This window comes from Phlebotomus papatasi, chromosome 1, assembly GCF_024763615.1.
Source record: "Phlebotomus papatasi isolate M1 chromosome 1, Ppap_2.1, whole genome shotgun sequence".
NCBI lineage: Eukaryota > Metazoa > Arthropoda > Insecta > Diptera > Psychodidae > Phlebotomus > Phlebotomus papatasi.
In genome coordinates this window covers 31,018,171-31,146,281 of record NC_077222.1, presented here as the reverse complement: position 1 = coordinate 31,146,281, position 128,111 = coordinate 31,018,171, and the positions used below count along the sequence as shown (strand labels likewise).

The 128,111-nt window shown below is 34.7% G+C and overlaps 7 protein-coding genes across 26 annotated transcripts; 5 read left to right on the top strand and 2 right to left on the bottom strand.

Moving 5' to 3' along the window:
- Nucleotides 1-7,323: 7,323 nt before the first annotated feature.
- Nucleotides 7,324-21,580, top strand: LOC129798815 (single-stranded DNA-binding protein 3). 15 transcript variants are annotated; one of them, XM_055842181.1, is made up of 8 exons: nucleotides 7,324-7,707; nucleotides 11,885-12,258; nucleotides 12,324-12,410; nucleotides 12,666-12,798; nucleotides 13,034-13,063; nucleotides 16,604-16,983; nucleotides 17,066-17,266; nucleotides 21,031-21,580. In XM_055842181.1, the coding sequence occupies exons 2-8, from the start codon at nucleotides 11,941-11,943 to the stop codon at nucleotides 21,133-21,135; spliced, it is 1,254 nt and encodes a 417-aa protein (XP_055698156.1). In that variant the 5' UTR covers nucleotides 7,324-7,707; nucleotides 11,885-11,940; the 3' UTR covers nucleotides 21,136-21,580. The 15 variants fall into 15 exon arrangements, with proteins under 15 accessions (XP_055698156.1, XP_055698163.1, XP_055698158.1 ...); XM_055842183.1 differs by having other exon boundaries at nucleotides 7,333-7,707; nucleotides 11,908-12,258; nucleotides 21,037-21,580; XM_055842179.1 differs by having other exon boundaries at nucleotides 7,333-7,707; nucleotides 11,908-12,258.
- A 3,514-nt stretch (nucleotides 21,581-25,094) lies between these two features.
- On the bottom strand, nucleotides 25,095-54,564 carry LOC129798801 (uncharacterized). The gene is made up of 6 exons (XM_055842153.1): nucleotides 54,376-54,564; nucleotides 53,843-54,080; nucleotides 48,555-48,784; nucleotides 47,753-48,468; nucleotides 29,518-30,395; nucleotides 25,095-25,846 (listed from the first exon to the last, which is right to left on the bottom strand). The coding sequence occupies exons 2-6, from the start codon at nucleotides 54,041-54,043 to the stop codon at nucleotides 25,202-25,204; spliced, it is 2,670 nt and encodes an 889-aa protein (XP_055698128.1). The 5' UTR covers nucleotides 54,044-54,080; nucleotides 54,376-54,564; the 3' UTR covers nucleotides 25,095-25,201.
- On the top strand, nucleotides 32,295-34,946 carry LOC129798807 (juvenile hormone esterase-like). Of its 2 annotated transcripts, XM_055842163.1 has the most exons (3): nucleotides 32,295-33,226; nucleotides 33,733-34,262; nucleotides 34,320-34,945. In XM_055842163.1, exons 1-3 carry the CDS (start codon nucleotides 32,554-32,556, stop codon nucleotides 34,809-34,811), a joined length of 1,695 nt encoding a protein of 564 aa, XP_055698138.1. In that variant the 5' UTR covers nucleotides 32,295-32,553; the 3' UTR covers nucleotides 34,812-34,945. The 2 variants fall into 2 exon arrangements, with proteins under 2 accessions (XP_055698138.1, XP_055698137.1); XM_055842162.1 differs by having other exon boundaries at nucleotides 32,400-33,226; nucleotides 33,733-34,946.
- Nucleotides 35,475-45,301, top strand: LOC129798809 (juvenile hormone esterase-like). Of its 3 annotated transcripts, none has more exons than XM_055842166.1 (3): nucleotides 35,475-36,298; nucleotides 37,648-38,171; nucleotides 38,239-39,230. In XM_055842166.1, exons 1-3 carry the CDS (start codon nucleotides 35,626-35,628, stop codon nucleotides 38,728-38,730), a joined length of 1,689 nt encoding a protein of 562 aa, XP_055698141.1. In that variant the 5' UTR covers nucleotides 35,475-35,625; the 3' UTR covers nucleotides 38,731-39,230. The 3 variants fall into 3 exon arrangements, with proteins under 3 accessions (XP_055698141.1, XP_055698142.1, XP_055698140.1); XM_055842167.1 differs by lacking the exons at nucleotides 37,648-38,171; nucleotides 38,239-39,230 and adding exons at nucleotides 44,111-44,634; nucleotides 44,699-45,301 and having other exon boundaries at nucleotides 35,605-36,298; XM_055842165.1 differs by lacking the exons at nucleotides 35,475-36,298; nucleotides 37,648-38,171; nucleotides 38,239-39,230 and adding exons at nucleotides 42,066-42,930; nucleotides 44,111-44,634; nucleotides 44,699-45,301.
- LOC129798808 (juvenile hormone esterase-like) lies at nucleotides 39,291-41,619 on the top strand. Its single transcript, XM_055842164.1, has 3 exons — nucleotides 39,291-39,963; nucleotides 40,477-41,006; nucleotides 41,064-41,619. The coding sequence occupies exons 1-3, from the start codon at nucleotides 39,291-39,293 to the stop codon at nucleotides 41,553-41,555; spliced, it is 1,695 nt and encodes a 564-aa protein (XP_055698139.1). The 3' UTR covers nucleotides 41,556-41,619.
- A 3,414-nt stretch (nucleotides 54,565-57,978) lies between the features above and the next one.
- On the bottom strand, nucleotides 57,979-66,330 carry LOC129798810 (protein C12orf4 homolog). The gene is made up of 3 exons (XM_055842168.1): nucleotides 65,373-66,330; nucleotides 65,174-65,315; nucleotides 57,979-58,718 (listed from the first exon to the last, which is right to left on the bottom strand). The coding sequence occupies exons 1-3, from the start codon at nucleotides 66,257-66,259 to the stop codon at nucleotides 58,206-58,208; spliced, it is 1,542 nt and encodes a 513-aa protein (XP_055698143.1). The 5' UTR covers nucleotides 66,260-66,330; the 3' UTR covers nucleotides 57,979-58,205.
- On the top strand, nucleotides 58,897-91,229 carry LOC129798804 (uncharacterized). Of its 3 annotated transcripts, XM_055842157.1 has the most exons (8): nucleotides 58,897-59,038; nucleotides 60,351-60,415; nucleotides 66,917-67,312; nucleotides 71,212-72,298; nucleotides 85,186-85,444; nucleotides 85,522-85,596; nucleotides 89,813-89,943; nucleotides 90,886-91,229. In XM_055842157.1, the coding sequence occupies exons 3-8, from the start codon at nucleotides 66,957-66,959 to the stop codon at nucleotides 90,988-90,990; spliced, it is 2,013 nt and encodes a 670-aa protein (XP_055698132.1). In that variant the 5' UTR covers nucleotides 58,897-59,038; nucleotides 60,351-60,415; nucleotides 66,917-66,956; the 3' UTR covers nucleotides 90,991-91,229. The 3 variants fall into 3 exon arrangements, with proteins under 3 accessions (XP_055698132.1, XP_055698131.1, XP_055698133.1); XM_055842156.1 differs by having other exon boundaries at nucleotides 58,992-60,415; XM_055842158.1 differs by lacking the exons at nucleotides 58,897-59,038; nucleotides 60,351-60,415 and adding an exon at nucleotides 66,656-66,852.
- The last annotated feature ends 36,882 nt before the right edge of the window (nucleotides 91,230-128,111 follow it).

Genomic DNA, 128,111 nt, shown 5'->3' with positions numbered 1-128,111 from the left:
ATATTATTTCGCCTGGAGATCCGATTGAATGCGTGCAGAATTTATCTGGCTATTTTTTCGTTATAAATTTTTTAATAAAAATTAAATATTAATGTAAATATATTGCAAAAACAAAAAACTGCACTCGGAAGGACCAAGTGGCAGTAGCTGCCATATGCATTTTATATGGCAGTTTGACGTTCTGCAGATGTAATTTTCTTGATTGTTAGTGTATAAAAGCCTTAAAAGAACAAATTGAAAGTGTTTTTGCAAATTATTGAGAAGAATTATGGGAAATATTGAATTGGGAAATATGTATGAAATATGAATAATTATGGGAATTATTCAATTTTTCTCTTATTTACCAAAGCTCAAAATCCATTTTGTTAAGCGAAGTTAATGGAAAATAGTTAATAGTATTAACTATTGTTCATATGTAGAATTTTTGCTTTGAAAAATAAGAGAAAAATTGCAATATTCAAAAGCTGCCGCATTCAAAGGCAGACCACTTTCCCTGACGCCATGATTCTGATAAAAATGAAAACATCGAATGGTTAAAAATAACCAAATACAGTACCCAAGGAGGTGAAATATCTGTGATGCAATTCTGACGCCGTCACATTGCTATCCCGCCAAAATTTTCCCGATTTTGCGAAATAGAAATATACATCATACACAGAGTCTTCACTCTGTATGAGTGGGCACGGATAAAGAGTGTGGCGCTTTCAGAGGGATGGCATGTGTAGTAGTGCACAAAAAGCGGAATAATGGCTGTTATTTTGAATATCCCGCGAATTTTATCTCGCGAGCTCCTGGAGGTCGTGAGATGGCAAAATAGATGAATTTTAAGTGAAAATTTCACGATTTAGTGCTCAAAATTTTTTGTTAAAATTGGTTCTATTAATTTTATGTAATATATAATTACATAAATTTAATGTCCACGAGGAAAAATTGAAATAATTATCGATGAATACTTTGGGGTTTCTTGGTGTCTCCAGAACCCACAAAGATACTTATGATCCATCACTTCAACATTCTAAAATATCTTAATGTGAAAATTATCAAGAAATGTGTAAAAGTATTTGATTAAATGCATGTTATTTCAATAACGAGTAGGATGGTGTTGTCCAGAAACGATTTGTCAAAAAAAATTCAAAGAAGATTTTCCTAGAACTACATTTTTAAACTAATTAATTTTTAATTTTAATTTTTTCTATAATTTTTTTCATTTTCTTCATAAATCCCTGAATATCCTTCGAATCCCCGAAAAGGATTGCGCAAGACTACTTGTCTTTTTCACGAAAATATTCTCGAAAAAAGAGCTAAGTTCTCTGAAGATCATAAACACGGAGAACTTAAGGGTAAGGGATCGGTTTAACAATTTATTAACAACAATAATCTGATGGTCGTTGAATGGAACATTTCAGCCCAGAATAAAAAAAATTCTTCTCAGAGCTTTTTCGGTTCCCTGCGGACCTTCTTTACGGGTAGAAAATGTCAGGTTTCTGGGATTTTGTCTTTCTTGGGGGCCAAAGGGATGTCTTCATTGGGTACATGGGTTCTGAGTCACACACTTCACGAACAATTTTACAGCGATATTTTAAGATTACTAGTTACTACACAAGTTAAACAAAATGTAATAAAAATCTTTCTTGGCTACTAACTAAGTTTTGCTTAACTCATTTAGTAACTTATTTGTAAAAAGTAAAATATCGCCGTAAAATTGTTCGTGGAGTGTATGATTCAGGACCCATTTACCGCATGTACCCAATGAAGACATCCCTTTGGCCCCAAGAAAGACAAAGCCTCAGAAACCTGACATTTTCGACCAATGAAGAAGGTGCGCTGCGCAGGGCACCGAAATCTCTAGGAAGAAAAGTTTTATAATTCAAGGACAAAATATTCATATTTTAATAGATTATTTTGCTCATGTTTTACGATGATGTTAACATTACCTCTTCCTTCCCATCCTATGATATTCAATGGCCCCAGCTCTTTCCTCAAGGAAATATTTTCGCGAAGGACATAAGTTGTCCTATACAGCCTTATTTATAAATTTGAAGAATATTCAAGGATTTATGAGAAAAATCGAGAAAATTACAGGAAAAATTAAATGATAGGAAATTAGTTCGTTCTAGGGAATTTTTCCTTGAATTCTCCTGCAAAAATCATTTCTGGATTCTGGACATCAACGTTCTGTAATGTACAATTATTGAGATAAATACGAGTTTAAACAAGCAAGTTTATTAATTTCTTGAGAATTTTTACCTAAAGATATCTCAGAAATTTGACGTGATATTCCTCCATAAATGTCTTGGGAGAACATGTTCATGAAACACCAAAAGGAAAACAAAAGTACTCATCCACTTGCATTCCCCACAAGAAAGGATTTCATTTTATTGCATTGTGTTTTAATAAAAAACTTTAGGTATTATAGTTCATAACGAAATTGTTCATTAAATACCCAACGCATTAATAAATTCATATGGAAAAATCATTTAAAAAAATTATTTTGTTGCCTTGGACCACACTTGTAACAAAGAAATTAAAATTTCAGTGATTTGATGAAGCCGGCTATGTAACGGAAATGATTTTGAAAATATCCCGCAATTAAAGAGTGAACGAGAGAGTGCGAGCGAGAGCAATGGCATGATTGAGAAATGACAGCCTCATTGAACAAAGCATTGAATTTCACGAATTTTTCTCTAGTTTTTCGCGAATTTAATGTTTTAGTGAATCAAATCACGACAATTTTCATCTTGTGAAGGGTGTTTCTGTGTTTAAATGTGAATAATTTGCTCAAAAATGGATAAAATATGAGCTGGAGCGGCTTCACACACACAACCACCATCCAGAAAAATCTGGATAAATTTCGTGACGGCCATCGGAATTGGGGGGCTGATTCAGACACCAGAAAAGAACTGACTGAGGCTCCGAATGTTAAAATATATGTAAAAATATTAAAATATTATGTAAAATCCGATAAGTGGCAGCGGCTGCCACTTGGTCCTTCCGTGACACTTTTAGTTAGGGTTCTTCGAAGTGTTAAACAATTGAATCTTTTTGTTTGAACTACTTTTACTCCGCGCGAAATTTGTTCTATGGCAGATTTATTTAAAAGAAAGCCCCTGCGGGTATGCAATTTTTAGCACTTTACTGTTCTTAAGTGTTTCTACATTAATCGAATTTTCTTTGCGTTGCTTCTTATCGCTGTTTGGTAGTTTTAGAACACGATGAGGATTGGGGTAACAGTCGAGACGGAAATCAAAACAAAGAAAAGATGATAATGAATAAGAAACACTTGAGAACAGTAATGTGCTAAAAGAAAATAATAATTTTTCAATGGAATAGCCCCAAAATGCAATAGTTCTCAGTGAAATTTGTAAATTTGATTTAGTTGGACTGACAGAAAGATTTCCCATTTTCAGTTTTCAATTTCAATGGAATAGCACCTTTATACCCTTCAATTTTAGTTTCGAATTGAATTTGCAGACATTTAGAGATGGCTTTATTTTAATAACAAGCTGATCTAGTCTTATCTCTTAAAAAATGCCAATTAAAAAATAAAAATTAATATAAAATAAGAATATTTAATAAGACTTAGTATGATTTATTGACATTAAAGTAATCTAATTTCGAATTATTTATACTAATAGTAAAACTCATAGAGGCCAGCATTCATTTAATTAAGTTATTCTGAGTAATTTTGTGATAATTAGGACTTATCGTTAATTAAATGAAGAAATCAATTTCACTCGATTCTGATAAATCACGATTCTATCTTATTGCTGTATTTACAGTCACTTGCTTTTTGTATTTATCTCACCGGAGTTCATTGCCATTAATGAATCTTGGGCTTCTCACCTGGCAAAATTCGTGGAACTCGCCAACGGAATGTTCATTTTGGCCGGAAAGCAATAACTCACAATGCTACCCACAGTACAATTGGCTCAACGTTAATTTCTTTTTAATTCCCTCCCGATGCCATCATAAATTTTCTAGATTTGGACACTTTCGAGGACTCAAATTCAATGAATCATTTGCACAGGAAAATCCCTTCGATGTGCTATTGAGAAATTAATTGAAGAATTCATTAGAAGATTTCTTTTTGACTTGGAAACTTGTATCTCTGTTGCATCTATGAGAGTTCATGCACATGAAATTCTGCACAACACAAAATGCCATAAACTTGGTCATTAAAATGCCCTTTCGCCACAAAAACTCTTGCTCTTGCAGCAATTTCCCATCTAGATATTCACCTGAAAATGAAGTTGAAAAATCAGGTAAATTCAGTACCTTTATCATGGGTGCTAGAGAATGATTTTTTTAGCTTCAAAGATTTCTTCAATTGCATGAATTATTCAAATTTAACTTCAGTTGAAAACTAAAACAAAATCACTGCTGTATATATAGATTTTTTTATTATTAATTAAAAAAAATACTTGAAAATATTTAAGTAAATTAACCCTCCCGTTCCTTATTCGAATGATCTGAATGGTTTTATTTAGATTTAAAAATAAAACTGGGAGTTCCGATTTAAGAAAAAATGGTTTGAAAGAATTTGATATAAATTGCCAACTAGGAGGAGGTAGGGCTACTTTGAGCTGTGGTGCTACATTATTGTATGATTTTTTCGCATATTTCTAAAAGAAACTAGTCCTTACAATTATTTTACTTAGATCCGCAAATTGTTTTGTCTATCCAAATTACATCATCATGTTTTAAAACCCAGTTTCTTTTAGAAATATGCGAAAAAATCGTATAACAATGTAGCCCCTCATCTCAAAGTAGACCCACCTAATCCTATTGGGAACAAATTTTTAAAATCATTTTTTTTAATGCTCCTAAATGTATGCATTGTTAATGCATTTCTTATAAACCGTTGGCGCTAAAAATAGAATGAAAAGTTGTAATCGAAAATTACATATCACGGCGTTTGCGTTACTTATTCCAAAGACCTCTCCTGTGAGTAATTCAATTTTTCTGTGTCACTGAAATGAATTCGCGGGTTTTTCGGTCCAGAGAAATTCACTCAAAGCGGAACTCCCTGTGTCCCGGCAGAAATTAACACAAAGAAAAGCCGATAACGCAGGAGCATTTGAGAACAGTTAAAGTTACTAAAAAATGTCCAGGAAAAAAATTTTCCTCTTTTTTTTTAATTGGAATAGCACCGTAAAACAGATCAACTACTTACAGTTCAGAGCGACTAATCTGCACTGATCAACTCGATCAACTCGCTCCTTGGAAATTACAAGGGGCCAACTAATTTTCGGCCATTTTTTCAGGAGACAGCATGAAAGATTCAACTTTGTGTAAATAGGGTAGAGTCAGTCCTTTTCGCCATGTAAGCACTTTTTCGCCGCCTAATATAAAACAACTAATTTAAGGCATTTAAGAAAAAGTAGCATTTCAACACTCATAATATGTTCTGTAGGAGAATTCTGTAATTTTCATGGCATTGTCATGCGTGAGTTCGAAACCTGACAATGCCATTCGAGCTTTTTTTGTCATATCATATGAGTTCGAAAATGCAATTCATTGAATTTTTAATGAAATCCCTTTACCTGATGATTTTATGAAAATACAGTACGTCTTGGTTGATTTTTTTAACAAAATTCATTGTCATTTGAATTGCCAGAAATCTAAAATATGTGACTTCTGACAATGTCACGAGAGCTGAAATGGCAATGTCACGGCTACAGAATAGCATTTTCGAAAAAGCTCTCCTAAGATTCGAACCCAATTTGTCATATGGCATTGCCAGAGCGGTACAGAATTCCCCTCCTGTTCTAATATCCCAATACGTTATTACATCTCTTAATTAATTGAAATTCGTTTTAAAACAGGCGGCGTAAAGTACTGAAACAAGCATAATTGGGGAAAATGAATATTTTTCAATGAGATTCTTTAAAATTCTCGAGACGTATCCTAGATATATAGATATAGATATTGCTTCAAAGTATCTTTATACAAAAATTCATTTTAGTCTGACAAAAATATCACAACTTACGAAGCCCCTAAAGCTTAATGGTGGCGAAAAGTACTGACTCTACCCTAAGTATCTCAATTTAATGACTGAACAAAAACAATTTATTTCTTTTCTATTTGTATGAGCATTAATATAAACATCGAAACTTTTGTTTTATATTTTTACCTATCAAAATATGTTTTTTAATGAGTTAGCTCCTTGTCGTTCTAAATGATGTGCAAATTTTGCTGAAATTAGAATGAGAAGGGATCAACTTGCTTGAGTTAGTTCCCTGTTTCACAAAAATTTGAATGATAAATATATAATATTTTGTGCCCTTTACTTCAAACAAAATTATGCAAGTTATCAAAAATATTAAAACTTTGAAAAACTTTGCTAATAACGAAATTTAATGACTTAGGGTAAGTGTACCAAATTCCGGCCAGCTTGCAAATCCGGCCACATTGTTTGTTCCTCAAATTTCCATGAATTTTAAGGTTTTTTAGGCTCTTCTAGAGATTATACAATGCAAAAAATAACAAAAAATATCGCTTCGACAAGCAAGATGATCTGAAAAAGGCATTGGAAGATTTCCAGAAGGGCAAGGAAAGGAACTATGAGAATGAAGGTGGCCGGAATAGACAACCAATGCTATATCTACATTTTTATTCATTTTAAAATGTATTAAGAATAATTTTAGAGAAAATAAAGACGATAAACTATTTATAAGGTTCCCAGTAATTGCCAGTAATACTTCTTAAAAAGAAGTAATAAAAAATCAATTTGTATTAATAATATTACATTTCAAACTTGAGGCTTATTTGGCGCTTGCGTGCAACTATGCCGAAATTTGGCACACTTACACTATATCATCTGAAAATTTATTAAATTGTCCTTCTAATTGCATTAATCTCAAAATCGCAAAAAAGTGAGTTGGCGCCTTGTAATTTCCAAGGATGAGCGAACTGATCTGCTACTCAAGGCATGATTCATTTCGTTTTCTTAAATAAATTTAAATAACAACAATATTGCAAGTAAAAATTTAATAAAGTGGAGCATGAGAAGGACTTTTCTCGAGAAAAGTTACTAAAATTATTTTTTTTCCAATGCGGAATTTGTTCTAAAAAAGCTCATCATGACAAAACATGAGAAATTTAAATGCAGAAAAATCAGCATTGTGTTTAATTGTTATCAAAAACGAAATAAAGTGTTTTGCATTTTCTCTGCAATTGTCTGAGATGCTAATCATTTATAAATTATACTTTTTTCATATTAAATAAAATTTTTAACGTGAAATATTTTTTTCATTGAAACAGATTTTGAATTTGAATCAGAGTAATCGATTTCGATGAATTACGTCGAAAGCGCCCTCTGTCAGATTTTGTTAGCATCGCTGAAAAAGAGAGAAAGAAGAAGCAGAAGAAGTGAAAAGTTTCCTCCTCTTGGAAATCTGCTGTTTTTGCTGCGTATTCACCTATTTTAGGTGTTCTATTTACAAATATTGTGATGTGTTAAGCTACACAGAAGTGAATAGTCAAGTGGGGAACGTGTAATGTGATTTTGGGGCTTAATACGAAGCAGCCAACCAAGAGGGTGAAAGAGTGTTTATTTGGCGTTGTCTGATTCGGCACCTGGCGCCCTCTCACCGGGCTACACCTGAAGCCCCGGACTGCAGGCAGATAGCACAGAGAGGCCCCACAAACGCTTCTCCCCGCGCAGAGATTCTCATAGAAAGCTCCCGGAGCCCCCCTGAGATTCAGGTAGGAATTCCAGATGCATAAAATTGTGTCAGCAAATGCATTTGCGTAGTTGTATGGGTGCTTGTGAAGGAATCACAGCTATTGCAATCTGCGATTTGGTGAACTTTCTCTCAAGCAGAGGAACCAACATAAGAAAAAAGTTATAATGGCGGATGGCTTTGGAAATACCACCCTGAATAAAATACAAATTTTTACTGAGAACAAACTTTCAAATACACTGTAAAAAACAATAATGTGAATTATAAGCTTAACGTTATTATTTTTAGGGGAAATATTGAAAATTCAGCAAAATTGATTATTCTTGCCTAGAAATGCTTCCAAAAACTTGTATGATGAACAGAAAAGAAATTATTTAAAAAAAAATCATTACTTTTGTTCTTAAACGTTTTGCATTATGGCCTCTACACATTGGGAGCAATTTTTGTCAAAAATTGCTTTTTGAAGGAAATTCCCTGCAGCGTTGTAGGGGGAAACGTCAAATTTCTGTCAAAAACGCAAATTTTGACAAAAATTGCTCCCAATGTGTAGACACCTTTAGGTATCTTACTCTGGCACTCAAATTGAATAAACGTAAATTAGGGGAAATGCTTCTAATTTTGTCCAGTTTCTTATTTTGGACACTTTGAGGATAACATTGGACACTAAAAATAAATTGATTAAAATGATGGATTTTTATTCCAATATTTGATGAATAATGAATTCTATTTAAATATTTGTTTTTTTTGGAATATTTTAACACTAAATACGTTAAAATTTGAATATGATTTGAGTTGAAATTGCTTTGTTGAAAATTCAGTGTGAGCAATTGCTTACGAGAAATATGACAGAACTTCGTGGCTTACTTCAGTCTTATTTAGTTTTGGTGAAGTACTAACAAAGTTTGTTCGCTGTTTTTGAGTGATATTATTGAATATTCATTGAATATTGTGTTGATTCACGTTACTGATGATTTGTACATTTGACCTGAAGTGGATTTGCCTTGTGAATTATATTTTTCGTGTGAAAAATGGGAAATTTTTTAAGACATTCACCAGTGAGGTGATGATTCTTATTTTGGACAGGTGTTTTTCTCACGAAATTTCGTGAAGTTTTAACTTTTGTGATGACTAGGTTGGACAAATGCCTGGAGAAATGAAGGAGCATCATCTCTACGAAAGATATGCAGTGAGAAATGCCTTGAAAGGCTCCCGGAAAGGGCAGGGAATGAGCGAATCCGCACGTACTTGGAGTACCGAAGTCAACTCACTTTAATGAATGATATGGAAAGTTTCTGGGCGTCTTGTGACATTCCACGTTTCCCTTACATGACCAGGAAGAGGACTTGGTAAGATTGGTTCATAAAATGAAGAACAATGGGCATCCTGTTGAGGCGGATTATCTGTCCAAATTTACAGACAACTTGTAAAAATTAATAATCAAGTTGTCCAAAATAAGAGTCAAATTCACCTCTACATATCAATTCATTTTTAAACGTATTAAAACTAATTTTAGTAAAAATGAGATGATAAATAGCTTGCCAAGTTTCTAAACAATCCTTCTGAAAAGAGAGTAACAAGAAAAGTCAATTAGTATAGAAAATATGGCACTTCAAACTTAGGATATCGATGCTTATATGCAGACTGTCCAAAATTATAAGCACTTCCCCTAAATTTCTTTTGATGTTCAAAAGAATAAGAAAAGCGGGGATAAAGACTATGCAAATTTTGTAAATTTTGCTTTCATTTTTTATTTGCTTTTGCAAATTATTAAAAAAAAATAAATAAATAAATAAAATTTATGGATTAAAAGAACCAATGAAGACATATAGTCAAGTGTGTTAATCCGGGCGCTTCGCTATCTGGATCGTTTATGACTAATCCACTTAAAATAATATTTTTATTTTTATTTCCGTTATATAGTCACTAACAGTAACAAAATATAACTATTCAAGTTTGCGAAATAGCAAAAATAATATTTTTATCCATTAAATAAGTGAGTGTAATCGACTCATTTCATTCTTGTGCCAACTAGGTTCTTCACTAAAAATTTTCTAGCAGTGATATTTTCGCCAATGACAGCTGGTTGATTGAAAACATTTATTGTTTTTTACTTGTGAATAAAAAAGTATTTTAAATCCAAAGGTTTAATTAAAAGTGAATCAGTGAAAAGGCGACCCAGTTAATGCATGCTGACTTATTTCAGTATTATCATTATTTTATAAATTTTCTTTAATATTTTTGATCATTTTTTTTATTATGTTTCTGAATGAAACAGTGAATAATTCTATGGATTTAGAAGAAATAAAAAAGAATTTCATCAGTCCAAAAAACAAGCGTTTAAGTAGCACTCTTCGGAAAACGATCCAGTTACCCCACCTTACTATATCGTATTTGCGCTCGATGGAAAGGTCTTGAAATTTTCTAAAAAATTGAACCGGTTCTAATCGGTTCGGAACCGGTAATGAACTGCTTTATAGCTGATAACTAATTTTTATCTGAAAATCAATTCTATTTTAAAACTATTCTGGGATCTTTCGAGTGATAAATCGGTTCAAATCGTTTGAAAATCGGTAAATGATGAGAAAATACTTTAAATCCTTTAAGGACGAGAAGCTTTCCTCTGAGCGAAATTCAACGAAATCAATTATCCCTCGATATTTTAGCCTAAATAACCGATTTATGGTTAGAAAAAAAATTTCCTATCTCTAGATGTCCTGTAAAACTATGGGTCATATATGACCCAATCGTCCTTAAATCGTGTGCTCTGTTATTTTTGAAGGATAAATAACTTGAATATATTTGCAATAATAAAAAAAAATTTGAATACGAGTAAAAATTAAAACGATCAAAAATTAATTTTAAAAAATCTCATTAAATTTTTGGTCTCAAAGAATCTTGAAGACTTGTACACAAAAACAATAATTTTTATGAAAAAATGTATTATTGTTTACTTCATTTTTAATTTTTATGATATTCATCAAAACAAGTTTCGCATACTGGTAAGGTAACACAGAGATAAATGTCACATGCCTCATAAATACAATTGGTTTTATAATCCTTTTTTTCTGATATCACCATGTGCAATGTTGTTTGTCTCTGGGAATTTAAGACGTACAGTTGCACATTGCTGTGGATCTGAGAGTTCTTCCGGAGTTGATGCGTTTTCGATGAATACTTCAGAGTCCACTTCATCCACGTCTTGTTCCAAATATATTATATCACTTTCGTTCAGGACAAGATTGTCGGCATCATCGCTATCTTCCGGGCATAATATGTGGATGATTTCGGGTTCATTGATCATGAATTTTTTTTTTTCATTTTTGAAGTCATCTACAAAAGTAAAAAGATATGAATTTACAACATATACGCAGAAGTATCTTATAAATTATCAAAATATTACCTTCTTCGGTCAGTATTGCACTGGGAAATCTCAGCTAAATGATAAATCACACAATATTACACGAATAACTAACTATTTTGCGCACACATAAACAAAAATATGAAACAGTCTAACCTCAAATCTTCGAAAATCCACTAGAGACAAATTCGGTGTGTTTTACCTTTAGGGACGATTGGGTCATATATGACCCATGAAAATTCTGAAGCTTTCCTGAAAATACCAATAAACTATAATTTTTACTTAGTTGAGAAATATTATGTATAGTTATTATAGTTTCTAGTCTCAAGAGGTTTTTGCTTAAAAAAATTAGAAATATTAAAATTCAAGCACCAATGTGAAAATTCGTTATTTTTGAGCTCAAAAATAGCAAATATTTGGAGATTTGCAAAAAGTATCCTAGATTCCTACATCTTTTTACATTGTGATTAGGTAAAAACATTAGAAAGAAATAACTTCAGGTAGTCAGGAAAAATTATTTTCTCTATGGGTCACGGTTGACCCAATCGTCCTTTAAGGGGTAAGGCATAGCATCTAAATCTCGAGTTCGATCACTTCGCAAAGCCTGGGACGCTTTGCCACCCTTTTTTTTTTAAATAAAACACGTTATATGTTGGTTCTCTGTCTAACTTCGCGAATACCTGTTCAGTAGAAAACGTTTCTGTTCGAATTAATGAGACGTAAATAAGCTTGTTCGAGAGTTAAAGTTATCCTTATTTGATGAGTTTTCTATGAAGGAAACGTAACCTAAAGCCTGGTTACAAAGCCTCTTTCTAATATTCCCAAAAATCCCTTATGGCAGGGTACTTTTTTCTTGTGGATCAGTTGTGATTAATCGGCAAAATAGTGGCTGGAAAAATGTATGGGAAATCAAAGAATTCAACAGTGCCGTCAGACGCACAGGCGCGTGAGAAGCTCGCTCTCTACGTCTACGAGTACCTTCTGCATGTTGGTGCTCAGAAGGCGGCACAGACTTTCCTGTCGGAAATCCGATGGGAGAAAAATATCACGTTGGGCGAACCACCAGGCTTCCTGCATTCGTGGTGGTGCGTCTTCTGGGACCTCTACTGCGCAGCACCCGAAAGACGTGATCAGTGCGATCATTCGTCCGAAGCCAAGGCCTTCCACGATTATGGCTTCGTCAGTTCTGGCTACGGAGTTAATGGAATTGCACATGTGAGTTCTGCTGCCTTCAATCTCTTGTTTCTCAGTCTTTGTAACGTTGGGTAATTCGCTTTCAGAACACGGGACCGGCTCCCAGTCCTCTAGGACAGCTGCCGCCTAACGATGGGATGCCCGGCGGACCAATGGCGCCCAATTTCTTCCCTGTAAGTACTCAGAAGTTTTAAAGGAGTTGCTACCAAGTTCTTTTCTTTAACTGGGATGTTTTTAAATCTCAGATTAAGAAAGAGAATTGTTCTTCCAGGACCTTAGTAGCCAAGGAAGAAAAGATCTCGCTCTATGACTCCAAGGTCCTGGGTTCAATTCTGATATCAAACCTCTCTACGTGCATCTCAGAACCTATTCAATGTTTTGATTTTGTTTTTCAAAAGGTGAACACGGACAAAATTCTTTACTTGCAGCCATTCATGGGCGCTCCCAGATACCCGTCTGGCCCCAGACCCGGCGTCCGGATGCCACAAGGCATTGGGAATGATTTCAATGGACCACCAGGTCAACCAATGATGCCAAACAATATGGATCCGTCACGACAAGGTGAGTCTCTAAAGTTTACTACATTTTCTATTTAAAAGTTTTTTAAAGAAATCCTCTACTAGGTTCCCACTGAGAGAAAATTTGATTGAGATAGAGAGAGAGAGAAAAAAGTGGCCAAAAAAAGTTGCCCTAAAAAAGATTAAAAAAAAAAGAAATATCCTTAAATTTCCAAAACAAAAAAAGAATATGCCAGAATAATAGTGTGGTGTATCTCCTGTTTTTGTATTCTTTGTAGGTGAAGCTGGCGAATTTGTGGCGTGGCAAGGTAGGCATTTGTGTCGCTTGCCCACTCCCAAAACTCCTCTTTCCATTTTTCCTTTTATTTATTTTTTTTGTTTATTTATTTTACTCTCACATACACGCCTCTGAGATCTTACTCAGCTTCCCCATCACATGGCTTTGTTTCTTATGTTAATGTTTCGCTGTGCTGTGATTGTCACACATAAGTCTCATCTGTTTTCTCTCTTTGTTATTTTTGTTTTAAATTCGACTTTTTGGGGGTTGTTCAACTGAGCCATTTTTATTCGTAGCAAATCGTTGATCTTCTTTGATGTGAAAAATATAGATTTGAAGAAGAAAAAAAAAACGCTTTAGATGTTTCTGCTACGAAGAAGATTGGCTAAATTAAATAGTCCCCTTTATATGAAGTCTACTGCAGAGCCTAAATAATTGCAGGATTGTGTAAAAGTTTGGTTTGCGTTGAATCGAAATCGAAAATGGGAATTTCAAGATGCTCAACATCGAAAACTCATAGACCATTTTTCGGTTTGAGCTCTGCTAGCGCTGGTTATACAAAGTTGTAATGTTCTGACGAGTTGTAAAATTTCACGTTATCTTTTTTTTGCGCCATTGATGATGATCAATTTCTGGCAATTATAAAAGATGTAATGGCCATTTTAAGATTCATTTTGAACGCTCCATACTTTGATTGATTCTCTCGCTATCTCAACACTGTAACACACTTTGGGGTGCTATATGTAAAAATATATGTGTTGTCCTCCCGAAGTATAGGCTTAAGTGTAAAACTTGAAATCTAGTTCATCCTTGTCTTCAGTTCTTCCAGTGTTCGTCAAATTATTGTTTTCTTCTCAAAACTTTGGAGAAAATCAAATCTTTGTGGTTTTGGTAAGGAAACAATCCTCTGACGAACGGGATATGGAAACTTCGTATTTTATTTTACATGTTCGTATTGCACATTTCGTCTTTCATAAATTTTGTACAAAAATTGAACAGGCGCTTACTAATAACTTTCCAAAGCACAGAAAATTTCCTTTTACCGCAACAGGCGATACAAATAATTTCCCAAAGCACAGAAAATTTCCCTTAGCCTCAACAGGAGATACTGATATCTTCTAAAAACACAAAAAATTTCCCTTTGCCTCAAAACAGGCGCTACTGATAACTTCAAAACCCAGCAACGAAAGTTCCCTGTTTGAAGACCATTCAGCAAACGCGTTCGGAACAGGGTTCGGTCCAATGTAAATCCTTACGGGCTGGAAAAAAAAACGAAGGCGGTTCAAATAATAGTTCTCCGTGGTGGCCACCACTTTCTGAACATATGGGAGGCCGCCACAGTCGCGGCATCTTGAACAGGGAACTCTATCGTTGCTGGGAAAATTCAGAAAATTTCCATTTGTCCTAACAGGAGATACTGATATCTTCCTAAAGCACAGAAAATTTCCCTTTGCCTCAACAGGCGATACAAATAACTTAACGAAGCGCAGAAAATTTCCCTTAGCCTGAACAGGCGCTACTTATAATTAGAACTTGAAGTTCGACTTACTCAGACCCGAGGCGTATAGCGCCCTAAATAAAATAAATAAATAAATAAATACGAAATGTAAAATACGAAGTTTCCGCAAACCCTGACGAACACCGGAAGAACTGAAGACAATACACAACTATGTCAGATACAATATTCGAAAATGTAGTTCATTCATTTATTTACAACCACTTAGACTTAGACTTTCACGTCTTCTTATTCATTACTAAGGTAATATTCGGATTCGATTTCCAGACTTTCAAGGCAAGATCCTAGACTTAGTTGAGCCGTCTTTTCCTTTCGTCTCACCCAAAGTCCACTGCTCTCCATAACGCTTGCATACCTTCTTTTGGACAATCTTTCTTATTCTTATCTATTGTGGGAATAAGCCGACATTAATTGCAATCAACAATGGGGGAAATCCGGAAGTCGTCGAAAAGAGACAATCACTCAGGGAAACACATCAACTATCTCTAGAACTTTCGGCTCGATCTCCAAGCCTTTATCAGTGGCTGGAGCAAAAAGAAGGAGCCGTTTTTATTTCGATCTTTAAGTAAACTGCAATTTTATAACATTTCACTCAAGTCTTGCAAACTTTCTCTGAGACTTGTTCGGGGTTTTGGTCAGGATTGTAACAGGACATAAGAGCGAACGGGGGCACTATTCTTACACTGTCTTTTACAATTTTTGTATTACTTGGCACAATTTAAGATCTTGTTCTTCGTCTTGGGTTTTGCGGGGATTTTTCTTTGTTAGCACTGGGCAGTCCAGAGGTGAAGAAACGGTTTTTCTGTACGAGACTTTTTGATCGTTGTCGATGTTAATTCTTTTCTGGTTTTCTCTACAGTTCCGTTTCATTTGCTCCAATTAAGGTTGCGTATATTGTGGGGAGCTTTTCAATATCTTGTCTTTTGTTAACTATTCTCCCAATGTTTTTGTTTATGTGCAGCATCTCCAAAAATAATCTTTGTGTAGTGTTTATACTTATCTATGATTTTGGTGTCGTTGAAGCGGAATTTGTGTCCAGTGTTTCATTTTACTCCAGCCACTGATGAAGGCTTGGAGACCGAGCCGAAAGCTCTTGAGATAGTTGATGTGTTTCCCTTAGTGATTGTCTCTTCCTGATGACTTCCGGATTTCCTCCATTGTTGCTTTCTTATCTACGTTCATTATGCTTGTAAATTGAGCTCAAAATGAAGTGATGAAGAGAGAAGTATTCAAAGTCTCACTAGAGACAGTCGATAGATAATCAATTCGGTCTACCAGAGAACTGGAAGAGTCCGAAGACTATATGGAAAACAAAGTTAATAGGGGTTCGACTGATAAGAATTTAGGAACAGTGGGGTTCGTTGAGTGCATTGTAGTAACACCAAAGTAAAACGAGAAGCTCAACCCATAAGAATTCGGAAGCAGAAGAAAAAACGGCAGAAATTACTGCGTTAGAACGTAGAAACATTAGCATAAACATCCTAAAAATAAATTTTTAAAAGTTTTTAAACTGTAAATACATAAACGTCGATTCTGAAAAATTTGAACGATAGCTACACTTCCTGTAACTAATATAGATGTTTATCAACAGTCTCATTCTTTTAAGAATGTCCCAATGAATGGCCCAACATTCCGTAAAAAGTCGACATTTACTTAATCTAACAGATATATAGATTTATCCATACTATCGATTCGATAGTATCAGAAAGTTATAATTCTACCCCAGGATGTCATCACTGTCAACAGAAGCTTAATTTGTAAAGAATCTTAGTTAGCAAGTTTCAGAAAAGTAACAGTGTCGTGTTTCGAAATCGATTTTAGTAAATTTCATTAAGTAATTAAACTCTTGCACAATCCTGTACAAATGGCTACAATAGCTCAAATGGCTCTGCAATGTTTGTAAAGGAGATTTTACATTCACTCCACAACCAAACAACCCAAAAGAAATGTGTTCATTTGTTGCATCATTTGTTGTTGGGATCACCATTAGGCGGTTAACGCCATTTTCAGCCAATCAGTCTATTGAAGACTAACTGTTGCTTCTCTGTTTCGAAGGCGGCCCACCAGGCATTGGTCCCATGAATCCACGTATGAATCCACCGCGTGGTCCCGGAATGGGTCCCATGGGCCCAGGTAGTTATGGTCCCACTGGAATTCGCGGTCCACCGCCGCCCAACAGCACTCTTGGAGGCCCTGGAGGCCCCGGATTGCCGCCTGGCATGGGAATTGCAGGTGGACGTCCTCAGTGGCAACCCAATACGTCCACTACCATGAGCTATTCCTCCTCATCACCAGGAACGTACGGAGGTCCACCTGGTTCTGGTCCTCCAGGTCCTGGTACTCCCATCATGCCCTCGCCTCAGGATTCCAGTAATTCCGGTGGCGAGAATATGTACACGTTGATGAAGCCGGTGCCCAGTGGAAATATGGGTGGGGTGAGTGTCCGTGTGGCCAGTTGCGAGGCAGCCGGGTAAATGATCATGCCGGGAAATAATGCGAAAGTTTGTTTAAACTTAGGAATTCCCGATGGGCGGCGGACCTGATGGCGGTCAGATGGGGCCAATGGGTCCATCATCGATGGGTCCAGTGCTCAATGGTGACGGCCTCGACGGCATGAAAAACTCCCCGGCCAACGGGGGCCCCGGAACACCGAGAGAGGACTCTGGCAGTGGTATGGGTGACTACAATTTGGGCGCCTTCGCAGGACCAGGCGAGAATGTGAGTATCCTGATTTCAATTTCCTTATTATAGCAATGAGTTTTTTTTTCAGCCTGAAATCCTAAAAAGATCTCAACAAGTCCCAGGTCATTAGCACTTATTAATAACCATGCCAGTGTGTAGACCTATGTAGGTATGAATGGATCCTTGGAGTTGAATGTTCCAAATTTTATCTGATTATTCATTATTTTCGCTGGACTAGCTACAATGCAGACTCTACTCTGTTGTTACTGGTTGTTAGCAATCTAGCTACCGCTTGACTTTGCATTCATTGTAAACGGCGCGACGGTTTCGTCGTCCTTTGAGACGCAGCTTTGGAACCCTTTCAGAAGGTGATCGTTGAGTTTCATTGACCTTTCTTTAGCACTTTGAGGCTGTTATCGGTTCGATGGCGAACAATCCGAGTTTTGTAGGTCATCAAACCATTCCTCTTCTTGATTTTATGGACCATGCTCTAAGGTACTCCAATCTTTTTGCCAACATCTCGCACGGAAAGACTAAGTTGCTTCTCGAAAAGCTCTAACACTTTCTTTTCCATCCTCTTGTCCTCAATCTTAGGCTTTCGGCCATTTCCTGTCTCCTGATTAACAGACTTGCATTACTTGAACCGCGTTCGAGTCCCGCTTGGTGCAAACAATTGAATATCAGAAAAAGATATTTTCACAGCGATAAAATGTAATATAAATGCACTGCCTCTGTCAACAAAAATTCTAGAGGAGCACGGAAGAAGCATCCACATTGCTGGAAGGTGCTCATGGGCGGTCTACACTCTACACATGGACTCAGCAGATTCTTCCACCACGGAATTCAACAGCAATATAACATGATTACATTGTAACAAAAGTATTCCGATACGAATATTAATAACCGAATTATAATCTTCCGGAAGCTGGAGCGGACGTTCCCGGTCAAATTCGTGAGTTCAGCATGACTCGCATTTGGATTCTTGGGCTGAGTCAAAAGTCTCAGTCAAATTACTCATTCAAAAATCAATATCTCATTAATAATAATTTTACCAAAAGAGAGCTTCTTACATTCTCATGAAACGACAACGAAAAAAAAAGAAACAAAATGCAAAGCCTGCTTCGACTAACTTCATGTCAACGGATAGCAAAATCTCTTCATGCACACGCCTTAATTGTTTAAACGTTTAAAGACTACGTTCTCTTGCCATCTTCTTCGAGGACGTTCTCTCGAACGCACTCCTTCTGGTTTCGCATTCAGTGAGTTTTTCATCATTCTGTTGTCTGATATTTGGTACAAATGCCCGAGCAGGTTCAGTATAGAGGATAGAGGTAGATATGTTGGGCTGTGCAGAGAGGTCATTCAATCCGTGGTTCATATTATTACAAAATTTCTACCTTTGAAACATCTCGGATAGTTCCAAATATCCGTTGGAGTATTCGCATTTCAAAGATCTCTACTGTAGATGCTAGGGATTGCCCATCTACTTTATAAAAGATTTTCTTTCTAGAGCGTAAGGATGCCCTTCACCGATCCTATCTACTATGTTCGATCGGTGAAGATCAACCTTAAGTGCTAGATCATCATCATTTTCAACTGCTTATCTCTATTGGGGTCGCGGGCTCATGACATCCAGCTTAGTAGCCCACGCCTGTCGATCCTCCGCCACATCAGGAACATGTTCGGGTTCGATCTCAAGCCGTTCCAAAGCAAGATTCTGAATTTGATTCAGCTACCTTGTTCTAGGTCTGCCTCGAGGTCGACGCCTCCTCACAATGGCTTGCATAGCTTTTCTGGGGAATTTTTTCTGTCCATGCGCTGAACATGTCCATATGGGTCCCGGTCAAAATCCCGAAAGCCAAAATCCTGAACGCCAAAATCCCGAAAGCCAAAATCCCGAATTCTTAAACGTATCATAGCTACTCCCATAATTGCTTTCGGAATTTTGGCTGCCACCGGTCCATACTATCGAAGTTATGATCTCTCAATACAAAGAAGCACCTCTTCGACTCTTAGTTCCTCACGAACGGCTACATTCCTCACTCGATCTCGACGAGCAATTCCCTTAACCGCTCGAAGGTACCTCATCCCGGCAGCTTGTACTTGCGATTTTATGCTTTCGGTCATTATCCAAATCTCATGACCATAGGTGAGAATAGGAATAAACACAGCTTTGAAACTTCTCTGTTTGCTGCTTGCTTTTCAATTGACCCACTCAGGAAGACCCATACCGAGGGTTGAAAGGTTTGGTGAAAAATTTAGTCTTTGATTTGAGAAGAAGGCAATCCTCTGACGAACACCGGGAGAAACTGAAAAGGCAATACTTTTAATTCATATTAATATTTTTTGTTACTTCCTTTTCGGGAAGGTTGTGTGGAATCTTGAAAACTATTTTATCATCTTTGTTTTCTTTAAATCACTTCCTAAAATATTGAAAAATTAATAATAAGATGGACATTGCTTTGGGTAGTATTTCGGCCACTTTGAGTGAAATTCCGGCCATCTTCTTTGTGATCACCTTTTGTGAAGCAACGGATTGAAAATTTCAAAACGTCAAACGGAACGAGTTTAATATTTAGTTTAATACGTTTATATGACCCACAAGCCCTGAAATCTTCCGTGTAATTTGTCCTAAACACCTGAAGAGTAGCATCTCAAATTTACGCGCAGATTCCCGTAGCAATTTGCCCTTCCTGAACTCTTCCAAGGCCTTTTCCACATCATGTTTTTCATGGAAGCGATGGTTTTTTTTTCTCTGGGCATTGTAGAACTCAGGAATTGAAAAAAAAATAAATGAATAAGAAATTTAGGAAAGCATCTTGCCGGGATAGGCAACACTACCTCACCGGAGAGACGATCACCAAGTATCAACTTTTTTACGCGAAATACAGAACCCAGCTGGGAAATTTTACTCGAAATTTAAAGATTGATTCACTATTAACATAAACAGAAACAATTTTTAATGAAAACTAATCCATTTTCATGAAGAACACCGAAAGAAAACAGAAAAATCGATCTGTCACATTTATTGTAAGACTCTTTCCACACTGAGTTTTTACAAGGCAATTTAAATTCAAATTATACCTAAAATTTAATGGTCTTTGTGCTAATACATCATAAAATGAATAAATATTTAAAAGCAAAATGAATTCATTGACTATTCGAAGGTAACATACAAATTTTTAAATAAATTATTTCTATGGCCGAAATTACACTCAAAGTGGCCGAAATTAGAAGCTGGCCGAAATTTGGCACACTTCCCCTACCTTCTAAATTCTGCAAGGGCTTTACTCCTGATTCCTGAAGTTTCGAGAAAACAATTGGGTTTTTCACTTCTAGAACTTATGCGAATTACTTCTCGGGTACGCCAGTTATTAGTATTCGGGTTATTTGTTACAGCTAAGTACATTATAGACCGATTAGGAATTCTCTCGTAATGTGTCTGCTTCTTTCGTACTCCCAGAATTTTTAGGCAGAGAGGCGGTGCATTTTTATTAGGTACGTCTTATGCATTCGTCGAACTCGAACGTAATAAGAAGTCAGTCGAACTCGACTGAGATCCTCGTCGCTTATGCCAGTCTAAGTACAACTGAATTTATTCACGCAATACCTCTTCTTTGATATTTTTAATACCTGATCCTTCCTTTCCCTGTTATGAAATAATGCAAAAAGGTCAGACTCGAATGGATTTGGATGTCATCTGAAAATCTGGCATGATTTTGTGCAATGACCAAACGAAAAAATCAAATGATTTGCGGTAACTTGGTATGGTCCGAAACTATCATGTGACTGTTTTTCAGGATCAGACGGAATCAGCGGCTATTCTGAAGATTAAAGAAAGTATGCAAGAGGAGGCGAAGAGGTTCGAGAAGGATTCAGATCATCCGGACTATTTTATGCAGTAAAGTGTCTCATTTTTTTTGGGCACTGTGCTGTGTGTAAACTTTCAATGTTACATTTTTTGGTGTTTTTTTTTTACTGTGGGAGATATTGGCTGAATCTCGCACCGATTCCAATGAGATGAGCAAAATTGTAGAAAAAAAAGGAAATATTTAATCTATAAGTATAAAAGTCTCAATGTAGCTTTCTCCCCATCAACCCCTCCCTATACAAGAAACACCTCTCCAGGAAATATCTTCTTTTATCCTCTATTTCTGTAGGATCAAATGGATTCCAATTGTCTCTAAAATTAAGTGCAAAGATAGTCTTTTTTTGGTGACGAGTCGCGTGAATGCGATAAAAAAAATATTAAAAAAAAATAGAAATAGTGGATCTAAATTATATGAAAGGAATATCGATTAGATTAATGGAAAAGTGTAAGTTAATTTTAAATACATACATATATACAAATACTATTGCCTTTTTGTTTTTGAAATCTCTAATTATTTGCGAAATCAACGGTTGGATCAGCAACAGCAACTGTGCTATCTGTATTTGCTTTGCATCTGTATTTCGTACTAACGACACGCACCGCTACATACCGATTAAATATCAACTTGCCTGGAAGAGAGCTGTGTTGGATCATATTCGTAAGATGTCGGCTACTTTTGAGTTCAAATCCATTGGTCGGTCCAACCCTTCGCCAGAGATGACACTAAGCCCAAGTTTGAGGTGTAATAAGCAGCCTTGAAGTTTAATTAATGAACTAAATTTATTTCAAGAAATGATTAAGGGAGCTTAATGGAACTCAGAATTAGACTAAACTGAACTGATTACATCACAATTCAAGATGGTGAAGCTACCTTTTTTCTCAACAGTGGCTCCAACCCACGGTCAATCCTACAGGTATATGATATAAAAATTATCGATACTCAAAATAAAAAGAACTGTCAACTTTGAAAATTAACAATATCCTTTAGTTAAGAAAAATCACAATTTAATTTAATTCCTGAATTATGCATATTTTTAGGGCCAAAGAAAACCGCGTGAATTCATACAGTAAATTTGCATACCCGTAGGAGATTTTTATTTCTTTCTTATGGGTTAGAAAAACGCCGTGATATATGCAAAATATTCTTGATTACAATTTCTCGGGCTATTTTCAACGCTAATTTGAAATATTTATCATGATTTCTTTAAATTTCTACAAATATACATATGGCAGTAGCGACATGTAGTCTACATACATGAGTGCAATTGTGTTTTTTCTGGAGGATAGTTATATGTCAGCAATATTCAGTCACAATACTGACAGATATCGTAACTCAAAAAATGCTTTACTAAGAATAAAGATATTAAGTTTTGTGTCAAAAAAGTAGCATTTGCAGAGAGTGCTACTTTAGGGCTTAAACATGAGAAAAAATCAAGTAAAGCAGGTCATTTGGCTAAGACCTGCAGAAAACATGCATTATCGAAAACCACCTATGAAAATCGGTTAAAATATTTCAGAAATAGAGATTTCGAAAAAGAGAGCTAAAGGACCAAAAACAATTGATAGAGCCGATCTGCAAGCATTACTCAATGAAGATGATCAGATTGGTTTTCCGGGGCATTAAGCATGACTCCATAACTCGGTAAGGTACATATTTCCAAGCCTTTATATGCATAAAGGAAAAATCAAAATATAGGAAAATCGGTGCTGCATGATTGACTGAAAATGCAACAAAAACTCAATAAACCATTTCCAAAATTTTTGCTCTTGTGCTATGAAAGAGTTTCCAGCTTCGAATTGGTATAAAGATCTTACCTATTCTGGTCTGGTCTCGGAACAAAAGTCGTTACCTTTGGCAATACCTACTCAATGGTATAGGTCTCTTTTTTCCCCTCCTCCACACACAGGTCCTCAGCTATAAGAGCTAATTTCGGGCCGTGACACTGCCAAAAGGCAAAATGCCAACTAGTGCACAGCATTTAATATGAACAACATACCAAGAATAAATAAATAAATACTAAAATAAAAAGCTTATTCTCCAAAGCCCTGCACCGCCCGATCTCTCCGGGCCACATGCTTCAGGAACATTCGCGCCATTAGATACCCCGCCCAGAACTCGGTTAAGCCGAGAGAAACCCTCCCAATCCCAACGCAAGCCTCCAAGCTAGACGACCTAGTTGTAACTGAAGGTACCCAACGGCGAACAACAAAGAAAGCCCCGCCGCATAAAGCCACTCGGAAATCTACCAGTTCAGAACCTCGGAGGCGCATCTCACAGATCAATGTTATTTACTTTGATAAAGTTTGTTAGAGCTCTAAGTATTTTACCATTATTCCGATTCTCAAAGGCGACTGCCAAAAGATCCCTAATATTTGTGAGACCACCACACTCCAGCCTTAAACGCTCCCTATTAGAAGATACTTGGGGACAGCTAAAAATAATATGGTCTACATCCATATACTGATTGCACACGTCACAGAGTTGAGAACTAACAATATTGATCCTATATTAAATGCGCATTTGCTTTGGTATGGTTGCTTGCTATTCTGCTAGCCATCACAATTTCAAATCTGGAAAGTACGATAGAGTGGCAGAACCTACCTAGTTCACCCGAATCCCAGCTATCCTGCCAAACTTGCAAGGAACGTTCAGAGATCTTACCGACAATAATGTCTGGATCAGAATTTGGGAAAAATCCATAGCTTCGTAACCTTTCCATAGACAAAGCCATCTTACTATTCACTCTTCTGAGTTTGAGAAGATGAGTATTGGCTGCACCTTGAAAAGCAAAGCAACCGTATTCTAAAACAGGAATAATAGTTGTTTTATATAGAATGGTGCCAAGGTATAGGTCTCATTCGTGATGAAAGCTTCAACTGTTTTGCCCATTACACTCAGTCCCGGTATTATGCACATTTTTGGGACGTAAAAAATGCGTGAAATGGCATTATGCATCGAAAAATTTTGCATACCCGCAGGAGATTTCTTTTGAATACCGTAGAACGAATTTCGCGCAGAGTAAAAGTATACACTCAGTCCCGGCATTATGCACTTCGGGATTATGCACCTGACGGAATTATGCACATACAATTATGCAAGATTGCATACCATTGGGAGTCAATTTATGATGTCATTTTTGAAATACGCCTGAATGCATACTATGTTACGACGCGGGAAATTTGAAAACACTGTGCTTCTTCAGAATAAAACTTTAATTTATTTTATTAAGGTAAAATTTTTAAATATTCTTACCATTTATTGAAGAACTGTGGCCAAAAAGTGCTGTTTGTTAATGCATTTCTATTAAGCAATTGAATCTTTTTGTTTGAACTACTTTTACTCCGCGCGAAATTCGTTCTACGGTTTATTCAAAAGAAAACCCCTGCGGGTAGGCAAATTTTCTCGATGTATAATGCCATTTCGCGCGTTTTTTTCGGTCCCGAAAATGTGCATAATCCCGGGACTGAGTGTAGTCAAAACAAAATATTCAACAGTTTCTGTGTTCTTCAATACATTATTAGAATATTTAAAAATTTTACTTTAATTAAAGAAATTAAAGTTTTATTCTGAAAAATAAGCACATTGTTTTCAAATTCCTCGCGCCACAAAATAGTATACATTCAGGCGTATTTCAAGAACGATTTCACAAATTGACTCCCAATGGTAGGCAAAATTGCATAATTGTATGTGCATAATCCCGTCAGGTGTATACTCCTAAAGTGCATAATGCCGGGACGGCCGGGACTGAATGTACGGAATGTACCTTTTCTTCTTTCAGCTAAAAATAAATTGGCAAGAAGGCTGCTGAAAAAATAATTCAAAGAACAATCCTACCTTGTATCTCAATCACATAATTCCTTGTTTGTCCCTAAATCCTTCACACCAGAAAGATACATCGCAATACAAATTTATTTGGCCCAACTTGGCCAATTAAATAAGATTTTTTGTAAAAATTCATGAATCACAATGAATAAAAAGTTACAATTATTTCCTGATTGTTTTTTTTATTAATTATAATTCCTAGATATACAATAGTAATGGATTAAAATCACACTCAAAATCTCAAATTGTCAAGTACCTGCAACCTCTTTCTGTCCAGCTAAAAGAATACCCCAACGTCGTCATCCTCTGAGTCCACGGTAAGTTCATCAGCGCTGCTGGAAGAGCCACTGAAGAGATTCATGCGCCTGGCCGAAGCACTTGTCCTGTAGAATTCGATGCAATTTCTCATGTCCTCCAGACTCTCCTTGGATTTCTCATTGCAGGAATCCAACACTCGCAAATGTTCACTGTTGATCTCCACATTCCTGCGCTTCTTCCTCAATTCTTTCCCCAAACTAAAAGCCGTCCGAGTGAGTGGAGACGAATTCTTACCTCCAGCTGTTGGCATCTCCACCTCCTTCAGCTCCCCGTAGTCCTCTACATTCCACTCTCCGGATTCTGTGTCCCAGGTGAAGAGCGTACTTGCATGAAACTGACGCCGATGGTAGACACAGTCTGCAGCTGCAGCGCACGTCAAGCACGATCCTAGAGAGCGATTCTTCTCCATGGCCGTAAAATGGACCATCAGGAGGCAACTGAGGCGTCCACTGAAAGGACAGAGAGCCACTACTTCACACGCCCAATCATAGAAGACTCCATACTGCTTATCATGCCGCTGACACAAATGATTAGCCACATGAAATGTCAGTGCTTCGAGATCGATGGAATTCTGCGTTATCACCACGGCTGGACATTGAAGTCGCTGAAAAAAAAAACAATATTATCTGGAAACCCCTTTCTCCGAATAAGCCACGCCCATTAAAAATTTCTTGTCACGCATTCTGTAGAATTTATAAGGTAAATGTCCTAATTCAAAACCATTTCCAGACGCTTTAACTTTGACAAAAGATTCAACACATTAAGTTCATATTTTATTCTAAACAGAATTACAAAAATTTGCTCCTTGACTCTTCTAGAATGTTACAGTTTAGTGAAAATTCTTTAGATATAATTTGAAAACTTCTTGAATACAAGAAAAATACGCGAGCGTATAATGCTTCTATTAGAAACAAATTAATCCAAATGGAGACAAGGGAAAGTTTCTACTTGGAGACAAAGAGTGCAAGTGAAACCGCGACGAAAGGCTTCCAAAACCTTGTTGAGTTGCTCTTGAGTGCAGGATTTGTTCTTATTCCTGATCGTTTCTCCTTGCCCATCTAAAACAATAAGAAAATCTCTCCAAAAAGAATCATATTTCCGGGGTTTCCTATTGAAGCATTTGCAGACACTTCAGGAAAAAAAAACCTTTTTGTTCACGAAATTGGTAATTATTTCATTTGAAAACTTCACGTACCGTTAACAACAAAGATTAGCACTTCATTAAACTAAAATTATCCAGGAATATAACATAAATGTTAAACAAAACGAATAAACAACAGTCACCTTATTCGTGTTTTTCATTGGAAAACATGGTCGATCGATGAAAAATTCGATGGTGAAAAGATACACTTTTAATTTTTCTGAGAAATTAACAAATTAAAATTTGTGAATATGAATGGATTTTTGCTTTATTTGGAGAAAAAATTAACTAAATAATGAAACTGTGGTATAGAAAAAATATATAAATATAATAATTTAGTACTGTATTTATCGTGAAAACAACGACGTTTCCATTTGGAGTAGCGAAAAATTTCCATTTGGAGCAGGTTTTGAATTAGCTTAATTTACCCTATTTAATTTATTTTTTTAGCCAAATAAGAGTGTTTTGTAGAACTTTGACATAAAAACCTTTATCTATTGGAAATTTACTTTTTATTAAGATCTGACTCCAGTAATCATTTCACGTATTTTATTTTTTAGAAAGAATTTTCGAGTTTCTTAATAGTAGTACCCTTTAAAAATGCACTTAAAACAATATTTTTGAAAAATATACAAAATGACAGCTGTAATAAACCGAACTCGCAGTATGGCAAAATAGTTTCAAGAAAACTTCAAATGCGTTTATCTCACAACTTGCTTTCTAGATTAGGATTTTGAATTTACTTAAAATAAATTTAGTATGTTCTTATTTTGAATCAATAATAGACAAATATAAAACCAGTCGACGGATTGAATACGATTTAAAAAAATTAAACAATGTCTGTGAATTTTGAAGTAGTTGAATACAACATTTAATAACAACCAATCTTATTTCAGTATTTGAAATTTAAAAATGTGCTCTTTTAATTTTTCACTTTCTTTGTAAAATGTGACAAATGATATTTTACATTTTATGACATTGTTATTATCCAAATCTTTTCCTAAGAAAGTAATACTTAAAACTATATAAGTGCTGCCTGAGTTCCAGTACATTTTGGATTGATTTTAGAAATTGTACGATTGTTTATGAAAATTTTACAGAATTAAATAAAGAAACCTTCTGGATTGATCTTAGAAACTTGAGACTTAATTTTAGAAACTTTACAGGTTTAATTATATAAACTTTTCCGCTTAGTTTTAGGCACAGAACCCTTAACACAGATCGATTTTAGAAAACGCGCACATCTTAAGCATAAAAAAAGATTAATATTGTATATTAAATCCCAAGTGCCATAGCATAAACGACCTTAGTTTTGTGTAAAATAACACGCACAGACCAATCACAAAACGGTTTAGATTGCGCTTAAAAACACGAACTGCCTAAACATAAAACGATTGAGATTGCGCTTAAAATCACGCACAGCTCAATCATAAAACTGTTAATGCGCTAAAAATCACGCACAGTTCAATCATTATTAAACGGTTAATGCGCTTAAAATCACGCAGAGCTCAATGATACAGCGGTTAAAATTGCGCTTAAAAAAGCGCAAGCGTGATTTTAAGTGTATTGATCGTTTTATGATTTAGCTGTGCGTGATTTTAAGTGCATTAACCGTTGTATGATTGAGCTGTGCGTAATTTTAAGCGCATTTACCGTTTTATGATTGAGCTGTGCATGATTTTAAGCTATTAACCTGGACCGTTTTACGTGTGTGCTGTGCGTGTTTTTAAGCACAATCTGAACCGTTTAACGTATGTGCTGTACGTGTTTTTAAGCGTAATTTCAAGCGTTTTATGTTTAGGCTGTGCGTGTTTTTAAGCACATTCTTAACCGTTTTATGATTGAGCTGTGCGTATTTTCAAGCTCAATCTGAACTGTTTTATGATTGACCTGTGCGTGTTTTTAAGCGCTTTCCGAAAAACCGATCTAAGCATTTCTTGTTCTTTTAGAATATGATATACAGAAAACGTAATTGAACATCATTTCATTTTTATACAATAACTTCAATTCATTTCTTCTATCAATTTTTTCAACGTCAAATGTTAAAGAAAAACATCTCAAATTATTTTACAGATAATATGTAATAATGTTGGAAAATAAGAGAAAAATTGAAATATTCAAAGGCTGTCGCATTCAATGGCAGGCCACTTTCCCCTAAAGAAGTTTACTTTTCAGTTGATGAATATCAAAATTTTCTACAGGTACAGAAATTACGCTTTAGAAATAAAGTGCGTAAAACATTAGTTTTACAGGTTTTACATATGCATTTTGCAGATGAATTAATACATTCTTAAGAAATATTTAAAGAAAAAAAAACGATTTTTGACAAAGAGTGTGTGCTTCGAATTTGTCAATGTGGGTGATCTTAGCATCAAGTAGTGTAGAGGGATTTTTTTTATATAACTGGATTCCAAACTTTGAATGTTTTTTTACAGCTATAGAAATTATATTGATTTTCATTTTACAAGAAAAAACATTTTTTTTAACAAAATTCGGAAATATGCAAAAAAAAATTTTGACGCTATCGCAGCGCCACCTATGTTGACTTTTTGAACTTCCATCTAAAAGTGCTCATCTAGACGTTTGCTGCCCAGAACGTTCGGTGCACTACGCACCTTCTTCAGTGGCTAAAGGAAATATTTTTATTCAAAAAATTAACATTCATATACTTTTAGTTCTTAGTTACTTACACCCATATAGCTATTCGTGATCAGGAAGTGGCGAAACACATTTTGGCAAAGTTTGAGTCCAATCGGAGGACATGAAATTTTAATAGGATTATAGTAGGTGAGATTGTTAAGAATCTCACCTAATAAGCCACTCCCCCTTGAAGATATGAAACCGTTTCATATCTTCAAGGGGAAGTGGCTTATAATTTTATTGATTAAAAATAGTTTACAGAAGCTTTATCTCCGAACGAACTTCTTATTTTGGAAATTTCGTCTCCCAAACACATAATTTACAAAATAACTTTTTATTGTTTTATTATAATTTCTAAGAAGGCGTGGCATAGGAAGATTTATGGGCGGAGCTTATTAGTTTGTCATACGTCATTTACAATTTGAAATATAAAAATTTTTTGGATATAAAAAAATCAAAAAAATTGAAATGGTGAAAGTAAAAATTTGACTTACCTTGTAAGATGTCTGGGAGATCATCTGCATGTCCGAGTAGCAAGATCCATGGACTTCCATTGGCAATGAAAGATGGTATCCTGGAGAGATGCAATCATCCTCCTCGCTCGTAATCACCGAAGCTGCATCATCTTCCTCAACGTAACGCCTCTCGAACTTCTTCGAGCACAACGGTCTATCTCCGACCTCAGGGGTCGTGCACTCCCTCTTCGGCGACAGGAAGATCCCTCCTCCAGCCGAGGAGCCAGATCTCCTCTGACGCGGAGACATGAGAATGGAAAAGGGTTTAGCGTATGTCGGAGATCGCGGATTGAAGCAATACGATCGCATGGGCGGTGTATGATATCCCGGAGGTGATCTTAGGCATCGATTCCCCACCGGGGAACCACACGGAGACCTAAATCCCTGACTCGGACTTGCTCTGTGTAAGTGCGATGGCACTTCATAGGCATAATTGGGCGGAGAAGTACTGAAAATGGAAGAACTACTTCCCCAGCTCACTGGTGATGACTTCCTCACCTTTCCCACGCTCAGTCGATTGAAAGGAATTATATTCTCGGAATTGTCCTCAGAGAACTCATACTTCTTGTCCGCTAGGCGTCGTTTGCGAAATAAACTGATCTTTTCGCATTTTTCGTTGTCCTCGGAGAATTCATACGTCTTGGCAGCGATATCCATGGCCTTGCTCCCCGTGGGGACACTGGTGGAGCAACCACTCTGAAGATCTACTGTGGTAATCTTGCTGGACTTCCAGCAATTTCGACGCAGCACCTGACGCGGTGGCTGCTTGGGATTGGTCTGAAAGTTTCGCTGACTCAGTCCATTGCGACTAACGCCATCTTCAGCGACACTTCCTCCCACATTCCCCTCCTGACTTCCTGTAAATCCAAAATCATGCGAATATTCTTAAAAACCAGTGATAAGCCCAGATAAGCTTATGGTAGCTGAGATTCTCTACAGGCGACCTCGAAAGTGTGAAAATTCTATTGTGAATTGAATTTTGGGGGTAAAGAATCGCGTCAAATTTTAAATAGTCTGAGTGCAGAAGGCCAACGGAAGAGAAAAAAGTTCATTGAAATCGGTTAACAAACATTAGAGATAGAGTCCGGTCCATATGGATATAGTAAGGGTCCAGATACAGTGGGTTGGTGTAAAAACGGATGGGACCCATCGTTAGAAAGATCACGATCTCAGATACAATATATACTAAAATTTCATCGAAATCGCTTCAGAAACACTAAAAATGCAGTCAGATCAAGACATTTTTGATTATAGCTCAGGGAACATCGAGGGAGGAGTGCGACCCACCGTTGGAAAGGTCTCGACCTCAGCTACAACATACTAAAATTTAAAGAAAAAGCATCGTCTAGTTTTCGGAATTAAATGTTCGAAAATCGATTTTTCGATTTATCGGACCTACGATTAAATAAATAGGATGAAATTGGAGTGTTGCAGTGCTCCACGAAACCTTTCCAAAACACTAAAATTTTTCGAATTTCGATAATTAGAACCGGAGATATTTCCATTCGAAAAATGAATATTTAACCCCTTCTAGTTCGGGTTAGGGGGGTCGGGGTACCTTAAATTTGGTACTGATCGAAAGCTCTTAGGTTATAACCATTTTATTATACCATTAACCATTAACCGTAGGTTATAACCAGTTATAACATACTAAAATTTGAGATCGATCGATGCCATAGGGGCTGAGTTATTGAGAAAATAAAAATTAGGGGTAATCCAAAATGGCGGAAGGAAAGGTGGTGGGTGGATCTGACATCACCTACTTCTAGCCACCCATCGACATTTAACATTTGCCGAAAACCGCTTGTCGATATCTCTTTCCATTCTCTCTCCAGAAGCGTTTGTACTCCGGACGGGACGTCCACGAAAATCGATTTTTAGCGCATACATATAATATTCGTGATCTATGAGTGTCAAAACAAAACGCGTAAATCTTAAATTTGCGCCCAATCTTACGAGGTCGCATTACACCTGTGACTACAAAAGCTGAGATTGTAAAGAATCTCAGCTAATTATAATTACCTTAGACCTAGAAACAATGATTAAAAGAAGTGGTTAAAAGGCAATAAAGTAGCAGTCCAACTCAGAAATCGTGTCATATTTACAAGTACATAAACGATTTTAACCGATTCATACTCTAAGGGTAAGTGAAAGTAAATAACCATTACAGTAACATTACATTTGAGACAAAAAAAATCAGTTCATTGTCTGATTCCTTACAGTTAAATGTCATTTAAGCTTTTGAACGATCTATATTACTTTTATAATAAATCCAAATTTACCCTACTCGGCGTAAACATAGACTGCACAATATTTTTTAAACCTTTAACCTTGAAATTCCACTTTGGAGAGTAGTTCAAGGTCATTAGTAAATGTAAATGAAACACCCATCTGGATAACCTCTAAATCAAGTTCTAGATTTTGAAGATAACTGAAGTTTTTGGAGAGAGTTTAAAGAAGCTATAGTAAGGGCTTTGACAGACTTGAGGATTAGCCGATAGACGCCTTAGCGTAATTATATTCAAAATAATGGTTAAACCTTAGATAAAATCATGTTCGAACCTAGTACAAAAGGTCACGATCTGCATTGTGTAACGGCCTTGACAGGCGCATTGTTTTAAACGTTATTGCACAAAACGTATCACGAAATCCACTTACACAATATCAACAAATATTCAAAAAAAAAAGAAACGTATGTTAGTATTGGTAACCAATTACAATTATGATTTAAAAAATCCTGTCTGTGGGACTTATTCTTTCATTTAGAATTGACTCCTTATCTAATTGGTATCAGAGAATAATGTGAAATATTAGTCATGAAATCCATTGGCACGACACCGCTGAATACTTAAAACCACGAATTTTTAAATTAGCAACTGATAGCAATGATTAGGTATCACTAAGTCACGACACACATTCACAACTTTGAAATAAAAGATTGAGCACAGAAAGAGATTCATTCATTTAATCCAGAAGGATTTTATTAGACAGTCAGTTGAGCTTAGTGCAGTGAGAATGAAAGTGTTGATCTTTATTTGTCTTGCAATAATCCACGGATCATACTGTGTAGATAAGTATGTGTGGGTTTCTTGCAATAATGGCTACGTCAAAGGGAAAGTCGTTCCTGGAAATGAGAACTCCTATGAGGCGTTCTATAGTATACCATATGCTAAGCCACCTGTTGGGCCTCTGAGATTTAGCAGTCCTGTTCCTTGTGATCCATGGGAAAAGGCTTATGATGCCACGTATCCACGTAGTGAGTGCCTCCAGAAAGTCTATTATGGAGCCTATTCATATATCAAAGGTGACGAAGACTGCCTCTACCTGAGTGTATATCGACCATGCAACAGAAAACCCTATGAAAAACTTCCAGTTATTGTCTACTTTGGTTTTGGTGCATTCGCAACTGACTACACAAGTCCTGACAATCTCTCACCAGACTACTTCATGGATACCGAAAGAGTAATAGTTGTTGTTGTACAAAGTCGTCTTGGTGTCTTTGGCTACTTGAGCTCAGGCGACACGCATTGTTCAGGAAATTTTGGTCTTAAGGATCAAAGATTGGCCCTTCAGTGGGTCAATGCCAATATAGGAGCCTTCCAAGGTGACTGTGACTGTGTAACACTTATGGGAGCTGGTTCAGGTGCTACTGCTGCAGTTTATCACTGGCTCAATCATGACACCTCAAGTAAGTCGTTAAATATTCTTCATGAAAAGAACAGACTGTTTTGCTGATTTGGCAAGATGTTAAATAGAAATAACTCATTGGTTACCAAGTGCCTCAACAGTTGTATAAGAAAGAATTGATAAACGGGTACATCAGAATAGGAATTAAGTGAATTTTCATTATAAGTTTAGTAGAACTGATTCATACGTGTGATTTGACACGAAACCTCATATCATAATCAAAGATCTCTTCTTCAAAACCTACTTGAAATCAAGCCGCATCCTCGCATAAACAGACACAACCAGATTAGGCATTGAAAATCATTAACTATCTTCTGAGCATTCTAGCAATTGGTGGGGACGCACTATTCGTTTCTTAAACAAGTAGCGAAACATTGGTAACCTGGTTGATTTTCGTTACAGTGAATCAAGCCTAAAACACAGCGCTCCTGCATATCTCACAAATACAAATTACAGATCGCAAATTTGATGTGATAAGTAATATCACTCTCCTTTAATACATTTCAGAACTTTTCCAGAAGGTAATCCTCAAGAGCGGTGATGTTCTCGCATCGTGGGCACTCCTTGAACACCCCTACAAACAATTTTTACTTCATGCCGAATCGATTGGAGTTCAATATCCAGAAAAACTCTCTACTCTTGAACTCACTGAAAAACTCCGAAAAGCTGATGCAAAACTTCTTCTGAGAGCATATGATGAGCTCGACTTCTGGCGAGTTGATGAGTTTGCGTACTACCGACCAGTTGTTGAGGCTAAAAGTGATGAAGCGTACGTTACGAAAGATCCAAGAAAAGCATGGGAAACTGGATGTTTTGAACCAAAGGCACTATATGTCACCTTCACTCAGAACGATGGAAATGTTAGAGCTGGACTTCTTTTTAATGAGCAACAAAGATCTGACTTCAATCTCAATGTTGATAAACATCTTGCAGATATTCTTGATCTTGATCCAAAGTACATTCGATCCGTCAAGGATTACTACTTCTATAGTGAACTATGTCAAATTACAGATGAGAATTTATGGACATTTTTGGAAGTAAGTTTTCATTTCTCAAGATATCAATATTCTATTAAAAACAACATTTTATTACAGATGTTCACAACAAGACTTTTCCACCAATCTCTGTATAACACAGTCAAATGCTACGTTCACAACGTTGATACTCAAAAGTATCCAATATCTATCGATAAATTCAACTTTAACGGACCCTGCCACTTCACTAAAGTCTTCACAGGTTACGACGTAAATCTCGGTCCAGGATTCTGCGATGATCTCCTCTATCTCTTCAGATTCCCATCCCACTTCCCAGATTTTGATTACAAATCCGTTGATTATCAAATGAAAAACATTTATGTGGATACACATATTAACTTTGCCGTAACTGGTTGGCCTAATCAATGGTTTGATTTGAATGTTTGCGATGAATACTACTTTGAGAAATACGGCTTCTGCGACTTCCAAATATATGGAAATCAAACTCAAGTTGTTTATAAAGATGTGTACAGCCAAGCATCTGTCGAACCATCTAATTACTACGAAATTGATCAAGTTTCCTTTTGGAACCAGTTTTCATCACATCATTAAATTGAATCCGGATATTGCGTCTGTCAATAAATTTGTTTTAATTGTTGCCGTTTTTGTTCTGTATGTTTGCAATATGGCATGAATAAAATTTCTGAATAAAAAACGCCAGCTTTCCTTAATTTTGGTTTTTGTGCGAAATAAATCAAGCAAGAGTGAGGGCCTTGAAACTATCATAATCTTTACATTAAAGAATCAAAAAGGCTATTCGGGCTATTCAAATATCCAAACCTCCTAATTTCGAAATATTCAAACCTTCAACTGTATTCAACACGCATTCTTCTTTCATATTTCTGTAAATGGACCAAATGGTATTACGGGTATTACTATCAACAAGAGATGTATAGACAATCTCGTATACCTAAATAGCGCACAAAAGACTCTTTTGAGTCGTTCGTTCTTTTTTTCGAAAGCCCAGATAATGTTCAAAGTCAAAGTCTGATATCAGAGCCCAGAGCCCGAACGAAAGACTTAGTTTAAGGTGCATATCTGTCGCTCGCATGAAGTTTAAGGGCAAATGCAAAATTTACAAAAGCACATCAGATTATTATATATTTAAAATTTCTTCTTTATTCAAACTGTTGCAAAAAGCGTCATAGAAAATAATGTCACGAAATCGATTTAGACACTTAAAGATATAAGACTTGGTAACAGTTAAAATACTTTCGATTAGTAACAGTTGGGGAACTATTGCTGGGCAATAACTTCGTATTACTAAATCGTGATCCACGTTCATAATTTTGTAATAAAAAGTTTCTATATAAATAAGAAGTTCCCTATAACAGTGCAGTGTGTTTCTGAACTTAGTGCAGCTAAAATGAAAGTGTTGATCTTTATTTGTCTCGCAATAATCCACGGATCATACTGTGTGGATGATTATGTGTCAGTTTCTTGCAATTATGGTTACGTCAAAGGGAAAGTCGTTCATGGAAATGAGAAGCCTTATGAAGCGTTCTATAGTATACCATATGCTAAGCCACCTGTTGGGCCTCTGAGGTTCAGCAATCCTGTCCCTTGCGATTCGTGGAAAAATGCCTATGACGCCACGTATCCACGTAGTGAGTGCCTTCAGAAAATCTACTATGGAAATACACCTTACGTCAAAGGTGACGAAGACTGCCTCTACCTGAGTGTATATCGACCATGCAACAGAAAACCCCATGAAAAACTTCCAGTTATTGTCTATTTTGGTTTCGGTGCATTCACTAATTCTTACACGAGTCCCGAGAATCTCTCACCAGACTACTTCATGGATACCGAAAGAGTAATAGTTGTTGTTGTTCAAAGTCGTCTTGGTCCCTTCGGGTACCTGAGTTCAGGCGATACACATTGTTTAGGAAATTTTGGCCTCAAGGATCAAAGACTAGCTCTTCAGTGGGTCAGTGACAATATTGAAGCATTCCAAGGCGATTGTGACTGTGTAACACTTATGGGAGCTGGTTCAGGTGCTATTTCTGCTGTTTATCACTGGCTCAATGACGATACCTCACGTAAGTAGTAAAATTTTCTTCATGATAATACAACCAAATGTTGCTGATTTGGCAAATAAAAAAGAATTTGCACGACGACGATATGAAAAACAACGAAAGTATTGATCTATTCTAGATCATACAACGTTTCGGGCCTTATACCTAGGATAGAGCTCCGCACTGATTGAAACATGTTGTCTTAACAAATCTTGACTTAAGATTATAAACTCATGCTAGAATTTCCTATCCCCAAAAGCACAAGAGTAGCTAAGACCTAGGTACTTTGTCCTCGGTAATTATAAGTTTAAAATAGCCTTAAGAAAGTATGTGAAGCAGTGATAATCTATAGAATGATATAAAATGGAAACTTACTGTCCTTTGGTAAAGCATTAATACATCAGATTCCATGTGAAATTGAAAAAAAAACAAACACCAGAAATTAAGAAGACGGGACCAATCACGCTACCGGGTGGAGTTAGATCATTAGACGCCCTAGCGGGATTCGTTGAGACCTTTGTCAGGGTTAGCTACGAATTAGAAACTTCCGCGCAACCATGGGTCATGTGGTGTAAACCAAGACTGTGCTCAATTTCATGCCTAAACAAATCCCTAGAAGCAACGCAATCTAGGGATGCTTGTCCGAGACTTCCTTCACCTGTTTAGAGTGAGCTCAATCAGATGGACACTCTCGATATCACACCTTCCTTGGCCCGCCTACTTGTACTACTCTGGAAACCGTACCAAAAACCTTCTCAAGATACATTGATCGACGGCCTGGTCTTCGACGTGGTAAAAGCTAAAGGTAACCCTAAAACCAGATAGCAACCAGAGACAACAGTTCCCAAATCTTAACAAGACATAGTTTAAAAAAAAATAGTTGTCGTGATTACGGAACACTACACTCTGGGCGCCCACTTAAAAGACTAAGCATTAGAAAAACAGAAGAGATTTGTCGATATTGTCAGGAGGACTGAGAGAACCATATTCACTTCCAGTACCGTCTGACATTTTGGATACAAATAATGATATTTCTGGGGGACTCCATTTGTCCTGTCTCCGTCATTAAAACACCCCAACCTGGAGTTTTGTTGCCTTTGATTAAAGACACCAAAATAGAGCACTAATAAAAAAGAAGATGAGTATATCAGACTGACCAGTCGGGAGAAGATTTGCAATACGGTGAAGTTTGTAGCTTACAAGGCCAGGATTTGAGTAATTAACTTACTCGAATCAACTTCTTAAGAATGTCGTTCCGCTAAAAATTCGTAGTTCATTATGTTCCGCGATAAATATATGAACCATATAAACAAATATTAATACAGAACTGAAACCTAACATTCAACATTGACTTATCCTAAAATATTTTTCAGAATTCTTCCAAAAAATAATCCTCAAGAGTGGCAATTTTCTTTATCATGGAGCTGTCCTTGAAGACCCCTACGAACAATTCCTTGATCATGCCAAATTGATTGGAGTGCAATATCCTGAGAAGCTCTCTACACTTGAACTCACTGAAAAACTCCGAAAAGCTGATGCAAAACTTCTCCTGAGTGCTACTGATATGTTACCATATTGGAAAAAATTCGAATACTATCGACTAGTTGTTGAAGCAAACTGCAACGAAGCGTACGTTACGAAAGATCCAAGAACAGCCTGGGTGTCAGGACATTTTGAGCCGAAGCCACTATATGTCACCTTTACCCAGAATGATGGAAATGTGAGAGCTGGAGTTCTTCTCGATAAGCACCTCAGGAAGCATTTCAATTTGAATGTTGAGAAAAATCTTCCTGATGCTCTTGACATTGATCCCAAAAACTTTCCTGACGTAAAACACTTCTACTTCAAGGACGGAGATTGTAAAATCACAGATTACAATATCTGGACATATTTGGATGTAAAGTTTCTTCCTTATCTTTTAGTTTACAGTGGATAATTAAAATTGTATTTTTATTTGATTGCAGATATTCACAACCAGATATTTCGAGCAGTCTCTGTACAACACAGTCAAGTGCTACGTTCGTAACGTTAATACCCAAAAATATCCACTATCAATCGATAAATTCAACTTTAACGGACCCTGTCACTTCACTAAAGTCTTCACAGGTTACGACGTGAATCTCGGTACGGGATTCAGCGATGATCTTCTTTATCTCTTTAGATTCCCATCGCTGTTTACGGATTTTGACTACAAATCCGTTGATTACCAAGTGAAGAACATTTACGTGGATACACATATCAACTTTGCCGTAACTGGTTGGCCTAACCAATGGTCACATCTGGCTACATGTGATAACCTATATTTCGAGAAATATGGCTTCTGCGAGTATCAAGAGTTTGGCAATCAAACTCAATATGTCAACAGAGTTTTGCACAATCAAGCGACCGTCGAACCATCTAACTACTTCGAATTGGATCAAGTCAATCTTTGGAATCAGCTTACTTCTCACAATTAAGTTAAATATGGATATTGCTATCACAAAATTTGTTTGATTTTTGGTGTTTTTCCTCTGTATGTTGTTAATTTTTTTACAATTATTTTTTTTTGTTTTTTTCCTGAAATTGCTGAAAAACGGTACGAACTTAGTTGAGCACCTAGTACAAGATCATCTTCTTGACAGACGCATCGTTTTCTTTCTGCATTAGAAAGACACATATTGTAACGAAACTTAGTAACATGATTTCAAAACCCATTAAAAAATACATATTTCTGAATTAGTTAGAGTCAAAGAATCTTGAATTAATAATCTATGACTCTGAGGCTATTTTTTCAAATTTGACACTTTAAGTAGCTCGAAAGGATATTGCAAAATATTAGTCACGAAATCCATAAACACGACTTCATCAGATATTTAAAAAACATGTAAATTCAAATTAGCAACTGATAGCAATGATTAGGTATCACCAAGTCACGACACACATTCACAACTTTGAAATAAAAGATTGAGCACAGAAAGAGATTCATTCATTTCATCCAGAAGGATTTTATTAGTCAGTTGAGCTTAGTGCAGTGAGAATGAAAGTGTTGATCTTTATTTGTCTCGCAATAATCCACGGATCATACTGTGTGGATAAGTATGTGTCTGTTTCTTGCAATAATGGTTACGTCAAAGGGAAAGTCGTTCCTGGGAATGAGAACTCCTATGAGGCGTTCTATAGTATACCATATGCTAAGCCACCTGTTGGGCCTCTGAGATTTAGCAGTCCTGTTCCTTGTGATCCATGGGAAAAGGCTTATGATGCCACGTATCCACGTAGTGAGTGCCTCCAGAAAGTCTATTATGGAGCCTATTCATATATCAAAGGTGACGAAGACTGCCTCTACCTGAGCATTTATCGACCATGCAACAGAAAACCCCATGAAAAACTTCCAGTTATTGTCTATTTTGGTTTTGGTGCATTCGCAACTGACTACACAAGTCCTGACAATCTCTCACCAGACTACTTCATGGATACCGAAAGAGTAATAGTTGTTGTTGTTCAAAGTCGCCTTGGTGTCTTTGGCTACTTGAGCTCAGGCGACACGCATTGTTCAGGAAATTTTGGTCTCAAGGATCAAAGACTAGCTCTTCAGTGGGTCAATTCCAATATAGGAGCCTTCCAAGGTGACTGTGATTGTGTAACACTTATGGGAGCTGGTTCAGGTGCTGCATCTGCTGTTTATCACTGGCTCAATCATGACACCTCAAGTAAGTCGTTAAATATTCATCACGAAAAGAACAGACTGTTTTGCTGATTTGGCAAGATGTTAAATAGAAATAACTCATTGGTTACCAAGTACCTCAACAGTTGTGCAACTAAGGATTACTAATAGAACTGATCGAACATTGAACTGATCTTAATCAACGATCAACTTGATATCAAGCCAATTCTGTTGTCGTATAAACATTGTCAATCAAACAGGATGACTAACTTTAACAATCGATTAAACCATGAAAAATCATTAACTAGTGACAGCCATTATCTAGCGACTGATCCCCACCAGATACACTATCCGTTTCTTATCCAAGTAGCGAAACATAGTTTGATAACGTGACTGATTTTCGTTACAGTAAATGAACCCTTTTGCTACAATAAAATTGTAGTGTGTTTCGTTATTCATAGCTTCGAACCCCAAAAATGGTCCTAGTGCATTTCAATTAACCGTGAACTACATATCTAGGATGTAACAAGTAATATTACTCTCCTTTAATACATTTCAGAACTTTTCCAGAAGGTAATCCTTAAGAATGGCGATGTTCTCGCACCGTGGGCACTCCTTGAACACCCCTACACACAATTCCTACATCATGCCGAATCGATTGGAGTTCAATATCCAGAAAAACTCTCTACACTTGAACTCACTGAAAAACTCCGAAAAGCTGATGCAAAACTTCTTCTGAGCGCTTGTGATAAGTTCGACTTTTGGCGGGTTGATGAGTTTGTGTATTACCGACCAGTTGTTGAGGCTAAAAGTGATGAAGCGTACGTTACGAAGGATCCAAGAAAAGCATGGGAAACTGGATGTTTTGAACCTAAGGCACTATATATCACATTTGCTCAGAACGATGGAAATGTTAGAGCTGGACTTCTGCTTAATAAGCAACAAAGACCTTACTTCAATCTAAATGTTGATAAACATCTTGCAGAAGTTCTTGACCTTGATCCAAAGTACATTCGATCCGTCAAGGATTACTACTTCTATAGTGAACTATGTCAAATCACAGATGAGAATTTATGGACATATTTGGAAGTAAGTTTTCGTATCTTAAGACATCAATATTCTATTAAATACAACATTTTATTACAGATGTTCACAACAAGACTCTTCCACCAATCTCTGTATAACACAGTCAAATGCTACGTTCACAACGTTGACACTCAAAAGTATCCAATATCTATCGATAAATTCAACTTTAACGGACCCTGTCACTTCACTAAACTCCTCGGAGGTTACAATGTGAATCTCGGCCCAGGATTCTGCGATGATCTCCTCTATCTCTTCAGATTTCCATCCCACTTCCCTGATTTTGATTATAAATCCGTTGATTATCAAATGAAAAACATTTATGTGGATACACATATTAACTTTGCCGTAACTGGTTGGCCCAATCAATGGTTTGATTTGAATGTTTGCGATGAATACTACTTTGAAAAATACGGCTTCTGCGAGTTCCAAGTATTTGGAAATCAAACTCAAGTCGTTTTTGGAGATGAGTACAGCCAAGCAACTGTCGAACCATCTAATTACTACGAAATTGATCAGGTTTCCTTTTGGAACCAGTTTTCATCACATCATTAAATTGAATCCGGATATTGTATATATGTTTGCAATATGACATGAATAAAATTTCAGAAAAAGCCAACACTCCTTAATTTTATTTTCTCCTAAGCTCCTAATTGCGAGTCATATCATGTAGCCCTTCAATTGGATTCACTGTGCATTTCATTTTTTATATTGTTGTAACTGTTTCGAAAGAAGTTGGATGACTGTCAAGGATACCGTCACAAAGCTAAAGAGTTCTCCTCAAAACACTACTTGAGTTCAGTACAAGAGGGTATGTTTAAGAAATCTCGTGTAGCTTAATAGGTAACAGATTAAATCATTATTGCCTTAGTAGGTTAGCTATTGGTTATTATTTCATTTTCTTGAGTGTCAGATAATGTTCCTAGTCGCATACCATAAGAGCAGAAAGAAAGGTGAACGACAGTAGTACTACAAAAGAATACGTGTTGCGGCAAATATAAAAAATATATGTCATTTGTCGGTAAGCACACACACACAAAATGCAGTTAGTATAGTTATCAATCCAATCAACGATATCTAGACTTGGTAACAGTTGAAGTACGTTCGATTAGTAACAGTCGGGGAACTATTGCTGGGCAATAACTTCGTATTACTAAATCGTGATCCACGTTCATAATTTTGTAATAAAAAGTTTCTATATAAATAAGAAGTTCCCCTACAACAGTGCAGTAGATTCTTGAATTTAGTGCAGCGAAAATGAAAGTGTTAATCTTTATTTGTCTCGCAATAATACACGGATCATACTGTGTGAATGATTATGTGTCAGTTTCATGCAATTATGGCTACGTTAAAGGGAAAGTCGTTAATGGAAATGAGAAGCCTTATGAAGCGTTCTATAGTATACCATATGCCAAACCACCTGTTGGACCTCTGAGATTTTGTAATCCTGTTCCTTGCGATGCATGGAAAAATGCCTATGATGCTACATATCCACGTAGCGAGTGTCTGCAGAAAGTTTACAATGGTGGCAATTCATATGTAAGAGGTGACGAAGACTGCCTCTACCTGAGCGTATATCGACCATGCAACAGAAAACCCCATGAAAAACTACCAGTTATTGTCTATTTTGGTTTCGGTGCATTCACTAATTCTTACACGAGTCCCGAGAATCTCTCACCAGACTACTTTATGGATACCGAGAGAGTAATAGTTGTTGTTGTTCAAAGTCGTCTTGGTCCATTCGGATACCTGAGTTCAGGCGACACGCATTGTTTAGGAAATTTTGGCCTCAAGGATCAAAGACTAGCTCTTCAGTGGGTTAAGGAAAATATTGGAGCATTCCAAGGCGATTGTGACTGTGTAACACTTATGGGAGCTGGGACAGGTGCAATTTCTGCCGTTTATCACTGGCTCAATCATGATACCTCACGTAAGTAGTAAAATTTTCTTCATGATAATACAACCAAATTTTGCTGATTTGGCAAATAATGATGAAATTCATACAACGACGTGAATAGTAGTTAGTAACTAGCTAAATGGGCAAAGTTCAACGCGTCGAGCTTTGGGCCTTGAATAGCTCTTCCCATTTTGTAAGTGAAACATGTCATCATAACTATAATATCGGTGTATGAAATGTGTAAGTGTAGAATAGGTTATCTACGTACGACTAATACATCAACTGATGTAAAAGTTCTCTTCTCCTAAAACTCTGCGGTAGATCAAACTTAGGTACTTCATCAACGTTGATAAGAAGTTTAGAAACAGTTCTAATAGAATTATGCAAACTATGAAAATCAAAAGAATGATATAAGGTGACAAACCTTACTGACGTCCGGTAAACCGTTAGTACATCAGACCCCTTGTTAAATTGAAAAGAAAACCATAGAAGGAACTACAATTTTGGAAACAATAAAGTACGAGATGGTTGAACGATGTTCAAGTTCGAACTTGGAAACATTTTGAAATCGAACACGAAATCTTATGTCAAGTGACTTAAAATTAGGTGGCATTAAAATTTGAGTATCTATGTAGCCATTTTGAAATGCCGTTGTCGTCGTGGTAGGCTTGCCAAACCCAATGTCATTCCAGAGCCTCTTCCGTTTCTCTAGTGACCTTCGACCGCAAGACTAGCGGTTGAAGCAATAGCTTGTCCATTGTCTCCCGTAGGTAATTTCCAGTGTAATCTATATGTAATCTGAGGCTCTTTATTGTAGTTTTTTGCAAGCAGAATGAGAGTGAAATAGGGTGCAAGTCTGATGTCACAGGCCTCCTTGCGCAGGAGACATGGGTTTTGGGGTGGCCCGCGATTTAGTATTCACTAAGAAGGACTTCTATAGAACTATAGCCAGTTCTAGAGCCAACTACGGCCATTCGAATTCGCAACCTGATACGCGTCCGATCGGTACGCCAACCACGCGGTATAAAAAGTAAAATCGCGAGTACAAACTGCAGAGATAAGGCACCTCCGGGCGGTTACCTAAGATGTATGCATTACAGACAAGAATTAGTAGAGTTTATTATATGCCGCGATTAAGACATATATAACAAAAATGATAACACAGAATTGAAATCTAACATTCAACGTTGGCTTATCCTAAAATAACTTTCAGAACTCTTCCAAAAAGTAATCCTGAAGAGCTGCAAATTTCTATACCATGCAGCTATCTATGACGACCCCTACGAACAATTCCTTGATCATGCCAAATTGATCGGAGTGCAATATCCTGAAAAACTCTCTACACTTGAACTCACTGAAAAACTCCGAAAAGCTGATGCAAAACTTCTTCTAAGTGCGGCCGATATGGTACCTTATTGGAAAAAAGATGACTACTATCGACTAGTTGTTGAACCAAACTGCAACGAAGCGTACGTTACAAAAGATCCACTAAAAGCTTGGGAATTAGGACATTTTGAGCCGAAGCCACTATATGTCACCTTTACTCAGAATGATGGAAATGTGAGAGCTGGAGTTCTTCTCGATAAACGTCTCAGGAAGCAGTTCAATTTGAATGTTGAGAAAAATCTTGCTGATGCTCTTAATGTTGATCCAAAATACCTTCCTGACGTAAAACACTACTATTTCAAGGACGGAAAGTGCAAAGTCACAGATTACAATATCTGGACATATTTGGATGTAAAGTTTCCCTATCTTTTAGCTTATAGCGGACAATTAAAATTTAATTTTTATTTTATTGCAGATATTCACAACCAGATATTTCGAGCAGTCTCTGTACAACACAGTCAAATGCTACGTTCGTAACTTTAATACCCAAAAATATCCACTATCAATTGATAAATTCAACTTCAACGGGCCCAATCACTTCACTAAAGTCTTTACAGGTTATGACGTGAATCTCGGTACGGGATTCAGCGATGATCTTCTCTATCTCTTCAGATTTCCATCGCTGTTTATGGATTTCCACTACAAATCTGTTGATTATCAAGTGAAGAACATTTACGTGGATACACATATTAACTTTGCTGTAACCGGAATGCCTACACAGTGGTCACATCTGGCTCCATGTGATAATCACAATTTCCAGAAAAATGGTTTCTGCGAGTATCAAGAGTTTGGCAATCAAACTCAATATGTCAATCGAGTTTTGCACAATCAAGCGACTGTCGAACCATCGTGCCATTTAGAATTTGATCAAGTCTATCTTTGGAATCAGCTTACTTCGCACTATTAAGTTAATCTGGATATTACCGTCATGAAATTTGTTTGACATTTTGCTGTTTTTGTTGTGTCTTTTTAAATTTGGGATAAACGAAATAAAAATAGATTTGGCTCAGCTTAGTAATACTAGTGTCTATTTATTACTCCCGAATGAAGTATCGAATTTGAATGGGGTGGGTGGTATCCTTCTTCAGTGCTCCTTTTTACCAAGTTTCAAATTTTGAATCAAAGACTTGGAACCTTCGAGCACTCTTCTCCTTCCCCTCCAAAACCATGTTTTTTGGAACTCCCGAAAACGCGTCGTGAGAGTTTTTTTTTAAAAAGTTTTTTGATATGTTTTAAAGATGACTGAGGCGAACATTTCGTATATATACGAAAATACGGTTGAATAATTCCTAATAAAAGGGTTTTCAAGGTCAAAGATTAAAGTCAACAGACTCAAAGTCAAGGAAGGAAAGACAAAATACATGGCAACCGGTCTCACACTCGATTCTTGGAACTTTGAAGTCGCCAAAAACTTCAAATACCTCGAATCCACAGTGAGTTCTGACAACAATGTGAAGATGCAGGTCAAAGAACGCATTGCAACTGGGAATCGATGTTTTCATGCTCTATCAACAATATTCCGTTCTCGAAACATATCCCGGTCATCGAAGATCGTAATATGTAAAACAATAGTGAGGGTGAGGGCCATTGTCATTTATGGTTTAGAGGTAGTATCGATAGCTCAAGCTAAAAAGCAATCGCTACTGATCTTCAAGAGACTAATGCTGAGACCGATCTATGGCCTAGCCAGGGAAACAGTTAGTGGAGAGTTACTATATCCGGGACACATCCAGGGAATTCTAGCTGAAAGGATGCCTAAGAAACTAGTAAACAGTGAACCTGAAGGGACAAGAATGGGAGGACGTCCCATAAAACGATGAAGGAAGTAGTGGACAGTGTCATTATACAGGTTATTGTGGTATCGGCGCAAGTAGAGGCCTCCAAGCAGAACTCTAAGAAAAAAAATGCTGATGCAGTGGACGGAAGGTGAAGTCCAGGGATCCGCTACTGCAGAGTTTAGGGACAGTTGCCTTGGTAACAGCTGGCGTTTTCGACCTGAAATGCCGAAACCAAGCGGTTTCCTTACTGCGTTGACTATGCGAACAAACATGCTGGAAAACTGAGTGGCCCTTCGGTCCACAGCCAAATATAAATTGTCGTAAATATGGATCAATCTTGGAGACTCTAGATCACATACTTAGAATGTGTCTCTACACCAAACGGAGACGCATTGATCGCCACGACAGGATCCGTGATTTCATTGTCTCAGAAATGACTTCTGTTGATCCCGTGATTGTAATCATCAAGGAGGCTCCGATCACCTTACCGCTCGGGACCCGTCTTAGACCCAACCTCATTGTACAAAATCTGGAAGGGCTCCAAATTGTCGATGTGACAGTCCGCCACAAGGACGGGACGGGACTCGACAACAAGTGGCAGGATAAGATTAATAAATACGGACATTTGGTGCCTAAATTGGCCCAAAGATTCGGAGTTCAATTATATTACAGTAGAGTCTCACTATAGTCCATATTTGGCTCCAGATTTGACACTTGGGTCGGACTATAGTCCATGTCATTTTTTAAAATTATTAACGACTTTTAGTATTGAAATTGCTCGACGGCTTCCACTTTCTTTGCAATTGTGGTACTTGTCCTCGCTCTCTTCATTATGGATTACAATTATCACAAATACTCAATAAAGTTTGCCAAAAATATTAAAATAATTATGACAACATTGCATGTCGCGTACTAAAAAACAACCTAACTTAAAATCAGTTTTAATCACAGTATAGTAAACATCTTACAATAATTTTAGGACGGTATATTTGTAATTTATCATCTTGAAATTATTTTTTTCGATTATATATATATTCTTTTATTTTTCAAGCTTGAACAAAATTCTGTAATTGATCAAAAAACGGTAAATGCGCTTGAAATCACGCACAGCTCAATCATAAAACGGTAAATGTGCTTTAAATCACGCACAGCTCGATCAAAAAACGGTAAATGTGCTTTAAATTACGCACAGCTTGATCAAAAAACGGTATTCAGCTGTGCGTGATTTTTAGGGCATTTACCGTTTTATGATTGAGCTGTGCGTGTTTTTAAGTGCACTTACCGTTTTATGATTGAGCTGTGCGTGTTAAACGCATTTACCGTTTTATAACTCAGCTGTGTGTGATTTAAAGCACATTTACCGTTTTACCGGTATGCAGGGCTCTAACTTCGAGCATTTGGGGCGCTTTGCCACTTCTTTTTGAAACATTCTGTAAAAGTAGGAACGTTTTACTTTAGAACTCTCTGTGTTCTAAAACTCTTAATTTGAAATATCTGAATATTTTTTGTTTCTGAAAGAACGTTTCATAAATTTTATATATTGTATGACTTTTATATTATTTAACAATGCTTCAATAATGTCAAATTAGAACAGAAAAAAAATCTATTGTAGAAACTATAAAGGATGTATTTGAAATTTTCAAAATTTACTTTGAAGAACAAATTGATGGAAATAATGTAAAATTTCTTACCTGTAAGTACATTATTGTAGGCTCCAGGTGAAGTTGTAGCACTTCCACATGTAATAATCAGTTCGTCGAAGCTTCTGTTGTCATCTAGGACGGACTTGTCAATTCTCGAGAAGATCATTGTCTTCTCCAGAGGCACCGTCTCAGTCTCACATTCTGCAAAGTCTGCAATTATTTTTGCCACAATCGTCTTGGCATCATCTTCTGGCTTTTTAGTTTTCGGTTGAATTTCAGTTCTAACTGGTTCAATTTTTGCCTTCTCTTGAACTTTTTCAGGAGTAAATTTCTTCTCCACTTTGTTCATCTCTAACTTCACATTGACCGCATGAATAAAGCCATTGGCCACAATTACAATACGATCTGGACAGTTTAAATTGAGCTTGGGATCAAATCTAGGATCAGAATCCAAACGACCATATTTTGTGTGAATGGTCAAATTGCACTTGATACAGAGACTTCCACTGGCAAAAATTCTATCCAGCTCATTGTCGCGCATCTGAATGCAATCTTTGCAGCCTAATTTTGGCACTGAGGCTATTGTTATATAGGAATCCTCCTGAAAGGATTCACTGGCCCCATGCACAATCAGGAAGCGCGAATTGTTCAACCATTGAGTCATTGTAACAGTCTTCATGTTATCCACACCGTGATCATCAAACAAACATACTTTGTAGTAATTCACGAGCATACAGTGTGGACGATATATCCAGAAGAACAATCTGAATCATCAAATTTGTTTCAGGACACTTTTCTCATCGTAAAACCTCGGAAATTTGTCAAGAATTAAAAAAAAAAAATGGCTTACTCATATTTGTAGGGAGCATTAAAGTTGTAATGATTGATGGACTCTTCGTCGTAGGAAACTTTGTAGCTCAGCAGAAACTGACCACAAGCCGACAGTCCCATGAACACATGGCGATCCAAATAGCAATAAGGGACAATTTCCTTAAGATGAAAAGCCAAACGACTCGGAATTTGCTTGAAAGGTGGTTCTTTAGCAATTTTCCTGGCGTTATTACTAAAATATCCAGTTCGCTGTAAGAAAATTTCGACCAATTTAACCTAAACATATGGCGTTCTGGATTGAAATAAGGGAAGCTGGGAACCTTTGAAACGTTCGATATTCGAACCATTTTTTACTCAAACTTTATAACAAAAAATAACTTTTGAAAGTCAACTCTAGATTGAATTTTCACACGATCTGTACTAATCTGTACTAAGCTTTTTTGGACTTACGACTGATTATTGCCTATTATAAATACTTTGAAAATTTGGTTAGAAAAAAAAACAATTTATTAGAGAATTTGATTAGAAATCAATTTATAAACGTCAAACAAAATCTCGATTTCAGTGTTATAGGTTTTCTTTTTGTCTTCTTTATGTTTTATTCAAAGGATTGGGGACGTCAATTGACATCTACACAGCCTATAATAGTAAGCGTAGGGGTACCGTAAAGAAGGAACACAGACAGAAAAAATGCACTAAAATTGAATGCATTTTTACGCTATTTATGGCACCAAAAAGGCTCCTATACCTTTTTTGATTGATTTTAGTGCATTCTTGGCCTCAAAATCAAGTAACTCTATGGTATTAAAATAATGCCATAAATGTCTTCCTTTTTAGTAACTTTCCAGTACACTGTGGTATTAATTTTAGCACACTGGTGCATTGATTTCTAGTGCATTGTGTCATTGATTTTAAGAGCATCGTGGCGTCAATTTTAGAGCATGATGGCATAAATTTTAGAGCATCGTGACATGAATTTTAGAGCATTATTGTGTGGTGGCAGCCAAAATCCCGAAAGCCAAAATCCCGAAAGCCAAAATACCGAATGGCCATAACTCCGGTTCTAATTGTCAGAATTTAAAAAGTGAGGACTTTTTGGAAAGCTCTCATGAAATGCCACTTCCCCTTCTAACATCGCAAGTTCATAACACTACCGCTAGGGGCGCTATTTTTAAAGAGAAAATTTTTCAACTTTCTAAGTTAAATAAGTCAAAAATTCCTTTGTGCATCGGGCTGAAATTTTAGTATGTTGTAGCCGCAAATTATACCTATCAAACAAAAAAATACTTAAGTCGATCCATAACCCCTGACCTGAGCTATAAAGAGTCAAAGTTCGACATTTTGACCTAAATTTTGGGTTTTTGGTTTCGCCTCGATGAGCACTTTCAGATGGAAGTTCAAAAAGTCGCCACAGGTGGCGCTGTGATAGCGTCAAAATTCATCAAAATTCAAATTCATTTTTCTCAAAAACGGCATAGTGCAAGTTAATCAAATTTTAGAGTGTTGTAGTCCAATCTAGGACGTTTCCAAAATGGGGCGTAAGTTCGCTTTAGTTATAATAGAACCAGAGATATAAGGGGTCAAAGATCTCACCAAATGCTACAACTTTCTAGAATATTTGAACTTTGGAGGACCAACACCAGGGGCGCCACAGTCGAAAAACCAATTTCAATATCACATAACCTCAATTATCTCGACTGTCGCTGAACCGATTTTGATGATTAGAGATAAGATAAGATTTTGCCAGGGGTCAGTTCTTCATTTCGGATATTCCGATGCATCCAGGCCATCAATTGGGCCCCTTATGCTTCCCCACTCCTATTCTATCTTATCCCCCGATACGGGTAGCCGCTCTATATCGCAGCTCTGTGAGCAGTCAGTGCCGTTACTATATCACAGCATCCCTTCTCGGTGTGTGTTTGGGATCAGTGACAGCGAATATTTGTATCGACTGAAGTACCACTTTCACATCAAAACTCGTTCTCGTACCAGCCTCTATTGTTTAGGCGGTTCACTTTTTTGCCAATATGCACCATTGGCATTACTATTCATTCATTCACTGGACGAATTCAAAGCCGATATGGCATGAGAAATCTTTTTCTGCTGCTGCTCAGCTTTGAACCCCAGATCTCGCAGTCATAGAGCTACTACTCTATCCACTGACCCACTCGAGGCCCGATTTTGATGATTACTTTGACATACAGTAGACTCTCGCTTATCCGTGGACTCTTTTTCCGGGTGACATAAAAAAATCCGTGAGACAGTTGAATTTTAAAAATTTTGTTGACATATTTTCCCCGTTTTGGGTTTTTTTGTTAAAGCAAATGTGCTCTATCTACTGTTAATTCTTTCTCATTGTAACTTTTTTGGACAGTACGCAGGTTTAGAGAGAATGTCGATTCAGTCAGATCAGAATTCACTCCATAAATTTGCAATGTAAACGAAAAAATCGTTAGATTTCAAACAATTTGATGTGTATCACTCTCAAAATCCGTGTGACATTTCGGTCCCGCTCCACGGATAAGCGAGAGTCTACTGTAATTGTAGAGGACATTTGTGTCTACATTTCGTCCATACATCATTTTCCGCTCAGACTACGCTATCACTCCGATTTTGCCGTTTAAGTGTGAAAAAATTGATTTTTCCCATAATAACGCTTTGAAATCACTCAGATGCCAATTTGACTGCTTCTACTCGACCAATACACTTAAAATAGGGTTTTAAATGGAAAGTGTCACAAAATACAACAATTTTTTGATATAGTTGAAGTTCGTCAAATGAACACTTGGGGCGCTCTGGTCGAAAAAAAAGAGTTCAGAAACAAACAACCTCGATTATCTCGGCTTCAGATTAATCGATGAGATCAAGTTCTACAGCAAAATTATAGAGAACATTCTGGTTTACATTTCACTCATATATCACTTTTCTGTCACTCCATCCCAAACCTTGATATTTTGGTTTAAATACAAAATTTGTATAAATTCACTAATTTGATTCAAGATAACTGAATGGCGTCCCCCAACTTCAGCTCTAAATCGAAATTGCATGCATTCCGAGTTACCTCACGTTAAAAATCTCACATACATAAGCCGGTTAGGATTATCTGTCCCTTTTTTGTTTTAATGTCTTTTTACCAGAATCAAGAGTTTTTTTTTCTTAATATTTTACGCATAACGTTTTATTTTAATTAATTATTAGATAAAATTTTTACTCATATCCCAAAGGCAGAAGAAAATTTAGGTCTGTTTAAAAAATCCGAACTATAACACTATGCAACAGGATTTTTGGCACACGGATCTCACATGGTACGTTTGGTAGAATCGAGTTCCCTGATCAAGAATCTTTTCTTGGTTTTTCTCCTATACGTCACAATTTTCTTTAATTATTTTTTTTTGTTTTTGCTGTTTTGTCACATATTACCAATTATTCCTCCGGTTCTAGTGTACAGAACTTAATAAATGGGCATCCGTTGGAAAGGTAAGTAGTTGTGCTTCAAGTTAAAAATTATGTGATATTTTTTCAAAAAATCCTTGAGGGCGGAAAAACAAAATCAAACTAAAATTTCTCAAAAATGACCTAAGAAAGCAAATTTGAAAAATCATATAAACTAAACTAAATATTAATATACTCTCTTCAGCATATAGGCAATAGATTTCATTTAGGGCTACATTTTTGCCATAGAAGATATTCAGCTCCGATACCTCTAAATGCCTTATTTTTTTGATCTTTGTCATTTCCAAAACACATCGCTCCTTGGAAATTGCAAGGGGCCAACTCAATCTGAGCCATTTTTCAGGAGACAGCATGAAAGATTCAACTTTGTATAAATAATTATCTCAATTAAGTATGGTAATAAAAACAATTTAATTCTTTTCTATTTGTATGAGCATTATTATAAACATCGATACATATACATATTTTTAACTTTCAAAATATGTTTTTTTTTATGAATTAGCTCTTTGTCATTCGAAATGATGCGCAAATTTTCAATAAATTAGAATGACACGGGATCAACTTCCTTGAGTTAGTCCCTTGTTTCACAAAAATTTGAACGATAAATCTATTTTGTGCCCCTTGACTTCAAACAAAACCGCGCAAGCAATCATAAAGAGTAAAATTTTGAAAAACTTTTCTAATATCGAAATTTAATGACTTATACCATCTGAAAATTTATTATATTCTCTGTCTGAGTGCATTAAAACCTCAAAATCGCCAAAAAGTGAGTTGGCCCCTTGTAATTTCCAAGAAGCGACATGAAATCTTGCAAATTTTTGCCAAAAAACATATTTTCTCAACAAACTGATGATGCTATCGACTTGGAATGTTCTGAGTACCCCCCATAAGTTGATCCAAGGAATCCAAATGTCGCTTCACTTTCATCCCAACGTCTATCCTTCCCCTCCAGAAACCAATATTTTAGGAATATCTCAAGAACTAAACCATCTATGCTTTTCATTTTTGAATATGTTTTAGAGACCATCCTAGCGGACATTTCATCCATACATTCCAAAGACGTCTCACCTCTCCTTCTCCCCCCATGGTAACAATCTTGTCAAAAAAGGAGCATTTCTTCTGGAAAATTTTCTGACAAAAATCAAAAAATAAGGCCTTTAAAGGTATCGGAGCAGGATGTTTTCTATGGCAAAAATGTAGTCCTAAGAGGAGTCTATTGTGTGCTGAAGAGAGTACACTAATATTTAATTTAGTTTAGTTTATATGATTTTTCAAAAGTTGCTTTCTTAGGTCATTTTTGAGAAGTTTTAGTTAGATTTTATTTTTCTGCCCCCAAGGATTTTTTTTAAAAATATCACATAATTTTTAACTTGAAGCACAACTACTTACCTTTCCAACGGATGTCCATTTATTAAGTTCTGTACACTAAAACCGGAGGAATAATTGATAATATGAGGCAAAACAGCAAAAACTAAAAAAAATGAATTAAAGAAAATTGTGACGTATAGGAGAAAAACCAAGAACAGATTCTTGATCAGGGGACTCGATTCTACCAAACGTACCATGTGAGATCCGTGTGCCAAAAAAAAGTTGTCAATTTGTTGCATAGTGTAAGATTTTACAAGAAATATTAAAAAATTATTTTCCTCCCATCGAAATTAATTGGAAATTCTTGATTAGAGGTTAATTTAAAACTGGGTTCCCGAAAAGCTTATAGAATTTTCAATTTTCACTTAAACAATTATGATTATTCCAATATGACTACTTAGATTCCTTCGAGATGAAAATTTCAAAAGCAAAATTTGTGGTTCCTGTTTCCGGGAAGTTTGGCCTTCTTTCATCCGGTTCACTTACCTCTCTATTGAGTAATTTTCTAATGATATTCTGAGGCATTTTTCTATCACCATCGTTGCGGGGAGAAGTTTTGTGGCCTTTCTTTGTGCTGGGAGATGAATTATCCGTCTTGTCGTCCTCCTCCAGATCATCCGAGTCAGACGTTGAGGAAAATTCAGAAGTATCATTGAATGTACCCATTATCAGTCTAATGTTCTCCATTTCCTTCTCGATCGCTTCTATTACGTATCTATGTTTGCTGAAAATCAAATTTATGGAATTCTAATTGATTCTTCTGGGAAAAACAATTAAGTTTTATCGGGAGCTCAATCTTCTGCTTGCTACCCAAATTTTTTTTCGAATTTGTTAGAAAAAATCAATAGCTCAATGTACGGGGAGTTTGTCTGCCAAACCACTAAGGAAAAAGGAGTGAGGGAGACTAATAATGTGAATTATTAATGCAAGAAAATAGAGAAAAAAATCTATTGATTTTCCTAATGATGCCATGTTAGAGGTTAGCTTGGAGAAAGTACCAAAAAGACCTCAATACTCACCATATTTCACAGCAAATCCTAGCTTATCTATCACATAAAAGTTCAACAACCACAATTTAAGACTTTTTTGCAATGTCTGAAGACTATTTATGCACTAAAATTGAGTTTATTTCATAACTTGATCGCTTTGCCGAATGTCGCGACGTTGTTTTTGTTGTCACTTTTCCGCATCAACTTCCCCTTTGTCGTCGCCCAGCTCAACTCAGCGACTGGAGTGGGGATGCGAGAGATAAAGTGAGCGACTGCTGAGTTTCATGAAATTTTCGGTTGAAAATTTCTGAGCGATTCTCGCCGAAATATTTGATTTTTCTTGAAAAATTTGATGAGATCGTTCTAGCTAGTTTATGGGATCAATGATTCCTTTTCTGTAATTTGTAAATTTCTTAGGCTTGAGTAAAAAATTCTCGTCCCTAATTCATAAAAATCTCTATTTTTTTAATGATTTCTATATATGAATAAAATGAAATTTTCTAAAAGATGTTTTAAAATAGCTCAAGCCAAATGTCCCAATTAATTCCTGATGACAAATGGATTCCTGAATTAATGAATTGACTGAAGAAATTTATTTTTCTATGGCAAAATTGAGCCGTATTTTGATAAAAAAAAATTATTCAGTAAATTTTGGTCGACAGAAATAATAAATGTTTAATACAGAAAGATTTTGAAGCTATCTGTATTACATATTCATTAAATAATTAAGAGATTTTTGAATAATTTTTCTTGATTTTCTGACTAAAAAAAACTAGGAAAATAGAATACTTACTTACCTACCAAGTTTTCCCAATAATACATTTCCTAAAAGAAAGTATTATTGGGAAATGGAAAAAAGCAACCTTAATGAATCAAATGAACTTAGATTAACTTATTCGCTTCCTTTGAGACTTTGGATATATACCCAAAAGAAAATATGGAAAAGAAAATTTTGCCTTTTAGAATTGATGAAATCCAAGTATTGTTGATGGTTTTAAGTTTTAACCCTTTAACGACGAGACACTTTTTACGGACTGAAAATCAACAATAAAAATTAAACTGAGAAATATAATCAATGATAAGTCTTACATCTAACCTCGGAAAGTCCAACAGAGTCTGATTCGGTGTATTTTGTGCTTCTATGAACGATAGGGACAAAAATAACAAAAACAAAAATTTAAGTAATTTTTCTGACAATACCAATGAATAATATTTTTCCCTTTAATGAAAAATATTATGTATGAGTAATGTAGTTTTTATTGCCAAAAGGGTTTTGCTTAAAAAAATTTGGAAGTATAAAAAAATATAAAAAATCAATTATGAATTTGAGAATTTAAAAATTCGCCATTTTTGAGCTTTAATATTTACTACATAGCAAATAGCTGGAGACTTGCAAAAAATATTCTAGATAGATTCCTTCAACCTTCTACTTTACAATTATGTACAGACATAAGAAAAGAACAACTTTAGATAGTGAGGAAAAATTATTTTCTTTATGGGACACCGGTGTTCCAATCGTCCTTAAAGGGTTAAACTATGCTCCAGACAGACTTACAGAAGCCGTAAGGCTTAAGCCGAGAAACGGCTTAGTGGGAAACTGATGGGAATCTAGTCTACTAGACTTCTCGGCTTAAGTCAGAGCTATTTGCGGAGCTATATGTAGCACATAAAGAAGTTCAAATCAAAAATATTTTTTTAGGGATTTGATTATTTCCTGAGTTAGGATATCTTTGATCAAAAAATCGTGAAGTTAGAAAACTGGATATTATTATGGTTCGGAGAGTTAAAATTCACAATTTGAGAGTTCGATACTGTCAATGAAGTGCTTTTTCTCCTAAAAGTAGAGTGATTCTCCTATTCAAATCACTCGATTTACTTAGAAATTTTTATCGTATGAAAAAGAATAATACCTCGAATAATACCTGGTAATAGCTAAAGCAAAATCTTTTGAACATCAAAAACTACGAAATTGGCCTATGAGACTGTACTCATTATGAGAATATTTCACAATATCGGAGATTTTCTATATTTCTGGTCTTTCTGCTTGTCTTTTTGGTATTATTTTGGACTGGCTAAGAAATTATTACTTACGGCATTTGTATCAGAGGTTTTTGCACATTGTAATATTTTTTTCGCAAAATAAAGCATTTTGACATTAACTTTAGGCACTTGTGTAAAACGTGGCTCAAAAAACACTGCTCTCAGGTATTGTACACATAAGGAGAAACGAAAGTTCTTTTTCGACGACCATATGACTGAATTTATGATCAAATCTTGCCAATTTTACTTGAAATCATGTTTAGGATTTCAATTATTTCATAATGAATTTTTTTTTTCAATACATTTGAACTTTTAAAAAATGTATTATCAAACATTTCGTACAAAAAAAAAACATTTATCTTAGATAATGATAAATAGAGCCATTAATTCACAGTTATCTTTTGAAACCGGTGTTAGAGCATGATGTTGTGTAACCAAATAGTAGACCTTTTAGCTGTTTCAGTTTTGTTTTTGATAATATTGTGAATATTGGAATTTATTTATTTAAAAAAATTAAAATTTTTGTATAAAAAATTATTTTTGAAAATATGGAAAATTGAAAATACAAATCTCTTGTTAATTCTGTTCTTTTAATTAAGATCAGCCTACATTTTAAATCGCGCGATAGTTACGTTTGAAAAAAGTTTGTTGATTTTTCAAGCGTAATTATGATTATCGAATGAAGCAAATAACCTCAAATTTTCCATGGCTTTTCTTAGTTATGATGTAATTTTTCATTATTGCGGCGTTCCAATTAATTTTTCAATTGAGTATGTAAATTTATAAGAGTAGATGTAAGTAGATGAATAAAAAATCATTGCATTTAAAACAGTTTCACGTCCGAATTTTTTTTCTAATGCGGGTGAAATTGCGGTCCCAAAATGTCCGAATTTCAGAGAGAACCTTAATACACAGTTAAGGTGCTACAGGGGGTCCCGAGGTTACGTTTTTTTTTTTTGAGGAACGCCGAAAACCTCGCGAAATGACGTTATGTACAAAGAAAATATATACCCAGATACGACAGAGGTAGACGCAACCGACGATATACGTACGGGGATATTTTTGGCGCCAATTTTTCTGCCTATTTTCGACGAATAGCTGTTCATAAAAAAAATATTTTAAATTTGTAGCGTAAAAATGCATATATGTATTTACATTTTTGCATGTAGTGGAAATATGCATAAATATGTCGATCGCTCAGAATAAGAAACGAATAACTCGCAGTAGGAAAATTTTACAGGAGAACGATTTGAAGCTGAGATTTTACATGCAGAGTACAGAATTTTTGAGATTTAAAACCTCTATTAGTTTGAAAATAATTATCTTTTAAGTACAATATTCACAGGGAAGGTAGAGGGTATAAAAAAGTATCCAAAAAACGAATAAACGATTTTTATTTAAAAAAAAAAATGAGTTGTACGACTTATATTCTGAGTCGTCGATGTGTGCACAATCCTGTCAGGTGTATAGTCCCGGACGTCCCAGGACTCCTTGTAGTGTTTTTTCAGGAGCAGGAATGCTCCCTGGAAGTGATTGATTGAAACCAACGAAGCAATAATTGTGTACAAGAATGACAATAAATTAAAGAAGCAATTTTTATTTTATAAAATAAAAACTCAATATATTTTGTGTAGTCAAGAATAATTGCACGTACAATAATTGTAACCAAGACTACAGAAATAATTAATTATGAAAATAATACAATTTGTATAATTACCGATACCGACGTAATGAAAATTTCAAGAGCTGAAAAAATTTACTGCTCTAAAATTCAGCGCCAAAAACAAGTTGGCTATTCAAATTTAAACTGAGCGACGCTCTTACAAAATCTTCGGATTTGCCACTCGAAAAACATTCGAAACCATGCCGGCAAGAGTTGTGAACAATTCTTCCGAGATGTTATGCGGCAAGAGGAGCTGCAATGTATTAATTTCAGTTCCTCCCCAAGTAGCTGATTCAATCATGAAGCCCTTGGCACATTTGAACACCAATTCCGCCCGCCTTATGGACCAGGGCACAGTCATATCTTCAGACATCTCATGGCGCAAAAGCGCGGGAATGGTCAGCATGGAGATATCATGCCTACTGGCTGTTTTTAGGATGTTTCTCAGACCCAGTATCACTGGATGTCTCGATGTTATCTCACCTGGACTGTCTGAGGATTCATCAGAGATCAAATGAAAGATAACATGAGTCTGAGACAAATTTGAATGGCGTGTTATGAAAAAATCTCCTGGATGGAGTTTCTGTCTGGATTTCTCTGATCCTCCCGCACCATTCCCCTCCTGACCTTTCCTCAAATCCTCCTCAATTTGCTCTATTTGATTCTCTATCTGAAAAAAAAAAATAAATTGCAAACCATCACACAAACGATCAAACAGCTGAAACCAATGAAACCACTTAAGCTGAAATTGATAAGGTGATACCAAGAATTTATTATTAAAAGAATGTTGTGCAATATTATGATGCATAGTCCATTCTATAACTTGCAGTTCTGCTGATTGTTTCTTTTTCTTTCTCTCTCGAGACATAAAAACGTGCTCAATCGGCGATTCTCCAAAGTGCAGAGTCTTTAAAACCCAAAACAATTCGCGAGTGATTAATTTGGAAAAAGGTGATTGTGGAAGTGCTTGGGTTAATAGTCGATGTCTCAGTAGAAATTCAGTTAGATTTTTTGTCCTAATCATCTATTCTGCCAATATTTTGATCCAGGATGGAATACAGAATCTATTTTATATATTTTTTAACCGGCATCAACTCTTTCCGGACCACAACATATCCAGCGAACGATTTTCAGTAAAACTCACTTTATTGTAAGTCTTAGTGGTCAAATATGATACTTTTGTAGAGAAAGAATTTTCTCCGCCTCTGGGAAATTGGAAAACTCATGGGTACTCTCGTCCCCAAAAGAACGAAAAGGAGACAAACTTCAATTTTCCCAAAGCCAATATTATCGATTTTGTAAACTATTTGTGCGTGTCAAAGGACTCTTTGACACGCGGACTTAAAACAAAAGTTGTGTAAAAATTGTTGAATTTCCATTTAAGACATATACTTCAGCCGAGATGCTTTTCATAGGGCAAAAGTCATATAGAACATCAAATATTTATATGCATAATAAGTATATCGTGAAGATCCGAACATCAGATGTAATTATCTCGTATTAGGAAGGATCCCTAGGACAGGAAAAAAACATTACAAATGTCTAAAAAAGCAACAAAAAAAACTAAAATAAACGAAATGAAATGAAAATTCAAAAATTTTTGAGTTTACACACAAAAATTCAACAATTTTTAAATTCAACAATTCCAAATTCAACATCTTGTAATTCAACAACTTTAAATTAAACAATTTTAAATTAAACATTTTTTTCCAAATTTAACACTATAATAGTGGTATGAAAGATTACACACTATAATAGTGTTAATTTTTTTTAATGTGCATATCTGCAAGAAAGCAGAAAATCGAAAACTGACGATTTTTGACCAAGAATATCTTAGCTCAAGAGTTAATTGGGATCCTGCAAAAAAATATCCTAGATTTGGACATCCTTATAGTTTGTAATCATACACAAGAAACGGAATTTTATCGATTCTAAATAGTCTAAAAAAATTATTTTTTCCATGGGTACCCAGAGTCCCAAAGGAGACGAAAGAGTTAACCGGCATTAAAGCGGTTAGAAGAAGATTTTGATGTATTGCTAATAATTCTAAAATGATAAGGTAGTGTATTTTGTGCCCTTGGCGGTTCTGCTTCCAAACGCTTTGATGTGATTTTTTAAAATCTCACGGAAATTGTTTTAAAAAAATTGAAATTAAATTCTTTTTGCAATAGATACCCTGCAGAAGATCCCATCCAGGATCAAAACGTTAGCAGAATAAATTAAAAGGTGTAAAAGGGAACAGAAATCAGACTGATATTCGCACTGAGACTTCAATTACTTACACACGGTTGTAATCCAACAGTGTCTGTGTCAGTTTGTCCAATAAGAACGGAATACGATACTTCTTTCTTCAAATTTTCAATTATTGTAAGTACAATACCCCCTATTCCTCTCCCACTCGCCAGAATCCAATAAACTCAGGTTTAAGAAGTACTAAATAATATTTCCTCAAAGGAATTTAATTTCAGTATAATATTTCTTGAAATATGATTTCTATTGTCGTCGAAGAAAAAAACTCATTCATATTGACGCCATTTTTAGAAAAGATTATTTATCGCAAATTTTATCAGCTTGGGTCATTGAGATATATACAGCCCTTATCTACACAAGACCAAAAGAAACTTTTGCTGTATACACACGTGGTAATTGAATATATTTTGGGCGCCGCGAAGTCAATATAAAATCATAAGCAATAACAATATTGCGCCATGTTGGGCAATAAATCTTTTCTATAGGATTAGTCACTTAGTTTATCTTAATCTTCCCTTCCTCGAAATATTCGATAGACTCGATAGGAAGTCTGATGCTTCTTAGACCGTCTTTCATATTTTCAAACAATTATCAATTAACACACAACTCCAAAAGGAAAATGCATAAATAACTGCAGATAAAGTATTCACATTTTGGAACTATTTTTTTTTACAGATCAATTGCTGATGTTAATGCTCACTAAACTTAAATAATTATATTTATTTATTAAAAACACAATTTATTTGCATAGTGTAACTATTTTAGAGAACATATTGTCACATAGACTTCAAGTCAAGAAAGTGAATGGAGGAAAATATTATCATTTTCGACGCTATATCAAACTTCTAACACGCGCAACTTCGCACACAAACTTTGCTTAACTTTCCGGAAAGCGAGAAAAGGGCGACAAAATGTATTTCTGCCTCTATCGCACTATTTTACCCACGTCATTAAAGTGTTTAAGTATCTGCAGAAATCTTTCTTGACTCCGGCACACCTTTTAGATCAAGATAATTTCATGAAATTGAAATTCACTATGCCTTTCATTTTCAAACGTTTTGCATATGTTTGTCTCATTCTTTCGCTCTAAAAATTAAATTGAACTAAATTGAATCTGCTGTGATGCATAAAAGAAGAAGAAGAGTGTGAAAGAGTAGGATAGACATATGCAAAACTTTTAAAAATGAAAGGGATGTGAATTTTGACTTCATGAAATTTTCCTGATCTAAAAGGCGTGCCGGAGTCATAATGGCTCCGGAAAATTTCATGAAATCGAAATCTAAAAGCCTTTCTTTCTCACATGTTTTGCATATGATTATCTCATTCTTTCGCATACCAAATTCGATTGAGCTAAATTGAATTTGAAGTTTTGTTTAAGAGAAGAAGAGTGCGAGAGAATGAGATCGATATAGGGTAAATGTCCTTATTCAAAACCATTTCCAGACGCTTTAACTTTGACAGAAGATTCAACACATAAAGTTCATATTTTTTTCTGAAAAGAATTACATAAATTTGCTCCTTGACTCTTTTAGAATGTTACTGTTTAGTGAAAATTCTTTAGATATAATTTGAAAACTTCTTAAATACAAGAAAAATACGCGAATGTAAAATGCTTCTATTGGAAACAAATTAATCCAAATGGAGACAAGGGAAAGTTTCTAATTGGAGACAAAGAGTGTAAGTGAAACCGCGACGAAAGACTTCCAAAACCTTGTTGAGTTGCTCTTGAGTGCAGGATTTGTTCTTATTCCTGATCTTTTCTCCTTTCCCATCTAAAACAAAAAGAAAATCTCTACAAAAAAAAATCATATTTCCGGGGTTTCCTATTGAAGCATTTGCAGACACTTCAGGAAAAAAAAACCTTTTTATTCACGAAATAGGTAATTATTTCATTTGAAAACTTCACGTACCGTTAACAATAAAGATTAGCACTTAATTTAACTAAAATTAGCCAGAAATATGACATAAATGTCAAACGAAACGAATAAGCAACAGTCACCTCATTGTGTTTTTCATTGGAAAACATGGTCGATCGATGTAAAAGCCAGTGATAAGCTTAGATCAGCTTATAGAGGTGCGATTCCTTCATTGCAAATTTAGATTGTGGCAAACTCGAACGATATTTATAAATAAATAATGCAAATTTCGTTTAATAATTCTTAAACTATATGTAGCGTATTATCGTTATTAATGAGGAAAATTGTATGAGAAATTCATAAAAGTATCTGAAAATCTTTAAAGACGATTATTATCTCGGAAACTATGAGGGATAGATGCCTCAAACTTTACATCTATTTAGAGCCTCTTTTAGGCTTGATATGTGCAAAATTTCACTAGAAAATGAAAAAAAAATCGAAGAGAAATGCGTAAAAAAAAATCTTCAAAGACAATTAACTCGGAAACTATGAGGGATAGAAGCCTCAACTTTACATCAATTTAGAACCTCTGTCAGCGACCCGTGATAATCCGCGAAGATATTCATAACCGAAGAAAAATTCGCGCACGTGAAAATCCGCGCCTCGCGAACATACGCGAAACAATTCGCGACAACAATTCGCGATTTCCAATAAGCCGTCTCCGGCTTAAGCCGCAAGTCTGTCTAGGGCATAATATTGTGCTCAAAAGACGCACAGCTTAAGCATAAAATGACTATTCTCATTATTCTTAAAATAGATAGATAGATATTTTGTTTATCGACAATGCTTTAAAAGCGCAACAACATTACAGAAGCAGTTTAAGCATGAAAAGGTTTAGCAATTGCTTAAAACACACAAAAATCTGTATATATTAGAATGATTCACGCTCGAGCATTGTGAATTTTAAGCACAATCCAAACCGTTTTATGCTTGAGATTAGCATGTTTTAAGCATAATTTTAACCGTTTTTGCTGAAGCGGTGCATGTTTTGAGCACTATATTAATCATTTTATGATGAAGCTGCGCGTTTTAGGAGCACTTTGTATGTATTAACAAAAAAGTATAAAAAGAATAATAAATTGTAAGAGGGAGAGGGGCAATATAGTGTGAGAGTTCAGAATTTCACTAATTCACAGTTTAAAACACATTAAACACTTACGCTTAATCTTACAACGTTGATTCATGCTCGAACAGTGTAAATTTTGCGATATGCGTATGTTTTTCACAGTATTAGAAAGTTTTATCCTGGCCCTGTGAGGGTTTTGAACATAATTTTGCCATTTTATGTTTCAATTGCGCCATTTCTATGCACAATCCTAATCGTTTTATACAAGACCTTAGCGAGTTCTACTCTAAATTTTTACCGCCTTATGCTGAAGTCGTTTGAGTTTTATTCACAAATTTAACGATTTTTTGTTTACGCTATGCGGGTTTTGTACAAAATTTTAACCATTTTATGCTGAAAGTGATAGGGTCTTACACACCATTTCAAATAATTTTCTTGATGAATATTTGCTGGTCTTTAGCTCAATCGAAAATATTTTTAACATTTTAAAATGCCACGCGTTATAAGGCATAGAAGTTATAGGTTTTAGGGCTTTATAATTGCCTTAAAAGTATACGAAAAATACATTTAAGCGAATGAAAATTTTGATTTTGAATTGTTTTAAATGGCCCTGTGTTGAAAAATCTATTAGCATTATCAAGATATTTTACAAAATAAATCGAAATTATGCATAAAAATGTGATTTTTTTCATGAAAATTTTTGGTCATGAGTATTAGACTCCTGGCTAAAGTGCCGGAAAACAGAAAATTTTATAAAAATTGGCATTTTCTTGAGGAAATTTAATGCAAAATCCTCAAGAAAATATGATAATCTGGAAAATCTTTTTAATATTTTTTTTTTAGTATTAGGACTCCCATAAAAAACAACTCAAATTGGAAAATAAATTTACCAACATATAAAAAAAAAACATTTTCACTCAAGATATAGAAAAATAATTTTTGGCAAAGTTCCTGAAGGAAATATTTTTGATAAGATTATGCAAACTGAGAATTTCTCAATATTTTGATGTTCATTTTTCATTCTGAGCCCCTCATATATGGAACAGCTTTTCCCTATATATATAGCCGCTTCTCCCGCTTTTTTCCCGCCTGACGCAATTAGCAAATTTTCTTAAAATTGAAATCTTTAAAGTGAAATATCTCGAGAACCGTTCGACGTATGTCTTAATTTTTTTTTAAATTAGTCTAAATTTTCTGGATTACAACACAAACATAAAAAAATCAAAATCGCATGCTTAGATTTTGAGATAAAATAAAAAACGTGATTTTTAACCGGTTTAGATTAACCGGTTCTATACAAACCAGAGATATTGCGTACTACGGACGGCCGGATGGCCGGCCGGACCCGAAATTGCCGGCTTATGATTTTCGGCGTCAGGGATGTTCAAAACATATACCCTGTGAAATTCACCTCGATCATAGCACTTTGAGAAATCCGAAGATTACAATAGGTGTGATTAGAAGGAATCACACCTAATTCAATGGTGAAAAGGTACACTTTTAATTTTTCTGAGAAATTAACATATTAAAATTTGTGAATATGAATGGATTTTCGCTTTATTTGGAGCAAAATTAACTTAATAATGAAACTGTGGTATTGAAAATATATAAATATAATAATTTAGTATTGTATTTATCATGAAAACAATTACGTTTCCATTTGGAGTAGCGAAAAATCTCCATTTGGAGCAGATTTTGAATTATCTTAATTTACCTTATGCAAAACATGTGAGAAAAAAGGGATCCGAATTTCGACTTCATGAAATTTTCCTGATCAGTGTGCCGGAGACATTGAAATGATTTTTAAAAAATTGCATGTGCATTTATGCTTTCAAATGAGCGATTTGCTTTTGATAAATACGAGTGCAATGGTGCAAATTCCATGCAACTTACTTGATCGAAGTGAAATTCCGTTGACATGTTGGCATTTTTGATGATACTAGGAAGGGCCTGGACAGATCCTGAAGGCGTGAGGACGACAATTCCACTGAGAGAGCTCGAGTAAAGTCCCAGGGCCATGTTCAGTCCATTGAGGCTGAAAAGAAAGGGCAGTTAGCAGATTTCTTTGAGAAATTTCCTTGAGGGCCCTTACTTTTCATCCCGATGGAGAGGACTGCAGAAATCCGTGACATCTGCACTGAGAATCCGGATGTTGTGCATGTGCTTGAGCTGAGATCCCAAATGGATTGTGAAACTCTCCTCCATGGACAGATTCTGACTCACAAACATTGATGATTTATTGCCAATGGGTGTCGAGGAGACTGGTAGGGAAGTGGGATTGTTGATAAGTGCCTCTCCAACTTGACTAGTTACCCAATTGCGATACTCATGCTTCTGGTGTCCCCTTTTGGCTTCCAATTTTGACTCCCAGCGCTTTCGGATTAGATTCTGGTTGGAGTAATGCTGAGAAAGGAGTTGATTTATATCGTCGGAAGTTGTGGAAACGTCCAGTTGCTGGACTTTTTCGTCCATCTCTGCTGCCTGCTTCCGGCTGAGTTCGTCAATTTCCTCGTACATCCGCGTATTTAGTTCTGAGATACTTTTGGCATAGCTCTGCTCCTTGGTGAGGATGTCAGGCAGCAGGGGCGAATGGACTAGCTGGTGAAAAGCCAATGCAAAAATTTCTTCATCTGTTGGACCAACACGTTCGGCAAATTCCAGAACTTCCTCCTTGTACAGTTTGTCCAGTTCTGTCACGAGATTCTCCACATCCACTTGACCATTTCTCGCCTTATTCAGCAGATCTTCATCCCTGCGGTCGTAGAAATTCTGATTTTCACGCTCCACAAAGGTCTTGAGGGCTTTCTTGAGCTCAATATCTGCATCCAAGTACTTCATCACTGGATCCATTTCTGACACAATTCTATGCGCCAATTCCCCACAGTCTTCCTTGTACGGAATGTCCAGCTGGTGCTTGATGGTTTTCTCTGTCCCATCGTAATCCTTGTACGTGTACTCGAACGTCGAGGAAGATGACATTCTCCCTGAAACTTCCTGGGAGGATTTGTTTTGATAACTCAGCACACCACTTTGAATTTTTTCCGCGCTTTTTTTACTAAACCAATCAGCTGTTTTTCGGCGCAATTCAAAATAACGTCGATTTGCCTTCAGAGGGGAAGTTGATGGAAACCTTTCAACGGATTTAAAAAGAAAACCGTTGCATAAACAGCTTTCAAATGATTTTTGAATGCTAATTGAGAAAATTGCAGGCGTTTTTTTTTAAGAAAAAAAATACATAGTATGCAGTGTAATTTACGTAAAATTTGCTTCTCTGTTAAAAAAAATTGCACTTGTGAAAAATAAATTTAATAAAAACTGAGCGACAAACTGCGCGAAAAATTGTAGGGATTCTATGAATATTCCCTCCCCTCAAAAGCTCTTCGGCGCCATATTTGATCAAGGAACAAGAAATTTCCTGATCGACCGGTTCAAGTTTTTCCACATTTTCATGGTTATTTTGCATTTTCTTGCCGCGAAAGTAGAGAAAAAACGCATAATTCAGTGTGTTCGTCTATTTAGTTACTTTTCCTTTGAGGGAATTCCACCCGAACTAGAGATATTCAGATTTTCAGGTGCATCTCGCTTTTCTTGCCAACAGCAATTTTTTTCTTACAAATTTTCCCGTTTCTCTTGCAGACCAAAAGCAGTCTGAAGTCAAAGAAATTGCAGTGGAGCGATGTCCAAGCATCTTTCAGCGTTCCAGGAGACCTTTGCGAACTTTTCTTCCTCGGAAAGCGAAGAGGAACGCAACAGTGACAGTGAGACTTCCGCTGAGCTGGAAATGTGGTGCTACCGTGATCCAATGGGGAAGGATCAGGGGCCCTTTCCGTCATCCAAGATGCTTCAGTGGGAAAGGTACTTCGATCGCAAAATGCCAATGTGGCGATATGGGTCCAACAGAAGGACAACTTTCGAGGTATTTCTGAAGGAGCATAAAAGATATCCGTTATGGACTTATTTGGACGAAGAAAATGAGCCTCTTCTCGATATAGGGGGGCACAACCTAGGTGATAGTGATTCAGACAATGAAAGGTAAGACAAATTAAAAATTACATTGAAAATTTCAGGAAAAAAACATGCTTTCAGTGAAGAATTGAATTTTATGGTTGCTACGATTGGGTGTTTTTCCTGTAACTTTCATTTAAAACAAAAAAAATATGGAAATTTTTTTATCAAAGAAAAAAGGGACATAATCCTAACCGGCTTATGTAGGTGAGATTCTTAACGTGAGCTAACTCGGAATGTACGCAAATTCGATTTAGAGCTGAAGTTAAGGGACGCCATTCAGTTATCTTGAATCAAATTCGTGAAATTATACAAATTTTGTATTTAAACCAAAATATCAAGGATTTGGATGGACTGACAAAAAAGTGATATATGGGTGAAATGTAGACCAGAATGTTCTCTATAATTTTGCCGTAGAACTTGATCTCATCGATTAATCAGAAGCCGAGATAAGCGAGGTTTTTTGTTTCTGAACTCGTTTTTTCGACTAGACTAGAGCGTCCCAAGTGTTCATTTGATGAACTTCAACTATATCAAAGAATTGTTGTATTTTGTGAGACTTTCCATTTAAAACCCTATTTTAAGTGTCTTGGTCTAGTAGAAGCAGTCAAATTGGCATCTGAATGGTTTCAAAGAGTTATTATGAGAAAAATCAATTTTTTCACTCTTAAACGGTAAAATCGGACAGATCGCATTGTCTGATCGAAAAATGATGTATGGACGAAATATAGAGACACAAATGTCCTCTACAATTATGTCGAAGTAATCATCAAAATCGGTTCAGCGACAGTCGAGATAATCGAGTTTATGTGATATTGAAATTGGTTTTTCGACTGTGGCGCCCCTGGTGTTTGTCCCACGAAGTTCAAATGTTCCAGAAAGTTGTAGCATTTGGTGAGATCTTTCGTTTGAGCCCTCATTGATCAAAATTGGTGAAGTCCAACAGCAGATATGACTTTGAATGTCGTGAAATTTGACCCCTCATATCTCCGGTTCTATTGTAACCTCAGCGCACTTACGCCCCATTTTGAAAACGTCCTAGACTGGACTACAACATACTAAAATTTGATTAACTTGCACAATGCCGTTTTTGAGAAAAATGACTTTGAATTTTGATGAATTTTGACGCTATCGCAGCGCCACCTATGGTGACTTTTTGAACTTCCATCTGAACTTGCTCATCGAGACGAAACCAAAAACCCAAAATTTAGGTCAAAATGTTAATTAGAACTGGAGATAGAGGCCGGTCAATATTCGAACTTTGACCCCCTATAGCTCGGGTCACGGGTTATGGTAGGTATTTTTTTGTTTGACAGGTATAATCAGCGGCTACAACATACTAAAATTTCAGCCCGATGCACAATGAAATTTTTGAGTTATTTAACTTAGAAATTTCAAAGATCTTTTTTAACCCATTCCTTACCATGGTATTATACATCATACGCAAATTGAGTGATTTTAGATGATTTATTCCTGGGCAACTGATACTCGTCGAATTGCTGTCGGGAATGGATTTTTAGTAACTTAGTTCTTCAATTACTTGGGAAAAATAGTCCGACAGAGATGATAATACATTTTGTTATTGTTTTCTTGCTTCGCGGAAGGTCGTGCAAAATTTTTGCACGGCAGACGAAATATTCGACATCCCGTCGAATTTATTAAAATTGGCCTCTTTCCTCGTTCCTGATTTGAATTCTAGTTGCCAATTTGTTTTCTTGGATAGTTACTCTATCTAAAGCAGTAGAGTTTGTAATGAATTAATGCACAGAATTTAAATTCAGTGACCGTTAAGACGTGTGTTTGAGGGCGAATCCCCGCGCCCCCATAGTAGATATTTTTTTTTTCTTTTCAAAAAATTCATCTATTAATCTGTAGGAAACTAATCCCAAAATATGAACATTCTATCTCAAGTATTTATGGTACATTGACTGAATGAGTTAAAATAGCACCCCTAGCGGTGGTTTTATGAACTTGCGATGTTAGAAGGGGAAGTGGCATTTCACGAGAGCTTTCCAAAAAGCCCTCACTTTTTAAATTCTGACAATTAGAACGGGAGTTATGGCCATTTTAAGAATTTTTTTAGGGTCTAGGGTCAGGGGGGTCGGTTAAGTTTAGTATTGATCGAAAGCTCTAACATACCAAAATTTGAGCCCGATCGATGCCATAGGGGCGGAGTTATTGGGAAAACAAAAAATGGAGTATTCAAAATGGCGGAAGGAGGGGTGGGGGGTGCAGGGTCAATGCACCAAGTTGCAATTTTCATGCGATATATAACCTTTGCCGAAAACCGTAAGTCGATATCTTTCTTAGTTTGGGAGCTATTAAGCTCCAAAGACCGGCCGGACGGACCGGAAGTGATGGTCCGTCCGTTCGTGGTCAGGAAGTGATGAAACACATTTTGGCCAAGTTTGAGCTCGATCTTACGACATGAAATTTTAGTAGGATTATAGTAGGTGAGATTAAGAATCTCACCTAATAGACAAAAATGTAAAATTGGAACTTTGCTTCAGTTTTGCTTTATGAAAATTTGGGACGAAATATTGAGTGTAACACACTGTAAAATATATTAAAAATTATTTTACTAAAACCATGTAGCTTCAACTAGAAGAGAATATAATAATAATAGAATCAGCCTTTATTTATTTAATTCAGTTCATATATATATATATATATATATATATATATATATATATATATTATTTATTTATTTATATATATATATATATAATTTATTTATTTATTTATTTATTTATTTCCTCCAATTCAAAGAAATTGTAATAACTACGAATGGAGAAAAATACGCTTCAAAGTTGTGGATTCGGGCGAACCCTTGCAATTCTGCTCGTGCCCTTTGCATTCGTTCCTGTATTTCAAAAATAATTTGAATTGACTTCTGAAAATTTTATGATGTACTTTTAAATAGTTTATCTATCCAATTTAAACAATAAAAATATAGGCTTCTTTTGACCCTGTAATTCAGGCTTAACGACTTAACCCTTTAAGGACAGTTGGGTCACCGGTGACTTAATTTTATTCTATACGACGATCTAAAATTAATATTTTGCACTTAAAGGTCAGAAAATTAATATTTTTTCTGATCCTCAATTTTTGACCATTTTGTCCTTAAGGGATTGAAGAGTTTATTATAGGCTATTTATGGTAAAAGTTTGACGTTCTTAATTTTCGAATTGTCACATTTTGCCCCGGCTTGATGAGTCACAGAAAATAATTCCTTTAATTTCATTTTTAAGTTTTATAAAAAATAAAAAAAAACTGCAGTTATGCCACTTTTCAAAGGATGACGTTCTAAATAACTTGTAAATAATTTAAATCGATAGCAAACCGGTATGTAGGGTAAAGTGTATAATTTGGAATTAGTGTTACAAGTTGGACAATTCGCCGGTACAAGTTGGACATGGCTTTTTTCTTGATAAATACAGTACAAAATTTGTTTTGAAGCACAAGGAACCAAATTATAAAACTAAAGCATTAAAAATATACAAATAAAACTGAAGTACTAAATTTATCAAGTCAAAAAGCCCTGTCCAAATTGTACCATTGTCCAACTTGTACCACTTTACCCTACTCAAAAATAGTGGTAACATAAAAACTAGTCAAGTACTCGTTCTATATGTTGAAATTTATCCAATCAAGTTAATTTCAATTGTCAATTATATATGGTTTGGATTTAATAAGTACATTAAAGAATTTAAAGCCAATATTAAAAATAATATTATATATTGAACAGTGAATGTTTTTAATAGTTTTTCTTCAAATATATAAGAAATGGGTATACAATATACCTTATACCCCATTTACTGAAATTAATTAGTTCAATTTCCATTTATTTTCTATTTTTCCATTTTCAAATTATCAATTTTTCTTCTGAGACTTTTGTTTTTCTTTTCTATTGCAAACAATTCCAGATACAATAACGATAATTATGATATACATTCAACTAAAGAAATTAACATTAATATTAATAAAATGGATATAAAAGCAGCAAATAGCCCTAAAAATTTGCCTGAAATTGAGACTTCTGAAGAAGAAGAAGAAGGAGCTTGTGGGCACATAGCAACAATTAAGGAAGTAGTAGACGAGCATGTGCTCGATGAAATAAAGACAGAAACAGATATTTCTAATGATACATTTGAGAATTCCTATGACGAAAGTGAAGAGTCTCTGGATGATGTTAGGAAATCCAAAAAACTTCCAGATAAAAAGGGAATAGATGTTGATGTGAGTGTTAATGATATTGTTCCTGATGTTTATGAGCAATTTGGCAAGGTGAAGATATTGACTCCTAAGAATCCATTTGAGTATGTTCCTTATCAGCGAGATCAGGAACTTGCTGCAAGGAGACGGGAGAAAGAGAATATTGAGCCAATTGAGGTGATTCCATCACATAGGAGCTTTTATGATATGACCAGTGGGCATCAGGGAATGACAAATTGGGGTGGTGGCTATGGAGTAAATAGAGCTCCATTTCCTGGTCAACTTCCTCGCTACTATCGTCTTGTTCCGCCACCTTTGCCTGCTAATTTATCAAATCCGCCACCAATCATGTGGCAAGCCCAAAATAGCCATCATAGATTACCAATGCCGCCCACTTTTGCCCCTATAAATCTTCCACCATCACAATTTTATGCTGCCCAAGCTCAAAATCAGCATCAAATGAAGTATTATGGCAATAATATGCAAGCTTATCCACCAAATACTGCCAACAATTTTCCTCAGCATCCTTATCAAGAATATAATAAGTATTATCATCAACAACAACAACAACGACAACAACAACGCCAACAACATGGAACTGGGCATGAGCTACAACCAGTTTATAATCAGAATTATCCTAATAATAGCAACAATATGGGCGCTTTCTGCCAGAATCTTATTGAAAAATATATAGATGTAACAGGACAGAAGTTTCAGCAACTCTACCAAGAGAATCACCAACTTAAGATGCACAATGAACAACTAAAGCAACAAACAGCTCAGAAACCTAAACCCGTGGTGAGTTTTTATTTTTTCTATATTTCATTTTTAACAGCTTTTTTTTCTTCAAAATATCGTTTTCTTTTTAAATGAAATGTTTAATTTTATTTATTTTTTTCATGTTTTTTTTTATTTTAAATAATACAATTTTTTTTTAAAACATTAGAGGTTCAGCAGGGGCGCTCTGATAAGCAAAATATTTTCACATCACATAACCTCAAATAAAATGACTTTTGATAAATTTAACATCAAAAAACCAAAAATCACATGTTCATGTTATCCCTGTTTAATCTTTTAACCCTTTAAGGACGATTGGGACACCGGTGTCCCATAAAGAAAATAATTTTTCCTGACTACCTGAAGTTATTTCTTTCTAATGTTTGTACATAATCACGAAGTAGAAAGATGTAGGAATCTAGGATATTTTTTGCAAATCTCTAGCTATTTGCTATATAAAAAATATTTGAGCTCAAAAATAACGAATTTTCAAACTTTCACGTTGGTGCTTGAAATTTAATATTTTTAATATTTCTAATTTTTTTTAAGCAAAAACCTCTTGGGACTAGAAACTATAATAACTATACATAATATTTCTCAACAAAGTAAAAATTATAGTTTATTGATATTTTCAAGAAAGCTTCATAATTTTCATGGGTCATATATGACCCAATCGTCCTTAAAGGTAAAAAAAACACAGAATCTGTCTTTAGTGGATTTTCGAAGATTTGAGGTTAGACTGTTTCATGTTTTTTTTTTATGTGTGCGCAAAATAGTTAATTATTCGTGTAATATTGTGTGATAATATCAATTAGCTGAGATTTCCAGTGCAATACTGACTGAAAAAGGTAATATTTTGATAATATATAAGATACTTCTGCGTATATGTTTTAAATTCATAACTTTTTACTCTTGTACATGACTTCAAAAGTGGAAAAAAAATTCATGATCAATGAACCCGAAATCATCCACATAATGCCCAGACGACAATTTTTATCCTGAACGAAAGCGACAAAATATACTTGGAACAAGACGTGGATGAAATGGACTTTGAAGCTTTCATCGAGAACGCATCAACGCCGGAAGAACTCCCGGATCCACAGCAATGTGCAACTGTACGTCTGAAATTCCCAGAGACAAGCAACATTGCACCTACACATTACCATCAAACATGTTTCGAAGAAAAGTTAGGTGCGCATGGTGCTATCAGAAAAAAGTTTATAAGACCAATTGTATTTGTGAGGCATGCGACATTTATCTCTGTGTTACCTTACCAGTATGCGAAATTTGTTTCGATGAATATCATAAAAATTAAAAATGAAGTGAACAATAATACATTTTTTCATAAAAAATTATTGTTTTTGTGTACCAGTCTTCAAGATTCTTTGAGATTTGAGACCAAAAATTGAATGAGATTTTTTAAAATTAATTTTTGATCGTTTTAATTTTTACTCGTACTCTAAATATTTTTTATTATTATTACAAATATATTCAAGTTATTTATCCTTCAAAAATAACAGAGCAAACGAGTAGACTAGTCGTCTAGAAAATTTTTGTGTTTTTTTACCTTTAAGGACGATTGGGTCATATATGACCCATAGTTTTCCAGGATTCCTAGGGAAGGGAATTTTTTTTTTAACCGCAAATCTCTTATGGCCTCTACACATTGGGAGCAATTTTTGTCAAAAATTGCTTTTTTGAAGGAAATTCCCTGCAGCGTTGTAGGGGAACACGTCAAATTTCTGTCAAAAACGCAATTTTTGACGAAAATTGCTCCCAATGTGTAGACGCCTTTATTTAGGCTAAAATATCGAAGGAAACTCGATTTCATTGAATTTCGCTCAGCGGAGAGCTTCTCGTCCTTAAAGGGTTAAAGCCATTCATAGCTCATTCAAAATGTCGCTCAAAATGGTTTAGGAGTAATAAAATACATTTTCAGCAAAAATTAGTCGTCAGTACATAATCAAGTCATTACCGTTTCAAAACCGATTAGAATCTATCCAGACTTCTCATGGATTCCAAGACCTTTCCAACGAGCCCAAACATGATGCCATTCGTTGAGAAATACACTATCTAGGGCCTTTTTAATGTTGGATCTTGAAAAAAAAACATTGTTACGAAATGTCCTCTTAAGGAATCTCTAAAACGTGTCCAAAAATAAAAACAACATCGCACGACGAGTGGCGGAAAATGAGGGGAATATTCGTAGTTCCACCAGGGTCGACTTATGGCGGAGGGGTTCCCTGAAAGTCCCAAGTATTATTTTAGCTATAGAGCATAGGGGAGACTGGGGCAATAGGCCACAAATAAAAAATTTCAAAATTTAATATCTTCCAAGATGAAAAAGATAGCGGCTTAAATTTTTTTCGTAGATCTTCTTCAATGTCGTAAGTGTCTTAGAATTCAAACAAGAAAGAATTCTAACAAGAAATTTAGAAAATAAAAAAAAAATGTTTGAAATTTTTAGCCCTGTTTTTGAAATATTTTCCTTGCAGAAGTTATCAATTTTTACCTATTTATTTTCCAAAATTGATGCACTGGTGAATATTTTCTAAATTATTTGGATTCTTTAAATACGAAATCGCTATCCGTTTTAGCATTTTCTAAAGATTCTTTTCTCCAGAAATTATTTTATTAAAAATAACCATTTGGGGTAAAAAGTAATAAAATGTATGGGGCAAAAAGTAACAAAAACCGAAGCAATTTCTGATGTCTCATGACGAAAAGAAACATCATTGTCATGTGTTGCCACTTGTTGTTGTTGTTGACAGTTATAGTTATGGACCCGAAAAAATTAAATAATACACACACCCAACGTATGCTCTGGAGGACAAAAATTCTGTCGAGTTTTATTGAATCTGAGATATTTAGTTTTAAAAGAACATAAAACACTTCGTTCCATTATTTTTTTGTTTTGTTTTTAGTCTGCACTTAAGTGACATTTGCTCGGAAACTCTTTGCCCTTTCAGAATGGAGAAATAGAATTTTCCTGCCAAAAATAATAGGATAAGTGTGCCAAATTTTCAAAGTCTCAAGCTTGATATTGTTGCGGATTTGACCGGAGACTACGACGGCAGGGAGAAAAACAAAGGCCAGGAGATAAATTCAACAACACTTTTCTTTACTTCGCTGCGAGTATTCACCAGCGCACAATAACTTTTGTTTGTAAACATGTTTTTAAAATTTCCTATGAGAGTGAGCGAGATGACTAGATCGAAATTTCATTCACTCTTATTGAAATGTAAAAAACATGTTTACAAAACAAAAGTCATTGTGCGTTGGGTATATGTGTGGCTCGCATGAAGTATTAGGGGTAACTAAAAAATTCAATAATGCATGGCACTTATCCCCTAAAGAGTGCCATGCAGGATCCCCCAGGCAGGGTATGCCTCAAAGCAGATTCGCAACAAAATGTAATATTTTTAATACAAATTGAATTTCCTTGTTACTTTTTTTTAAGAAGTGTTGCTTGGAACCTTGTAGAAAGTTTATCGTCTTTATTTACTTTAAAATCATTCTTAATACGCTTTAAAATGAATAAAAATGTAGACATAGCTTTGGTCCCCTATTTCGGCCACTTTCATTCTCATAGTTTCTTGCCCCTTTGGGAATTCTTCAAATGGCTTTTTCACATCTTCTCGTTTATCGAAGCTACATTTCTTGTTATTTTTTTACATTGTATTTATCTCTAGACCTAGAGTATGCATAAATTAAAAGTCATGGAAATTTGAGGAATAAAAAAATGTGGCCGGACTTGCAAGCTGGCCGGAATTTGGTACACTTACTATAGCCTTTGGAAAATAAATTGAAAAGCGCTTTTCTGTTTCGGATAGAAAAAACGCTGTTATTCAAAGAGTTAGATCTCACTATCATAAATCATATATTAAGTGTCTTCATTTTTGAATCGACATAAGAATGTAAAAATGTTTATATATATTAATTTGTCTGAGAATGTTTATCTTTCAAAGTTTCGGCTTATATGGATCACTCTTTGTTATAAACGCTATTTGCCCAAGCATTTTTGAGAATGATCACTAAATTACCTTTTAGAAAACGGCTCAATAAATGTATTTCCTTACAAAATAAAGGAAAATGACTTTCACAAAGTTATAGAGCGGTAAATTTTCAATACAACTGCACTAATTAGAAATTTCTGGGGCGTTCGGATAGCTTCTAAAAAAAAATAAAATAAAATATCCGTTTTTATTTGCCCCTTTTGCTCCAGTCTTTTTTTTTGACTTTTTGCCCCAGCGTCCCCTACTGATATCTTATTATTATTTTTATTAACAAAGGTAAGAGAATTAGGGTATTTAATAATTAGTTTCAACAGTATACTGTACCTCTATCGAAGAGAACGAATAAGTGCAAGTGATATGCAAAATTTTATTGATGAACGTAAAGAAATTGTGAAAATTCAAATTGAAATTGTCACTTTGACAGGCAAGTGTCACTATCCAAAATATATTGAGCTCCGAAAGAAATTATATTTTTCAAAAGGAATTCTTTTGTTTTGAGCACTTGAGGCCATTTCTTACAGACTCCTGTGACCTACGGGTCTAATCACCTATACAAGTTTCTTCATCCTTGGTGTCTGGATCTGAAGGTGAATCTTCAGTCTAGTCCAGGCAATTGTGAGGTTACCGGACTGGCGACATAGTAGTCTTGGTTCCCACAATATGCCCGACTCTGAGTCCGAGGGAGAGATGGATGATGCCTCGGAGAGTAATTTGAACAGCATCTCAGCTGGGAGTCTACAAGACTGTCAGCTCCTGGCCGCTAGCACCTCAAAGGCGGTAACCGGAGCTGACATCTACAAGAACTTCGTTGCCGCGAAGAGAAAAAGAAGCCCACGAAAGCCACCACATACGCCTACTGCCGTCCAAGGGAATTCTCCAGTTCCAACAAGTAACCGTTTTAGTGTTCTGAGCACAAAAGACAGCAGTGCGCCAACGAGCAATTCCGGAGAACCATCTGCAACATTTGAGAAACCAACACCACTGTATATTCGAGGTAGTACGAACATTAAGGGGATTACGGCTGCTATGAAGAACCTTAATATCCAAAAATTCGACATACATGTCCTTAAAAACGGTCTCGAAGCTAAACTCCAATTGTTTAACGTCCCTGACTATAGAAAAGTACAAAGTTCCTTACTTCAGAGTGGGTTGCCCTTTTACACATTCCAATTGAAGAGTGAGCGATCACTCAGAGTGGCACTCAAGGGATTATACCCTGATACGGACTGTAATGTTGTGGAGGCTGAACTAAAAGAAATCGGGTACAATGTCAGGAAAGTCACGAACGCTAAAAATAGGCGGGGTGAAAAAACGGGAGTCTTTATAATCGATCTTGAGCCCGAGTCACAGGGTCTTCGCGGGTCGCATCCAATTTATAACCTAAACCGATTCATGCATTGTGTGGTCAGGGTTGAGGAACCCTATAAGAGAAGGGAGCCTATTAGGTGCTACAATTGCCAGGAATTTAATCATACAAAAAACCGTTGCCGACTCCTTACGATTTGTGCCGTGTGCGCCGGAAAACATAGTACCGAATCCTGTCCGAAAAATAAGGATGATCCTGCTGTCAAACGCTGTAACAATTGCGGGGGAAGTCATGCGGCTAGTTGGAAGGGATGCGCAGTGTTTAAAGAGTTCGCGGAGAGAATAAATCCGAGGCAAAGGCGAGAACTGAGATCTGGAAGGGTGCCAGATATTGTCAATAGAAGTGAGGTTAGATATCCTCCAAGGAACACTAGATCTTTTGCTGATGTTACAGCCTCTGGTCTCATTAATACTCAATCTGTAAATACATCGCGCGGAAATAATGATATTATGCAGCTCATTTTCATGATGCAGTCGAACATAAATGCTATGCAAGTAAATATGACAGAGATGTTAAAAAAACAAAATTCCCTTGAGGAAAGTGTGAAGGCATTGACTGCCAATCTTAACAGATTTATGAACCAGAAATGAGTATGTTAAATATTGGTATATGGAACGCTAATGGGCTATCGCCACGTAAATTAGAATTGCAAAAGTTTTTGTCAATGCACGAAATTGATATCATGCTGATATCTGAAACCCACTTCACAGAAAAGAACTTCTTTTGTATTCGTGGATACATTACCTATGATACAAGACATCCTGATGGCAAGGCACACGGGGGGACGGCGATCCTCGTTAAAAGAGGAATAAAGCACCACGAACTTCCTAAGCATAAATTCAGGCATCTGCAAGCTACAAGCATAGTAGTTATGGAAAAATTCGGGCAATTCTCAATCTCAGCCATTTATTGTCCGCCTAGATTCACAGTCACAGAAGAGCAATTCTCAAAATATTTTCTGTCTCTTGGAGATAAATTTTTGGCCGGAGGAGATTACAACGCAAAACATGTGTTTTGGGGCTCTCGCCTGTGCAATCCAAAGGGACGTCAACTCCTAGAGTCTGTGAACAAAAACAATTTAGTATGCTTATCCCCCGGAAGTCCCACATACTGGCCTACCGACATAAAAAAGATTCCTGACCTGATCGACTTCGCCATCACTAAAAACATAAATGTCAATTGCACACAAATAAACACTTGTCTTGATCTATCATCTGATCATTCGCCGCTTCTTATCAAAATGGGAATTAAACCTGTTAAAGTTGCGCGCCAAACAAAACTGACCAACAGCAAAACTAATTGGATTGATTTCAAAAATTTTCTGATGACCAACTGTAATGAGAATATTCCTCTGAAGACTGAAGACGATATAGATACAGCAGTAACTTATCTTACTAATCTTTTAAAAGAAGCGGCCGCTGTAGCAACTCCTCCGACGGACCATAAAGTGCCTGCTACGCTTTTTAAGCTATCCAAAGAAATCTTGGACCTCATAAAACAGAAAAGAGCTGTGAGAAAACGATTTCAAGCGAATAGATCACCTGTGACGAAAAAGGAGTTAAATAAACTTTCAAAACGTATCACAAAGCTTTTAGTAATAGAGCGTACTGAAGATTTTCATGAATATCTCTCTGGCCTATCTCCATCTCCTGATTCGGGTTACAGTCTTTGGAAAGCCGTTAATAGTCACAAGAAACCAAAAATGCCCCAGCCGCCGATCAGAAATTCGAGAAACCTCTGGGCTAGGAGTGATGAGGAGAAATCCCAGATTTTTGCCGATCACCTTTCCGAAGTCTTCACGCCATATCCTGCTTCCCAGGACGATGTGGAGAATCCAGTTTTACACCAGTCGAATCAGACCTCTAGTAGTACTGCTTGTGCCCATGTTAAAATCAAAATCAAGGATGTAGTTCGGACACTTAAAATGGACATCAATCCAAAGAAAGCGCCAGGTTGGGACCTCGTGAACGGTCGAATGTTGAAGATGATGCCTATGTGCTGCGTGAGACTTTTTACGTTCATTGTGAATGCAATTCTAAGAATTGGTTATTTCCCCTCAGCATGGAAAATTTCAACTATTATAATGATTCCGAAGCCTGGGAAGGATCCTACAATTGTCTCTTCATATCGTCCAATCAGTCTTTTGCCCACTTTGTCTAAGCTATGTGAGAAATTAGTACTTCAGAAACTGAGACCAGTACTGAAAACTAATAATATTATACCCGACCACCAATTTGGTTGTAGGCCTGAGCATTCGACGGTGGAGCAGGTGCATAGAGTTGTGGCAGAGGTCCAGTCAGCACTTGATCAGAAGAAATACTGCTCATCTGTTTTTCTTGATATAGCTCAAGCTTTTGATAAAGTTTGGCACGAAGGTCTTCTAATCAAAATTCAGCAAAGGCTCCCTAACCAGTATCACAAGTTTTTTGAGTCCTACTTAAAAGAGAGAAGATTTCGGGTGAAGCACCAGTCAGCAACTTCCAATCTGTATGAGATACAATCTGGAGTGCCTCAGGGAAGCGTACTTGGCCCTATGCTTTATCAAATCTATACTGCGGATATACCTACTTCTGACTGTACTTCAATTGCTACATTCGTGGACGACACTGCAATTATGTCTTCACATAAAAACCCAAATACGGCTAGTAGAGAATTGCAAGACCACCTCAAAAAAGTCGAGAAATGGATGAGGGCATGGAGGCTGAAAGTAAATGAGACCAAGTCGTCCCATATTACCTTTACTCTGAAGAAAATGTCTTGTCCACAAGTTGAGTTTAATGGGATCAAAATTCCTCGCGCTAAGCATGTTAAGTATCTTGGCATGCATCTTGACCAAAGACTCACCTGGAAACATCACCTGAAGCAGAAGGTAGCCCAGTTAAAAATTAGCTACAAAAAGCTTTACTGGCTGATCGGACACCACTCCAAACTGTCTATTTCTTCCAAAGCACTAGTGTATAAAGCCGTATTGAAGCCTATATGGAGTTACGGAATTCAGTTATGGGGATCTACCAGTGATTCAAACCTCAGTGTGCTCCAGCGTTTCCAGTCTAAAGTATTGAGACAACTCGCAGGGGTTCCGTGGTATGTTAGGAACGAAGTAATTCACAACGACTTACAAATAAACACGGTCAAACAGGAAATCCAGAAAATAAGCCTTCAATATAAAAGAAGGATTCAGCAGCATCCAAACAACCTCGCAGTGGAGTTAGCAGACAAGCCGTTTTACAACCGCCTGAAGAGGGTAAATCTTCGTGATCTGCCCTCAAGATGGGAGTGATGACCCTATGTTTCGAAAACCTTAGGAAAGTCGGCGATGGGTGAAGACATTAACATTTGGTTAATGTCTTCAAGTTTTTCCTTAAGTATTTTATAATCAGTTTATTGTCTATGTAATTATTGCAAACTACATTTGTCTTGAATTCTACTAATTGTCATTAATGTAATATAAATCAACATGACAGATAGTGAATAAACTCGTCCTATTGGCAGTATTAAAAAAAAAAAAAAAAAATTGAAATTTTCATTTTCAGTCATTTCTTTTGTCATTTAATATTATGTGAAAATGTCATCCATGCAATATTGTTTCACAAAGTTAATTTGAAATGAAGGGAGAAAGAACTATAGAAATCTATATCTGAAGAAAATGGAAAATGCTCTTTGTTCTTTTAGTGGAATAAATTGTATAAAAGTGAATATTTGCTTTCATTGTAATTTTTTAAAATTTCAATTTGAATTTCAATTACATTAATATGTGAAGGGTCGATTATTTGTTACAAGAACTACATAGATAGAGTTTCTTAAAGACTTGAGGTAAAATTTAACAAATTTCTCTTTTTCTCTCTCTCTCTCTCCTTGAATATCTTCAGAGAATGGTTTTCTTTGTACTCAATGTTCAATATATAATCCATTAGCGAAGAATAAAAGTTAGATGTTATTGTATAGGGATGAGCAGGAGAGAATAGACCTTTGATACTAAGATTGTGATGAGATAATTACAATTTCACCTACCTTTGGTTCAATTAATTAAATTGAGTTTAAATATCTGTCACATTCATTCAATTTTGGCGTAATATGCTTATTCGCTTAAATTCAATTGAATTTAAATCAACTCAATCTAATTGTATTGACATTATAAGAGGATTTACACTATTTGTGTATGACTAAATTAATCATAATTAAATATTGCCCTTATTGGGTCAATATTTCCCTGAATTAGCACAAACTATTCCGGGGTCAATTGTTGTGACGCATTTTGTGCATCACAACGCGGTTTTCGAATATTCAGAATCGCGCTGGTTCTTTACATAAATAAATTACATGAATTTGAAAAACATTTTTTTCTTAAATTTTCAAAAAACTTGTTCAAACTTTATGGGTACGCTCGCCCCCAAAAATCTAGACGTCAAATTTAACGTTTCCCGCCAATGCCCGCCATTTGTTTTTTGACACCAACCTTGTAACAAAATTCCAAGCGGAAACGTCATTTTTTCCAATACCCGGCGGGACCAAATTACGTATAAATTGTGTATATACGTTGTACATGCAGCATCAAAGTTACAAGTTCGGAAAGCATACGATGCCTTTGCCTCTTTTTCGTATGTTCCCAGTGAGCACAGTTAGCTAAAAAAAGGCAGCGTTTCAGAAAAAATATGCTGAAAATGCTGCCCTTTTTTAGTTAATTGTTCTCGCTGGATTTAGTCATTTGATATTTCAAAGTTAAATGTTAAAAATGTTCAAGTAAGCGTATCGCTCGGCCGATTTGAGTAGGTTTAGGTTCATTGGAAAGGTCTTGGAATTCCGAATAAATCTGAACAAAACAATATTATGCTATAAGGTGGAGTAACCACTTATCGCCACTTTTAGAAAAATATGAAATTAATTTGATTATAACTTTTGACTGAGTTACTGAGATGTATTGACTCCAGATTCATCAAAAAAGGAGTACTCCAATTTAATGCTGAACTACTTAAAAAACTGATTTTTATTAACAATGCAAAAATAATCACTTCGTCGCTACTTTTTACCACTTTTCGCCTGTTTTGTAACCACTTCTCGCCACCCTCTTGAAAACGTACAAACTCGATTATTTTGGGCAATATTATGCAAAGAATACATTCAGCATTTCTTTTTCCTCATGACCACCTTCTTATTACTCACTTTAAATGAATTTTCTTCGGTTTTATTGGAGAAATCAAATTATTAGACTGTTGCAGAAAGTAAACAAATCAGATTTGATAACTGAGAATCTACGAAGTGAAGTTAGCGTCGCCTATTAAAAAGCAGTGGCGACATGTGGTAAAATCAATTAAAAACATTACCACTTTCCGCCATGCCTAATTTTTACATAAAAACAATATTAAATGAAATATTAATAAACTAAATACAAATTTTATGTATTCTACGAATGTAATTAAATATGCAACCGACAGATTATTTATCCAAAAACGTAAATTTTGTTCGATGAATATTTGATAGCACTTGTTATATTTGGTAAGAAATATTGGATTCGTTGCACTTCCCTAAAATATTGCTCTAAAAAAATGCTCAAAATTTTAAATACAAAACGAACAATTGTTATTTTTCGACTATACGTAGCAGCAATAAAAATACAAATAACTTTGCAGCTCATTTATATCATAAATCGTGAAAAATAGCAATTCCAATATAGGTGGCGAGAAGTGGTGATTCCACCCTATTACCGTTATTTTGGACAATTTTCAAAGTGAATTATAAATCGTTTCGAATCGATTGTGAACTGATAAAACCATGAAAAATGTACTAGTAGTAGTAAAAACTTTGCGAATATATTCCAAGTTGCCAACAAGTTGGATCATAAAACAATTTTACAAATACAGTAGAGTCTCGCTATAGGCCATCGCTCTATAGTCCACAATTTATCGACCGTTGATTTCAAAACACTGATTTTAAGTTAGGTTATGTTTTTTAGTATGCGACATGCATAATTATTTTAATATTTTTGGCAAACTTTATTAAGTAGTTGTGATAATTGTGATCCACAATGAAGAGAGCAAGGACAAGTACCACAATCGCAAAGAAAGTGGAAGCCGTCGAGCAATTTCAATACTAAAAATCGTTGATAATTTTAAAAAATTACATGGACTATAGTGCGACCCAAGTGTCAAATTTGAAACCAAATATGGACTATAGCGAGACTCTACTGTATAGACAAAACATTTGAAATAATTTTGGGACTAGAGTGTCTAATCAGATTTGTCATTTCTTTCGATATTTGAACTAAATTGAAAATACAGTAGAGTCTCGTTATAGTCCATATTTGGTTTCAGATTTGACACTTGGGTCGCACTATAGTCCATGTAATTTTTTAAAATTATCAACGATTTTTAGTATTGAAATTGCTCGACGACTTCCACTTTCTTTGCGATTGTGGTACTTGTCCTTGCTCTCTTCATTGTGGATCACAATTATCACAACTACTTAATAAAGTTTGCCAAAAATATTAAAATAATTATGCATGTCGCATACTAAAAAACATAACCTAACTTAATTGGAATTGATAGAGCGATGGCTTATAGCGAGACTCTACTGTATGTATCCTTTAAAGATTGTTGAGCATTTGAAATTGATCTTTGAAGTTGATTCCTTTTAGTTTTATGGTTCAAAACTTCTTAGACAGACGTTTTTTTATGCCTCCGGCACACCTTTTAGATCAGGAAAATTTCATGAAGTCAAAATTCGGATCCCTTTCTTCCTCAAATGTTTTGAATATGTCTATTTCATTCTCTCGCACTCTTCTTCTTCTCTTAAACATCACTCCAAATTCAATTTTGCTCAATCGAATTTGGTACGCGAAAGAATGAGATAGCCATATTCAAAACATGTGATAAAGAAAGCGTTTCGAATTTCGATTTCATGAAATTTTCCTGATCTAAAAGGTGTGCCGGAGCCATTACCAACTTATTTGAAACTTCACTTTGAGTGTTTGTTGACGTATTTCTATATTATTTAAACTTTAAACAAATAATACTCTGCTCTAAGGCGAATAATTTTATAATTTAACTACATTAATGGTTCAATTAGACTACCAGGGAGCATGAATTACAAGAATTAAAATGCTTTGGCAAGTTTTCTTCACTATCTTCTTTAACGACTTTTATTGTTGAATTAGTTTTTCCGATTGTTTGACTTGATAGTCCAGCAAAATTTCCGTTAAAGTTTTCTGTTTAACTTAGCAGCTTAACATTTTCTGAGAGTTAGATTATGTGGAAACATGAGCTTTTAAAGTTCTTCTTGTGGTTTTTGGTCTCTTTGCTATATAACAATGAAAGATTGTTTTTGTGCAGAGTTAAGATAAAAGACTTTATGAGTAAAGGGGTATTCTTGACTAATTAAATAACTTTTGCATGGGGAAAAAGATGAAAAAAAAGTATGTGTATATACTTTAATAATGAATTTTAAGGAGAATAGAGTATATTAAATTGTGTCTTTTGAAAATTTCTTGTGAGATATTTTCTTACTGGATGTATCCTTGCTTATTGTGCTAGGATTACAAAGGGATGTCTTTTGCAAAAATGGTGTCAATGAATCAGGGCGAAGATGAGAAGACGGAGACAAAAAGTTTCTGGGACACAATGCCACCACCGCAACCACCAACAGCGCCCCAGAAGAAGGTGAATAAATATCCAGCTGGATATGTTGGTGAGGGAACGAAGAAGAAACAGGCAAAGGCCAAGGAAGGTGTAGAAGAATTTATTGAGTGGTGTTTGAGTACTTTAATGTATATTTCGGAAAATAAGTTAAATGGTAAGAATGATTATTGCACTAACCAATTTTAGATATTTTTTATAAAATTTTGATTTCCTATGTATTTTCTTTCTCAGTTGAAGGATTACGTGTAATCCTCAATGACCTTGAGTCTATATCCTGTGTAGAGAGATACATTAAAATATGGCTTGGTAAGTTAAATTTCTTTAACATTTCTATATCTTTTGGTAGCCCTGAAATTATTCTGAAGTTATTTCAGAAGAACCTGGAACAGAATATGGCAAAATAAAAATTTTATTGCAGCACAGATTTTAGGAATTCTGAGAGAGATTTTTAATCAGCACCATTTCATAGGAAATTTACAGCTTTCCAACTTTCCAACTTACCATTTTCCTCTATCTTGGAGAGAAATGTGCTTTTTGTACCATTTTCTAAAACAATTGAGGAAGGTTTCAGAGGGCTATCTATGGTAAAAAAATTTAAGCTTCGGGGTCTTTTGCCTTAGAAGAGATATCGGCTTGTTACGTTTTGCCCCAGATTGTTATAATCTTTCATTTTCTCCCTATAAAATTTTCAATTGTAACTAAATTAAAAATCTATTTTGGACAAATTTAGCTATTTTAGAAAGGTATTGAAATTTTCTATAATCCCTTTTAACATTCAGAGTTTGTGGGATTGGTTCTGAAATAAAATGTGTGTCACTTATTTGTTAAAAATTTGTTAAAATTATATTCTTTCCTCAGACATGAAAAAAAAGTTTTGTCAAATAGACTAGGTATCTCTTTTGACAAACTTATCGAGATTCAGATGGCTTCTTTGAAAACTTTTTCGTTCTTAACAAGAAAATTGAAAAATTAATATTTAAAAAAATAACACAAAACGAATTGAAAACGAAAAGATAGGGTAAGTGTGCCAAATTTCGGCCAGCTTCTAATTTCGGCCACTTCTAGTATAATTTGAATTTAAATTGCATTGTAAAAACTCAGTGTGGAAAGAGTCTTACAAAAAATGTGACAGATCGATTGTGTTTCTAGCAGTTTTAGGATTCGTGGTGAAGTGCAAAAAGTTTTCCTTCGGTGTTTTTCATGAAGATTGATTAGTTTTCATTAAAGATTATTTCTGTTTATGTTAATAGTGAATCAATCTTTAAATTTCGAGGGAAAATTCCCAGCTGGATCCTGTATTTCGCGTAAAAAAGTAGATACTTTGTGAGCGTCTCTCCGGTGAGGTAGTGTTGCCTATTCCGGCAACATCTTTTGCTTTCCTAAATTTCTTATTCATTTTGTGTTTTTTTTTCAATTCCTGAGTTCTACAATGTCCAGAGAAAAAACATCGCTTCTATGAAAAAAATGATGTGGAAAAGGCCTTGGAAGAGTTCAGGAAGGACAAATTGTTACGGGAATCTGTGCGTAAATTTGAGATGCTACTTTTCAGGTCTTCAGGACAAATTACACGGGAGATCTCAGGGCTTATGGGTCATACAAACGTATTAAACTAAATATTAAACTCGTTCCGTTTGACGTTTTGAAAAAAGGTGGCCGTTATTTCACTCAAAGTGGCCGGAATACTACCCAAAGCAATGTCCATATTATTATTAATTTTTCAATATTTTAGGAAGTGATCTAAAGAAAACAAAGATGATAAATTAGTTTTCAAGGTTTCACACAACCTTCCCGAAAAGGAAGTAACAAAAAATATCAATATGAATTAATAATATTGCATTTCAAACTTAGGACTTCGGTGCTTATATGCAACTGTGCCGAAATTTGGCACACTTACCCTACGTCTTGGTTGATTTGTTTAACAAAATTCATTGTCATTTGAATTGCCAGAAATCTCAAATATGTGACTTCTGAGAATGCCACGTGAGCTGAAATGGCAACGTCACGGCTACAGAATCGCATTTTCGAAAAAGCTCTCCTAAGATTCGAACTCAATTTGTCATATGGCATTGCCAGAGCGTTACAGAATTCCTCTCCAGGAACACTTTTTATGATAGTGACCCACGTGTATTTGCGTTCGTGCTTGTACGCCAGGCAAAATATCAATTTTTTTGGGTGATTTGGAGCACCCAAAAATCTTATCAATGAGAATGATTTTTATTATTCGTATTTGATCCCTTATTTTTTTCTAGCAGAAATAAGTGTTTTAGCCATATTTAAACCGATTCATGAAGAAGTTTCAGCATACTTTGCTCCATGCGCATCTGATATCATTCTAAAGCTCCTCTACGAATTCTACAGTTTGATAGGGTAAACATTGGAAAGTGGGACACTTAAGAAAAATTTCAATTTCAAATGCGCTTTTGAACCCAATAAATATTTATTTTTTCCATTTTCTTAATCTTAATCTTAATATTAACAGTTCTTATTACAAATTTCAACCAAATTATTGGAATATTCAATCAAATTAGAAAATAACACATTTTGAAAATATGAACAAAATTTTGGAAAGTGGGACAAAAGTTTTTGGAAAGATGGACATAGTGTTAATAATAACAAAATATTATATGAAAAATATGTAGAAAATCAATTGTTAAGGTTTTTCATTCCACCAAAATGAGATTCTGTAAATTTCGCACAGATGCTTCGCACTTTCCAGTAATTGCACCTTGATACAATGATACAACAATAAAAAAATAAAATAAAATGGGCTAATTTAACACCCAATCCGCCCAGGTACTTTTCCACTTACTTTAGGAGTACTGAAGAGGCTTCCCTTTGCCTTTTTTCCTTCTCCAAGTGTTTTTCCTTACTGCTCTGTCAGAAAAACTAGTCTTCGTAATCTGAAATGTTTTGGCAGCCTTTTTCCAAGGGATTTTCTCTTTTATGGTGTCTACACAGAAGCAATTTTCGTAAAAAATGCTTTAAAAAAATCTAGGGTAAGTGTGCCAAATTCCGGCCAGCTTGCAATTTCGGCCACCTATTTTGTTCCTCGAATTTCCATGAACTTTTAGATTTTACGTACTCTAGAGATTATACAATGCAAAACAATAACAAAAAATGTAGCTTCGACAAACGAGATGACGAGAAAAAGAAATTGGAAGAATTCCCAAAGAGCAAGGAACTATGAGAATGAAGGTGGCCGAAATACGACACCAAAGCTGTGTCTATATTTTTATTCATTTTAAAATATATTAAGAATGATTTTAGAGTAAATAAAGACGGTAAACTCTTTACAAGGTTCCAAGCAACACTCTTTCAGAATAAAGAATAAAAAAATCAATTTGTATTTAAACTATTACATTTCAAACTTGAGACTTTGACGCTTGCATGCCACTATATGCCGAAATTTGGTACACTTACCCTAACGTTTTTGCCTACAAAGGGTAGGGGGAATTTTCTTTAAAAGGGCATTTTTTAAAGAAATTGTTTCTAATGTGTAGGAGCCTTAACAGCTGCTACTGCTTTTGCAACGATTTCTCTGAATAATTAAGGATCCTTTTCTTCCTCGTTGACGAGATTTAACTGCACAAAAACACCAAAATCATTCACAGAATCAACCTGTCCAAGATTTCATAAAATTTGTTTTCAATGCAACATGAAATTAAATCACATTTCTCTCCTTTTAACTTTAATATTTCACAAATATTTTTTTATTCACTTTCTAAATGGATGTCTGTCCTTTGATTTTCACTGCGCATTTAATAATAATTCACAAAACACTTTGATATTTTCCTAGCAACTTCCATAAGAAATAGAGAAAGTGACAACTACCGTGTGAAAGTTATGACTATCACGCATGCAATACATTTTTGATATTCTTCTTGAAAGTCACTCTTTGATTGTAAAGTAACGCCTTTTGTCTTTTTAACTTCTTATTTAGTCACAGAATTAGGATTAATAATCTTTTCATCGAAAATTTAAATAATTAATTGATTTATTATCAAGTTTTGAGGGAGGTGTCCCATATTCCACACCTCTTGGTCCCACTTTCCAAATTATCCCGTTTTCCAAGTTTTACCCTAATGCTTAACTTTTGTGTCAATTTCTCTTGAAATGATGCCTCACAGATGCAATAAGTTTGATAAGTTGAGGTATTTTGCGACTACCTGATAGTTGTATTTAATTTTTTTTTAATATGATAGCGCCTCTTGCGGTAAAACTGGAAATCAGCAATGTTACAAAAAGTTGTAAATTATCCTAAAGCGACATTACTAAGAAGGCCAAATTTGTGCAAAAATGATGATTTTCCACCAAATGGAGAATTTTAGAGGCAGCTAAATGTTTTTTTTTATTGATATATTCAATCTTTCCCTCTTTGTCAAATTTTGTGAAACAGTGTTTATGGTTTCCATTTAAGATAGGGGGCGCATATAAATTTTGCCATGCTCTTTTCCTTTTGTGACAATATGACATTTTTGTGGGATGATTAAAAATAATTATCTACACGTTATCTCCATTGCAGATGAAATTAATCCAAAAATGTGGCACCTTTTTAGTGAAAAGCTAAAGAAATACCGAAAAGAGGGAACTTCTGACGAATTAAATTCTCCTGCTCGAGCTAATCCCTATGACGTTGAGAAGCAAAAACAGAAGGTAATTTGCCTAGACATTCTGTTGATTTTTTTTTGTTTTTTGTTGTATTCCATCACGCCTTGCAACATTTCTATTTAATTTTATCCTGTGGTCGATGTTTTATTTTTCGCAGGATCTCTTTGTTTTTCCTGTTTGTTTTTCTTTTTTTTTTTTATTCATGCATGAGTTTCCTCGGCAAATTGCTCTATTTGTTTGCTTAGTGGATGGTTCACAAAATTTGTTGTGGAAAAAAGAAAAAACTGTCAGAAGGGGAATAATTGTGCATAGTTGGTAGCGTTGTTTTGATTTTTTTTCATTTGAAAAAAAAAATGCATTCAAAAAACCTGCAGCGAGATTTTTGAAAATTGTTTAATCGAACTTTTGATCGCTTAATATCCGAGTTATCTTATTTCCTTAACTTATACTGTTTCTCCTTTTAAAGGTTAATATTAAAATTTTTAAATTTAATTATTGTTTTTTTCTAAATTCTCGGCGTTACCGGTACATGTGACAGAAATCAATAATAATGTCCTTGACGTCCTTGACTATGTACAATCAAATTTTCCACAAAGTTTTTCAGTATATTGGATGGGTCCTCTTTAATTTTAATTTAACTATTTTGAGCATGATTTTAAGGGCACCACATTATTCGTGCTCTTGAATACAAAATCCATTCAAATGAATGTTTTGGGACGAATGTGGGATCAACATGTAATCCAATCACTTAACATTGGTATCCATTATTGGATTTTCTATTTGGATATGATAAGAAATTGATGTTACTGCTGGAGATTTATCTTTCACAGCCTCACATATTCTTCGTTCTCTGGAAAATTAATTTGTTTTCACACAATTACAAACTAAAACTATAGAATGTTTAATTGGATTGTTTTGCCATATCAAACAATCACTCTTGATTAATTTGCCTTCCCCTTTTTCTCTTTCTGCTACCTGTACTTTCAGGAGAAACTGCTGAAGAAAGCTGAGCTCTTTCCGCAGAATAAAGACCTCAATACGGTAAATATAAATCGCCATTTATCAAAGATAAACCTAAATAGTAAGAAATGAATATTGCCAATATTAACCAAGCATATAACGTAATTTTCTTTAAATGAATTGCCTTTTCATTTTTCTGACTATATTCAATTTCAAGAATTACAAATGAATTTTAAATGATTTGTTCTTTTGTTTCTTTTAGTTTTTTATTTTATTTCTTTGATTTTTTTCTTCATTTAAACCTTGGGTAGGTATATTGATTTATAAATAGAGAAGATTATGAATAAATGGAGAATTTAATATGCATAAAACTTTTGTAGTCTTTGATTTGATTTTATTATTTTGAATTTTGGAGAATTGAAGAGTGTCACGTAATGCGGTTGGACCGATTTCCGATCTTCAAGCAAAATGGTTTGAGATAGGGACTTAATGAATACGATTTAAGATTCCTTACAATTTCAGTTTCTGTGGTTCAAACTGAAATCCAATCTCGTTCAATCGTCCAGCAATTTCTACATATAGCATAAATCCTTGTGGAGAGAGAACAGAAAGAGTTATTGGCTAGCGGTTTTTGGTATTAGTCAATTGGATTTTAGTATGATGATGTCTGATGCAGTTACCGAGTTTCTTCCTATAAAAAAATATTTAAAAAAATTGATTGCATTAAGCATTGAGCTCTAAAGCCATATTTTTCGGTTTTTCTCAAAAATTGGCCCAAGCCTTTTCAATGATTTTCGGATGCTTTAGAGGTACCTCAGCGCACATTTCTTCCACATATACAGTAGACTCTCTCTCAATTGGGCATTTGGGATAAAATGCCATCCGGTTTATTGATAGATTTGAGCGTCAAAGCCTTTGTAAATTCCACAAAAAGCGCTCAATTATAAAGAATCACGATAAAATAGGAAGATATACAGCAAATTTGAGCAAATTAGCTTCATAATTAAACGTGAAAATTGTCAACAAAATTTTTCGTCCGATTGAGCGAGAGTCTACTGTACCATGATCGGAAAATTCGACATTTTGAATTATTCAAGGTCAAACGTTAGTCACTTTGGCGGGCAAAATTTTTCAACTGATTTGGTTGAATTCGGATTTTTTCGGAAAGGTCTTGACAGTTTTTAATCGGCTACATCAGTCCCAATTATTAACGAATTGGTCATGTAATCATAAATGATTTATTTTTCTCGTATATCATTTTTTATTTGAGCGTAAGCATGTTAGGATCGGAGGAACGTCTGTTCGACAGGGAACCCCCTATTGACACTATTGTTAAAATGTTGAAAATTATTTAATGTATCTAGTAAAATATAAGTAAAATAACGTTTTTTCTGTAATATACCTTTTACTATAAACAAAGATGTTCAAATTTCGTATCCCAAATGGTACAGAGTAGGGTGTCAATAGGTGCTGACACGATTTCTTAAAGTGTCAATATACGTTCCTTTCACCCTACTAATGACAAGAACATTCCAAAATGCCCACTTCTCAGCCAATTTACAAGTTCAGAATTGTTATCCGATTTATGAAGTAATTTAATTGTTAATAAACTGAACAATTCGTCAGAAATTTTTGCAGATTTTCTGACGAATCCTGGTGCATACTCTGACGAATTTCTGTAGATATTTTGCCGATTTTCTGAAGATTTTTTCTACATTCCAGACTTTCCAGACAGCTGTGTCTGAAAAGATGGAATATTTTTCACTGAAGTTTGCAAAATTCAATAGAGTTATTCTTGGTGATATCACAGTGTTTATATAAAATAAATAATTCTGCGACGCCGTGTTATAAGTAGAGAAGAACAGTGAAGTGAAAACTTTAAGCAGAATGTCGACCTAAATTTCGTGTTTTTGTATCATTCCATGAGCGATTTTTAAGAAATTAGTATTTTTGCTCGCATTTTTTTAATTTATCTAAAATGTTTAATCGGTAATGCTTGTTAAGCTGAGCATACCATTTTCTTTGTAACTTCTACAGTTTCTTGATAAATCAACAATATTTTTGTTGAGACAATGGAGACTATGCAGATTTCCTATACAGTAATTCTGCCGAGAATCTGCAGATTTTTGGCAGAATTTCTGCCAAAAATCCATGCCATTTTCTAGGCAGAAATTCTGCCGTAAATTACAGAATTTCTCTAAATGTACTAGAATATACCGTTACAATTCAAAAAACCTCCGAGTAAAATCGGCAGGTAGAGCAATAATTTGACGGGCAGTATCGCCAGTTGGGGCAAAGAGAAATCTTCTGTGTTAAGTTTTGCCCTTTGAGGAACAGGAAAATTTTCCATGTTTTGGGAAATTATTAATTCTGCCCCTTAGGGCAAAGGGAAATTTTCTGTGTTTTGGGAACTTATAAATTCTGTCCTTCGGGGTAAAAGGAAATTTTTGTATGTTTTGGCAAATTATTATTAGTTCTGCCTTTTGGGGAAAAAAGAAATTTTCTATGTTTTGGGAAATTATTAGTTTTGCCCTTTGGGGAAAAGGGAAATTTTCTGTTTTGGGAAATAATTAGTTCTGCCCCTTGGGGCAAAGGGAAATTTCCGTGTTTTGGGAAGTTATTAATTCTGTCATTTGGGGCAAATGAAAATATTCTATGTTTTCGGAAATTATATTCGGGAAATTTTCTGTGTTTTGAGAAATTATTAGTTTCACCTGTGGGGCAAAAGCAAATTTCCTGGGCAAAGGGAAATTTTTGGAAAGTTTATAAAATATACTTGTACCATTTGTACCATATTTGTTTTTTTACCGATTATTTTTAATTTTTTTACTTACCATTTTTTTGATTTCTATACTTGCCATTTTTTTATTTTTTTACTTATTATTTTTGATTGTTTTACTTGCCAATTTGATTTTTTTTTACTTACCTATTTTGATTTTTTACTTACCATTTTTGATTTCTTTTACTTACCAAACTTACAATTTTATTTACCATTCCAACATTTTACTTACCGAACCTATTTTTTACTTAGCAAAATTTGATTTTTTCACTTACCAATTTTGATGTACAGTAGACTGCCGCAAATTCGGCTCTTTTAAGATCGGACTACTTTTTAATTCGGGCAGCGGTTACATTTGAAAAAAGTTTGTTGTCATTTTTCAAGTTTGATTATGATTATCAAATGAGTCAAATATGCTTAAATTTGGCATGGTTTGTCTTAGTTTTGATGTGACTTTGCATTATTGAGGGGTTTTCATGCAATTTACGTTATATATGAGTGGGTAAACTCAATATCTATATCTAGTCCCCGGCGAGTGGCCTTCAAAGTTGAAGCCAATTTCTTACTTTCACATACAAATGCGTATGGGAATTTTTCTGCACTCGTGATCTTTATGCCAAATTTTTAAAAAGTGAGAAGTTTTTCCGTATTATAAGATACCTTTCCGTATGGAGGGATAAATATACTAAATTTTTGTTTAAATAATTTTTTTCCTTGGAATACTGTGAGCTGAGCCCGGGATCAATTTAGGAATTGGCTTCAAATAGCTCCATATAAAAAGGCCAACTTGCCAGGCGCTTGATCTATATGCACATGAATAAAATATCGTTGCATTTCAAAAAGTTTGTCGCCCGAATTTCTGTCTAATTCGGCTGACATTTCGGTCCCATATGCCCGAATTTGAGAGAGTCTACTGTATTACTTACCAAGTGAAATTTTTACTTACCGTTTTTACCAAAATACTTACCAAAAATGTTTTAGCCTTTTAACACACGTATTTTTTCCAATTGAAATTTTGCATAGGGGGAAGTGGGGCACCTTTAAAAGTGGGGCACTTGTGAAAAAGACTTCAGTAGATTGTTGTCAAATATTTTATTCTAATTCCTCATGTGTTGTGTTCTTATTAGTTATTATTGTATTTATTTTTTCCACATGAGCAATTACCGTAATTACTTATGCTAATTATGTTATGTACAAAAGAACTTATAGTCACTTATTTCCTGTTGCATACAAAATAGATATATAATTGTCTCGAGAGATTTTGGGGGAGTTAATGAACAAGTTTGTGAGTGAGTTACAAACACTATTCACTATTCACAATGCTCTCATGTTTTACCACCCGTTGTTCAAATATCCCACGAACTATATTCTACACCCCCCTGAAACCTAAAACACATGTTGACGCATTGTTGTCTATTTAGCATAATGTTCCATAGGCGTGGAAACTTTGATATGGGAAAATGGATTTGGTACTTAATGGAACTCTATACCTATTTCCGCAGATTATAACACTTCCTCATACAAAGGATGGTTTACGTTTGAGGATAATATTGATTGTTAAAGGTATTTTTTATTGCTTTAAATATTTTTGATATCCCACGGTGGAATTCTCCATAGTGACACATTCACAGCGAACAGACTGGGCTTTTCTACATGGTCATTGCTTTTTTCCTACTCAAAAAATTGCGGCACCAAACCAATTTTTGCATCAATTTGATGTTTTTTCCATCTCTGAGACAATATTCTTTAAAAAGAAAATGATGTATTAGTAAAACTTGCCAAATCTAAACACTTCGAAAAAAGAGCAAAGAGCAATTGACCAGTCAATTGCTTTTTGCTCTTTGCTCAAGGTACTCGGAAAATATAATCGGAAAATTTTACTAATGTATAATTTTCTTTTTAAAGAATATTGTCGTCTCATAAGGCGTAAAAAATATCAAATTAGTGCAAAAATTGGTTTGGTGCCGCAAATTTTTGATTATTTTTTCCACGTGTAAAAAAGCAATGAAGGCGTAAAAAAGCAATGACCATGTAAAAAAGCCCAGTCTGTTCGCTGTGATTATGAAATTAATATTAAGAGTAATTAAAGACGGAGAGAAATATTTATAGTAGGGGGAAGTGGGACACCTTTGAAATTGGAATTTTTCTCCTATGTTTAAATGGAACTGAGCAATATCATAATCTAATTTAGCTTCTCAATATGTTTGTGTACCTAGATTGTATCACGATAAGGCTCAACTTTATTTAAAAATAGGTGAAAAATCTCAATTTCAAAGGTGCCCCACTTTCAAAAGTTCTCCTCTTACCCCTACATGGCAAATCCCTACATACTTTGACATGGTTGACCGGATCGGCGAAGACTATCTGTGTTATCACACTTGCACATTAAAATTTTAATATGATTCACATTAATTGTCGCTGATGAGAGTCCAAATGTGTAATTTGTGTGTTTGAATCATTTTATATTCAAAATATGATCTATTTGTTGATAAAAAGGTAGACTTGGCCCGCAAAATTTGATATAAATTGATTTATAGCATTAATGCGAAAAATTAATGCGATTTTCTCTTCAATTTTTTAATATGAATTGTGCTTTAGGTAAATTTAAACTTATTTTTGCAGGCCAAGTCCACTTCTTTATCAATAAATAGAAAAACCCTAAATATTAAGTGACTCAAAGACACAAATAACATATTTGTTAATATTTGTTAATTAATAACATATTGCGACAATTAATGTGAAACACATTAAAATTTTAATGTGCAAGTGTGATAACGCCGTATCAATAAGTTCTAGAATTTAAGAAATTCTTACAGTATAAAGTTACCCCCCGTGTGAAAGTCACCCGCAACGATGGTACTCTTTTTTTAAATACCTACCTAAAAAATTTTCACGCTTTAAAATTAAATAACTTTGTCTGAGAATAGGAATCAACTTTTAAAATCAATTTAAAATTTAACTCTTAAAGATTTATCCCACAATTGAAAGGTAAATTAGGCAACCCAGTGAAAAGCTCAGATAAGCTTACTTCACGTCAGCTGAAATTCTTTTCAGCTTGGACTGCTCACAAATCCGTATACATGTAAATTCGATTACAAATTGAATTTTAGGGTAAATTATTGCATCAGGCGTATTTGTCTATTTAGGCAGTCAAGATTAGTTTAGTCAATGCGATTAGTTATTGGCAAATCAATTGAATTTCCACTCATACCGAGTTACAATCACTGTGAATTGGCCTGAAAATAATTTCAGCTGCAACTAATAATATTATCTAGGTTTTTTTAATAAGTTTTTCTTTCATCCAAAATATTTTGTGGAAAAATAATTTTTAAGCTTTTTAGTGGATTATTTCACAGAGTTGTGGCATTTTACCGTCCTATTCAATTCAGTCTGGTCACGTACTGTTTTTCTATCCTTGTATTTTGTGGCACCTCTGAATTTGTTGCATCGCTGCCTCACATTAATTAAATTTCAAATATATTTTAGAAATTTTCTTTTAATAGAAAATTCTTGATTTTTCTTTTCCGATAAATCACTCAGTTAAAAGTATTACTGAGTTATGAGTTAGAAAATTAAGCATCTCCAAAAATTTATTATATTTTTAACATATTTTACTCTCATCAATTCATGTCGTTGAATGTGAAATAATATTGTAGAGTTGGAACAATATTTGACAGTAAGATGTTTAATTTAATTTACCATGCGAATTTTGTAATGTCTGCAGTATTTCTTGAATATTCATGAGATTCATGACTTACCAGCAAGTTGAATGTGTGTCGAAGAATGGCAGAAAAGCAGGATTTATATGCTTCCGGTGATTTAATATAATATTCCCATTTCACGTTGATTTTAAATGAATGAATCCTAGAACGACAACTAAAATTCTATATATATATATTCTATTCCTCTACTATGCAGAAATCCTTATTGTTTTCTAAACCTCACAAACAATACAGTGGAGACATTTACTGTATGGGAATTAAAGGGGAGATGTTTAAACAAGGAGATGAAATATGAGTTTTCCGTTGAGTCCGTTTTTGTCATTTCCATTCACTCAACGTACGAGGAAAGTGGCTGATGAAAAGCCATGTTAGATTCGGATAATAAGGATTTGGGCTACATAAATATTCTCCTGTGTTTCCAGCACTTTTACAAGTCCTCTTATTATTTTCCACTTCCATTTGTCTTAATGTTTGCTCTTGCCACGAAAATGAGCATCTTGTAATTTGGAGCCCTTCTCGAGTTGAAGTCTATACATCATCTCTTAAGGACTTCAAGCTTTATCTTTTGTAAAATAAAACAAGAACTCAGTATAAAACACGCGATGCTTTCGTATAATAATCTGCGGTTTAATTTCGTATTAATACATAATAAGACTTTAAGTCTTCGTACCTCAATAAAATTGTCCTTAAAGGGTTCAACTCGTAACAAACATTCTATGACTCTTGAGCGATAATGTTCAATAGAGTGCCAATAAAATATATAATAATACAAAATAGTTATTGGAAGAAACTTTTACAAATTGTTTCGCAAAAGTTATGTGCTATATTTCTTGTAAAAAGACAAAAGTTTTATCGCAAATCAGGAAAGTGTGAAAACAAGCACTATTAGACATTATATCATCTTTAGAAATGGTTCACTTTTTCTACTTCCTCCTGCATCTTTTCATTCGCTTATTTTGCTTTTTGTTATCAGGATTTACAATGAATTTTGCTGTTGGTAGTGTCACACGTATTGTATAAGTATTCTGTATGCAATGTGTCGCTACTATCAATGAGCATTGTAACGTTTTAACTTGTAAGACAATTAATTGTCAGGATCAAGTAGGAGAGGGTGGGCGGTTTAGCGACAGGGTAGTGTCAATTTTTGTATATTCTTCTTATCTTTTTGAAAATAATGGGATAAAACCTTTATCTTTTTGAAGCATTACCTATAAGCAATCTCGTTTGAATGTAATTGATTTTATAAAACTGCATCAAAATAAAACTTTTTTGTAATGTCTTACTTTTACCTCTGTATCAGTGCAATTATTAATCGATGTACCATAATTGTATTAATTTACTTGTGGTTTTATTATTATAAAACAGTTCTGACAATTTTGATGTAGCTGATTTTGTCGACAAAATCTGAAGTTTCAGGAAATAGATTTTTTTTAAACCAATAAAAATAATCCAAAGTGCAAATTTACAAAGCTGTTTTAAAATCTTTAAAACCCATTTGGATTTACAGAATTCAAACCTAAGCAGGGGAACTACTAGTAAGTTGAACTTAAGCATTCTACAGCGATTCCAATCCAAATTATTAACCCTTTAAGGTCGAAAAGCTTTCCGTTGAGCGAAATTCAATGAAATCAAATTTCCCTCGATATTTTAGCCTAAATAAGAGATTTATGGTTAAAAAAAAATTTTCCCATTCCTAGGAGTCCAGGAAAACTATGGGTCATATATGACCCAATCGTCCTTAAAGGTAAAAAAGTACAAACTTTTCCAGGCGACTAGTTTACTCGTTTGCTCTGTTATTTTTTAAAGATAAATAACTTGAATATATTTGTAATAATACAAAGAATATTTAGAGTATGAGTAAAAATTAAAACGATCAACAATTAATTTTAAAAGATCTCATTCAATCTTTGGTCTCAAAGAATCTTGAAGACTGGTACACAAAAACAATAATTTTTATGAAAAAAATGTATTATTGTTTACTTCATTTTTAATTTTTATGATATTCATCGAAACAAATTTCACATACTGGTAAGGTAACACAGAGATAAATGTCGCATGCCTCACAAATACAATTGGTCTTATAATCCTTTTTTCTGATAGCACCATGTGCACCTCAGTTTTCTTCGAAACATGTTTGATGGTAATGGGTAGGTGCAATGTTGCTTGTCTCTGGGAATTTCAGACGTACAATTGCACATTGCTGTGGATCCGGGAGTTCTTTCGGAGTCGATGCGTTCTCGATGAAGACTTCAAAGTCCACTTCATCCACGTCTTGTTCCAAATATATTATGTTGCTTTCGTTCAGGAAAAGATTGATATTATCACACAATATCACACGAATAATTAACTATTTTGCGCATACATAAACAAAAACATGAAACATTCTAACCTCAAATCTTCGAAAATCTACTAGAGACAGACTCGGTGTTTTTTTTTACCTTTAGGGACGATTGGGTCATATATGACCCATGAAAATTATGAAGCTTTCCTGAAAATACCAATAAACTATAATTTTTACTTTGTTGAGAAATATGATGTATAGTTATTATAGTTTCTAGTCATAAGAGGTTTATGCTTAAAAAAAATTAGAAATATTAAAAATATTAAAATTCAAGTACCAACGTGAAAATTTGAAAATTCGTTATTTTTGATCTCAAATATTTTGTATATAGCAAATAGCTGGAGATTTGCAAAAAAATATCCTAGATTCCTACATCTTTCTACTTCGTGATCATGTACAAACATTAGAAAGAAATAACTTCAGGTAGTCAGGAAAAATTATTTTCTCTATGGGTCACAGGTGACCCAATCCTCCTTAAAGGGTTAAGCATCATTATCCGTGCACATAGAAATCTCAACGTTGAATCCGTCGAAGATGTAATTTCAAAAATTTGTCGCAAGTGCATCACCTTATTCCAAGTGCAAGCCATTTTTTCTTATTTTTTTTTAACATGGAAAAATTTTATTGTAGAATAAATGCTACTGGCACAAAATCCATTCACCAACAACTGAATACAAATAATTTTACTTATTCATCCCCCTCCTTTTATTTTAACTATCTACTTTTAAAGAGTAAAGTTAAAAGTAGCGAGAAAAAAGTGCAGTCACCAGCAATACGGTAAGAAAATTAGGGGAAAGTGGCCCTGCCTTTGAATGCGGCAGCCTTTGAATATTTCATTTTTTTCTTATTTTCCAAAGCCAAAACCCTATTCTTTAAACTGTAGTCAATAAAACTATCTATTTTCTATGAACTTCGATTAACAAAATAGATTTTTTGCTTTGGGAAATAAGAAAAAAAAATGAATGTTTAAAGGCTGCCGCATTCAAAGGGAGACCATTTTCCCCTATCATTTTTTTCAAAAGCTCGCTCCTGTGCTCCGTTTTGTTGTGCAAATACGTGGAACTCTCAAATATTTTCATAAAATTATTGTTTGGAGTTCAGTAGTTGGAAAAACCTTAAGCATTGTTGAGAGAATGTGATGAGATTTCAGCGAATTTTCACCATTATCTCATTTCGTTCAATTTACAAAATCCACATTATTAATACCACTTTTGTATTAACTCTTAAAATCATTCAGGGATTTCATAAGCGAATTGGGAGACTGAAGAGGCAGTAATTGCTATGAAAACCATTTACTTTATTTACTAAAATATTTGAATATCTCATCTACATCTACTGCTCGAGCTATAAATGAGAGAGAGAGTAAAAACAGTAAAACTACTTTGGATAAAGTGCTGTTTATTAAATTTAGAGCTTTCCCATCCCAAAATAATTATATGATAATTCTACATGAGTGCATTTTATTGGTGGAATATACAGAATACTCTCAAATTCTAAGGGTCAGTTAGTGAAAATCCAAATGTGGTTGAACTTAATGGAAATATGCAAAACTGAATTGCATTTTAATTTGAAGTAAAAAAAAAACAAACAAACCCATTAAAAATACTTGATTTATGGCCATCATCATGGCTTTGAAATTCATGATAAGTGGTATTCCAACATTTTTAAATATAACGTACATAAAATGCAGTATTGTTAACTTAATCAAGTTCTTTTGTTTAAGATTCCCGCACTTCAAACTTTTTCTTGTATAACACTTATAATCTGCGAGGAATTCTGCTGGTTTTGTTGCAAAAACTGAAGGATTTATATAAATGGTGTACCGCAAAAGGATTATCACTTTTAAGTTTTTTTACTTCGCCTCCTCCAAAGCAATTAACTCAGAGAAAATTTATTTCAAAATGGAATGGGGTCAGTCAAAGTGGTGCAGATTTTATTAAAGCGTAGGATTTATGAAATATTTAGAATTTTCACTGAGAAAGATTTTATTTTTGCGCGTGCAAAATATGATTATTTTATGAATGAAACACAAAAAAAGAGCTTTAAAGCTCAATAATTCAAGTAGCTAAACGTTATCCTTGAGTGTAATTTATTGTTTGTATTCATTGTTGAGGAGGGAAACTCGAGAGTTGAGAATAAAAAGGTAAAATGTGTTGGGAATTCCTTAATAAATTATGTGGTATCACACATATTCCAGCTTACGTTGGATTCAATTGAAAAATATTTATTTTTGATGCTGTGAAAAAATACTCCTGTGAGACACGAAATTTTAAATATGTTATGTGGTGAATTATTTAAAATTTGCCCCGATTCACAATGTAACAAGAGAATTGAATGGGGTTTATGATTATCCCCAGTCCCAGAATCTTAAATCTATTACGAGACGCTATGTTAAATTGTTGCACCTGTTTCTTCCGTTTTTTTTTAGAGGATTCATTCAGATAATTTATATACAATAAGATAAGGCTTCAGCAGATATGGTAAATATTTAGGTAAAAATGGTAAGTTGAAATGTAAAAAACAATCCTAAGTAACTTAGAAAATTTGGTAAGAGGACTCTAACGGCGTTATCACACTTGCACACTAAAATTTTAATGTGATTCACATTAATTGTCGCTTGTGAGCGTCCAAATATGTTATTTGTGTCTTTGAGTCACTTAATATTTGGGGTTTTTCTATTTATTGATAAAGAAGTGGACTTGGCCTGCAAAAAAAAGTTTAAATTTACCTAAAGCACAAATATTTTTCACATTAAAAAATTGAAGAGAAAATCGCATTAATTTTTCGCATTAATGCTATAAATCAATTCATATCAAATTTTGTGGGACAAGTCTACCTTTTTATCAACAAATAGATCAAATTTTGAATATAAAATGATTCAAACACATAAATTACACATTTAGACTCTCACCAGCGACAATTAATGTGAATCATATTAAAATTTTAATGTGCAAGTGTGATAACACAGTTAAGCATATAAAAATATAACATTTAAACTGATCTGAAATTTTAATTTCAAAATGTTAAAAATTCAGCCTTTGACACCTGATTTTTAGAGACAGTTTTTGAAAAATTACATTATTTTCGATGGACAAGACTTCTCAGTCACGTGACGTGTTAATTTTTTTATTTTGATCACAACTTATTTTACAAGACATATAACGTATGGTGCAAAATGCTACGAAAATTGTAGTATTTTTTTTGTATAAAATTCTGCCGAAAATCTAAATTTCATCTAAAAAATATTCTACTATTCAAGTACAAGTTTAACTCATCAGTTAACAGGAAATATTTAGTTTTTCAATTTCTAATGAATACACTCTGAGGTATCTTGTCCACGGAAAAGCATGTTTTTTTTTCAAAATAGGTCTCCGAAAATCAGGTCCAACGGCTGCATTTTGAAGACTTTTAAAATGAAACTTTCAGAAAGTATATTTTAAATGTTGTATATATTTATATGCTTAAGAACTTAGAATAAAACTTTTTATGTTGAAAAAAAAAATAGAAAAAATATGGTATTTTCCAGTCTTTTTCACACGTAAACCTTTAATAAAGTTCTTTAGATGTTAAATTTTTTGAGAAGAGCATCATAGCATTCACGACTAGTCTAGACAAAATAATACTAATTGCTTTTGTATCATTTTGCAATAAAATACACCTTCAATAGGACATATAAACCGCAATCATCATTTTTAAGAAATTAGGAATTATGTAGGGTAAGTGTGCCAAATTTCGGCATAGTTGCGTGCAAGCGCCAAAGTCTCAAGTTTGAAGTGCAATATCTTTAAAAGAAATTGATTTTTTTTATTCCTTTTACTTAAGGAGTGTTGCTTAGAACCTTGTATCCAGTTTATCGTCTTTATTTACTTTAAAATCATTCTTAATACATTTTAAAATGAATAAAAATATAGATATAGCTTTGGTGCCATATTTCGGCCACCTTCATTCTCATAGTCTCTTGCCTTTCGGGAATTCTTCCAATGCATTTTCACGTCATTTCGTTTGTCGAAGCTACATTTTTTGTTATTCTTTTGCATTGTATAATCTCCACAGTATGTAAAAACTAAAAATTCATGGAAATTCGAGGAACAAAAAAGGTGGCCGAAATTGCAAGCTGGCCGGAATTTGGCACACTTACCCTACCTTATGCTCAAAATCTCTATTCTCTTAATTATTTTCTATTTATTTACACAAAGCAGAAAGTGAAGACACAATTAAATTCTTTATTAATTCATAAAACCTTTAAGTAATAAAACCTGTCGAAATATAGATACTACTTATCTTGCATCTCGTCCTAGAATTATTTAACTTTATTATTAACACTGCCAATTTGGATATTATTGCAAAACCCTACGTCACAGCACAAGTAGAGGCATAAAATAACATTAATTAAATTGCGTACTAAAACATTGGCTGAGAAAGCCTGCCTGTTCAAATAAATGCCTTTTAATGTAACGTCTTTAATGGTTTTCACGGATGGTGGGACAAAATGAAGATGTTATTTAGATGAGACTGTTAAGTTTTCTGTGGTTGTGGGTTTGCGGAATAAAGAGGGGTGTTTTAAAGGCACTCCCTCTAACCATAAAGACAGTTGTAATTATACATATTGAACATGGAAAATGGCCTTGGTGGTTAGAATTGTTTTGTCACTTTTCTGCATTATCACTGTATTAATCTATATAGGGGGAGGCTTTCAGGCTTTGCACATACTTCGAACACTTCATATTTATCCCATATTCCTTTAAGGAATCTGACGTATTTTTTTCAGGAAATGTGTCACTTATTACTAGGTATTAAAATATATTGCTATAGGTCAGATTCATTAAAGAATTATGGGAAGAATATGAAATGTTCAAAGCCTGAAAGCCTTCCCCTATTTTCCCCTTTTGACAATTGTAATGTGATTACTTTTACAGAAGATTTCATTGAGGTGAAGGAAACAATTCTATAACAGATTTACAATTGCTGAGCTTCTCTTTTAACTCAATTTAAGAATTTAAATTAAAGCTCAGTTATGAAACAGTAATCAAAATCGTCTTTTCTCTAATCAGAGATTTACAAAAAATCTTCTTACCTAACAAATTTCCAACTTAATTTGTGTTATAAATTTCTCCGCCTATTGTTCAAAAATAGAGTTTAAAACTTTTTGTAAAAGCTATAAAGTAAGTTTTTAAGTCTTTCGAGCTAATTTTGAAAATCATCGCCTCATATTGTTCACTTTAGGAAATAGTTTAAAGAGTGCAGAAAATTTAGAAGCGTAAAATGATGTGAAAGCACTTGGTATTGTTTGTGGATACAAAGGAATATATCAAAGGCAGTTGGATATAATAGCTTTTCCCTGAATTTTCCTTTGTCATATTTACGTGAAAACTTCTCAAAGTTATTTCAACATCGTTCATCCATTAAATTTTATAATATATGGAAGAGGTAGTCGCTTACAATAAAAGGCACAAACCAAGCGATATTTGACAAAGTTTCTCCAATAAAGTCAGCGACTTTCCTTCCAATTTATGATTTTGATATTGCTGTGGCCGAAATATTTTTTTCTTCGAAAGAATCTTGGAGATGAGCTTGTTTTAGCTTGTTAAATCTATGATTCTAAAAGTTACAATTTTAATTATTTTAAATGATATTCTAAAAGGAAAAGTTTAGTTTTTGATTCGATGTCATTTTACGATTTTCACCGATTACGGCTCCTACACTTAAAATTCAACTTACAACTGTTATGCCCTAGACACACATACGACTTAAGTCGAGATATGGCATAACGTAATTATAATCAAAATAATGATCAGATTACGTTTCAATCAGTTTCTGACTAATATGTCTCTCGGCTTAAGTCGTAGTTGTGTCTAGGGTATTACACATACAAGTTATGATCCTATACAGTTCAGGCCGAACTAGGATTGGGCGGGGTATGTAATATGGTTGAGAGGATCTTTAATAATGTCTTTAAATTTTAATGAAAACACAAGTGAGGGAATCACTCGCTAAGATCGAGTGAGGAATGTAGGGAATGTAGGCGTTCGTGAGGAGTAAGAGTCGAGGAGTTGCTTATTCGTGTTGAGAGATCACAATTTCGATGGTATGGCCAGAAAAAGATTCCCCAGAGAAGCTATGCAAATCATTGTTAGCCTGGATATTCTGGGTCCGTGACCCCAATAGGGACCAGCTTTTGAAAAATTTTGATGATTATTATTCAAAATTTGCCATTGGTTTTGCATCTGCCTACACTAAATTATGCAGGCTTTAAGTCTAATACTTAGCCATATGGTTTAATTTCTCTCAATTCTTATCAGTCAGATTTTTTGTTAAATTTCAATTTTGGATTGGATTATTAACTCTTTAAGGACGATTGGGTCATCGGTGACCCAAAAATGAAATTTTCCCTACGGCCATCAAAAGTTGTATTTTGCTCTAAAATGTCAGAAAAAGTAATTTTTTCCAAATACGAATTTTTGACCATCTCGTCCTTAAAGTTAGTGTTTAATTCTTTGAAGTAAAATTTTCAAAGCTTCATAACATCTCAAAAAAAAACTTGGATACGTTTCGGTGAAACTTCATTCAGAGCGGTATTAAAGAGTAATGGAGCACTCAATGGGTCAAGTGGTAGAGCACTCGCTCTATGATGCAAGTGTCCCGGGTTCGAATCTCCTTTCGGTCACCAGGATTTTTTCTGGCGTTAAAGGTGTTCGATTCGAATTGCATCCAGTGAAATTCACTGCGCTTGATTTTACGTGGTACGGAACTGACAATTCTATTCCTGTATAAGAAAAAAAGCCCAGATAAGCTTATGGTAGCTGAGATTCTTTACAGGTGACCTCGAAATGCGTGCAACTCGGAATGCGTGAAAATTCTATTGTGAATTGAATTTTGGGGGTAAAGAATCGCGTCGAGTAAACTGTTCTCGGCAGTCGAAATGGATGAAATTGGCTCGACGCAATTCTTTATCCCCAAAATTCAACTCACAATCGAATTTTCACACATTCCGAGTTGCAAGCACCCCGAGTTGCACGCATTTCGAGGTCACCTGTTAAGAATCTCAGCTACCATAAGCTTATCTGGGCTTATCACTGGTCATTTTCTATTTTAAATAGTCTGAGTGAGGAAGACCAACAAAAGAAAAAAAAGTTCATTGAAATCGTTTAATAAATATAAGTGATAGAGTCCGGTCCATATGGGTATAGTAAGGGTCGGGGTACAGTGGGTTGGGGTAGAGATGGATGGGACCCATTATTAGAAAGATCGTGCTCTCAGATACAATATAAGGCTAAAATTTCATCGAAATCCCTTTATAAATACAGAAAATGCAGTCCAGTCAAAACATTTTTGATTATAGCTCAGGTCAGGGAACATCAAGGGAGGAGTGCGACCCACCGTTGGAAAGGCCTCGACCCCAGCTACAGCATATTAAAATTTAAAGAAAAAGCATCGTCTAGTTTTTGAAATATTCGAAATCGATTTTTCGATTAATCGGACCTTCGATTAATTCGGATAAAATTGGGGTGACACAAGGGTTGTAGTGCTCCACAAGAGCTTTCCAAAACACCAAATTTTTTGCATTCCGATAATTAGAACCTGAGATATGACCATTCAAAAATCAATTTTTGACCCCCTCTAGCTCGGGTCAGGGGGGTCGGAGGGGGTGAAATTTGGTATCGATCGAAAGTTCTTAGGCCCAGCTATAACATACTAAAATTTGAGATCGATCGATGCCATAGGGGCTGAGTTATCGAAAAAAACAAAATTTGGGGGTGTTCCAAAATGGCGGAAGGGGGGGGGGGGGGTGGCGGGGTGGATTTGACATCATCAACTTCTAGCGGCCCAATGACTTTTAACCTTTGCCGAAAACCGCTTGTCGATATCTCTTTCCGTTCTCTCTCCAGAAGTCGAAATGCAACGGGACGGGACGAGCTCCATGAATTGGGCTAAACCTCTAGTCTTGTAATCTCTCTTGAATTAGTACTCTATAGAAACGGATATATAGTGGCGGCCAAAATAATAGAATCACTTTGCAAAGCTTATATTTTTTGACTTTTGTGTTTTTTTCCCAATTTCCTAATATAATTCTGAAGTAGAAATCTTAAAATTATTAGAATCGTAGAATACGGGTTGTTTTGGCCGCTAGAGGTCTCTATTTTACACAGAATACGCCAAAAGTGAAAGTGAAAAGTTTCTATATATGGCTTTATTTAAACTTATTCGATTTATAGACTACATTCTTTAATTTAAATTAAAATGGTTTTATCGTGTTGTTTAAAGTTTAAACCGAATTTCATTATTGATGTATTCCGTGAAAAATGGAGACATCTTGCGTCCTAAACAATACTTATTTGACGTAAGGTAGTTATTTGAGAACATTTCTATATCAAAATTATTTCAACGATTTGGAATAAACAAAAATGCTAAAGGTAAAATAGTGGTCTTTACGGAGCTGATTCTATTATTTTGACCGCCACTGTATTCTTTTAAAAAGTAGGGGGAAGTAGGGTACCTTTGAAAATGGAGCACCTTTTAAATTGGTATTTTTCTGCTATGTTTAAGTGGAAATGAATTATATCATAATGTGATTGACCTTCTCAATCTGTTTGTAGAGCTAAATTATATCACAATATAAGGTTCAATTTTATTTAAAAATAGGTGAAAAATACCAATTTCAAAGGTGTCCCACTTGCCCCTAATGGATTTTGTTTTAAAGAGATTCTTAAAAATATAGAAAAATCAAAAAAAAAAATTCTAAGATAAGTAAATTTCAAAAACAGAAGTGCTGATCTGTTCAGTTGAGTAGATTGGTTTTATAGATTTCATTCAATTAGGGATATTCAAACTATCTGCCCGTGAATATGAGCTTGATTGAAAATAGTTAACTGTCTCGAATCATTACAGTAGCTGTGATTGCAAAAGAATCACATCTAAAACTGGCAATTTTGCAACAAAAATCAATTATGAAGGAAATCACATTCCACTATACGTTAGAATTCTGTTAACGTATTGTCTCATGAGATGTTTTTCCTGGTTTTTCGGCTGGCTGTTTTCTTTTGGTTTTGGCCCTTTTTTCTCCATCAATGATATATGTTCATGTCTATAGGAGTAGCCTGAAAATCTCATAATACATGTTGAAATCCAGGGGTGGGGTGCTTTCCTTTGGGGCACCCTACAAAACAAAAGCAATAAGGATGGCTGGGAGAAAATGTATTGTGGTCGATGGAAAGCCAATCAAAGTGGGACACAAGTAGTGATAAAGTCACATTCCATGGAGAGATTTAGGGGGTAAAGTCTGTGGAATTTGTGTGGCTAGAAGAATTTTGTGCTAAATTCTCAATCACATGGAGTATAATTATCGAAATGTGATATTAATAATGAATTTGCCATACTCTCTTTCTGGCTAAATTTTGCCAACAGGGCTCCCACACACCAAGAAGTATATAATACTTTGTGCTGGGAAATATGGAAAAGGCTTTCATGGGGACTTTATGAGCTCATCATAATAAAATTAATTTCTAAATAGATAATCGATATACATGCGGGTGGTCCGTTAAAAGCTTCACGCACACGCACATGGGGCTTTCGTGTTTGATCCACATTATCGCAAGTTATGTAGGCTTTGTTTTCACACATTCCCGGATAAATTGGTGGGGAACTCCAAGACCATGACTCCAGGGGTGGAGATCCGTTTGTCGTTGGCTTTAGCTTCAGACCATGGGATGAACAGGGGGAAAGAGAGTTCCAGGTGATGGAATTGGCGGTACAAAAGCACAATGAGATGGGATGAGCAAAAGTAATCCAAACAAAAGCATACACACCCAATTAAATTGAGCTTTTTCCTCATCTTTCCCTCATCATCATTTTTTTTTGCACCTCAGCCGTGGGTAAATGAAAATTGTTTTCGCTAAGTTATCACGTTTGGGGGCCTTTTAGGAATTCACCCTGGGGGGAGTTTGATTAAACAGACCAGCACTTTTGATATATTTATCAAATTAATATTTCCACCCCAGATCTGACATTTTATTTAATCTATTGTCATTTTATGTGAAATTTTCATCACTTAATATATTTATTTAGGAGATTATACATATAACAAGGAATAGGAGTTTTTTGTCATTTTATCCTGCACGTGTTGATATTGACGCTAAGGGCCTTGACAGACCTGAGGATTAGCTGAGAGACGGCCTAGCGTAATTATATTAGAAATAATGGTCAAACTACATTTCTATCATTTTCCGCTAAGTCGTCTCTCGGCTTAAGTCGTAAGTGTGTCTAGGGCATAAGATAGCGATGAAAGTATGGAATATTGATAAAAGAGATGTCAAATAAATAGTTCAGAATTAAGTAGAAAAACTGCTAAATCTTGTTAATATGAAAATATGACTTTAAATAGATATATAAAGTAATTAAAATTATAAAATTATCAAAATTATTTTGTTGAAGTTTTATAACAGAATAAAATTTTTAAATTTTATAGAATTTTTGTGTTTTTTTTATTTATTTAATTTGATTTTTCTTAACTCTTCAAGAACGATTGAGTAACCCGGTGACCCAAAAAAATCCTACGTCAATATAAAGTTATGTTTTGTTCTATAAAGTTAGAAAAAGTGATGTTTTTTGATCGTGAATTTTTGACTCTCTCGTCCTCAAAGGGATAACTCCTTATGAAGAATTTTTTATTCGAATTCGATTCCGTTTAGAGAAATCATAATCAATACAATTTGGGTATGAACACCTGAAGAGCCGAAAACAAGAGGAAGAGAATAATCCAAATCTGGTCAGACTTGCTCTGATAAAAATATTCCTGGAAATTCCGGGGAATTCGTTCTCTATTCGGAGTGAGTCTCGGCTCTTCTTAGTATAATGGCTTTATCGAGCTAAAAATCGGGGGTCAGAAAAATCATGTTTTTTGACTTTTTAGAGCTAAACATAAATTTAGATAATCGTAAGGAAAAAATTATTTTTGGGTCATCAGTGACCCAATCGTCTTTAAGCGTTAAGGCAGTAAGCCACCCATGTGTAGGCTATCCCCGGAGGCACCTCGAAAGAGTTTTAAATCAAGATCAGAAAGGAAAGTTTCTAATTTCGCAGTCCGGGTAAATAATTGTCTCCAGAGAATGAACAACAGATTTTTACCCGAGAAATATTCCTGAACAATCTGCCATCGATCGTAAGGGCTCTTTGAGGAGGAGCCGCTGTCCTTATGGCAGTTGGAGTCAATTGGTCGCTGATTTGGTTTAGGTAAAAATGTGTTACTGATGAATCTGGCAAATCAATGGGTGATTTGATCTGTGATATAAGGACTACTTTCTTTCGTGCTGCTGAACCAAAGAAAAACTCCGATAGCTGGATATCGCATCCTGATTTATTTTACAAAACTCTACAATATTTATACAAAATTTTGACCACATTTTATTATTAAGCGGGACTCTGTGAACCCACAGTACGTCATTGCAAATTTGCACATTCTTTAGCTGACTAAAAATGCTGATTAAGAAGTGAATGACCGGGTGGCATTAACACTGGACATAGGGGGAAGAGGAGCACTTTTGAACTGGGGCACTTTTGAAATGGGGATTTTTTCTCCTATTTTGAGATGGAACTGGACCTAACTTTTACTTAAAAATAGGAGTAAAAAGCCCTAAAGGAACCCTAATTCAAAGGTGCCCCAGTCCCCTATGTGACCTTATTTCAATAAGAATTTGATAACTTTTAATCTTTAATATCTTAGAAACTACTAGTTACAATGATACCAAATTAATACAAAGTAATGTTAAGGATATGGAAAATGGAATGGTAATAGTGTGAGATCATTTAACATTCTAGTTTAAAATTTCCCATTAAAGTAATGTTTGTTTCATATACCTCGTGAAATGACCCGGTTAAACCAAAACTGAAATCGATATATTAGTTAAACTGCCCTTCTCTAATTCAAATGACAGGACATTCCTAGTATCAAAGGTATCTAAATCAAGTGTAATGATCCTTGAATCTTTTAAGTATAATCCATTGATCTTTTCTTTACGGTCAGTAGAATATTTGAATGAAATATACACGGATATGACCTGGTATTTTTTTTCTCCTTTAAGTAGGAGAAAATAAAGGAGAAAAAAAATACCAGGTCATATCCGTGTATATTTCATTCATATAATCCATTGATCTAAAAAATAGGATTAACAAAAACCGTACCATACCATACCATACCAAAACTGTTAAAATTTTATGTTGAACAATTTGAGAAGGATGTAAGAACATAGGATAGATATCTTGGCGATTTAGCTATTCAAGAGTATTCTGATAGGAATAAAAACTCATTTTATCCCTTAACATGTGAAAAATCCTTATTTGAAAATTATTTGTATGAACTTACATGATCATCTTCTGCAGCCAGAGTTTGGAGTTTCACGTCGAGATATAGAGAATTCGTGTCCAATTTTAGTGTTCTAGAGCTGTGCCTTGGTTTATTCGAAATGAACTTGCGGGGGACCCCTATCTTCTGGTTTTTAAAATGACTCACCTGGGATAAGAAAGAAGAACATTCTGCGATTAAGGGTTCCTCTCGAAAGCGGGGGATATATTGAGTAAAAGCTGAAATTCCGAACGAAGTAATGAAACATCAGAAGCTGAGTACTACCGTGTTTCTGATTGTTTTGTGAAGGAATCTCTGGTTACAAATGTATGTCCTATGGTTGCGTTACAGTATTTCCTCCCCCTGCCGAGGAATTTAAGAAGATAAATAAATGTCTACAGGACGAATTCCGTTGTTTATCTTGTTTTACTTTTGGTCACCAGTTAATTGAGGGTGGTTGCGAGGGGTTGAAAACTGGAAAGTTCTTCCCTTGCTCTAGAATCGAGACAGTATTTTTCTAAATTGAATATATTGAGTACTGCGGTCGGCCATAAAGATTTTAGTAGAAAATCTATTTAGAAATTAGGAATATTTAAAACATCTATTATATGAATTTCAGATTGATCGAAGGTCCATATAGTATATCGTATCATATAGTATATCGGACCATATAGTATAACAATGTGTGCAATAATGAAAGAATCAAAGCTGGAAAAATTAATCATTGCAATGCAAGTGGCAAGCATACGGATAGTTTTCGATTAATTGATGTCCTATAATTTTATAATAATAAGAAAGTTGGCTCAACGTTTTATAGAAGAATAAGACCCTCTAGCGTCTAGCAAGTAAGATTTTCGGGAAATCCATATTATTTTTTCTTCAGTGATGCAGTTGTCACTCGCGTGATAATAATAATAATAAGACTGGTACATAACTGCATAGAGCAGCTAGGCCTTCACGCAAGGGGATTTCCAGACATGCATTATTATTTTTTTTTATACGGGATGGGGTTATCAGTCCCACGCTCCGTGTAATCAAGTCCAGTGGAGCACAGTGGATGCACTCCGAACAACATTAATATTAAAAAAAATCCTGGTGGACTAAAAGGGATTCGAACCTTAGACAATTGCATCAGAGAGTGAGTTCTCTACTGCTTGATCTATGTAGTGTCCTTCCTATAATTTTCAAATAGTTACCCCGTACTGGATATTTGCAAGAAAATTACTATCATTTTAATAATAACTTGATAATTTATGTTTCATTGAATATTTAGGAGGAAAGGGAGCACCCTTGAATTGGGGCATCTTTGAAATTGGGCCTTTTCCCCTATTTTTAAATGAAACTTTATGATGTATCTTGGCTCAACAAACTAATTGCAATGCTAAATTACATTATATGATAAGGCTAAATACCATTTAAAGTTAGAAAAAAATCAATTTTAAAGCTGCCTCAATTCAAAGGTCCCCCACTTCCGCATAAGAAAGATTTGCTAAATTTTGGAACCTAGTAAATTGAGCCATTAACGAACATGGGGTAGTGGAAAGTACCCATACTTTGCACTGTCCCAAGCTTCATAATGTGACACAGCAATATATTATATTTTAAATACAGACCACTTTCCTGTAGTTTTTTTTAAATATGAGTGTGATGAGTTATATTTATTGAAAAACTTAATAAACACTTGATCATTATGAAGCTTGGGACTGTGCAAAGTATGGGCACTTTCCCCAATCACCGAACCGATATTTTTATTTCTAAACTACTTGGACTATGGCGATAATTTCTTCACTGGACAAATATGCCTAGTAGCTATGAATTTATACAGGTCTTGTCTTCTGATGTGTAGTATCTAATTAAAAAAACAAATCTCAGTGTTCGGTGCTACCCCGCGTTCGGTAGTGCCCCAGTTCTCCCATCTTCAAGTTTGTGGGAACATTTTGGTAAATTACAAAGTAATTTGAAATATTCAAATTTTGCATCACAATTTTAAAGTGAATAAAATTTTATTCTTTTATATTTGTTGATAACATATAGATTTTCAAAGATTTTAAATTCTGATCATGTACAACAATCTGTCTGTACAATTTTACATATAAAATATTTTTCTGTTGAATGAATTTTTATGGTGCATTCCTCTAATACCCACCACATTGCAATTTTCACATCGATTTCCATTTTACATCTGGAATATGTTTGTTTACCAAACAGAAATATGGAGGGGGATGAAAAAAAAATTGGGAGGGTGTATTTGAGGTATTTTGCCATGTTTATGGGTGGTTTTTCTGTTGTTTGTACCAGAATAAATCACACTTGAAATTCAAACAAATGAGATGGAATGAAACACGCAAAAGTCGCATTTGCACCACCGCGTTGGGGTCAATCTTGGGGATAATCTCGTGCTTGTGTGACCATTTTTGCACATATAAGCAGATTTTTCACTTTCTTAGGCATATATCTAGGGAGGGATGACACACATAATATTCTTAGCTATTCATTCTTGACTATCTGCATGAGAATGAAGAGACATTGTGAATGAACACGCTATTCTTGTTTCCATTCTTAACCATGGTGATGAAAAAATAATTTGTAAGGATGAATCGATTTGGTTGGAATGCTACAGAGCGATAATTTAAGGATATGAAATGTAAAAAAAAACTTAATAACTTTCAATCCATCATTCATTATTTAACCATTAACAAATGTGCCAACTCAGCACCGCATCATTAAAATGAGCTTTATTAGAGCCCTTTCCCGACACTCTTGTGCCGGTCTTAACCGAAAAGCACTGCTATTCTATTCTTTTTTTTTCATTCAACACATTTATCCACCCCAAGATTCAAGAGAGTTATATAGGATGGAAAATGCTTTAAGCTCCTCAATACTACCGACTCAATTAAATGCTTTTTCCATCATAAACTCTGGCAAGGAGAAATTCCGATGGAGTAGATGAAGAATAATAAAATACTATGGCGTTCTTTTTCACTCCAGGAATTGTACATGTCTAAAAGAGAGCATGTATATAACTTAGTAGATTGGTATATAGACCTCTATATGCTATATTATGTGGAATTTGTTGTTATTATTCTCTCCTCCAAGTCCTTTTAACACGTAACTGAAATTCTTCAACCCCTTCTCGCGTGCCATATTCCATCAAACCTTTCTCTTGCCGCCACCAAAAGCCTCCCTCCGCCCCTATTGCAGAGTGAAAAGATTTTGTCGGCTTTTAATCCCTCACTTGTATAATTCTACCAGATATATATTTACAAAGGAATTGAGACACAAGACGCAGAAGGAGAAGCCATGGAAAAAACTTGGTATTCGGGTCTCCTTAATAATGTGTTTCATTGCGTGGAGAATCGTGAAAAAATGGGCAACAAGCTGCTTATGAATATTACAGCAATCCCAAGGAATATGCAAATTACTCAAAATGATGGTGCCGTAGAGAACAACAAAAAATCTGCGGAATCTAAATATCTCCGTATATAGCAATATTTACTAAGAATATTATTGTATTTATGGTGAGTGTCTTTTTATGGCAATTTTTGGCATTCTTTCAGGGGCTTCAAAAGATCCCCAATGCATATGCCTGATGAGCCCAAAATACCATACTTAAAATTATTTATAGGATAAGTGTGATAAGGATTGTTTTGGTCTGTCTGGGAATTTGGCTGGAAAATGTCTTTGAGGAGCCAGAATTCAACAATAAATCACACGTTGGTACAAAAAGATTATCGAGGTTAAGGGTGCAAATGAAGATAATTCGGTAATGGTCTTTTGAGAGTCATTAACCCTTTAAGGACGATTGGAACACCGGTGCCCCATAAAGAAAATAATTTTTTCCTGACTACCTAAAGTTATTTTTTTTCTTATGTCTGTACATAATTGTAAAGTAGATGGTTGAAGGAATCTAGAACATTTTTTGCAAGTCTTTACACTGAGAAAAAAACGGGGGTGCGATTAACTTTTTTTCCTCATAACTTTAACACTTTTCTGGTGTAAAAATACATCAACATTTTTTAATGTTAATTTTACACCTTTCTAAGGGTAAAATTAACATGAAAAAGGGTAACTTTAACCCCCAATACACCTAAAAAGGGTAATATTTACACCGATTTTGGATCAATACTGCAGGGTAAAATTAAAATTTCCGGAATGTTATTTTAACTTTTTCGGATTTCTCTCAGTGTAGCTATTTGCTATGTAGTAAATATTTAAGCTCAAAAATGCCAATTTTTTTAATTCTCAAATTCATAATTGATTTTATTTATTTTTTATACTTCCAAATTTTTTAAGCAAAACCCTTTTAGCAATATAAACTACAATACTTATACGTAATATTTTTCATTAAAGCGAAAAATATTATTCATTTGTATTTACAGAAAAATTACTTAAAATTTTGGGCTATTTTTGTCCCTATCGTTCATAGAAGCACAAAATACACCGAATCAGACTCTGTTGGACTTTCCAAGGTTAAATGTAAGACTTATCATTGATTAGGGGAGACTGGGGCTAAAAGTAACAAAACGTATATTTTATTTTTTACAAGCTACTCGAGCGCTTCAGAAATTTCTAATTAGCGCAGTTTTATAGGAAATTTACCGCCCTACAACTTTGTGAAAGTAATTTTCCTCTACTTTGTAAGGAAATACGTTTATTGAGCCGATTTCTAAAAGGTAATTTTGTGACTATTCTCAAAAATGCTAAGGCAAATAGTACCAGACATTGAATATTATCATATTTTGATTCGCTTCATTACGGGCTTCTGTAAATTTGAAAAAATACCTAGAGGATATATTTTCATTGAAAATTTATTCATCCACACCTTTGTAAAACACCGTTTTCTCTATCTGAGCGAAAAAAGCACATTTTAAGCTATTTTACAAAAAATACACAAAAGACTGCAAATCGTTTGACCAATGCAAACAACAAGCGGCGAGATATGGTAATGACGTTTTTTTTCGCAGTGAGACATCAGAAATTGATTCGCTTTTTTTGTTACTTTTTGCTCTATACCTTTTGTTACTTTTTACCCCAAGTGGCCATTTTTAATAAAGAGATTTCTGGAGAACATAATCTTTGGAAACTGATAAAATGGATAGCGGTTTCCTATTTAGTGAATCCGAATCATTTAGAAAATATTCACCAGTGCATCAGTTTTGGAAAATTCGTAGGTAATAATTGATATTTCTTGCAAGGAAAATATTTCAAAAACAGGCCTTAAAATTTCAATATTTTTTATTTTCTAAATTTCTTGTTCGAGTTCTAAGAAACTTACGACATTGAAGAAGGTCTATGGAGGCTATCTATAGAAAAAATTTGAGCCGCTATCTTTTTTATCTTGGAAGATATTGAATTTTGAATTTTTCGATTTGTTACTTTTTACCCCAGTCTCCCCTGTGTTTCTCAGATTAATTTTTATTGTTGATTTTGAGTTCGTAAAAAGTGTTTCGTCGTTAAAGGGTTAATCCAGAAGCTTTTTGTATATCATTATACTTGGGAATTTATTTATTTATTATCATTAAACGCATTAAACAATGTATTCCACTACAAGTCTGTTAATTACATTAAGTTTGTAATTTATGTATTTGGTAGGGACCTTTCTCTTTCATACAAATAAATGAGAGATAGTTTAATTTAAATTACATCGAAATGGTTACAATGAGAATTACAGGTGAAAAGAGAAGAACTTCGTATAAGTTTTTTTTTGGGATAAGGATAAGGTAAAAGGGAAAAACTTACGGTGGAGGATTTAGATTAAATACAAACATCCCTTATAAATTGAATTTAGTGAATAGACTGGGCCGAAAATTGGCAAGTTCAATATGAGCCTCAGAAACTTATTCTGAACAACTTCAAGTATCTTAATATGGATGAGTGCACAAGGGCCCCATACCGGACAGGCATTGAACATAATAAATATGCTAATAATCATTTTCAAAGCAGGCATTTCAGTTTTGGTAGACAGCATAGATTTACGATTATACAAGTGTCTGAAACATTTAAATTCAAAATTTAATAAATTTAACTTGAAATAAATTAAATTATTATAATAGTGTCTTCAAATAACACTCTTCAGTGGTCTTCTCAGACCAGTGATGAACTCTATAGATTCCAATCAATTTCTTGACTAAGAGAAAATGATTTATCAGAAGGCTTAGTGCATGTTTTAATCAAGTTCTCGTACAAGAGAGTTCTTTTCATCAAAACTTCTTGATGCATATGGTAGTCCAAGTCCATGAAAGGGGATAAAACTCTTGAAGTCAAGTCTTTCAGATTTGCCTTTAATCAATTTCAATAAACCATATTAGTAAACATATCTTCTTTTAATATAATATTTAAAAAAAAAAGATTTCTTTGCTTTATTTTCATTTATTTATTTTTTTTCATTTTATTAAAAATGTAACACTTGGCATTTATTAATCAATTTTTTTATGTCACTGCATTTAATTAAATTTCATCTCTCAAACTAACAGGTAAGTGGTACCAATAGGGGGAAGTAGGACACCTTTGAATTGGGGCAGCTCTAAAACAGATCTTTTTCTCATATTTTTGAATACAACTGAACCTTATGCCTAAGATTGGACAGAGTTATGGTTTAAGCCGAGAGACGGCTTAGTGTCAAATTGAAAATAATGTAATAGTCTAATCTGATTATATTAATTAAGATAATTTGTCTTTTGACTTAAACCTCTAACAGTATTTTCTTTAATATGCCAAAAAAAAGTTGTAGAAAATGTTTTCAAAGATAAATTATGATCCAGTAAAGTCGAAAATCCATTCTTCATTTTCTCTTGTAGTTTAGGCTCTAGGTAAGAAAATATAAATTTTTTTGAAGCTCTTTTTGCTTTTAAAATTCACGTTTTAACTTTTTCAATTTTTTAAAAATAAAATACACAAAGTAGAATGACATATCTTTCAGTAAAAAAAAAAAAAATTTATTTTAGTCAGATAACTTCAAATCGATATTTTTCTTGAAATTGGAAATGAATTTTTTTTCGCACAAATATTTTTTGTTGCTTTTTCTCTGACCTGTCAAACAAAACAAGGGACAGCAACTAAACGAAGAGTAAAAATGAGTTCAAACTTTCAAAAGATATTAGTAAGACTATTACCGAGGACAATGTAGCACTTTTAAATAAATAAAAACTTTGTAATCGCAGTAAATGTGATTTTTGTGAAGACCGTCTTAAGACGATCTTAACTGATAGAGGGTTAAGCCGTAAGTGTGTTTAGCGGGTCCCGGTCAAAAAGCCAAAATTCCGAAAGCCAAAATCCCACCAAAATCCCGAAAGCCAAGATCCCGAATGGGCCCCAATTCCCGAATTCTTAAAAGTGTCATAGCTTATAGCTATTCCCACTATTGCACCCGCGCTTGCTGGAGGCAAAGGGAAGTTTTTTGCGTCTCGAGAAATTATTCTACACATTATCCTCCATATAATATCATCCCTGTCAGGATTTTGAATATTTGGGATTTTGGCTTTCGGGAACTTGGCTTTCGAGATTTTGGCCCTTTCGAGATTTTGGCGTTCGCAATTTTGGCCTTAGGGATTTTGGCTTTCGGGACTTTGCCCGCCTCCGGTGTTCAGCACATTACCATGATATAGTTTAGCTCGACAAGCCACTTTTGAAGCTAAATTACATAATGATAAGGCTGAACTCTATTTAAAAACAGGAGAAAAAAGCCCAGGAGAAGGGAGAAGTGATTTTAAACAATTTTTGATATTTCTTGTTATTCAGTGAGCAGTAAGAAATATTAAAACTTTTTAAACATTTTTGAAATAGTTAATATCCCCGAAAATTTAAAGCGAATGTGGCATTGCTTAGCTCGATTAGCTATAATCAGGTGTTAGACGTTTTTTCAAACATTGACAAGGTTCTATGGTTCAGATTGAACCACTGAAAAAAACTTAAACCAAGAGTCGAAACCTACGTCGAAAGCTCAGGAGAAAAACTTTAATCTTTTATTTTGCAAGAGGAATAAATTCTACTGAACACCGGAAGAGTTGAGGAGAGCCAGGAGAACACAAAATTTTAGTAAGATCCCAAAAACAGAAGAATTTACGTTACAATTTGTATTAATTATATTATCAAAGAAGAATGGTAAAATCCGGTTTTGGAATTGCTACGAACGGGACAACCACAAATTTTTCTTGGACCAATATTCTGTCTAATGGCTTCTACACACTAGAGCAATTTATGTCCATATTGAAGAGGTTTTCCTACACATGCGTAGGCAATTTGCTTCAATACGGACATAAATTTCTCTAGTGTGTAGAGGCCATAAATCATATGGGATAACTTCTAGAGCTTCAAAATTATTTCATATAATGCAGAATGGTCAGAACAATATGAGCTTTGGTTCTTCTTTCTGTAGAAATGTAATTTCGGCCTCAGACTGGAGGTTTAACCCAATTCCTGAAGGTCTTAAAAGTCTAAATAACAATCAATTTTATTGATTTTTTAAAATATAATTATTCATTTGCCCTTATAATCAAATCCTAAAACACAATTTTCTAAAAAATCGTGCCTTAGCTTTAGGTCTGAAGCCCGTATAAGAAGGCGCATTTTGTAAGTACTGATATAAGAATAAAAAACATTACCAGCATCTAGGACGATAAACGCTACCTTGTAAACAACCCTTCTTCATGCCTTGTTCTCATGCCGAATTTCTTCTTTATACCTCTTCTCATAGAGGAGTTATAAGGTAAAATACTTTCATTCTGGATGGGCACTACCAGAATTGAGTGTAGGACGTAGGAGTGGGGGTGATATCAATAGATAAAGAGTTTCAGTCATACACTGGCCCTATAGGGGAAGGCTTTCAAGCTTCGAATATATTCTGGCTTGAAGCATTTCTTTTTTTTTCTGTATTCCGTCAATAAAGCTTTCTCCTCTTTAACCTCCCTATAAAATAATTTCTAAGGTGTTTTAAATGAAAAAAATTCAAAGTTTAGAAAAATAAACAAAATATTTAGGGAGTGTAAAGTTTGTTTTATATTTCATGATAAATTGAAAATTTTATTCGACGGGTTATGTACTACTAATCAGAACCGGTAAAAGTCGGGGAAAGAAGGACCAGTTTAGAAAATATTATATTTTTCCCAAAGCTTTCGGTTCAGACTCCAAGCTTTCCTCAGTGGTCAAATCTGGTCTTTTATTGCTTTTCTTAGTCAGAAATTTCACAGGGCATGGCATTTCAGGCACTGCACTTGATTTTGTAATTTAAAAAAAATAAATAGGGTAAATGTCCTAATTCAAAACCATTTCCAGACGCTTTAACTTTGACAGAAGATTCAACACTTTAAGTTCATATTTTTTCTGAAGAGAATTACATAAATTTACTCCTTGACTCTTCTAGAATGTTACTGTTTAGTGAAAATTCTTTAGATATAATTTGAAAACTTCTTAAATACAAGAAAAATACGTGAGCGTAAAATGCTTCTATTGGAAACAAATTAATTCAAATGGAGACAAGGAAAAGTTTCTCATTGGAGACAAATAGTGTAACTGAAACCGCGACGAAAGGCTTCCAAAACCTTGTTGAGTTGCTCTTGAGTGCAAGATTTGTTCTTATTGATAGTCCTTTCTCCTTTCCCATTTAAATCAATAAGAAAATCTCTCCAAAAAATCATATTTCCGGAGTTTCTTATTGAAGCATTTGCAAACACTTTATGAAAACCCTTTTTGTTCACAAAATAGGTAATTATTTCATTTGAAAACTTCACGTACGGTTAACAATAAAGATTAAGACTTAATTTAACCAAAATGAGCCAGAAATATGACATAAATGTTAAACAAAACGTATAAACAACAGTTACTTTAATTGTGTTTTTCATTGGAAAACATAGTCGATCGATGAAAAATTCGATGGTGAAAAGATACCCTTTTAATTTTTCTGAGAAATTAACAAATTAAAATTTGTGAATATGAATGGATTTTCGCTTTATTTGGAGCAAAATTAACCAAATAATGAAACTGTGGTATTGAAAATATATAAATATAATAATTTAGTACTGCATTTATCATGAAAACAATGACGTTTCCATTTGGAGTAGCGAAAAATTTCCATTTGGAGCAGGTTTTGAATTAGCTTACTTTACACTGTTGGTTAATTTTAAATTTTTGAGTGTTCTCTTTTAGAGATTTCTTTGTGAGACTAGTGGCTTAAAATTCAGTTTAGCGGAACCGTCATGATAAAATTTTTGATCAGTAAATAATGTTTATTATTGAAATTGTCAATAAGAAATAAATATTCTAAAACATACACAACAGAGTTATACCCAAATTAATTCTACACATATTTCCAATTAATTCCTTTTTGGCATTGCATTGTTTATTAGAAGATTAAGTGCAAATAAACATGGTGATAAATTATAATATATTTATGAATCGGATCAATAGCAATAGCAAAATATAATTTGATAAAGGCTTTATTGCCAATACCTACATTTAGTTCAAAATGTATTATTCATAATCTCAATTTATATTTTGGAATTTTCATACCACAAACATTCACATAAATTCTGCTGCAAACAATCAAATCGATGGTGAAGAAGCTTCAGTAAAATGCTTAGTTATAGCCATTCTTGTTTTCCATACAATTCATGGAGATTTTATTTTTAGCTTGGGGCCAATAAATTGGTGTATTTCACCATTGGGACCAGCAGTGAAAAGTACTTTGCAAAAATGTTTGCCCCATCACAATTTTGGTGAGCAATTTAATCATGTTCTTTACGATTTTATTGGAATAAAATTGATGTCTGACGTATATAAAGTTTTTCTGAGGGGAATGGGAAAAACAGAAAAGCTTGAATGATGGAGAATGAAATGACCAAGAAGAATGATGAATAAATTTTCATGTTCATCCTTCGTCTCATGTTTCCGTTAATAATTCGTTGATGAGATTTACGGTCTTGTTCCTTCCAACTTGTCGTGTGACTAAGCGAAAGTTCATCAAGAATTGCGGGAAACTCTATCATACGAAATGTACCATTTGTCATTTTGTCCATTAGAACATTTAACCCAATAACCATAGCACGAAATCCGCATGGTAGTCTAGAGATAAGGGAATGGATAAAAATCATTCTGTAAATATTGAAATAAGTTTCATGGAATAGAAATAGAAATGTAGAAAATTTATGACTGCTGACATGAGATACTACTATAGGTATATATTTATACGGGTTAATTATCTCAAGTTGAGTTTTCAGTTTCAAGATAATGATCTAATGAAACACATTGAGTGAAATAATTCCTCTTTGAAAACCAGGGACTAGGATTACAAAATGAATTACTGAAGTTCTCATAGAAAGTTTCCACACTCCAATTTCACTTTAAATCAAATATATTTTGATAGTTTATCTATTTACAAGTATACTCACAATACACCTTATGCTTAACTACTTCTCGTACATCCTCCGTTTTGTTTCTAACCAAACTAAAACTATGACTTCAAAATACAGCTCCTCCAAAATAATTCATTCTTTTTTTTATTTAATTTCAAATTTAATTTTATTGAATAAAAGAATATGAGAAAAATATGAGGCATTTGAAGCCACAAAAGGTCTTGAATAAAATGTGTAATCCTACCAAATGAATAGAATAAATAACATACAAAGAAACTGTTTAGTTCTGTCAGTTTTCTTAAAAAAGTTCTCTGTATCTGAACAAAAACCTTGACTATTAATATTCTTTGTATACTTGTACAATTCAATTAAGTCCTCAGCCATTTATTTAAACTTGCAAACAAAATTGAAAATTGCCATAAATGTTGTAGACAAAAGGGATTCACTGAAAATTCTACATTATTTACTTCATGCTGTCTCTCGCCAATTCACCCCACATATTGCTCTATTATTGACTGAAGGGAGCACAAATTTTACATCACGCGTGTGGTTATGAACACAAATATGATTTATGAATGTGTACCAAATATTCTTACTGCCAAAGTTGAAAAAAATGACGAAGCTTCTTATTAAATCAATTTATTTTTTTCTTTATATTCTTCAATTCAATTCCCCAGAGATATTAACAGTCCTTCTGAATTCCGTTTCCACGATGAAGTATCAGACCACATATTTACATAACATACTTACGTAAAAAATATAAATAGCAAATATATTTAATTTTCGATAGCAAGAATATATTAGGGGAAAGTGTGTTACCTTCGAACGATTTATGTTTCGCACAAATCATTTTTTTTTTCAATGTGTTATAAATGAATTTGACACATTGTAATATTATACTTTAATAGCTAGTTGAATGCATCAAATTTTCATAAAAAAAGCTATGGGTAAAATCCATAAGGATCATAGAGAAAAATTGAATTGCCAGAAGCTCGAGTCGTCCGAAGGTAGTGTGCTTTCCCCTACAATCATTATAACCTAGGGGAATATTAGGAAATCATAATAAATAATAAACCACACTCTTGTGGTACTTTTCAGTACTTTCACAATTCATACGAAAAATATTCAAAGTTTGCAAACAAAATTATGCAAAATGATCATTCAAATATTTTAAAATATATCAAAATATTTTTTTTGTAAGTTTGCTTGTTAAATTATTTGTTATTCTCCTTTGCTGAATTTTACATGAATTTTTACTGTTTTTTGTGAAATTATAAATTAAATAAAATTTGTTTTTTAAGACCCAATGTTGCAATTAATATGCCATCGCCACTCGGAATATCCGCAGTAAAAAGAAGGTACATTATGGGACCGATGACGCTACCTTGAGGGATCCTTGAGAGTATAGCCATTAAGCCTATACTCTCTTCATCTACATGTTTTACGAAAAAGTTCCTATTCTCAAGGTAAGACTTTAAAATACAAGAGAGATAATGTAGAATAGCCTTTCTTAGTACGATGCCCTCATAGCACACATCGTCAAATGCCTGGCTAATAATGAAGAATACCGCTGAGCAATACTCTTTGTTTTGAATGTTATAATCGATCATACTTATCAGCCCGTGCACTTGTCTTATTCTTCCATGATCCACCCGAAAACAAAACTAGTACTTAAGATTAAGATTTGTCTATGGGTCGACTTAAACCTTTATCGGTTCCGCTGCATCCAGGCGACTTATTTGGGCCCATTATGCACTCCCCATTACTCTATTCTATCTTAACCCCCAAGGCGGTCCTCCAGCTCCATATCTCGGCTTCTGTGTGCCTGAGGTTACACACACAGTGCCGTTTCTATATTGCGGCAGACCCGCCTTGGGTGGATCAGTTGCAGTGAATGTGTATTTGTATCGACAGATCTCTTTATGCCGAACTCGTTTCTGTACCAGCCTCTCTTGGTAAGGCGGTTCATTGTCAATGCCTTATGCATTACTTTTTCATCCATTCACTGGTCTAATTCGATACGGCTGCTGAAAAATGTGCACCTGCCGAGTTTCGAACCCGAGACCTCACAGTCGTAGAGCCCACTATTTTACCAACTGATCCACTGAGGCTCTAAAGTACTTGAGTAGGATCCTACGCAGCAGCAGCTTCTCCAGAAACTTCGAGAAAACGGGCACTAGACTTATGAACCAGTAAGATGACACCCCTTCAATTTTTTTCTGGGTTAGGAATCATAAAGCCGTTTGTTAAAAATCTTTTTATACTCCTTTGCTTAAATTTTTCACACGTTATTCACGTTATCACTGTTTTTTTTTAATTTCTAAGTAAAATTAATCAATTTTGTTTTCTAAGTTCTCATCATTTAGGTTAAGAGAATTGCATAAAATTAAAATATCTACTCTTTCCTTTTTCACTATTTAAAACTAAAACTAAACTAAATTTTTTCTAGTGAGTGAAATAGTTTTTGCTCTATTTCTTCTGATCGATTTCAATGAGAGTAGGGGAAAGTGCGGTACCTTGGGACCGTGCATTAAGCTTCAGACAACTGAATTTTTTTCATCTTGGGGGAGGGTGGGGTATTTTCACGCATGCATTACTTTCGAAAATAAAGATTTTTAGGACAAAAAATTATTATAATTGTCCTGTATGGGGGAAGTGGGGCACCTTTGAAAGTGGAGTAGTTTTGAAATTGGGATTTTTCACTTATTTTTAAATAAAATTGAGGCCTATCGTGACATAATTTAGCTGCACAAACAGATTGAGAAGCTAAATTACATTTTGATATGACTCAATTCCACTTAAATATAGGAGAAAAATCCTAATTTCAAAGGTGCCCCACTTCCCCCTATATTTCCAGATAGTTAATACTCAAAAGAAACTAACGTAACATAGAGGCTATTTACACCGCTGCATTAGATTCGGATTTAGTTGTTCCAAAATCGGATTTCGGATCATTAAGTCGCAATCTAAGGCTTCGATCTAAACGGTTTCCTTGGAGGTCATTTAAACTGTCGCATTAGGTTCAGATTTAATTGTCCCAAAAACCGATTTTGGAACAATTCAATCTCAATCCAAGCGGCGGTGTAAATGGCCTCATAGTTAGTTTAAATATCGTTCATATTCGTTTATCAAATGAACCTTGTAAACAAGTTCAGCTGCTTGATACTGCCCCACGCACCCCATGTATATTTTAATTAATGTTACCCATGGAAATACACATTTTATAGTGAGTTCTATACCCCACAATTCTTAAAAAGGGCCATGTATCATATTCACTAAAGAAGATAAAAATTAGATGTTCGAATCCCGTATCGTCCGAAAGTATCGCATTTGCAGATATGATCAACTGTTACCCGGTTTAGAGGTCAAACTAAAGAGTTCCAGTTTTTGGTGACCTTACTTAAAAATTTTTCTATTTGATCTAAAAGTTGTTTTCTCACCAGAAGTTGAAAATTTTGAGAAAAAGGTCATTTGAATTCTGGTTATATGGTTGATAACTAAATTTATAGTATTTTTTAAGCCAATATGATGTTTAAATTCTAAAACATCATTCAGTTAAATACAAGTACAGTTATGGGAAAGGTGATCAAAACCTGGTAGATGATGTATCTGCTTTGCTTTTCATTACGCATTACCACGAAAAATTAACCAAAAGTAATTTAAAGTATATTGACTTTATTTATTACATAAAATCTCTTAATTTATTTAAAGATTACAAGAGCTTTTGCTCTTCAACTCTGCTTTATTAAACTTTCTTGGCAAGATATTGTGAGAATGTGGATTCTCGTGGAAAAGTTTGTGTAATAGTACACGGGGGAATTTGTATTTGCACGAAGATTTTTCTTTTTATCTCCCACTCAGATGACGACGATATGGAAGAGATGATTAATTTTAATTTACTTAATTCAATTGACTCAACTTTACTCATCCTAGTGACTCCTGGTGTCAATGGAATTCCTTTTACCAGATAAACTCATACTAATTGTGCTCGTAATAATTCTCAAACTCAAATTTTCATTTCTTCACATTTTAAATATAAGCAGCCGTCAATAAAAGTGTAAATGGTATTAAAAGTTTAAAAGACATGCCGTCAATTCAATTAGAAAAGCTTCTTTTTGAACTTGTGAACTAGACTTTTGCAATGTCAAATTAATTTTAAATGTTATGCTAAAGCTGAAAGAGCCTTTTGCTTGGTAATATCTAGAATTCTCAGACGTAAGTAAGAAATAATTCTATGGTGTAAGAGACGTTCAAGACACGCTGCTAAATCACACAACCAATTACGCATCAAAAGACTTTATTAAATATTCAAGGAGGATTATTGTGCAGGAGTGTGAACATTCATCACGCATTTTCTTCTACTTTTGCGCTAATTAAATTCTCCATCATGGAGAAGGAACACACTTAAAATTGTCACGAATTATAATTTTAATTATAATCCGACTTATTTCTCGTTTTCTTTATTTTAATAGAAATTTATCCTAATTGCTAGATTTTAAATTTTCTAGTCTTGAAAAAAATCGTGTCAATTGAAAGTTGTCTATTCAAAAAGGTAAATTACATTTTTTTATGCTTTGAAAGCATGCAAAACTGAGATTCATGGAAATTTCTAAATATTTTGTGGAGAGTATAAAAAGTTTTAGTCATTTGCAAGCAAAAAGTTTTTTTTGAAACTCTCATGAGAAAAAAGTTTGTTCTAATTTGTGAATAGAGGATGATGGAATAAATTTCA

What these genes read in the sequence shown, in the direction of transcription:
- LOC129798804 (XM_055842157.1), top strand. Translation starts at nt 66,957, where the DNA reads ATGTCCAAGCATCTTTCAGCGTTCCAGGAGACCTTTGCGAACTTTTCT. An exon ending in CTCAGAAACCTAAACCCGTG is followed by an intron (nt 72,299 to 85,185) that starts GTGAGTTTTTAT and finishes TTATTGTGCTAG; the next exon opens with GATTACAAAGGGATGTCTTT. An exon ending in TTCGGAAAATAAGTTAAATG is followed by an intron (nt 85,445 to 85,521) that starts GTAAGAATGATT and finishes TTTCTTTCTCAG; the next exon opens with TTGAAGGATTACGTGTAATC.
- LOC129798809 (XM_055842167.1), top strand. Translation starts at nt 35,626, where the DNA reads ATGAAAGTGTTGATCTTTATTTGTCTCGCAATAATCCACGGATCATAC. An exon ending in GCTCAATGACGATACCTCAC is followed by an intron (nt 36,299 to 44,110) that starts GTAAGTAGTAAA and finishes AATAACTTTCAG; the next exon opens with AACTCTTCCAAAAAGTAATC. An exon ending in ATATCTGGACATATTTGGAT is followed by an intron (nt 44,635 to 44,698) that starts GTAAAGTTTCCC and finishes ATTTTATTGCAG; the next exon opens with ATATTCACAACCAGATATTT.
- LOC129798807 (XM_055842162.1), top strand. Translation starts at nt 32,554, where the DNA reads ATGAAAGTGTTGATCTTTATTTGTCTTGCAATAATCCACGGATCATAC. An exon ending in GCTCAATCATGACACCTCAA is followed by an intron (nt 33,227 to 33,732) that starts GTAAGTCGTTAA and finishes AATACATTTCAG; the next exon opens with AACTTTTCCAGAAGGTAATC.
- LOC129798815 (XM_055842177.1), top strand. Translation starts at nt 11,941, where the DNA reads ATGTATGGGAAATCAAAGAATTCAACAGTGCCGTCAGACGCACAGGCG. An exon ending in TGGCGCCCAATTTCTTCCCT is followed by an intron (nt 12,411 to 12,635) that starts GTAAGTACTCAG and finishes GTTTTTCAAAAG; the next exon opens with GTGAACACGGACAAAATTCT. An exon ending in CGAATTTGTGGCGTGGCAAG is followed by an intron (nt 13,064 to 16,603) that starts GTAGGCATTTGT and finishes TCTGTTTCGAAG; the next exon opens with GCGGCCCACCAGGCATTGGT.
- LOC129798808 (XM_055842164.1), top strand. Translation starts at nt 39,291, where the DNA reads ATGAAAGTGTTGATCTTTATTTGTCTCGCAATAATCCACGGATCATAC. An exon ending in GCTCAATCATGACACCTCAA is followed by an intron (nt 39,964 to 40,476) that starts GTAAGTCGTTAA and finishes AATACATTTCAG; the next exon opens with AACTTTTCCAGAAGGTAATC. An exon ending in ATTTATGGACATATTTGGAA is followed by an intron (nt 41,007 to 41,063) that starts GTAAGTTTTCGT and finishes ATTTTATTACAG; the next exon opens with ATGTTCACAACAAGACTCTT.
- LOC129798810 (XM_055842168.1), bottom strand. Translation starts at nt 66,259, where the DNA reads ATGTCATCTTCCTCGACGTTCGAGTACACGTACAAGGATTACGATGGG. An exon ending in CCTCTCCATCGGGATGAAAA is followed by an intron (nt 65,316 to 65,372) that starts GTAAGGGCCCTC and finishes CTTTCTTTTCAG; the next exon opens with CCTCAATGGACTGAACATGG. An exon ending in CGGAATTTCACTTCGATCAA is followed by an intron (nt 58,719 to 65,173) that starts GTAAGTTGCATG and finishes TTTTTTTTTCAG; the next exon opens with ATAGAGAATCAAATAGAGCA.
- LOC129798801 (XM_055842153.1), bottom strand. Translation starts at nt 54,043, where the DNA reads ATGGAGAACATTAGACTGATAATGGGTACATTCAATGATACTTCTGAA. An exon ending in GAAAATTACTCAATAGAGAG is followed by an intron (nt 48,785 to 53,842) that starts GTAAGTGAACCG and finishes ATTTTCTTACAG; the next exon opens with CGAACTGGATATTTTAGTAA. An exon ending in TCTCCCAGACATCTTACAAG is followed by an intron (nt 25,847 to 29,517) that starts GTAAGTCAAATT and finishes TTTTTTTTTCAG; the next exon opens with CGACTTCAATGTCCAGCCGT.